The sequence below is a fragment of the Mesocricetus auratus genome, unplaced genomic scaffold (genome assembly GCF_017639785.1).
Source record: "Mesocricetus auratus isolate SY011 unplaced genomic scaffold, BCM_Maur_2.0 Super-Scaffold_100009, whole genome shotgun sequence".
Classification (NCBI taxonomy): domain Eukaryota; kingdom Metazoa; phylum Chordata; class Mammalia; order Rodentia; family Cricetidae; genus Mesocricetus; species Mesocricetus auratus.
Genome location: NW_024429193.1, coordinates 50,747,872 through 50,868,547, shown reverse-complemented (window position 1 = coordinate 50,868,547; position 120,676 = coordinate 50,747,872). Strand labels below are relative to the sequence as shown.

At 39.1% G+C, this 120,676-nt stretch overlaps 1 protein-coding gene across 2 annotated transcripts; it reads right to left on the bottom strand.

Moving 5' to 3' along the window:
- Positions 1-4,075: 4,075 nt before the first annotated feature.
- On the bottom strand, positions 4,076-84,729 carry Rap1a (RAP1A, member of RAS oncogene family). Of its 2 annotated transcripts, XM_021230955.2 has the most exons (8): positions 84,709-84,729; positions 25,151-25,234; positions 21,133-21,201; positions 18,642-18,698; positions 16,581-16,721; positions 13,797-13,940; positions 8,597-8,712; positions 4,076-5,774 (listed from the first exon to the last, which is right to left on the bottom strand). In XM_021230955.2, exons 2-7 carry the CDS (start codon positions 25,205-25,207, stop codon positions 8,626-8,628), a joined length of 555 nt encoding a protein of 184 aa, XP_021086614.1. In that variant the 5' UTR covers positions 25,208-25,234; positions 84,709-84,729; the 3' UTR covers positions 4,076-5,774; positions 8,597-8,625. The 2 variants fall into 2 exon arrangements, with proteins under 2 accessions (XP_021086614.1, XP_040608038.1); XM_040752104.1 differs by lacking the exons at positions 4,076-5,774; positions 84,709-84,729 and having other exon boundaries at positions 8,684-11,501.
- Positions 84,730-120,676: the final 35,947 nt, after the last annotated feature.

Here is a 120,676-nt window from a genome sequence, read left to right as displayed (position 1 = left end):
CACTGATCCACCTCCTTCCTATCTCCGAATCAAGCACTTAAAAAAAACAAAAAACAATGTTTCTTCCAAATGAGGTAAGTACAACTGAACCCCTGCATACCACCAGCTCCCTGGGCATCTCAGACCATGTCTTTGTTCAGTTCACACCCATCAGTGGGCCTAAAGACCTAGCTCATCATCACAGACCTAGGCCAAACTCAGTGAATTGTTCAGCCCCTCTGCTGAGGTTCCAAGCATCTGCTGATAAGGAAACTCAGATCCTAGAAAATGGTTATGTTTTCCATCAGTGGTACCAGGGGTCCTGAGAACTCCAAAGCTTCTGGCATAGGTTTTAGGATCCTTCTGGGAGTATAGGGATCAAATAGTATCTCCAAGCTTCTGATAGCGCTACACAGTTCACAAAGGACAGGCAGGCTCTGTTGCTCCATGCCCTGCTCTGCAAACTGGAAAGGCTGAATGCCTAACACCCCCTTATCCCAGGCGTTCCTTCAAACATAGGACTCAAATCGGAAATAACACAACTCTAGACAGTCAGAGGGGCTGCTGCCTCATCTATGGTGTAGACACAGAGAGAAACCTAATAAGGTACGGGAGTTAGTAGTTACCGAAGGTCCAGGGTGTCAGTCCTGTGCTAAGCGTAAGGGGAACAAATCATGTCAGTTAACACAGAAATAAGAACAAAAGCTTTTCCTCCTTAATCTTTTCTAATATCCTTGTGAGTCAAGTGTCCCCAACCGGTGGTTCATAAAGAACTGATAAATGTAATTTGTAGGTGTTTTGCCTACAAGTATGTATGTTCACCACATGTGTGCAGTGCCCATGGAACCAGAAAAGGGGCCAGTACCCTGGAACTACAGTGAAGATTGTGAGCTGCCATTTGGGTCTGGGACCTCTTCAAGAGCAATCCAGCCCTCAACAGTGTTCTTGATGACATACTATTGACTCTGTGCTGTGCCTTTTGTTATAATCCTTCCCAGACTAATACTGATTTTCCTCCTCCATACTCAACTCAGCCAATTCCATTATCTATATTATTCTTCCTCTTGTTCTCCTCCTCCAGACATGGCCTCTTCATTAGTCCTCCAACATGCCTAGCATGTATGTGCTCTATAGAGTAGGCTCTTGCCCTTACCCTTTCCCCGTGTGAAGACCCTTCTTTCTCCTAGGCAATTGGCATGGGCTCACAGTTTCAGGGTTTCCTCACATAACACAGGGACACATAAATCTTTCACCTACTCCTCCTGTTGCTCCTTGTACCATCTAATTTTTTAAAAACAGCATCCGTCATAATAAACACACAGGGGTTTTAAACATTTTTATCTCTCTACTTGTGTGGTATGTGTACTGTGTGTACACATGCAAGCTCATGTGCCCTTGGGTATGTCTGTGAAGGCCAGGTCAATGTTGAGTGTCTCCCTCTATCACTCTCCACTTTAAGACGGGGTCTCTCATTGAATCTGGAGCCCACTGTTTGGTTAGACTCGATGGCCAGTCACTTCCTGGGATCATCTTTTTTCATTTGCCAGTGTTGGATTATGGAATCACCAGGGCCTGCCTTTTACATGAGTGGGAGTGCTAGGGATCCCTTCTCAAGGCCTTATGTTTACAAAGAGTACCTACTTAAGAGTACCTACTCACTCTCCCCACCCCAGTCTTTTGCCAATTCCTAAGATTAAAAGTCTACAAGGGAAGGTATTTGGGTATGCTTGATTCATTGTTACATCCCATGCATTCAGAACAGTACTGGTTTGAGCACAAATAACAGTAACTGTTGATAGGCCAATAAAGATCATGCATTTTCTGCTTTGTAGGCCCTCCAACTTTAGTGTAAGAATTTGAACATGGATAAGATTAAAGAAAATCACTGAAAACAACAGTTTAAAGTAAGAGACACACACCTGTTTAAAATTGGGAAGGTTTATTAAAGTTTTTCCCTTGTGGGAACAGCCAATCTCTTGCATAGCAATTAGCAGTTAGGCCTAGAACTATAGTTGTCTGCTTCTTAACAAACCCAAAGCACTTGCAACTCTCAAGTTTTTTCCAAAGGCTGTTAATGCCTGGAAAACAGAACCCATGGTGTCTTCCCAAAAAAGAAGCAGGCACCCAGTTCGAAGTCTGTAGCTGTTCCTAAAACAACATTTAAACGGGACAGAATTGAGGACTGCACGGTCAATGAATCCAAGATGAAATTGCAGGAAGAAAAACCCAAGATGAACAGAACAGCTGCACTATATTTGCAAGAATATCTGTGTTTATATTCTGAGCAACTAATAGCTGGGTATTCAGACCTCTCAATGCTCACATTCATTTGCTTCCCACCAGACAGGCTCTGTTCAGACCCTAGAAGAGCTTGCAGACCAATGTGTCCTTTGATGTTTGGTGTGGATTCAGTGGGACTACTTTACTATATATTTAGCACCTTAAATAAGCATAAGACTCAAATAAAAGCCTATTTTGAAAATTATTTTTCTCCAATTATGAGATGATTTCTTCATATGCTGGTTTCAACACATGATTTGTAAGAGCATATTTTGTTTTCTAACATCCTGTGAGTACTGGTCAGGAAGAAAAACATATTACTCATTAATTTTCTTTCTGTCCCTTAGTTCCTACACCAAAACTGAGACACATAGCTGACAAATATTTGTTGATCTGTGAGGGTACACAGTGAAGCTATTTTAAAGTGGCCAGACTCAAGATATGCAGAATGTTTTATTACTATTTGTAGGAGAAAAATAACTCCAAACTACTAGTTTCAATGAAGTGGATAGAAAAATAACAGCATTTTTTTCTACATATTAATTTTTCCAAGTACATTATAACTTCAGAGAAGGGAATTGTTGTATTGAAGAGTAAAACATAGCCTCTGATGACAGCAGATGAAGGTGCCAGACCAAGATGAATTCAGGGTTGTGGGGGGGACAGCAGTTATATGCCAATGGCCACTGTTTCTCCAAACATTAAGAACAATACTTAAATGGCCATAGTTCATTAAATTAATTTTGTGTATCTTTCCTCTTTGAGGGAGAGCTTCCATGCCTCTTTGTAAGGAAAGTCATGTACAGAATACTTTTGATACAATGCTGGTAGAAAGAAGCATCATCTGATACTGAAGCTCCCCCTGGTGGAGGGTAAGATAATAAGCTAGTATTACAGTTAATTCTAACTATACTGGAGGCATCAAGCCATTAAAGTTGCTTGTGGTTTAGTTGGGGGAAAAGAAAAACTACCAATTGTAGCATCAAGCTTCCTTTAAATGAATGCTTTTTCACACAACTAAAGTTATTATACCTGAAACAGCCACAGACACTACTATGGAATTCATTCATGGATATGCACCATGGTATTCAAACTAATACCCTAGAAACTCTTGATTTCTTGGCTATAAAAATATATTGTCTTCGGGCATCCCTTCCAAGACCAAGGAGTTCACAAAAAGACAACTCTTTCTTTTAACAGGATACCTTTCCAACTTGCTCAGCAAGTACAGATTTCCCTTAGGTAATACTGTATTCCTGACACCACTGGTCCTGCCTTGAATGCCCTGGGTCCTGGGTGTCAAAAAAAAAAAAAAAAAAGGCAGTTTTCTTGAATTTTACCTTTAATCTAAATGGAGAGTGTAAGAGGTGAAAGGAAGCTGCTAAAAAAGTCAGTCCATCTACTGCTGTCAATTTAATGTAACAAATACCTACACAACCCATTTGACACATGATTTAGATATTTTATTGGTTTGTGAGAGGCCTGTCTGTCCATGATTTCAAGTCCAAAGAAATCTGTGAGAAGTATTTCAAAGGTCCTTAAAATATGGTATGCCTCTAACTGGGCACACAGTGGCATGCTCCTGTAGTTCTAGTTACTTGAGATGCAGAGGCAGGAGGATCACCTGAACCCAGAAGCTTGAAGCTGGCTGGGGTAGCACAGTAGGACCCCATTTAAAAAACAAACACAAACAAACAAACAAAAAGCCCCGATTTTCTCGCTGGGACAAACTAGCCTTCTCCTTCCACTTGCATTTTAGTTTAAGGTTTTGCCCCTCAGTCACAGACATGCATAACTGCATCAAGAGAAGGGAATGTTAAGTAGCTAAGTTTATTAGAATATCAAAAGAATACAATTTCCAATTTTTCAAACAGTATTTTTTTGACATTTCTTCAGGTTGGTCAGATCTTACATTTGAAAGCTGACTTAGAAATGAAGGGCTGGCCACATACCTGGCAAATCTCAGCAAGGCATGAACACCTCTTCACAACTAGCTGTGATGAGACCATATCTAGATCCCTGAGCAAAGATGTACTTTCTAGGATTGGTCTCCTTGACTTTCAGGGACAAGGCACAGGGTTTCCTAAGCTTGCAATCTGCTTTCTTCTCCAATGTACACCTGGCCAACAAGCCATGCGCTTCCCCTTTCTTCACGGAGAGCACACAACAGTTATCACCCTGTACATGTCCTGTACAGGCCCCACCTTTATAAAATGAAACTGAGAAGCAAAGAGAAGCACCTCTATGCAGCCAGTTAAAACTGTGATGAGCTATCTTCATGTCACTCCTGCCACACTGCTCATATTGTCCAATCATACATCCCTTTTGTGTTCTGAGTTGCAACCTCTTCTCTAAGTTCTTCAATCTATCAGAAAGCAAGTTTGAAAATTTTCACACAACACTTCATTGGTGGACTCACTCAAACCAACAAATTAACAATGGCAAGGATTCCCTGGATGAAATTACAAGCTGTGCAGGATTTGCAATAGTCAAAGTCAAACCCTGATACAGTATTAAACTTTCTTTTTACATATAAAAATATTACAGAGTGGGATATTTTATTCAATGAGATACAATCTTTAAGGTCAAGAGAGAATATACAAAACTATTCTATGTCGTCTGGTGGTATTTTACTGTATAGTAGGAATAAATATATCTAGAGCAGGAAGTGCGAGGTCTGTTCCTAGAGAGATCACTGATTAGTGTAGTTTAAAGCCAAGGTTCTGCTGATCCAGGCAGAAAGGAGCTACTGTTGCATTTTAAACAATGTAGTCATTATCAAATAAAGGACTTAAATCTATAAACAATAACAAAAAGACACAAACCAAATGAAAATGTACTAAAATTTAATCATCCATAAAAGCTGTAATTTAATCTGACAGTAAAACACAAGAAGCAATATTAGAGTTGGTTTAGTATATTATATATTTTAGCTTTGAAAGCCATAGAAATCAGTTATCCCAGTTTTTTCCCTATAAAAGACCCATTTTTCCAAAGCATTATGCACAGACAATTTTAATTAGAATATAATGACAGATGATATTTTCATAATTTTTAAATATAAAATGAAGTCAATGACTCAAAAATGTTATCTGCTGCAATGAGTTTGAGGGGAGATTTCATAATCTATATCATTACAGATATAAAGTATGATGGTTCAACTTTTTAGTGCTTGATAAGGAGGAGTCATGATAAAAAGGTCAATATGAAATCATTTGATTATAGTAGTAACATCTAACATTTGAAATGCATCCATGCTCTTCTGTATAATTGTATTAGAGTCAAGTATCTTATTTCACATCTGTTATAACTGCTATTGCAAAGGAGAAATACTATGTCTTATTTCCAGGAGATATACACAGAGCAACTTTTTCTCCAGGGAACTTGTGCAAACCAATATAAGATCTAAATTCTTCACATAATATATAAAACAGGAGAAGCCTCTTCAGATTTAGTTTTTGAAGTCTGGAATGCTGGCACTTTCCAATTAGGCAACAGTTCTTCATTTCTGTAATCTGGAACATTGAACAGACACAGACATACAGAGTTCTCTCTTTGTCAGAAGGTGGCAGTCAATAAACAGATATCTACCAACACACAAATGTTGACATTACTGACCATTACTAAGGAACTAAATACACCAAGTTACTTCAGTAGAAGAGCTCTTTTACTTTCCCATTAAACATGTTAAAAAATAAACCAGATGTGGTGGGATGAGGATCAGGAGTCCAAGTATAACCTTGGTTACAGTTTGGAGTACTTGAGACTGTCTCAAACGTTCAAAATCAAATACAGAACACTGAGTTCATAAACGGTTGCTAGTAATCAATTTTTGTTTGTCCCTGGTTTTATTAGACTTAGTAATTCACATCTTATCTATACCTAATACCATACCTATAAGGAGGCAGACAATAATTTTCACTTGTATCCCATTATCCTTTTTTTTAAAGTTCAATATTTGTCAACATAAACTCTCTGTGGGAAATTCTACATTCAGCCATTTTCTGATCCCCTATTAGGTATACTAACATAGCTGGTAAGAGACAACACAGAAAGAGCTCATCCACACTCAAAGGCTGAGGAATCAGCAGGTCCTACTACTCAGCACAAGCCAATTAGTTTAGAGGGAGAACTCCTGATGATTTACTTCTGTAAGCTCTTTAAAACTGAGATATTTAAGAGATTTACATGTTTTAATACAATTCTACTTAAAGGCTATGGTGCCTCCCAAAGTTCAGCTACTTACACTAAAACATTGTAATTGTTACCTAAATCTACCTTGTTATCTTAGAACATTTTAGCCCTAGTCTTGTTATATTGGCCAGGATGGTCTCAAACTCCTGGGCTCCAGCAATCCTTCTGCCTTAGCCTGAATAGCTGGGACTACAGACATGTGCCACAACGTAAAGTTTAGCACTTCCAAAAATACAAGTATAACATGGCATTGCAAATCACAATAATGTACTTCAAAGCATTCTGCCTCTATCATCACACCTCTACAAGATCTCAGGAGACTACATTTTACATCAAATTATGTACAAGTCTAAGGATTGATGCAATCAACATGAATGGCTTATTGCCAGACCTAGGCAAGATTTCTCTCTAATTGTATGAATGCATTTTAAAATCATAATAGGCCAAGTGCTATCTTTTCCTTTAAGCTAAAAGAACATTTTCTTAGAATGCAAAGTTAAAACTCAAGTTTGCCAAGGTAACGGTGTCAAAAAGCCAGTCAAAAGTGTAAAACAACACATTACCAATTTAAGTCCTCATGTTTCTGCCTTTGTACCCTTCCTTAAACACACACAGTAATCTTAACAATAATCACGGTCAGGAAACTAGCAATTTAAAGTCTTTTAACCAATCAGTTTCAGGAAAAGCTACTTAGTTCTTCAGAAAAAGAAAGCACTTAACCAGAAGCTGACCTTCCAAGTTTGACCACTTGAGACAACTATGCTTTTCCTCCTTTCTATTTTTCCATTAAAAAGGGTTGCAGTTACTCAATTGTTTTCTCTAGGAGAGATTCTTACTCATCCCTACCTCTAAGGAGCACAAATTAGCTTATCAGGAGCTCAGAAAGCAGTAATCTACTAAACAGGCCCCAGAGATCAACAGTAGTTAGTGTCATCAACTCTCAAGTGAGGAGAGTTTATGTTCCTCTTCTAACTTCATCAAGTTTAGTCATATTCACATAATTAGGCTCAGACTACAACATACATCTGCTCCACGAAAGCATTCTGTTTGGGTTTAATAGATGCCAAAGAAGAAACATCAGGGGATTTAAATATGTAATTAAGGGAAACCAAGTAACCAGCTCACAGGGCCTGGCTTCATACGTGACTGGCAGTGCAAATGCTGCCAGGAATTTCTCTTCAGTGGGTCCACTTAATGAAAGGCTGAAATGCTACCTAAAGTCAACTACCACTTGATGCAGACTCTGGTAAAGCATTTGTTGAAGAGCCATTCACTCTTGAGAAGAACTGACAAGTAGAACTCAATGTGCCATCGCACATCAGACAGAATGGCTCAGTTTAGTTTAAAAAGTCTGAAAACACCAATCTTGGGGAGGATATGGAACTCATGAATTGCTGATGCATATACCGTGGTACAATTACTTAAAAAAAACTCGTATATATAGCATATGAGCTGGACATTAGGTTTCTAGACACATGCTTGTGTGTAAGTCATGCACAGAACTGCAAACTATCTGTATATTTTGTCTGTTTTAGTTTTAAGCCAGGGTCTCATATAACTTGACAATTTTGACTTTGATACGTAAGGGAGGCTGGCTTTGAATTTCTAATCTTCTTGATTCATTCTTTGTCTGGGACAATAGGTGTGAGCTGCTAGGCTAGGCTCAGTATTATCCATATGAATTCCTCAAAAGTCCCTCAGTAGCAGAACACCCATTAGTCAAGTAATAAATTAAGTATTGTCATATAATAAAAATAAACTACTTATACATGTAACATGGATACTTCTAAAACCACAGCTCTGAGTGAATGATGACAGACACAACACATTATATATTTTTGCTAATGCTAAGTTCAAGGAGCAAAGAGAAATGCTGATACGAGGTAAGTGTTCCACCCAGCCTCTAGCACTATTTATTTTTCAAATACACACTCTTTAGCAGATGATGGCAACATGATGGTGAGCAAATCACACGTGGTCCTCATTCTTAGAGCTTAGACTCTCCTGGGGAGGAGGCCAATTACACCAGATACAGGTGTCTGTCACATGTATAAGCAATACAAGCTCAGAAATACTGACAGTAAATAAAACGGTTAAAAGTTGGGAGAAACGAGGAAGGCTTTGCTCTGCTTAAGCCTCTTACCTGGCTCAGAGCTGCTGCTGACTTCAAGTCTAGAGCAGCAGACATGATTTCTTTTTAGGCTTCTTCTTTTCCACTGGTGTTTTTCTATTTATCTGTCTGACCAGGTCATAAAATATCTAGGTAAAAACAACAATAAAAACTACTGATTGTTTGTTTCACAGAATCATTTTGAAAGCACCAAGTACTATTCTGCCATTAGATCTGAACTTTACTGTTTTCTTCTAAGTTTCTTAATTCCCTAAGCTAACTCTCATAGTAAAGCAGACCTTACTTATTCATGATAAAGGATATGTACCTGTTCTTAGACAGCCGGTAGTCAATTAAAAAAAAATAGATGTGAAAGGTAGTGAACACTTAAAATTAAAATTACAGCAATAGCACCAAAGAGCTTCTGTACACTCTTCCTAGAGCCAATAATTTTGAACCATATGATAGCGGCATGGATCCTTAAAGGGCTAACTAAGCATGTATCTCCCAGAACAAGAATATACTACCTCTCTCTCTTGTTTTTCAAGACAAGGTTTCACTGCATAGACTACACTGGCCTCAAACTCAGAGATCTGCCTGCTTCCACCTCCCAAGTGCTAGGATCAAAGATGTGAGGTACCTCACCCAGCAAGAACATACTCATATATAACCTGAGCATAATGCTGATCCTAGTCAAAACATTTAAACATCAATACATTTTTTTTTGTATAATCTTTAGTGTAAATTCCAATTCTCTCAATGAGGTCCTAAAATGTAACTTTCCTTTTAGGTAGAAATCTATCAGGATTCACATTGCATTTTGTTTCTTGATATTGTAGCACCTGTCTATCTGTTACTATTTTCTTATTTGTTTGAGATGGCTTCAAACTCACTCAAGGCTGGCCTTGAAAACCTGATCCTCTTGTCTCCATCTCCCAAGTGCTAGGATTATAGATGGATAGTACCTCATGAACTGCTTTTAGCTTTTTAAAATTAGGAACAGTTCTTTGGTCTTTGTCTTCCAAGGTTTTGTCATTTCAGAAAAATAATGTCTAATAAATGTATAGAATTTCCCTCAATTTGCATTTGATGATAATGATGATGATGTACATTTTATGCTAGGACAGAAAAAAGCATGTCTCTGTTCAGGTAACACAAGAGCAGGCACATGATGTCCACCCCTTATGGATTTGTTTTTTAGGGGAGGGTCTCACTATTCAGCTCTAGATGGCCTGAAACTTATTTTGTATACCAGGCTGGCCTTGAACTCAAGAAGTCCATTTACTTTTACCTCCTAAGTGCTGGGATTAAAAGTGTGTACCTCCATGGTCAAAGCAAACAAGACAACAGCAATAACAACAACAGACAGGAAAAGTTCACTAATCTTCAATTTGAAGGTACAGTAATAATCCCAGAGATTCATCTTTGGAAGAGTAAAAGTCATCAAAGACAAAAATATTAAAACTACTTATTTCATAAAAGTGGATTATTAACTCTGGCATGTGTTGAAATGTTACCAGTCCATCCCTATTGTGTTCCTTAATAACAACTCTGCAAGAGATATTCAGATGATGATGATGACGAGGCATTCATTTCATCCCAGGCCATTAGAAAATGATTGCCTGCATTATCATAGCAAATAACCAGATTCAGCTGAAATGGTCTTTAACACATTGGCATACTTAATACAATAAAACTACATATAAACAGAACAGTGTTGAAGGCAAGTTTCCTGATTTTACTTTTACTTTGCGTTTTGGGAACTGAATCCAGGCCTTGCTCATGCAGGCGAACACACTATAGCCAAGTTGTATCTTTAATAGCCGTGGTTTTTGTTAGAGAATGTCCTTAAAGGTTCTTTTAGCAATTTTCTTATTTTCCATTTATGTATCTGTGAGGGATGCCTGTGGAGTCAAGAAGTGTTAAATCACCTGCAGCTGGACTTAAAGGAGGTTGTGAGCCATTGGTGTTAGACCTGAACTTGTGACCCTACATAAAGCCTTATGAGCTCTTAATCCCGGAGCACTCTGTACAGTCTGGGAATGCCTTTGATCCAAGGAAACACATACTAAAATATATAGGAGCAAAGAAAAATGATTCCTGTAAGTATGTGGCCAAATGGTAATTATTAGTAAATCTAAATGAAGGATAAACGGGCTATTTTTTTTCTTGTTCTTAGATTAAGTAAATTTCAAAAGCAAGAGATCTTAGCCTTTCTTTCTTTCTTTTTTTTTTTTTGTAGTGGGAAACTAAACCCAGGGCCTGTACATGTTAGGCAAGTTCTCCACCACTGAGCTATATTCTAGCCTGTGTATTGTTTTAAAAAAGATGACAAACTACATTTCTTTAAGATGATAATCATCTGTTACTTTTTCAAATGACTCAGAGATTATGAGACTAAATTGTTGAAAAGAAAAAAAAGAGAACAGATTCATTACAAAGTTATAAATATATTCTTTTCTGTTTGCCCTATCCATCCAACTCCCACTTCCTAAAGCCATTCTGTTTTCTATAAGCTAACAAAAGGTTAAAACTACAGTATTTATACGCCAATACTATTTCCATAACTCTGAAGCCTTTAAGAACTTGATGCATATGAGTCAGGAAAAAGTTCTCATTGGTGCATAAGGTTTTAACATGCAAGCTATGATACAAAGTAACAAAAAGATAAACCAGAACAGTAAATTAATGAAATACATATGCAGTTCCTATTTCAGTTTCTTCATACCAGTCAGTGTCCAGTTTCTGGCACACATTATAGAGACAGGTAACTGATTGCTTGTAGTATTATTCTAAATTATTTCTTTGGAAAACATTGCCTACCTCACAGCAGCAGATGGTTCAGTGATGAGGGCAAGTTCGAACTATAATATTTGGTTAGAAATGCTGAAAGTCCCCAGCCTAGGTTCTTCCTCATCTCTCTGAACTATAGAAAAATCTAGAGGGAACACAGAATAGAGTTTCTCAACCCCTCTCCCATGCCTAATTGGGATGTCTTTACTCCAATCATTACTCCAGCCTCAGCAAAGAAAGAAATCTGGGGCTAAGGCTGACGTAATTCCAGTGCATCAATTGCTCCATGTAGAATATAGAGAATTAGAGGGCTCTGGCCAAGCATTGTGTTCTTGTCTGTTTGCAAATTCAAAGTCAAGAGCTGAATCTAGTGAAATTATTATTCTCTATCTTCATGCATTCAGAAACCACACAAGCATTTACACAGCAGCACAGACTGTCTCAACAACTGTGAACTATTCAAGAAATTCTGCAGCTAAATTATTAGGCTAGGAAAAGTAAAACCTTAAAAAAAATGAAACACTTCAAAATTATATTCTCATTTCTAGCATGCAGCCTGTGTGTTTTTTCAAAGTAGAGACAATAAAATGACTATGACATTTTATATTGTTTTCTAAACCCTATGTGAAACTTTAACAAGACTGCTGTGAAAAACTCAATTCTGTTGCATTAGAAACTGCAATGCAGGTTCCCACAATCATGTAATGATTGAAAATGAGGAATACTTACTTCCTCCACACTAAACTCTGGCTCCTACAGGGAGAGGTCTTGTGTGATGGACTCTGGTCCAACTCAGCCCCAGCACACTTGATGAACTTGGAGGGTGGACAGCAGTGAGGGTGACAGAGACAGTAAGGAACCAGATCCCAAAGGCTAACCATATCACATAAGGTGACATCATGCCACAATTCTACTATTCAGGGGCATTCACCAACTGTAATGTATTCTTCATTAAAATATTGTTTGTTCATTTTAGTTATGGTTTCGTAATATATAGTCCATGCTGGCCTAGAACTTCATTCTCTTGCCTTGGCCTCCAGAGTGCTGGCATTACAAGGCTCCTTTTCTTGCTCACTTGTTCTTTCAGAAAATATTATTCTAAACATTACATTTTTATTATTAAAGTTTTTAAAAAAAACAACCTCTAGAAAATTCTAATACTACAACAAAGAAAGATGACTGGATGGCTAGATGTCTATCAGTTTCTTCTCATTCCCTGGCAGTGAACGACAAATAACTGTTATGGAAGCACCAGTAGGACTTATTGCTCAACTAGGATGCAAACTTCTTAAGGGTAGAAATAGTTCTGTCTGGATGACTGCCACCTGGGTGCAGAATGAAGTGCCAGGCACACAATAGGTGCTCAGTGTTTGCCAGACAAATGCAATTAACAGATTTTTCTTTCTTTTTTTTGTATTTGTTAAAAGTGGTTTCACCTAAAAAACTAAGTTTTAGCATTCTTGATTCTGTGTAAGAAACAGAATCTGCAGCAAGCTGATTGCACCCCCTCCTTGGGAGGTGTTTAAAATAATTTAGCCATCTTAAAAGTCTAATAATAGTCTACAAGCATAGTCATGAAAAGTGACTTATTGAACAGAGGCCAGAGAGGAGCAGTGAGTAAAACCCCAGCTTCGACAACCTAACCCCACCTTACTCTCACCTGTGTCTAGTTACCTGAGATGCTTCCATGGGCCACAGAAGGGGACAGGAGGCTTACTGCCTCTCTGCCCCCATTTATTTTCTTTTTCAAAGGCTTTTGGTAAAGTACCAAAAGCAAAAGCAATCTCATGAGTTTATATGATTGGTGGTTGCAATTTAGGAAATGCACTACATTTTTAGGAGCTTGGTCAACTATTAGCTCTTTAAAATGAGGCACATAGCCTATTTGCAAAGGCCTCTGGCCCACAGAATATCTTAAGATAGTGGTGTGCTTAAATCAGCAGTGTGCAAAGGACTGAATGGGTTGAATTACAAATCCATCCATATATAGAGCTCACACTTTCAGGCATGCATCAAAAATGAGACAAGAATCAAAAATAAAATTCTATGATGGTATTGTATAACAAAAGTTCATTATAATAGTAACCTAAATGTTTTCGTACTTTCCTATTGGACTTTACCACCCATTTGTTATATTCAACGGGATAAGTAACTGTTACAACATAAAGGTGTGACAATTTTCACATGCTAGCTCTGGCATATTACTTAAAAGGCTTAGCAGAACTTTATAAAGAGCCTTTGACAAGTTAAAATTAGGTGGCTGCATTACAACTATCAGAGAATGATGTCATGAAAGCGAAGGTACACAGTATCTAGAAATTACTATTTTCTACAAGGTAATAAATTGAGATAATTCTTTTCTTAAAAATTCTGGCTATAAATTTAAGGCAACGGAAAATAAAAAGGAACTTGTCTGTACTGTCTAGTAGTTGCAGGTTACCTCATTAACATTGATCTTTGACTTTGCAGAGGATTCTAAAAAGGCACAGTTACACCACTGTCTTGCTAAATTCTGGCCTTGTTCTTTGCCAACTACCCGCTCATCTTCCAGGTCACATTTATTGCCAACCAAAATCATTGGAACCTGCAGGAAGGAAAAAACAAAACAAAACAAAACAAAACAAATGAATTACATACTCATTACCTACTCTCTTCTGGCAATAAGCAATTACCTGCTAAAAACCAAAACATACCAATCTATAACTGTATGCTCCACCAAATGCTTAAAAAAGAGTGTGCTGTGTATTGTGGCTGTTTGGGGTGGGAGAATAAATGGAGGGAGAGAGAGTGGGGGGAGGGGTTTATGAAGAACTACTAGATTCATATACCAAATTATTTTAAATAATATGATTCCATTTTTTCTTAATTTTAACTTGTTTGTATACAACGTTCATATGTAGTACCAATGGAGGACGAAAGAGCTACAGATGGTTGTGAGCTGCCATGTGGTTGTTGAGGATCGAACCCTGGTCCTCTGGAAGAGTGGCAAGTACTTGAATTACTGAGTTATTTCTCCATCCCTTAATGACCCTAAAATTTTTATGTCGATTACTACAAATAGCTGATTGTAAGTAGAAAATTCTGAAGGGAAAGGAATTCTCCCTGCAATACATGAAACACTATATTCACTGATCATAAGTGGTTCACTGCTTCATCTCATAGGTCTAATAAATGCCAAAAAAAATGACATTATTAGCAGCTTCTACTACTATACCTAATATTAGACTTGAAGACTATGTAGGTAAAATATTAAGGAGGATTAAGAATAAAAATAGGAGTCAGAGAGATGGTTCAGTGGTTAAGAGCACTTGCTGCTCTTTCAGAGGACCTGAGTTCAGTTCCCAATACTTATGTCAGGTAGCTCACAATCACCTGTAACTCAAGTTCTAGGGAATCCAACATCCTCTTCTAGCCTCAACACATGGGATATACACAGACACACACATACATACATACATTGAAAAAAAGTCACCAAGTGGCTGTCTTCCCTTTTACTCCATACCACAGATGCTTGACTATCTTGAAATATAACATCCTACTCTCACAGCTAACAAACTGTTAGATTCCTCAGCTAAAAGTTCAGAGAACAAAGCCAGTTGGTTTTAAGACAACACCACTAGCCGGGCGTTGGTGGCGCACGCCTTTAATCCCAGCACTCGGGAGGCAGAGGCAGGAGGATCTCTGTGAGTTCGAGGCCAGGTTGGACCGACAGCCTCCAAAACAGAGAAACCCTGTCTCGTAAAACCAAAAAAAAAAAAAAAAAAGACAACACCACTATACAAAAGAAAGGATGTGAGAGACATGATGAACCTTCTACCCCAAACAGATTACATTAAACAGTCTAGGCACCTTTAACTTCATCTTTTGTCCTTTACTGATGTAATAAAAGGGATTAACATTACAACTCATTGTAACTCTTTTTTTTTTTTTTTTTTTTTCAAGACAGGGTTTCTCTGTGGCTTTGGAGGCTGTCCTGGAACTAGCTCATGTAGACCAGGCTGGTCTTGAACTCACAGAGATCCACCTGCCTCTGCCTCCGGAGTGCTGGGATTAAAGGCATGTGCCAGCACCACTGTAACTCTTTGAAAACAGAACTCTGGATAAATTCATCATAGAACGGAGGAAAACTATTCATAAAGGGCAATCATGGGATCATATGGCACAAATTCCCCTATCTGCAATGTTATCAAGTTTAAAAGGTCCTGAGCAGATGAATATGCACCCATTAGAGAAAAGTACACAAAACCAGAAAGGTGCAACTGAAAATTTCTATCTTAATTTTTATAACTAAAAAGGATTTTTTCCACTATATCAAATTGATGTAAAGATGTATATTCCATTTTTTGTAAAAGATACGAAAAAGGTATATGATACCAACAAAGGTAGTGCAAGAATATAAATCCGAGGGCTGGGCAGTGGTGGTGCACACCTTTAATCCTGGCACTCTGGAGGCAGAGGCAGATGGATCTCTGTGAGTTTGAGGCCAGCCTGGTCTACAGAGTTCCAGGACAGCCAGGGCTACACAGAGAAACCCTGTCTTGAAAAAGCAAAAAGAAGAGGAGGAAGAGGAGGAGGAGGAGGAGGAGGGAGGAGGAGGAGGAGGAGGAGGAGGAGGAGGAGGAGGGAGGAGGAGGAGGAGGAGGAGGAGGAAGAAGGAGGAAGAGGAAGAGGAGGAAGAGGAGGAGGAGGAAGAGGAGGAGGAGGAGAGGAGGAGGGGGAGGAGGGAGGAGGAGGAGGAAGAGGAGGAAGAGGAGGAGGAGGAAGAGGAGGAGGGGGGGGAGGGAGAGGAAGAGGAGGAGGAAGAGGAGGAGGAGGAGGAGGAGGAGGAGGAGGAGGAGGAGGAGGAGGAGGAGGAAGAGGAGGAAGAGGAGGAGGAGGAGGAGGAGGAGGAGGAGGAAGAGGAGGAGGAGGAACACTATTTCTCACATTCAAAGCTCAAGTTGAGTCCCACTTCTTCCTTCTTCTGTGAGGTTGTTGGACTCCTCATCTCTCCTATATTTTTAAATCCACATGGCACAACACTCACTTTGCCATAAACATCTCATATTCTATAATCTCAGCATATAATTTATAGGTTAATTTTGAAAGTCAAAAATTTATTTTCAGGAGCTGTTTTTGACATATGCTAGATATATCTACAAAACCTTATACTGACGAGAAAGCAGACATGTTTATTTGACTATGGAGAGATGGCAATATATTTTAATGAGAGAAAAATACTTACATCTTCTGTGTCTTTAACCCGTAAAATCTGTTCTCTCAAATCCTGTAAGTCATTAAACGTAGACTGAGCTGTAATTGAATAAACTAGTGCAAACCCTTGGCCATTCTTCATATACAAATCCCTCATTGCTGTAAATTGCTCCTGTAGTGAAAAAAAATCCAGTTATAAATATATACACAGTTTTTGAATGTATGTTGGAATGGTTTCTAAACAGAATAACCTCAAATAAGGACCTACATTTTAAATTATATATCATTATAAGATTTCATATTCATGTTTGTTGACACAATTCTTTTAATATACAAACCTTAATTGATTTTGTTTGGAAGATTTATAATATGATCACCACTCAAGTAGAAAGAATACAAGATGCAAATTCAGTGCTGAGTTATAATCATCCATCAGGGCCAGTCTCAACTATCTTTCTGTTGATGTTTTACCATCTTGACAATCAGTACATTACCAACCCTGGAGTAGACTCCTGGAAAGAGCTTTTCCATATAATTTTATCTCCCTGCTCACTGCATTTCAAATTCTTAGAAAAGACCTGAGAAAAGTACAGTGACTATTTTCTTCAGAGTCACTAACCATTAACATCAGCCATACAGTTGCAGTCTCACTAAATTAAAATGATTTGTTTGCCTAAAACCAACCTTGTCTTCTTTGGAGAAATTATTATATGTTGTAACTACAGATAACAATATGGAACAGAATCCTGTCTAAAAAGTCCTTGGATTTTATATGCAGTATTAAAGAAGTCACATATAGAAAAATATTAAAAATGAATTTTTAACCTCTTTATCATTAAACATACAAATCCACAAAGCTTCATAAACGTATTGCATCTCTGGCTTACTGATTTCCCTTGTCACTCTTCTATTTTGTCTACTAAACAAAACAGTCTTAGATGCTCCAGTCTGCCTGCTAACACTCATCCACATCCTTAACCTTCGAGCCTTTCTTTCATTTTTCTGGATTTGTTATTTATAAAGGTAATTAGAAATTCTAGCCCTAGCATTCCTCCCATGTTTTCTTGAGATTATAGCCTCTGCTAGTTACTAATCAAGAGTAAATACTGTAGTACTGCAGCTTTTTATATCTCTTACTGAGAATCCCAACCTCCTTCCTATGGACAGTCTATAAGATTCATCTATTCAACAACTGTTCAGCAGGAAGTATGTTGATCAACACAAGAAGCAAAAATCTCTCAAGGAATATACATGGAGATAAATAAAAATAAAGTATGAAGTAGACCAGGCAGCAATGTTACTGAAAAAAATAAAGCTGAGAGTTTCTCTTTATTTTGGGGGATAGGCGGTTTAATGGAGTAGAAGTTTACAATTTAGAGGGTAAGGTACTGACAGCTAACAGGAGGGCAAGAAGAAGAGGAGGTTAATGGATGCTCTTATAAGGTGTCCTAGACAGAGAACAACAAATACACAGGGTCCAAGGACCATACAGTGTTTGAGAAGCTGCAGGAGCCAGTCAACTGGAGTGCTAAAGAGGGTGGGACTGGGGAGGGGAACACCTACTTTAACTAAAATTCTGAACTTAAATTCCTCCCCCCAAATCATTTATTTATCTATTTGTTTATTTGTCTGTTTGTTGTTCATTGGTGTTTTGCCTGTATTCATGTCTGTGTGAGGATTTCAGATCCTCTGGAACTGAAGTTATAGACAGTTGTGAGCTGCCATGTGAGTGCTGGGAATTGAATACAGGTCCTTTGAAAGAGCAGCCAGTGCTATTAACTGTTGAGCCATCTCTCCAGCCCTTAAATACCTTCTAAAAATATATACATATTATAGTATATATCATACTTCAATACAAAAAGACTGCTCCCTCCATTTCAGATTCTGCAGGTGAGCTCAATACACAATTCAATTATGATTTGTGGGCATCAATCACATCACAAAACAATTTTATATACCTAAGAAAATTTATGAAGCCCTACATTTAGAGAATTTTTAAAAAATCAGAATAATCACTTTACAGAGAATCATTTTGATATGAAAACCTGCTCACAGACTAAAACTTATTAAATGAAAAGGAAAGAATCCTTACTGTTCCTGCAGTATCCAGGATTTCCAGCATACATTGTTGGCAATCTACTTCGACTTGCTGTCGGGGAGCAAAGAAGAAAAGACAAAAAAAAGGCAACATTAACATGTTTTCCTTTTACCTCTTCAAAGTGCTTATTGGTAACTACCAAATGTTTTTTTACGTAGTACCACAATAGGGAACAGGGGTCTTTGAGCACACCAGCAAGATCCCAAAGGCCAGTATGGTTAAAGTTGAGTATAGCTATAATGATGCTCATTTGTCCTTATTGGAAGGCAAAAGAACAGGTTTTGTAATTTAGGAAAAAGGTACATACAGTTCTAACAGGAAAAAAATTCTAATAAAAAAAACACAAAAAATGAAGATCATATATATGACATATGGCTGTGACAGACATATATGAGATACATACATGATCTTCATGTAAAGCCAAGAATTAAAGATTCCAAGCTGGGCATGGTAGTGCTTACCTATAATTTCAGCTCTGGGAGGCTAAGGCAGGAAGAGTTCTAGTTTAAGGCCCTATGGGTGACATAGAGAGACACTATTTCCAACAAAAGATGTCAGACCTCACAGTACCACCTTTAATGTGTCAAATTGTATACAAAAAGATTTCAAGGAATAGAAACTTACTTTATCCAAGTTGTTAAAATTTTGCTAAAATATTAAAAAAATTGCAACATAAGAACACAGAAATGTTCAAATAAATAGCAATGAGCTACTTATTCCTTAAGAATAAACACAACTCTTAAGACTTAAAAGGGTTCCTTGGTGGGGGAGGGACTATAGAAGGTGAAATATGAATATACCAATTCCATTTCCCCAGTCTTCTAAAAAAGAAGATTGGTCTAAAGAAAGTTTCAATTATCAACTCTGCGGATAATTAAAGGAACTAAGAAAATTAGTCCTTCAGCATGCTAGGGACAGATATTGCCTTTTGATGAGATGTATTTGGGAGAAATTTCAGAAGAGCAATACTGTCTCCTACAAATAAACACATCACCTAAGGCTCTTGCCCTTCCTCCCTGCCAGAGTGAGGAGGAGGAGGAGTACCTCTGGTGGGGCCACAAACGCAAAACCCCACTCAGTGGGGGGCAAACAGTAAACAGGCAAAATCTGTGCCAGAGTCTTCAGAAAATAAAGAACCATGCCTGTAGTTTCATAAGTATCTAGAGCACCATTGTGTTAATATGGAAGAGAATGAAATCATTCGGCCAGTATTTCCTAAAAGGCTTAACAAAAGTTATAGCACTATCAAAGACAGATTCTAAAAACAGATATCTAACAGAGCAATGATTTCCTCTCTGTTAAAATGTAGGTTTAGTCTTTGGAGGGATAACCCTGGCTCTGTTATATGACTCCTCACCTGGATATGTGAAAAATAAAATCATGAAAGTTTTTTCATGGCTCTACCTAGTCTTATAATAGAACATATTTTTTTTTTGTCAAGACCAACGATTTTGCTTCTTTGCTTTTTTAAAAACTAGATTACCCTCTTCTTTTCTTTTTTTAAAGATAGGGTCTTTGTAGACTGGTTGGCCTTGAACTTGCAGAGATCTCCCTGCCTGTTTACCAGGTGTTGGGATTAAATGTGTATACCACCATGCTTGGCCAACATCACTTCTTTAAGAAAAATTTTGGGTTCATCACAAAATTAAGAGAAATAAAGATGCCCCACCTTATCTCTGCCTACACCACATACAGCTTCCTTCTCTCTTTTACCAATAGCTTGCAGCAGAGTGGAAATTTGCTACAACCAATAAACTACAATGACACATTGTTATCAGCAAAGGTCTACAGTTTGCATTACGGTCATTTTAAATATATGTTCCACAGATCTGAGAAATATGACAGGTATTCCCATTATATTATTATACATTTTTTAATTAATTTTGATAGTCTAAGGGTAGATATCTTTAAATTTACTATAAATCAAAACCAAAACTTAATGGATAACTTCAATCATAAAAATGGTCTTAAGTTTTGTTAATGGCTGAAAATATTAAGTAGAAAAATACAACTGTATATAAATCCCCAACACTCATACAAAAGCCTAGGTGTGGGCTTAATATTGTTTTTACTTACTTTCTACTGGGAAAATGCATACAGAAAAGAATGAACTATTAGCTGGTGTGGTGGCTTGCACCTTTAATCCCAGAAATGGGGAGGCAGAGGCAGACAGACCTCTGTGAGTTCGAGGCCAGCCTGGTCTACACAGTGAGTTCCAGGATAGCCAGGGTTATTACACAGAGAAGCCCTATCTGGAAAGGCCCCACCCCCACAAAAAAAGAATGCACTATTAAGCAGCAGCATATGGAGAGAGCACTCTATTAAGCAGTGTTCAGTGAGGAATGTTTTATCCAGGTGGAACTTCTAAAAACAGACACAGCAGATTTCTATCATTTCTCAAAACTATAGTAAAAAGCAATTCCATGGACCAGGTTTGAAAGCTGTAAGGACTATTCATAAGTGCACACACTGTTTCATATTTTACCTTTCTGTAGGAATCTTCTATCGTTGGGTCATATTTTTCAACAAAAATTCCCTGAACAAACTGAACTGTCTGAGAGGAGAAAACAAACTAGAGTTAAAGACTTGGAAGAAAATGTTCCTAAGTGTTACTTAACCTTATAAGTTGTAAAGAATAAATGAAACTATGTTGAAATTCTGAAAAAACACAAATGTAAAGCATCAGTATTATTTTCCAATTAAGAATGCATACAAAACTAGGAAGATATTTATTACAAAAAGAGATGGTCATATTAAAAACTTATCAATACAGCTACTACATTGCTAAACATTATTACACTTCATCTTAAAATACAGGGATAAACAAGCAAGATTCTAGTTCATTAAAAATGAAACCATTCAAATGTAATTTCTTGTCTAAAAGGAGAGAGACAAAGGTTCTAAATGTTTATATCCTTTAAACTGTACTGGAGAAAAGGGAATTTTACATTATTGAATATCTGCTTGCTCCAATTTCAGGCTGTAATCACATTCAAGTTCCACTTGTACCACAGAAATACTTTTCTGATTTGCCAGCTGAACTTACAACACATTATCTTTCTGATTCCTAGGTCTTACTCTTTCCAGTGGAAAACACTACCTAGTCACAAATAATGGACTACCCTAGGTACAGAAAAAGATAAGTAGGTGCTGTATAAATTTGAATATACACAAAATTTAGACTATATTTGAGTTCAGTACAATCCATGGTTTCAGGAATCAACCGAGGACCTTGGGAAATACAGATAATGGAGAATACTGTACTTTCATCTGCAGTATACTGACTGAACATATCTGAATGTATACTAGAAAGAATATTTATCATCAAATAAATGGCAAGTACAGATGATAATTCTTAGATATTTCCTAGGAAGTTTTAAAACAGGGCCTGGAATATTCCTGCCTATAAGCACAGGCAAATATGCAGGCTAAGATTATTTACACTTAAATTAAAGGAACTTCAGCATATAACCACAGTAAAAACTTTTAACTATTCTTTCTCTCTTCATCCCTCTGTGCTGGTGATACAACACAGGATCCTAGGCATGATAGGCAGATATCCTACCTCTGTACTGTGTCTCAACTCTGTGTACACGTGTGCATGAATGTGTGCAGAGACTAGAGGATGTTGGGTGTCCTACTCTATTACTCCCCGTCTTATTCCTCCTACACATAGCTACACACGCACACACATGCACTCATTCACCACTGGGATAACAGATGTGAACATGCCCACATCCAGGCTTTTGTGTGAGTGCTGGGGATTTACAAACAGGTCCTCATGCTCACACAGAAAGAGTTCTTACCCACTAATCCATCTCCTTGGGCCCACAGTTCTTTACTCCTCATTTTTATCAGGGTTTAATCACTTTTTATCATGGTATAATTTAGATTGGAAAAAGTCTGATACAGCTTTCTAACAAGTGTAGCCTGTAGGAGAAGTATATGGTCCAGCATATGAGGTCACAAGGTGCACACATGAGATCCCAGTGTTAAGATGTACCGTCCTCCTCTTGTACTTGTCCTCCACTACTACAAGTGCTTAGACACAGATGGCATGAAAGCCTAAGCACTGTCCTAAGCTTGACATTACTGGTCCCTGTAAGCATCAACAACCACCTCACAATGATCATTTCTTTTTTTACAGAATAACCTTTTGTTAGTCCTCTGAATCTCATTCATTCATCTCAATTTTCATTTTATTCCTTTGGTTTCCATACTGGATCTGCTCCTCCTCCTTCTTATGTCATTCCCTTCTTTTCCACTGGATCACTGCCTCCAAGATACACACATGCTCTGCTACCTCCAATGCCCAAACAAAACAGAAAACCCCTCTTAGCCCCATATTCCCCTCTAGCTTCTCCTCCTTTCTGTTTGTTCTCATAATCAGACTTTAAGTGTCTAGATGATAATTCCATATCCTCAGCTCTCAATTACTCTTCAACTCTATCCAGCATGGTTGTGGCAACATCACCTTACCAAATCTTCTTTTAAGATGTGCAAACATCTCCATGTACCACTCCTCTTTCTTCCTTGACGTCTGAGCAGTCAAGTAGACACATCTATGCACTCAATCACAAGATACCTTCTTCATTGTTGGATATTTTAATCCTACCTATCCTCTAACATTGACAATTATTCAGAACCCAGCCCTGGGTTTTTCTCTCCTTATTCTCTTCCTAGACAATCTTGTTCACTTCTACGGAATTTAATTTTTTTCTTATCCTATTAGCATTTTTGTTTCCAGCTACCCAATCTGTTTATATAATGGTTCATGTATTTCATGGGTTCCTTTTCTCTGCACTTCTAACTTTTTAAAAACAGTCATTTCAATCTTATTTCCATGTATCTATGCCAATGTGTGTGTTAGCCCATGGAGGCCAGAAGAGGGCACAGAATCCTGTGGGGGCTGGACTTACAAGTTGTTGTGAGCCATTCAATGTGGGGTAGTGATCAAGTCCTCTTCGAGAACAGTATTTTCTCTTAAGTATTAAGTCATCTCTCAAGCCCCAATACCTACTATAGCTTTTTGAAAAATAAAACACTTAAATGGTAGCCTAACTAGTACCTTTCTTCCCTATATATGATACATCTAAGATATCATAGGTCAGTATGTATAAAGTTGTTTTATGCCTTTGTATAGCATTCTACTCTAAATATGTATTAAGTTACTTAACTAGCTCCTACTGGTAGGCATTTCAAAGTTCTTATCATTATGAAGAATGCTGCAATGCATACTTCTGATGTGATCATTTTGCACATGTGAACTAATAATTGGGATAAAATATCCAGAGAGAAATTGCTGAACTGAAAATTACATGTAAAGCCAGGTGTTATGATACATGTTTGTAATTATAGCATTGGGGAACTGAGGCAGGAAGATTAGCAAGTTCAAGGCCCCTCAAACTACATGCATTTGAAAAATCATTTCCACAGAGCTGTTAATTTATACTCCTAACAGGCTAACAGTAATGGAATTCTCATGAAATTAAATATGATCATTATATTAATGGCAATTAAAATTGTATCACAAACCTCTTTTAAACTCATTTGTGCATCTGGTGTATTTTACCTGAGCAACTTGAGTGTCTCCTAAGTATTAAGACTTTGTGTTTTTATTCCTTCATCTTTAATCCCAACCAGCCCAGCAGTACATTTTAAGTCTACTCCTATTTAATCTTCAAGCATCTGCATGTTTCTTCTTCACTCTCATGGCCCTAATCCAAGCACACACAAGAAAGCTAGAATGCTTAACAAGCCCCCAACTTTCTTCCGTTCCTCTAAATTATACAGCTTAAATCCATTTGTTAAACAGAACGTTTAGCTAATTCACCAGCTTTCCAGCACCCTCAAGAAACCCTACATTCTATGTCTTATTGTTCTTGGACCTTAGTTACAAGTTCTTATAGAGTAATCTAAGTCTTCTGGGCTCCCACCTTCCTGCCACCTCACTTCCTCATGCCTGGCTATTCTGGTCTTTTCTTGTAGTTGTCAAAGCTAAGGTCCACTTGTCAGTTTTGCCCTTAAAATTTTGAATTTTTGTGTCAGAGCATCAAGCAGTTCTTTGTTTAATGGGTGTATTATTTCATCTCCAGTTCTGCTATATAGTGAGCTCCATGACAGACTTTTTATTTGCTGTTGTGACCGCAGAGGCTGGATGGTTCCTCATATGAAACAAAAAGAAGCTTTCACTTCATGCAAGCTTGGAGTCAGGCAAAGGAGAATCTACTCTGCTACAATCTGTAACACTTTTCCACAATGGAATGTAAACTTCCTTGACAATGAGAATTACATTTCACTTTCACAAATAATACTGGCCAATAAATAGTTGGAAGACAAAAGAGTAAGTGAGTGACTCCACAGTATAAAGCTATACATCTTTGGTTACAGATAGCACGTTTATAAAGAATAATGCTTCCCTTTTCCATGGGAACTAGAAGCATGAAAACAAGCCATATTCTTTGTGTTAACACTGATTAGGTATACCTGGGTGGCTAACTTACCAGAGCAGACTTCCCTACGCCTCCTGAACCAAGGACCACAAGCTTGTACTCACGCATGGTGTGCTCTGTTTAAATACTGACAACCTGAAAAACAAAACAAAAAAAATGAAAATAAAAATTCACAAACATACAAACAGCTTAAGAATGTAGTATCAAATACAGGATTTTGCTTTAAAAATTTTCTCTTGACATTATCTAGCCAGAGCACAGAGACTATTGAGCAAAATCAAACAGTTTCCAATAATAGCTTTATAGGACCAGTGCCAGATACTTTAGTTTACTGAAAATGATCTCTTATTAAATAGCAATCATTAAGCCCATTCATGTTACTAAGAAAACAGGGCATTAAAATCAATAAAGTCTTAAAACTAACCATGAACCTAACCATTTACCAAGCTGTACTTTGGAAATACTCATATAATATAATCTACATGTTACTTTACTTGCCTAATACATATAGTAGTTCTGCACTATTTTATTCATTGTTACATTATAGCCAGACTATGTAAAATGTCAGCTTTAGAATTCTTATCATATAAATAGTAGGCAAAAAGATATGTTAACCTATACCAGCAGGGGCTAGTAAGCACTCTCTAAGATTCAAAGAGCTTCAGAAAATAAGTGGATTATAAGCTTATCTTATGAAGTAAAAGCCAGGAAACAATTTCCAGTGGCCCATATGGAGTAACAAAGGTAAGACTTTTCATCCTATAGAAAACTGCTAGTGAGCAAAAAAAAAAAAAAAAAAATATGAGATAATTATTTTAGACACTGGAAAATAAATAATGTAGGATGGTAACACATGGATAGGAAGACATGATGTGAGACTCACAGCTCCTTAGCTTTCTGTCTGTAGACGCTTTTCAGGCTGTGCTACAGGGAGAAAGAATTCAAGAACAGCTTTGAAAATATACCTGGGAAAAGGGAGCTAGGCTCTGACAATTCCAGAGAGCTTCAGAGGGATCCACTTGAGAGTGGGACCACGCTCTCACTCAATGAATGACCCGGGAGTCGATGGGTAATTGTCAGTTATACCTAGTCTTCTGGTCAAAAAAACAGAGGTGCATGACTATACAGACACTATTTTTTTTTCTCAGCATGATTAAATTCCACCGACTACCAAGAGTCATTAACTTGACAACATATTCCTTAGAAATGAACAAAGGGCCTAACAAGCATGTAGATTAAACTACATGAGATGAAACAAAAGAGACCTACATGCTGCTGAAGTCTGAGGATTCACATGGTCCTTGGAAATGGGGTTCTTTCTTGGTGAAACACCAGGCATCCACTAGATACCTCAGAAATTTTACACTTCAGCAGTAAACATAGCACCCCCTTAGTGATAGTCTTATTTTTCAACATGGAGTTTTTATAAGCTATAGCATGGCCGGGTGGGGTGCACTCAAGTGGCATAGCTCTGTGAGTTTGATGCTAGCCAGGGCTACCTAGTGAAATCCTGCCACACAAAGAAAAAAATTATGGAATGTGAAGCTGAGCACAGACCTGTGCTTACAAAGGTACCTGTCCTAATATAATTTACATTTTATCTAGTTACCCAAAGGGAGAAAACAGTGATTTTTTAAATTTAAATTTCATTTTTTATGTGCACGGGTGCTCTGATTGCTTTCACGTCTGTGCACTCCATATGTGCCTGATAGCTATAGAGGCTAGAAAAGAGCACCAGATCCCCTGGAACTGTAGTTACTAATGGTTGTAAGCCATCATGTAGGTCCTGCAAATCAAACCTGCGTCATCTGCAAGAACAGCCAGTGCTCTTAACCTCTCAGCCATCTCTCCAGTCCCGACACAGTGATTTTTAAAATGCTATTATGGTTACATTTATATTATATAACATGCACTGAAAGTAAAGGAGATTAGTTAGGAAGCCACATCAAAAGTTCAGTGAGACCTGATTGAGACCTAAATAGTAATACTAGGGCTGAAAAGGGGGCAATGCTTTTCTGAAGGTACTGGGCCCTAACTGATCAGAGATAATTGTTAGGAGAAAAAAAAAAAGGTAAACATAACTTCTAGGTATCTAGCTTGAGCAAAAAAAAGTGGCTGATAGAATACCTGCAACTGAAACAGGTACATTTCTTAGAGAAATTCAGTGTGAGAGTCCTCTGGGAAAAGTGTGTAACAGAATTTGATAGCTATTTTTGAAACTAGAAAGAAGGCAGCAATTAAAACCACAGCAGCAGATGAAATCAACTAAGGCACTCAGAGAAGAGAGAAGAAAGCTTAAAAATAACTACATGTTGTCACAGAGACGTAAAAAAGGAAAAGGTGAGGTGTGGTAAATTTGTGCTTGACCCTAAGTATGTATTAGATAGTTTTCTCATTTATCTGAGAATAGTGCTGATGGCTAAATACAGATCACACTGCTTCCTAAACCAAGACTGCTCTATCCTTATCCAAGCCTCTTAGGGAACTGTTATCATTATGACAGTGTGTATCTTTCATGAGGCAGTCACAATACAGCAAACAGTGAACTTGTTTATATTCCCTAAATGCCTCCAGATTTTCTAGGGAAACAGGAATTAGGGAAAGAATTCAGAGATGACTAAATTACTTGGGGGGAATTCTCCAACAAAAGAATATTTAACTTCTGCTCCTTAACAAAATGGTTAAGATATCCAACTTTCAAAGTCATTTTTCACATAGAGAATATTGTCTGTAGATACACATCCATAGAAACAACAAAATAGTTGTCCAACAAGCATATCCATACAAAATTATCAGTAAGAATAATTGGAGTTAACATTTTCTTCCTGAGGGGAGTTACTTCTAACACATTCTTGCCAAGTAAGAAAACCACTATATTCTTCCAAGTAAACTCTATGTCTTTTTATGGAAATCTCTTGTGTCCTGCACTCCCAACAAGTACCAGAAAATGTCTTACTTTGGCTAAGACTACTGACAAATACAGAGGACAGGATAAACATGGCACTTTAAGTTTTAAGTCAATCTTGACTCCTTAACTTTATGGTTCAAGTTCTAAAAGATGGTTTCATTCTTCCTTCAGCAAAACTAGTCTTAGAAAATAACACAACTTGGTTGTCAAAGCAAATAAATCCTAAATTTGTTTTCTGTATTTTAAAAATACACAAATTCAAGAACTATAAGACAAAAGTTTTCCCTGCAAATTGACCCTAAAATATAAAATTCACTAAGCGAAGGCAAGTATTTGGATGAGGTGAGAAATTTTAAAACATTTGAGCTAAATTTTAACAGTAGGGATCCCAAAGGTGCTCTCCTACAAACTGCTTGCTATATTTAACCTTAATCACGTATTCATTCATAGACAGTCTCATTATGCAGCCCTGGCTAATATGGTCCAGACTATGTAGACCAGGCTGGCTTCTGACATAGAGATCTGTCTGCCTCTACCTCTGGAGTGCTGGGATTAAAAGTGTGTTGTTGTGGGAACTCATCCCACCAATAGCCTTGGGGCAGCAAGCTCTAGGGCATAGTCTTGTCTTCTAAGGAGGGAAAGTGCACTTGCTCTCCCTTGCTCTGGCTCCTGCTTGGCACGGTTGGAGACCAAGCTGCAGAGAGTCAGTGCAGGATCAGCAGTGGCATCTGCTTTGCTCTGTATCTGTAAGTTTGTCTTTTCACTACACCCCTTAATAAACTGATTATCACTTTTGTGTGTTCTCACTTCAGTGTGCACCACTTTGTATTAAGACTGGACAAAGCAACCCAGTATGAAGAATAGGGTCCCATGGCCAGTAAGAGTCCAGACAGTTCCTTACTACACACTTATCACATATATGCAGAGGTTCTAGGTCTCAACACAAGGTGAGGTACTTAGTCTTACTACAACTTGATATGCCATGTTTTGTCGATATCCATGCAAGGCCTACCCTTTTGGAATAGAAAGGGAGGAGTAGATGGGGGGTGCGACAAGGGGGAGGTGGGGGAAGGGACTTGGAAGAGAGTATGGAGGAAAAACTGTGAATGGGAAGAGAAAGAGGGAGGGAGGGAAAAAATAATTCCATATAAAAGGTGTGTGCTACCATATTCCACCCCATGGTTAAATGTTTGCAGATATCAACAATATTATTTATTTTTGAGACAGGGTTTATCTATTACATAGCCCTGGCTATCCTAGAACTCATTATGTAGACCAGCTGGCCTTAAACAAGAGATTGTTGGCCTGTCTCTGTCTGGGATTAAGGTGTGCACCGCCTCACCAGAGTCAGTATTTTAAAACTGGTAAGTGGGGGCAGAGGCTAGAGCTTATTGGTTGAACATGGCATGCAGCTCTGGGTTTGATTCACAGCACTAAAAAACAAAACAGAACAAAACACTGACAAGTGGCTACAGCATGTTTTAGGGAGGGGGAAATGAATATAGAAGCCATGACAAGATTTAACTTTCTAAAACTAACAACCATCTTAATAGTGTAACACATAACAAAAATTCCAGTTTTCTGATATGAGACTGTATAATCATTATATCTAATACTCTCCAGGCTAGTATACTTGGGGAAAGGAATGCATATACAGAAACTGATAAGGAAATGAAAGGTGTAAGTGGCGGACTGGGTCTCAGAACACTCCTCATGCTCACCATGCACCAAATCCACAGGTGCTCAAGCCCTTATATCCCACAGTATCTGCATAAGAATCACATATATCTTCCTATACACTTTTCTAGATTGCTTGTAATACCTCATAAAATAGACACGCTACATAAGTTGTTACCATCACATGTTATTTACAGTATGATACAACCAGAAAAAATGTACATACTCAGTAAAGATATCATGTTCTTTCTAAATATTTTCTATTCATGGTTGGTTGAAGCCATGAGCACAGAATCTAAGGATACAGCATGTCAACTATATTTCACCAGACTATATGACCTAAAAAAACATAAAATATTTATTATGTGCCTCTTTAAAGGAAAATACTGCTAATCCCGGCTCCAGTTTACCAGAGGAAATACTAATACATTGGAGGACTGGACAAGAAAAGGTTAGAAATGCTAGAACAGAACATAAAAGAAAAAGAAATTAACTACAATGATTACTGTCTGTCTACCATGTACATAATACTGTTAAGCACTTTATGTGTTAATGTTTTTAATTCACACAACATTCTTAATACTCCCATTTTTATCTCAATTATCCTCATTTAAAATTTATTTTTATTTTATGAAAAAGGTGTTTATTTGAAAGGTATACCACATACAGGCAGTATCCAAGGAAACCAGAAGAGGGCACTGGGTCCCCTGGAACAGGAGTTATAGACAGGTGTTCATTTTTATAGAGACTCAGAGAAGCTAACACTAAGCAAGCTCCTCAGAGATGGAGGGCTGACTTCATTTAGATGAGAAAAGACAACCACAGATCAGAAAAACTATTTGAGAGACAAAAAAATTATAACAAAATCTAAAGAAAACTGTTAAGAGACCCCGTGGGAGGCTGTAAAATAAATGTTTAAAGACCTTGTGAGGTTATAATGTTTATATAAAAGATCTATTGGAGACTTGTATAATATGATTATACAAAATGTTGATAGATGGGGAGAAGAGGAAAGCATGGTTTAAAATAAGAGCCAGTTACTGGGTTTATATACTGAGCTCAACGTGTAGAAGAAAAAGACAGAGATGGGGGATATACAGTAGGAGGGTGGTATGCTACGATTTAAGTATCTGCCAATCTTATGTGCTGGAAACGTAATCCTCAAAGCCATATCTTAATAGTATAATATTTGAGAGGTGGAACTCACTCACGAGGGTTTCAATCATTAACAAAGAATTACTCAGTTGTCTGAGGAATGGCTTTGTTATATAAAACTTTTCCTTTGCCTTGGACAAGGATGAGTATTTGTCTCTGTAACTGGAAAAAATTCAAGTCTAAACAACTATGGAAAACTTAATGCCAACAAACTAGATGAATATACTTTCAAAACCACTAGTAAAGGTGCTAAGGAATGGCTCAGTGATAAAGTGTGTGCTGTACAATCATGGAGACCTGGACTTAGATTTCCAGCACACAAATAAAAAGTCAAATGTGGTTTGGGTCTGGTGGTGTATACCTGTAACTCCATGACTAGTGAGATGGGGATGGGCAGAAGGGAAGCTGGGGCAGCTGGGAGGGGTGAGAGGCAAAACTAGGAGATGCCTGGGCAATCAGTTTTTAAAAAAAGAGTGAGTTCAAGTTCAGTGAAAAACTATGTCCCCTCTAAATAAGGTGGAAAACAATAAATGGATATCTGTTGGGGCCCAGCCTGTAGAGTGCAGCCTTCCTGCCAGCCTGGTTCCAGAGCCGCATCAGTCCCAAATAAACACATATATTAATTATGAAGCTGTTGGCCGTTTGCTTGTTTCTTACTGGCTAGCTCTAACTTAAGTATTTAACTCATAATTGTTAATCTAAGTATTTCTCTTACTGGAGAAAAGGGTCTGGACTTCTTACTCCTCTGGAGGCTACATCGTGACTCCCTGTGTTTCTCTTTCCCAGAATCCTCCTCGACTCCTAGTCCCACCTACTTGCTTCCCTATTGGTCAACAGTGCTTTATTGACATATACATAGGACTTCCCCATCACCAGGCCCCACACGGGGTCTCTGTGAGTCACTGGTCAGTCAACAAGTCCATCCTGTTTTCTAGTCCTGGCTTCCTGCCCTGGCATTGACCCTCTGACATCAACATCCAGCAGGAGGAAAACACGCTCTCTTCCACCTGGGGTTTTTCCACTGTGCTGTAAGCCTGTATATAAGACTGCTCCCTCCTACAAGGGAGAGACCTCTTAGCACTTGGAATAAAGACACACACACACACACACACACACACACACACACACACACACATCTCTCTCTCTCTCTCTCTCTCTCTCTCTCTCTCTCTCTCTCTCTCTCTCTCTCTCTCTCGGCAATAAAGGCAACACACATGCATTCTTTTAGTACAAACAGTTGGATGCCTGGTTTTTCTTTTCCTGATACCTTGGACTTGCTTGTGGCACGGGCACCACAGATATCTGACATCAACCTCTAAGTTTGCCACATATAAGACATATATAAGCATACATGCACCCTACAAGCCCACATCCACCCTACAAATTAAACATATATATAGGAAAGAAAAAAAAATCATTCAACCAGACACAGAAACTGAAAAATCAACAATATTAGATCTAAACTGGGTCCTCAAAAGGATAATGTCTTAAATAGAAGGATTCTGACCCAGTGGATTGCCATATTGGGTAAACAGAAGCTTAAAGTAAGCATTCAGGAATCTCTTTAAGGCAGGTTTCTAGTTACCAGGAAACCACCACCTCTCTTATCTACCTGCAATGGTCTACTACTTCAGACAGGGCATCTTAACAGCCTATGTCAGCTCCAAGAACCCCCCCCCACACACACACACACAATCATTTAAAATCTGCTTGCATTCCAGCAAACCAGTGTCTTCTATTCTTGGAGACAGACTGGCAGTTTGTCCCCACCATTAAACTTTCCTTTCTACCCGGAGTGGTCCAGTTTCACTGTATTCTCACTTACAGACAATAAGAGTGGTAAACAGAGATACTAGGAATAATGCAAAAGAGGTCAGTGGTCACAAAAATGAAAAGAAACCCTAACTAATTCTGCAAAGTACATATTGTGAATATTTATTTTATAGAAAGTCAGTGCTAACAAATACACTCAGAAAATAATATATTTAACTTAGATGTGGCAAACTTGTACAAAGAGCTTTTTTGTTGGTGGTAGGTTTTGGTTTTTTGTTTTGTTTTGTTTTGTTTTTTTGTCTTTTCTGGCTTTAAATATTTAAATTAAAATATAAGAACTTCTTAATGGCAAGCCACTAAAACCAGCACGAGAGGGTGTCATGAAGCCTCCTCCAAACTCTACTTCACATAATACTCCACTCCATTTCTGGGCACCTGAGCTGTTAGAAGTTCTTTCCATTGCTCTGGGTCATGTAGTAGCCACTAGCTAGTTTCAGTTCTGTCCACTGCTATAAATAAAACAAAGAGAATTCCTCCTTCATTTTATACTTCAAACATTTGAAGAGGTTATTGGTTTCTTTCTCAGTCTCTATATGTATTCCTCTGCAGTAAGCAGTTTCCTTTTTCTAATTTTTTAAAACCTGTTTCTGTTACTGATTTGGTCTCTTCTGGAAAAGCCTCAGTCGCTCTTCTTCTTTTTTTTTTTTTTTTTTTTTGTTTTTAACGAGACAGGGTTTCTCTGTATTGTTTTGGAGGCTATCGGTCCAGCCCGGCCTCGAACTCACAGAGATCTGCCTGCCTCTGCCTCCCAAGTGCTAGGATTAAAGGCGTGCGCCACCACCGCCTGGCTCTCTTCTTCTTCTTAATTACATACTTGGTACTTGGGATATAGCTTGGTGGCAAGGTCATTTGCATACCCTGGCAGTGTGCAAACAAACAAAAATTAGGAGTTATTATCTTTAACAAAAAGCATGGCCACTATTACCTTAATCTACAATTAAGTTACTTGAGTATTTTCCTCTACATTTCTAAGATTTATACTGCTGCCTCTTCATTTTTGGTTTTAGATATCATGGTAAGAATATCTGTCTACAAAGTGCTAGAGAATCCCTCATCCAAAGTACCTGGGCAGAGAGGTGTTTCAGACTCTGTGGATCTGCATTGTGGAATTTGGAGCTCTGCTACTCAGTTCTAAGGAACTGGCTCAGTACATCTACATCTTACATAAACTGTTTAGTTAAGAGGAGAGTAGAGACTGTTCTATACGGTTGGTGACTGTGTCTGGTTTTGTTGTTGCTGTTTTTAGTGTTATCACTTTTGGTGCAGGTACAGAACTCTTAGCAGTTTCCACTGATCCTTTGGTTCACAGCATTTCTCTGCATTCTCCTTATACATCTCATCCACTAGAAGCACAACTTATACTATTTTAAAGAACCTTCTATATCATCTTAAATCTTTGGAGGCTAGGAGTGTTGGCACACACCTTTAGTACTGACACTTAGAAAGCAGAGGAAAGTGGACTGGAGATCACTTTGGTCCACACAGCCTGTTCAGATCAGCTAAGGCTACACAGTTAAGATCCTGCCAAACAAACAGACATACACCACCACTTGAATGATAGTCAAATTCACTGAATAAATCCTTGGAATTTTCTAAATATTCATGTAAAAGAGTTTCAAAGGTAACAATAAAATTTACGTTATTTGATAAGTCATCTAGAATGTTTTAGCACATATTGTGACAATAAAATAATCTATCAATGAATTTATTCACTGATCAAAAATGTTATTGTCTATGATAGCTAATTTTGGTTGTCAACTTGGTGAACTAAGACATGCCACTGGGTAGGTTAAGGGTTATTTACTGGAAGGATTAAGTAATAGAGAAAACCTTCATTGAAGTGGATAGTTAGAGTCTCAGCCAAAATGTTCCAAACGATTGCTTTTTGTCTGCTTCCCTTTGCCCCTTGCTGGTGAGTACACATACTCTACTGCTGCTGCCATTTTTCACTGCCATCAGAACTCAGCCTCTTAGACTTCTACAAAGACTGAAGACCAGTGGCTCTCCAAGAATCCTCCAGGCCTTCAGTGCCAAGTTGGGTCGGCTGAGGTATCTACTCTTGTAGACTGAACACCTATAAGGCTTTCATCCTCTCCAGTATGTAGACAGACACTGTTGGACTACACACCATGTATCTTGTAAACCAATCTAACTAATCTCTTTTGTAATACACATTCATTCTATTGCTTTTGTTCTCCTAGAGAACCCTAATACAATCTCAATCTGTCTGTCATATTTTTGGTGTTTTAGTTTTTCCTTCTTTTTATATTTTGGCAACCCACTGAGTTTAACTAGGACGGCTACATGGGCACAGGAAAGGAATTAAAGAACATGAATAACTTTTCAGTGTCTACACCACTGAAGAAAATCTCTCCCCCTTCCTCAGCAACTGTGAACTGCCAATATTCATCATTGTTTTGGTTTTGAGACAAGGTCTTATTGTCTAGTGTAGGCTGGCCTAGAACTCAAAGCAATCCTCCTGCTCCAGTACCTAAATACTGTGGCTATAGGTGTATGCCACCATGTTTGGTCCCTTCTTTAATAATGCACCCTTCATCGGATATCACTTATCTCTAATGACAAATGGTTGCAGTTGTTTTAAAAGTTACATTGCTCTCCATTTACCACCAATCTTGAAAGATATTTTAACTTTTTTTTTTTTTTTGAGGTTTCTGTGTTACAGCTGGAACTCACTTTGTAGACTAGGCTGGACTCTAACTCACAGAGATCCAATTGCCTCTGCCCTCCCAAGTGCTGGGATTAAAGATTTTTGCTATCACCTGGCAATACTTTAGCTTTAATAGCTGTTACTTTCAGTTCACTGTGGTTAATAAGTCTATTGCATTGGTTTCTAATTTTCTTTTACTAACTCAGCTGTTGCAATGGCAGATCTTTTCAAAGTAATTTGTTTTTCCCCTCTGGCTATTTTGATTGTGGTTTTAACTGAGCTGTTTAGACTTAGATTTCTATTCAGCGTGCTTAGAAACTATGTCTTCAACTTGTGTCTTCTTGATGTTTTGGAAATATTCAACCTTTATTGTCTTAAATATTATCTCTATTTGACTTTTCCTCATATCTGGAATTCTGGCCAGACAACTGTTAAATTGTATTATGATGTAGATTAAGCTGCTATAATGAAAACATATATGTCTTACACAATTCAAGCCTCCCCCATTCTCACTCATATAACCTAAGGTTTCTTTGGCAGTTAAGTAATATGCAAGCCAAACTTTCATATTTTACTCTGTCATTCTTAATGCATCACCTTCTATACAACTCCACTCCCCCCAGAACAGCTCACCAACCATGCTACATTCTTGTCAGTCCATGGGACAGAAGACAAGAAAAGAGAGGCCATACTTTTCCTCCTCATTCCTTGATCTAGAAGTTGCACAATTTTCCACTTGCATTCCAAATTACTAAGAGCTTATCACAAGGACAGAGTTCACTTGCTAGAAGGCAATAGAATGTGTTAGCTGGGCAGCAAAGCACTCAACTAGCACATCCATTCATCACTAGAGGGAAAAGGTATCAGGAAAATACCACTTCCTGCCTTAATTTTCAAATAATCTTTTCTTACATATTTCTATCCTTGTCTCTTTCAGTTAACTTAGTTTTCTATCACAACTTGTCTATTTAAACTTATTTATACAAATATATTTACATTACAAACATATCTATAAATATATATATTTAGTTTCTAAGTTCTTTTCCCCTTCAAAGCTAATGACAATACTTCATCATCTCATTTTCTTTTTCTTAAGTAGCACAGTGAAACAGTTAAAATCCTGAACAAGATCCACACTGGTTCATTTACTAACCCTGGCCAAGTTACTTCCTCTACTTCCTCATTCTGTGTTTCAGTTATTCACCTATAAAGTGGTCCCTGTTTCACAGATGTGATAATTGACTGAATTAATAGGTGTCACAGATTAGAATATTGGGAGATTCACAGGAAGTGCTACAATGCTAAGTATTATAATGCTATTATTCTTATATTTTAATTTAAAATTACCTAAATACGCTCTTCTATATATAATAGCAACAAGGTATGAAGCCATTTGCTGATCCTTATTTTCAATCTATTTCTTTTCTTTTCTTTTCTTTTCTTTTCTTTTCTTTTGAGATAGGGTTTCTCTGTGTAGCCCTGGCTATAGACCAGTTAGGACTCGACCTCAGAGATCCACCTGTCTCTGCCTCTTGATTGCTGGGATTAAAAGCATATGCTACCATCACCCAGCTCTTTTTTCTTTTTAAACTGTGTGTGTGTGTGTGTGTGTGTGTGTGTGTGTGTGTGTGTGTGTGTGTGTGTGTGTGTGTGTGTTTTGTGGTTGTTGTTTTGTTTTGTCTTCTCACTCTGATATGTGTTTGCTTCTGTTAAGGGGCTGTCTTTGGCAGGAACTACTATAAACCATATTCTTATCTTGGAACTATCTACAAATTTAGAGATGCAAATCTCAGAGATTGGGTTATACCTAAAATACTCCCCGCTCCTCACCTTCACCACCACTTCTACTCAATTTTCCTTGTTGCCATAGTTGGGGGGCCACATTAGACACATGATGGGTTATTTCCTAATAGGCTGGGTTAGTCTCCTACCAGTATGTCTCCAAGACAATGTAAGCAACCCCAAAGTTCAGTAAATAGCCTCATGACAAAAATAGGCTGTGGTAATTGCTCTAGCTTTCACTTCTCAAACTGTACAGAGCATGTCCTCTAAAATACCGACTCTGGGGCTGGAACTTTAACACCATGGTGGGTGCTTCCACAGCATGTATCCAGACCCAGGATCAATCTACAGCATCACACACACAAACGAGTAGATCCATTAAAAATATTGTATTTTCTGCTTTTTTTTTTTAGTTATTTTCATCTGGGGGATAAAGGAACTTAGCTTATCATTTGAACATGAGTCCCCTAAGTTTTCCCTTCAGAACCCTTAATATTTTCAAGCATTTCTAGGTTGTAGCCTATTAAAATCATGCACGTTTGCTTCTTGCTACCAAATGTTATAGCCAGGTCATATGATACTTCTCAAAACTTAAATGCCAATGGTAAATTTCCTTGGTGAGGAATATACAGAGTAGTGGAAAAATTACAACCTGTTGCAAAGAAGAATGTTTCATAGAAGTACAACTTCAGTTCTAATAGTGTTCCTTAGGGTTACAGTTATAAGAATGTATTTTTGCTGGAGAGATGGCTCAGAGGTTAAGAGCACTGACGGCTCTTCCAGAGGACCCAGGTTCAATTCCCAGCACCCACATGGAAGTTCACAACTGTCTGCAACTCCAATTCCAGGGGATCTGACATCCTCAAACAGGCATATATGCAGGCAAAACACCAATGCACATAAAATAAAAATACATTATTAAGAATGTATCTTTGTTTACAAATTCTATGTGGTCAACATGTCTTTACAAGTGAGCAGTCAAGAATCTACACTTAATGAATAAGTTCCTTCACAATATTCTAAAGATGAGCTATGCATAGTTGCTGTTATGAAGATACCATCCTAAAATGTTAATTTTATCACAAAGCAATGCTTTGCATTTTGTGTCACTATTTTTTTTTAATGTTTTGACAATTCACACATACTGTGGAGTTTGGGGCATTTTCATCCCTAACCTTCTCTCCTGAAACCTTTCTTTCCAATATAATCTTCTTATGTTAATGCCAGTTTAATTAAGGTTGTTTGCATGAACAGTGGTTATTTACTGGCACATGAGCAACTATCCATTCCTACTGAGTAAAATGACAGCCCTTTCTTCAATATCCAATAACTATCCATAGATCCTCATTGAAAGGGTCCAAAAAGTCCCACCACCATGCATGAGGAAATGGGGATGAGTTAACTCTTGTACGGTCTTGTTCAGGTGATGACAGCTGCAGTAAAATAATGAATGCAATAGCCAGATTATGTCTAGAATTACTGGCTCTTACATTCTTCCTGCTCTCTCTTGTGCTATGTCACTACTTTTTTTTTTATTTTATTTTCCAGTTTAAATTTAGATAAGAAACAAGGTTGCTTCACAAGTCAGTTCCAGGTCCCTCTCCCATTCCCTTCCCTCTTCCCATGCCCTCCCCCCACCCCCCACCCCCGTTTTCCCCTCATTCCCCCAGGGAGGGTGAGGCCCTCCATGGGGGTGTCCATAGTCTGTCATTTCATATAGGGCAGGGCCTAGACCCTTCCCCAAGAGTTCAGGGTGAAAGTGCACCTCACATTGTTCTATGGGAGTCCAAAGTCCATGTGTATACTTGGGATGGGTACTGATCTGCTGCCCAAGGCTCAATAGATTCCCTAGGCCTCCTCATTGACACCCAGATTCAGTGGGTCTTGATCAGTCCCATGCTGGATTCCCAGGCTGATACCTGGGATTCAAGAGTTAATCTTTGTCTGGTCAGCTGTTTCTGGGGGTTAAACCAGCCCAGTCTTAATCCCTTTGATCATCAGTCCTCCCTCTCTGTTACTGGCTTTCTTGAGTTCAGCTCAGTGCTTAACCATGGGAGTCTGCCTCTTCTTCGATCAGCCACTAAATGAAGTTTCTGTTTCCCAGACTCTCTGGCCATAGGATTGTAGGCTGGCACTCCCCAGATCTATGTCTAAAATCCATATATGAGAGAGTACATGCCATGTTTCTCTTTTTGTGACTGGGTTACCTCACTCAGGATGGTTTCTTCTAGTGTCATCCATTTGCCTGCAAATCTCATGATTCCATTATTTTTTTCTGCTTAATAGTACTCCATTGTGTAGATGTACCACATTTTCTCTATCCACTCTTCGGGTGAGGGACATCTAGGTTGCTTCCAAGTTCTGCCTATTACAAATAAAGCTGCTATGAACACAGTGGAACAGACATCTTTGTTGTATGAATGGGCGTCTTTTGGATATATGCCTAAGAGTGGAGTTGCTGGGTCTTGTGGTAGGTTTATTCCCATTTTTCTGAGGAATCTCCATACTGATTTCCAAAGTGGCTGAACCAGTTGGCACTCCCACCAGCAATGGAGGAGTGTCCCCCTTTCACCACATCCTCTCCAGCATAAATTGTCATTGGTGTTTTTGATTTTAGCCATTCTGACAGGAGTGAGATGGTATCTCAGAGTTGTTTTGATTTGCATTTCCTGGATGGCTAAGGATGTTGAGCACTTTCTCAAGTGCCTCTCAGCCATTTTAGACTCCTCTATTGAAAACTCTCTATTTAGTTCTGCAGCCCACTTTTTAATAGGGTCCTTTGGTGTTTTGGAGATTTGATTCTTGAGTTCTCTGTAAATTTTGGAGATCAGCCCTCTGTCAGATGTGGGATTAGTGAATATTTTTTCCCATTCTGTGGGCTGCCTTTTTGCCTTGCTGACTGTGTCCTTTGCCTTACAGAAGCTTCTCAGTTTCAGTAGGTCCCATTTATTAATTGTTGATCTCACTGTCTGTGCTACTGGTGTTATGTTCAGGAAGCTGTCTCCTGTACCAATTCGTTCAAGGGTACCACCCACTTTCTCTTCTAAGAGGTTCAGTGTGGCTGGATTTATGTTGAGGTCTTTGATCCATTTGGACTTAAGTTTTGTGCATGGCGATATACATGGATCGATCCGCATTCTTCTACATGCCAGTCTCCAATTATGCCAGCACCATTTGTTGAAGATGCTTTCTTTATTCCATTGTATATTTTTAGCTTCTTTGTCAAAGATCAGATGTTCGTACGTGTGTGGGTTAATACCCGGGTTTTCAATTCGATTCCATTGGTCTACCTGTCTATTTTTGTGCCAATACCAAGCTGTTTTCAGGACTATAGCTCTGTAATAGAGCTTGAGGTCAGGGATGGTGATGCCTCCGGACGTTGCCTTGTTGAACAGGGTTGTTTTGGCTATCCTGGGTCTTTTGTTTTTCCATACAAAATTGATTATTGTTCTTTCAAGGTTTGTGAAGAATTGTGCTGGGATTTTAATGGGGATTGCATTGAATCTGTAGATTGCTTTTGGCAGGATTGCCATTTTTACTACATTGATCCTACCTATCCAAGAGCATGGGAGATCTTTCCATTTTCTGAGGGCTTCTTTAATTTCTTTCTTTAAAGATTCAAAGTTCTTACGATACAGGTCTTTCACTTGTTTGGTTAGCGTTACCCCAAGGTATTTTATGTTGTTTGTGGCAATTGTAAAGGGTGATGTTTCTCTGATTTCTCTTTCAGCCCTTTTATCATCTGTATATAGTAGGGCTACTGATTTTCTTGAGTTGATCTTGTAGCCTGCCACTTTGCTGAAGGTGTTAATCAGCTGTAAGAGTTCCCTGGTAGAGTTCTTTGGGTCATTGATGTAAACTATCATATCGTCTGCAAACAGTGAAAGTTTGAACTCCTCCTTCCCAAAGGTACAGTTAAGGGAAGAGGACAGCAGTATTAGAATTGCCTGGCTAAAGAAACAATTACCTTCCAGCTATAGAACCCATCTATTCCTTTTTTATTACCAAGACAATAGTCTTAAACAGCCATTATTGTTCTTCTAGGACTTCTGAAAATACCTTATAACTTGGCCATTGTTACTTAATTCCCACAATACATAGGCCCTACACTGCAACCAGAACGATCTTTTCAGATTATACATCTATCTCACCATGGTCATTGCCTTAGTGAGGATTAACTGTCAACTTGACATACTCTAGAGTCATCTGAGAGAAAGCCTCTGAGGAGAAGCATGAGCCTGTGAGCAATCCAGCAGCATTCCTATGCTGTACATCACTGGGTGTGAGTTCTGTGTTAAAGGCATTGCTGCAAGAATAGCAAGGTGTCCTGCCTCCAGGTTCCTACTTTTGAGTTCCTGCTATGACTTCCCTCAAAGATGGACTGTGGCCCAAAGCTAAAAAATAAATAAAACAAACCCTTTCCTCCCCAAGTTGCTCTGATCAGTGTTTTATTACAGCAAGAGAAGAAACTTCATTCCTTAGAGAATCAAATGGCTTCCTTTTGTTCTTGGGATAAAGATTAAACTCCAGAACCAGACTCCAAAGCTCTCAATAACTGGTCCCTTTGTGCTCTATCTTGCTCTGCATCTGTACTCATCCAATTGTCAGGCTCCCTGGTTTTCCCTTCAGTTCCTGTAACCAGGCATGTTTGACTTTACCACAGGATTGTACAAAAGCAGAGTTATTTCTTTTTCCTGAAATACTTTTTATCTTCCTTCTCCACTGAACTAATGCTGACTGCGGTCCTTAGATCTCAACATATACTACCATGAAATATAGTTTCTAGGGATGAAGGAATGGCTCAGTGTGCAAAGTGTTTGCCATGCAAGCATGAGGGCCTGCATTTGAATCCCCAGAACACATATAAAGTGGGAAACAGTAGTACTTCTTCAGTGGGATAGAGGGCAGAGAAAGGAGACAAACAATGAGACCCTGCATCCATCAAGCAAGGGAGAAGGTGGGAACCAAGACATGAGACTGCCTTCTGGCCTCCGCATGTATTCCATAGTGAGACTCTTGGGGGGGGCAGCCTTTCGGCCTCATTTTTTTTTTGGTTTTTCTAGACAGGGTTTCTCTGTTTTGTTTTGGAGGCTGCCCTGGAACTCGCTTTGTAGACCAGGTTGGCCTCCAACTCACAGAGATCTGCCTGCTTCTGCCTCCCGAGTGCTGGGATTAAAGGCATGTGCCACCAACGCCCGGCTTGGCCTCATTCTTAAACAAGGCAATCCAATGGCAATGTTTTAATAACTAATTTTAGATTTGAAGTAGATGAGCTGATAAAGATATGCTGCATGATATGATAAGGTGAATGTTGCATCACCTTATCAAATACATATTTGTATCAATATATAATCTAATTTAGGAAGAAACCCATCATTTTGGATTTTTAATCCCTGAAAGACAGGTAAGGAAACAAATTTTGTTAACAACTTTAAACAGGCTTGTTCTTCCTACTATGAATTTTCATGCTATACAGTGAGTGAGGTGGCAAGATTGGTTTTGTCATTGTTGTTCAGTTGGTTTCCTTTTCTGAAATGACTTGCAATATAACCCAGGCTGGCTTCAAACTCCAAGTCTTACCTCAGCTTCCTGAGTGATGGGTTTACAAGTGTGCACCACTAACCCTGCAGACGAGCTGGTAGCCTCAAATAACACTGAGATAGATTTGATGACATGAGAAAGAACTAAAAAAGAAGGGCTGGGGGCACAGTTGCATGCCAAAGTCTAATTTGAACTCCAGCATCAGAACAGAATGAAAGAAACAACATATTTTCTTTTATGTCTTATTCTGATGTTAAAAAGTCTCATTTATTAATGCAGTAGTTTAAATTGTAGATGATCAAGATTACATATTACATCATTAAGTCATCAGAATGAACCGTTTTCTAGAAACAAAAATGAAAATCTCAAATGTACCTTTTATATTAAACCAAAATACTACTCCAAAGTAAAACATATTTCTCATATTAAAATGATTTAATGTTCATCCAGAAAGGATGATCTTTGTCAAAGTGCCCATGATTATAACTTCTCCTTTTAAATGTCTAGTACTGGGAATGCCTCTAACAGAAGGGAGAACAGTACCGCATCCAAAAATATCCTGTACTCTGCCTCTGGGGACAACATGTGCTCTTGGATCCACAAGCTATCAAAACCTAGTGAATGTCTGTATCCTGTTTAACAACATAGGAAATCATCAAAAAGCGTAATAGCTAACTGATGGACATGGAGACGGGGCACAAACAAGAAATGTATAAACCAGGTTGAAAAAACCGTGTGTGTGTGTGTGTGTGTGTGTGTGTGTGTGTGTGTGTGTGTGTGTGTGTGTGTGTGTACATGAATACATGCATATGCACACAGCACAGGTCAATGCTGGACGTCTCCTACCACTTCCACCTTATTTTCTGACACAGGGTTCTCTCTCTGAACCAGAGTTCACAAGTTAGGTAAGAGTATCTGGCCAATGAACTCTTGGAATCCTGATTTTGAGTTTCCTGTAGGATTACAGTTATACACTGACAGCCTAGCTTTTTACATGGCTGCTGGGGATTGAAATTCAGGTAGGTCATGACTATAGGAAAGATATTGACTAAGCCACTTTCACAGTCCTCAATCTAAAAAAAAAAAAAAACGCTTGAGCCAGGCGTTGGTGGTGCACACCTTTAATCCCAGCACTCGGGAGGCAGAGGCAGGCAGATCTCTGTGAGTTTGAGGCCAGCCTGGTCTACAGAGAAACCCTGTTTCGTAAAAACAAAACAAAACAAAACAAAAAGATATACTTGACTAAGTTAACTAAATTCTGCTAAGCACAGCTAAATATGTCCAATTCTAGAATCCACTAGTAGATATTCTTCCATAAATGGGAACATTTACTCTAATTTGGTTCCTTAATGGAACTGCCAAATAAACTGTGTATTTATAATCTTAAAATGAAGAAGAAGCATGAGTTTAGAGTCATTTTGAGGGGAAAAAGATGACTATTTCAAGGTTTCTGATAGATTTGTCTTTTTTTTTTTTTTTTAAGTAGATGTAGCTTGATCCTAAACTGAGCCAGGGCCTCTTGAGTGCTAGAATTACAGGCATGAATTACCACACCCAACAATATCTTTACTTTTTTATAGACTACTTCATTTCTTCTATCTAGGTGATATGTTGTGACCATGAAAAGGAAAGAGAAACCATGTGACCAGCAGCAACTGAGCTTTATGTAGCATTCTGTGATTCACAAAGCTTTTAAGTAATCACAAAACTAAAACATATTAGTGTCCCCATTATAAAGGGCAACCACAAGAGGGTATACTTGGATTAAATGATCTGGGCGTCAGATAACTAGGAAGTCATATTCAAACCTGTTTCTGGTATTTAAATAACATTAACACACACACACACACACACACACACACACACACACACACACACACACACACACACACATATATATTCCTTTTCTGAGACAGGGTTTCTCTCTATTGCTTTGGAGCCTGTCCTGGAGCTTGCTCTATAGACCAGGCTTGCTTCGAACTCACAAGAGATCTGCCAGTCTCTGCCTCCCGAGAGATGGGATTAAAGGCATGCACCACTAATGCCCAACTTATTATATAATAATTACAACAACAAATAATTCCAGCAAACATTTCCTGAGTGCTTAGTGTAGATAACACATAATAAGGGGGCTGAAGACATAGCTTAGTGGTAATATATCTGATTAGTATAGGCAAGGTCACTGGTTCAACCCCCAGTATCACCTGGGAAGGAGAAAGTCACAATAAGCTTAGGTAAAAGTTAATTAATAACATGCTCAAGAGTCTACATCTAGGAAGAAAAGTCATGATTCAAGCTCAAGCAATTTGATTTCAGAGTTTACTGACTAACATGCCAACTTCCTCTACTAATTTACACTTGTACATAAGCTGGTATTTATGTGTTTGGAAGGAGACTGAGGAATGGGGAGACATGTAAAGAGTATGTATGACTGTGTTTTGTATGCATTACATGAAGTCCAGAAGAGGAAGTATAGGTGGACAAGTATAATAGATGTGAAATTTCAAGGGAAAAAAAGCAGATTCAAGAGACTTGGGAGTAAGCTACTGAGCTATTACTGTGACAAGTACGTAAGGGGAAGAATGACCATACAGGGCTTTTTTCTTAAAGATTTATTTTATTTATAAATACATATATGTATCTGTGAGTGTATGGCATGTGTGTGCTGGTACCCACAGAAGTCAGAAGAGACTGTCAGATCCTCTGGAGCTAAAGTTGCAGGTATCTTATAAGCCATCAGATGTGGGTGCTGGGAACTAAACTCTGGTTCTCTGCAAGAGCAGCAAGCATGATTGACCAATTATCCATCTCTCCAGTCCCATACAGGATGTTTTTAACATCAGGCTATCAAGCTATTGTGGTCTATGATTTCCTTAGAATCTGAAACATTTGTATCACAAGGACATAGTTTTACAGCAGGAATACAAGAAGAAAAAAGAGCCATACAAGCACTATGTAGGATGGAACACAGAAATGAGAAACTGGAACGAGACTGGCAGGAAGGCAAGGAAACACAATTTTTTAACGCTGCCTACTAATGATACATTTTAGTTCTTAGAAGCTTCAAGGTCAGTATTTCCCCCCTAAAAATATAAAGATGCCATCCTAGCACTCCAAACACTTGGGAATGATAGATGTTCAGTAAATCTTTACTGCACGAAATAATTCAGGCTGGATTCAAAGCTAGACTTTGTCAAACCCTAATGTCTATGACCTTTCCTATTGAGTTCCCAGTTCAGTAACACAGGAAGCCTTTAGGATCGTATGAGAATGGGGCTGGGACTTGATTTAATGGTTAATCTTTTATCAGTGCAGCAACATTTTGTGTGAACAACAAATAAGATAATATAAACATAACATTCAGCCACACTATCAATTTAAGAATCTTAAATTAGGAGGCAGCTTAAGGGAGCATATTGATTGCTCAACCTTCTTGATGGAGGTGGCCCTGGCCTGAGGAGATGCTGGAAGTACAAGGCACTTGCTGCCACAGCACAGATGGTAAAAGAAGTGGCAACAAAACTAGGGAGGTGTGGTTAGTAAGCTTCCTGAAACTGAAAGGACAGCTTGCTTGCAGGCTGATTTGGCTGGCATTCTGCTAGCCGACATGATCCCTGTCTCTGAATGTGAATGTGGATCTGTAACATCTTCTTCGGGATATGAAAGAGTTTATTTTGCGAACTGAGTTAATAAAATCCTGGGCAGATTTGGATTAACCTTCTTTTCCATTGGAAGATGTTACATGGAAGGGGTTATATTGGAGGAAAGGAATGGTCTTCAACTAGGATTGAAGGAAACCCAAAATTGGCTAGGTTAATGCCAAAATAAATATGACAAATAGGCAAGAGACGCTCTAGGGTATCCTCTAGGTTCTCTGATTATCCTTGGGTATGCATTTGATGTTATCATTGAGAAAACATATAGTACAAAAAATTACCTCAACACAGTAGCAGTTGGCAAATGGCAGACATGTTGCACTACTACAGGTAGTCTTCTATGGGTAGATTAATGTGGTGTGGTAAGACCAACACTTAACAGTCTCTGTGTACTCTCTAACAATGAGGAACACCCACAGTTACCCCAAAGACTCACAAATACAGTGTTTCAGTAGTTAGTCTGAAGTTGCTGTCTCTCTTGCACCCACAATACTCTGAACAATGCAAGATTCTAGTTTGCTGTGCTGAAGATCACAATGGTTGGGCAGGGCTGCACTCCTTGCCCTCCGTTGAGTTACAGCTACCACGTACGTGTTTTCTTCTCCTTTGGAGACGACCTCACACCTATTTTCTCTCCTATCCACTAAACTGGAAAACACTTACTCTTCCTAGAACTCAGGTCATACTTCCTGTCAACACTTTATCACCACATTTGGCTTATTTAACAATCTGAAACTGTAATGTTGCTTCATACTCCAAATAAAGGGTGAAAACAAAACCAAAGTCTAGTCCTAATGTAAAAGAAAGCTAAATGTCCTATACAGTCATTAAATAAGAATAATTAGAAATGTTTAAGTTTGTGCTACATGTTAAGAAATATACAAAAGGACACAAAGCTTTCTGGGACATATATTGAAGACCTACACTGCATAAGACATTCTATTTTCTCATAGTGGAATCAAAAGACCATATAAAATTGGAAAGTTCATTCTAGTGATTAGGAAATACAAATTGCTGATTATAGATTTTTATAAATATATTTCATTGAAGGTTTACTGCCTCAACATTCTTTTTACATGGTCATCAACCCAAGCAGACTAAGTAACCTGCTGAAAACTGACACCTAAAGCACTGGAACCAACTGTCCTCTAATTATAACATATCACATCTTTCCCCCATGATGGTTTGACTTAAAATGGCCATTGTAGGCTCCTATGTTTGAATACTGGGTCCCCCACTGATTGAACCTGTTTGGGAGGGATTAAATGTGGTCCTGTTGGAGCAACTCTTTGTTTCTTGCTCTTAGCTGCTGCTCTAGCCAACATGCCTGCTGCTTGCTGCCACACTGCTCTGCCATGGTTGACTCTAACCCTCTCAAACTATGAGCATGCTTTCTTTTATAAGTTGCTTTGGGTCATGGTGTTTTATCACAGCAAAAGCAAAGTAACTAATATACTCCCTCAAGTCTATTACCCATCAAGAAGCTGGGATGATTTTCATAAACTTGCAAATGAGTCACATTAGTAACTATCTCCTTTTTACCCATCCCTCAAGTGAGGAAAATGTGTTATTAGTGACCATCATTATTTTTAAAGACAAAGAATGAAATGCTAATATGGCCTAAGAAGAAGTCTGTATAATCTGGACTCTAAATCCTGCTCCCTTGTGTTCTCAACAGCCCAGCCTAATTGGCTTTCTTTCATTTTCAGAGTACCCCCACTCTCCTCTGCCAGAGACAAGTGGGAAGGCAAAGTGCTTTAGTGAGGAGTTGGTGGTATGCATGATCAGAACCCTGGTTTCAATCCCCAGTACTGTAAACAAACAAACATTTTAGAGAATAATGAAGCAGCAAATGGGGAAAGGAGTTCATGGAGTATGTGGTTTAAGTTTTTAAAACAGGTATTTGGCTGACTAAAGGCTAGGGAAAATTAAAGAACAGAGGTATGTAAAAAAGACAGGATGGCAAAGCCTTAAGAAGACTGGCAACGGGGGGCCCTAAAACGGGACAGCAATGGGGGTTAATTACTAGGAGATTCTAAGCAGAGCTAAATCCAGCCTACTGGCCATGGTAAGAACTTTGGCTATTAACTGGGGATGAGACACAGGACACGACTGGATGACTCTGAACAGAGGATGGAAAGCTTTTTCCAGCTATGAAAGCAGTAAAGGGCAAAGGCAGGAAGAACAATGAAGGCAAGCACAACCACCCAAGACAACATGGACCAAAGCAGCTGCAGTGGAGGTGGTAAGAAGTAGTTAGTTTCCAAATATAGCTGAAGATGAGGTCAAGCAAGAGAGGAGCTGGGAGGAGGGGGAGATTGCTAAAACAAAACAAAACACCAACAACTTAGAAAGTAAGATTAACACAAAAATAATCGGCAAATACTCAAATTACAAGCAAATGAACAAAGAAAAAATTGGTCAAATAAGCCAGAGGAAGGAGGAGTGAAGATAAGAATTACATCAGACTTCCCTTCCAACCACATAAAGAGTAGAAAGTAAAATGTTTAAATCATTCAGACAGAATCTGCCAAGGTACAATTCTCAGTCTAGATCAATTATCCTTCAAAATGAGGGAATATCTGCAAACAAAAACTGAAGTAATTTATTACCAACAACCTTACCTTGTAAGTACTATAAAATTCTTCAAAAATTACAATGATTTAAATCATAAACTTCACTTTTACTACTTCTTGGCTTAACAAATAGCATATGCTAAAAAGTAATAACCAACACACAACAAGTATAGAACAGGGAAACCAAAAACAAATCTCCCAAACGTGCTTATAACTGACTGATGACAGCATCAGTCAGTAAGTGGTAGATATAGCAGGCAAAGTCAGAAAAGACAGAGTTGACTAACATTTAAAGAATATTCCAAACAACAACAACAACAGAATATGCATTGTTTTTCAGCAGATATAAAGCAATTACTAACACAGGACATACTCTATACTATAAATGTAAGTCTCAATAAACATAAAGGAATTTAAATCATACAAAGTGTCTTTTATTTTCCATCAAACTGCTACCAAACTGTTGTGCTCTGCTGCGGCCCTTGGACTGCCTTCTGATCATCATCATCATCATTTTCATCTATTTGTATTCATTTCATGGTCTCCTGGTCTCATCAGTGTAATGGATCCCAATGAAGAATAGTTAACGTCCCCATTTCTAAGAGATGGTGCTTTATGTAAGAAAGAAAAGCTATCACAGTCTAGTCCGGGATCCTTTTATAGCCTGACTATGTCAATGCTGAAAGTTTGACTTCTAAAGTGATTTAACAGTTCATAAACTATATCAGAATGGAATGGGGAAGGAATGTATATTTAAATGTTCTAGTTTAGCTAGCATTTCTAAAATGATCAATTCTTAAACTTGTTTTCTTTTTCTATAATATAAAAATGTCACCATTGAATTGTGTCACTAAGACATGATATCACAATATAGTAGCAGTGTTTTTTCTCTCATCACATAAATGGTACTAATAGAATTATTTTATAATACAGTGAACCAGTAGTTAATGACTTACATAATGTAGCAACTCACACTTTCAAATAAGTGAATTTGCCCACACCTGTGTGCCTGGCTTCAGGGGCCCACTCCTGGCATCAAAGGACCCGCCCACACAGGAAAGACCTCAGTCCTCCCAGACTTCACCCCGACTCTCCACACACCTGTGAGCTTGGGTCCTCCCGGGGACCCAATCCCTGCCCATCACCAGCTCCCTCCGTCTTCCACATCGAGTGGACCTGCCCAGAGAGGAAGGAAGTGAGTCCTGCAAGACCCCACCCTCGGTTCTCCCCATACCCATGCACAAGGCTTCAGGGAGACCAGTGGAGACAGTGAGAACCCACCTGCACCCACTTAAAGAAGGGACAGGAAGACGACAGTATAAGAACACACTCAGCAATAGAAAGACCAATATGACTCCACCAGAATCTAGAGACTCCACACCGGCAAGACCTGAAGAGCACAACATAGATGAAGCAGAAGAGACTGACCTTAAAAGTTATTTTAAGAAGATGACAGAGACCCTCAAAGAGGAAATGAGGAAATCCCTTAAAGAAATAAAAGAAAAACCAAACCAAAAATTTGAAGAAATAAGCAAATCTCTTAAAGAATCTAAAGAGAGTCAAGAAGAAACAAACAAACAAGTGAAGGAAACAACCCAAGCAGTCCAAGTCTTGAAAACCGAAATAGAAACAATAAAGAAAACATAGAATGAGGGGATGCTGGAAATAGAAAAGCTGGGTAAACAATCAGGAACTACAGATGTAAGTATAACCAATAGAATACAAGAGATAGAAGAGAGAATTTCAGGTGTTAAAGACTCATTAGAGGATATACACTCGCCCACCAAAGTTCAAGTTCAACAAATCCCTAACACAAAATATGGGAAATATGGGACACCATGAAGAGGTCAGACCTGAGAATAATAGGTATAGAAGAAGGTGAAGAAATACAGCTCAAAGGTCAGAAAACATATTCAATAAAATCACAGAAGACAACTTCCCTAACCTAAAGAAGGATATGTCTATGAAAATACAAGAATCTTACAGAACACCAAACAGACTGGACCACAAAAAGAAGTGCCCTTGCCACATAATAATCAAAACATCAAACCTACAGAATAAAGAGAAACTATTAAGAGCAGCTAAAGAAAAAGGCGAAGTAACATATAAAGGCAGACCTATCCAAATTACACCCGACATCTCAATGGGAACTATGAAAGTCAGAAGATGCTGGACAGATGTCCTACAAACACTAAGGAACAAGGATGCCAGACTACTGTACCCAGCAAAGCTTTCAATTACCATACATGGAGAAAACAATATATTCCACGACAAAACCAGTTTTAAACAATACATATCCACAAATCCAGTCCTACAGAAAGTACTGGAAGGAAAACTTAAAACCAATGAAGATAATTACACTCACAAAGACATAGTCAATAGATAATCCCACTTTACCAAACACCAAAAGAAAAGGGGAGGGAAACCAACACACAATAACACCACCACCAATAAATCCAAAACAAACAAGAATCAACAATCAATAGTCATTAATATCCCTCAATATCAATGGTCTCAACTTGCCTATAAAAAGGCACAGACTAACAGAATGGATAAGAAAACAGAACCCATCCTTCTGCTGCATACAAGAAACACACCTCAACGTCAAAGACAGATGTTAGCTCAGAGTAATGGGTTAAGAAAAGATATTCCAATCAAATGGACCCAAGAAACAAGGTGGTGTAGCAATCCTAGATTCTAACAAATTAGACTTCAATTTAAAATCAAACAAAAGAGATGAAGATGGACACTTCATATTCATCACAGGAAAAATCCATCAAGATGAAATCTTAATTCTGAACACCTATGCCCCAAATACAAAGGCTCCCACATTCGTGAAAGAAACATTACTAAAGCTCAAATAGCGCAGAAAATTTCACACACTAGTAGTAGGAGACTTTAACACTCCGCTCTCACCACTAGACAGGACATCCAGATAGAAACAAAGAAACAAAAGAACTAACAGAAGTTATGACCCAATTGGGTTAAACATTCCATCCAAAAACAAAAGAATATACCTTCTTCTCAGCACCACATGGAACCTTCTCTAAAATCGACCACATAATCAGAAACATAGAAAACCTCCATAGATGCAAAAAAGTTGGAATAACCCCGTATCTTAATCAGATCACCATGCTTTAAAATTAGAATTCAACAACACAAATCGCAGAAACCCTACAAACTCATAGAAATTGAACAACGCACAACTGCACCATCCCTGGGTCAAGGAAGAAATAAAAAAAGAAATTAGCTAGGCGGTGGTGGCGCACGCCTTTAATCCCACCACTCGGGAGGCAGAGGCAGGCGGATCTCTGTGAGTTCGAGGGCGGGCTGGACCGACAGCCTCCAAAACAATACAGAGAAACCCTGTCTCGTAAAACCAAAATAAATAAATAAATAAATAAATAAATAAAATAAAGACTTCCTGGAATTCAATGAAAATGAAGACACAACATACCCAAACTTATGGGACACTTTGAAAGCAGTGCTGAGAGGAAAGTTCATAGCACTAAGTGCCCATATGAAGAAACTGGAGAACAGTCACACTAGAGAATTAATAGCACAGCTGAAAGCTCTAGAACAAAAAGAAGCAAACTCACCCAGGAGGAGTAGACTCCAGGAATTAATCAAATTGAGGGCTGAAATCAATAAAGTAGAAACCAGGAAAACATTGCAAAGAATCAATGAAACAAAGAGTTGGTTCTTTGAGAAAATCAACAGGATAAACAAACCTCTATGCAAAATAACCAAAAGGCAGAGAGAGAGTATGCTAACTAACAAAATCAGAAATGAAAAGGGGGACATAACAATGGACTCTGAAGAAATCCAGAGAATCATTAGGTCATACTTTGAAAACCTGTACTCCACCAAATTTGAAAATTTAAAGAAAAATGGACAATTTTCTGGATAGATATCACTCAACAGAATTAAATCAAGAACAGATAAGCAATCTAAACAGACCTATAACCCCTAATGAAATAGAAGCAGTCATCAAAAGTTTCAAAAACAAACAAACAAACAAACAAAAAAAACCCAGGCCCAGATGGCTTCAGTGCAGAATTCTACCAGAAATTCAAAGAAGAGCTAATTCGAAAACTCCTCAAAGTGTTCCACACAATAGAAGCAGAAGGTTTGCTGACAAAGTCTTTTTATGAGGCTAAATTACCTTGGTACCCAAGCCACACAAAGACACAACTAAGAAAGAGAACTACAGACCAATTTCCCTCATGAACACTGATGCAAAAATACTCAATAAAATACTAGCAAATTGAATCCAACAACACATCAAAAAAAAAAATCATCCACCATGATCAAGTAGGCTTCATCCCAGGGATGCAGGGATGATTCAATATACAAAAATCTATCAATGTAATTCACCATATAAACAAACTGCAAAGTAAAAATCAAATGATCACCTTACTAGATGCTGAAAAACCTTTGACAAAATCCAACACCCCTTCATGATAAAGGTCCTGGAGAGATCAGAGATAACAGGAACATACCTGAACATAATACAAGCAATATACAGCAAACCAATAGCTAACATCAAACTAAATGGAGAGAAACTCAATGCAATTCCTCTATTTGCATATGATATGATAGTTTACATAAGTGACCCAAAAACCCTACATGGGAACTCCTACAGCTGATAAACACCTTCAGCAAAGTGGCAGGATAAAGGTTAACTCAAAAAAAAAAAATCAGTAGCCCTACTATATACAGATGATAAATGGGCTGAGAAAGAAATCAGAGAAATATCACCATTTACAATAGCCCCAAACAACCTTAAAAATCTGGGGATAACGCTAACCAAACAAGTGAAAGACCTGTATAACAAGAACTTTGAGTCTCTAAGGAAAGAAATTACAAAACATACCAGAAAATGGAAAGATCTCCCATGCTCTTGGATACGTAGGATCAATATAGTAAGAACAGCAATCTTGCCAAAAGCAATCTACACATTCAATGCAATCCCCATCAAAATACCGGCACAATTTTTCACAGACCTTGAAAGAACAATAATCAATTTTATATGGAAAAACAAAAGACCCAGGATAGTCAAAACAACTCTGTATAATAAAGGAACTTTTGAAGGCATCATCATCCCTGACTTCAAGCTCTATTATAGAACTCTTGAAAACAGCTTGGTATTGGCACAAAAATAGACAGTGAGACCAATGGAATGGAACTGAAAACCCTGATTTTAACCCACACACCTATGAACAATTGACTTTTTAGAAAGAAGCTAAAATTATACAATGGAAAAAAGAAAGCATCTTCAACAAATGGTACTGGCATAACTGGATGCTGGCATGCAGAAGACTGCAGATAGATCCATGTCTATCGCCATGCACACAACTTAAGTCCAAATGGATCAAAGACCTCAACATAAATCCAGCCACACTGAAACTCTTAGAAGAGAAAGTGGGAGGTACCCTTGAACGAACTGGTACAGGAATCACTTCCTTAACATAACACCAGTACCACAACTGAGATCGACAATTAACAAATGGGACCTCCTGAAACTGAGAAGCTTTTGCAAGGCAAAGGACACAGTCAGCAAGATAAAAAGGGAACCCACAGAATGGGAAAAGATATTCACTAACCCCACATCTGACAAAATTTGCAAAGAATTCAAGAAGCAAGTCTCTAAAACACCAAAGGATCCAATCAAAAAATGGGGTACAGAACTAAATAGAGAATTCTCAATAGAGGAGTCTAGAATGGCTGAGAGACAATTGAGATAGTGCTCAACATCCCTAGCCATCTGGGAAATGCAAATCAAAACAACTCTGAGATACCATCTCACTCCTGTCAGGATGGCTAAAATAAAAAAACTCCAACAACAGTATATGCTGGAGAGAATGTAGAGAAAGGGGAACACTCCTCCACTGCTGGTGGGAATGCCAACTCCCACATCCACTTTGGAACTCAGTATGGAGATTCCTCAGGAAAATGGGAATCAATCTACCACAAGACCCAGCAATTCCACTCTTAGGCATATACCCAAAAGATGCACATTCATACAACAAGGACATCTGTTCCACTATGTTCATAGCAGCATTATTTGTAATAGCCAGAACCCGGAAGCACCCTAGATGTCCCTCAACTGAAGAGTGAATAGAGAAAATATGGTACATTTACACAATGGAGTACTATTCAGTGGAAAAAAAATGGAATCTTGAAATTTGCAGGCAAATGGATGGCACTAGAAGAAACTGTCTTGAGTGAGGTAACCCAGTCACAAAAAGACAAACATGGTATGTACTCACTCATATATGGATTTTAGACATGGATCAGGGGTGTGCTAGCCTATAATCCCACTGCCAGAGAGTCTGGGAAACAGGAAAGAACCTAAGAGAGGTATGCATGGTACCCCTGAGAGGGGGAATAAGGCAAGATCTCCTGAGAGGATTGGAAGGGAGGGAGGGGAAGTGGGGTGGGAGCTGGGCAAAAAGAGAGAGGGAGAAGAGGAGGAGAGAGGAGGTCATGGGGGAGCAAGAAGGTTAGGTTGGGGGAATAGGGGAAGACAGGATGAGAAATACCATAATAGAGGGAGTCATTATAGGTTTGAGGAGAGATGTGGCACCAGTGAGATCTCTAGTGATCTACAAGGATGACACCAATTGGCAAACTATGCAATAGTGGAGAGACTACTTTAAATGCCCATTCCTAATAATGAGTTTGACGACTACCTTATATGCCATCCTAGAACCTTCATCCAGTGGAAGCAGAGGCAGACACCCACAGCTAAACACTGAACTGAACCCCTGGATCCAGTGACAGAGAGGGAGGAGTGATGAGCAAAGGAGTAAAAAATGGACTGGTGTAACCAAGGGAAACAGCTGACCTGAACAAGGGCGAGCTCTTGGACCCCACACCAACAGATGGGAAGCCAGCATGGGACTAATCCAGAGCCCCTGAATGTGGGTGTCAGTGAAGAGGCCTGGACAATCTATGGGGCCTTGGGCAGTAGATCAGTATTTATCCCTGGCATACAAATGGACTTGTGTGTCCATACCACAAAGAGGGATGCTCTCTCAGCCTGAACTCTTGGGGGAGGGCCTAGGCCCTGCCCTGAATGAAATGACAGACTCTGGATATCCCCTATGAGGAAGGGAGTGGGGATAGGGTGGGAGGCTGGGGAGGATGGGGGTGCAGGAGGAGGGGAAGTAGAGGGCACTGGGATTGACATGAAGTAAGCTTGTTTCTAATTTTAAAAAATGTAATAAAGAATTATTATTAAAAAAACAAGTGAACTTCAGAAAATCAATTTACTGAGCACATAACAAGTTTGTTACTTTATATAACTTCATTTCTTTGTTATGTTAGTACTAGAGGGTATGATTTTTATTCTGTTAAGAAACTGTGTATCTAGTATGTATATAACAAAAAATACAAGCACAGAGCAAAAATAGTTTCTAACTGCTAGAATAAAATTTAGAATCACTTGCAAAGACATAAGAATATCCAAATATTTGGAAACAATATATTTCTAATAACCCAAAGTTTAGAGATATCAATGAGAGGTATCTTACTGTAGTTCTATGAGGTAGAGTCTTTCTATGTAGCTCTGGCTAGATTGGAAGTCACTATATAGCTTAGACTGGCATCGAAGGTGCAGCAATCCTTCTGCCTCAGTGCCTCCCAAGTGCTGAGACTGAAGGCATACACCACCACATCTGGCACAGAACTTCACAATCTTAACAGATTGGAAATGAATATACAAACAAAATGTACAGAATAGGGATCCCAGAAATAAATCTTCACAAATAATTGCATTTTATTGGAGACCGGCACAATCAATCAGTAAATAGTACTAGGAAACTGGGCATCCATGTGCAAAAGAATAAAGTTGGACACTGATCCTATTTTGCATATTAGAACTAACTAAACGGGACCATACTCTAGAGACTTTCACTAACGTTGCCCAGAAGAAAGCACAGAGGATAAGTCACATGACACTGGGGTTAGCAATAACTTTGGAGGCATGACACTTGAAACACACCCACTAAAAGGAAAAAAAATAGATTAACTGGATATCAGAAATCAAAACTTTAATGCATAAAAACCACACAAAAGCAGGGCCTCTGAGATGGCTCACAGGGGAAGGTTCTTGTCATCAAGTCTGACTGAGTTCAATCCTCAGACCCCCTGTCTACTTTTGTTTCCTGCTTCATATCACCTGAATCCAGGTATTTTCCATACAAGCACTCCCTCCTCAGTTCCTTTACACTTTGCTGCTTTCTGTGGTTATTCAATATTCTGTGCTCACACTTAAGGATTTGGAGCTAAGAACCACAGATGAGAGAGAACATGTAGTGTTTGTCTTTCAAGGTCTGAGTTACCTCACTCAATATAATTCTTTTCTAGGTCCGTCAACTTACCTGCAAATTTGATGATTCCATTTTTCTTTATAGCTAAATAGTACTCCATTGTGTATATGTACCACATTTTTATTATCTATTCATCTGCTGAAGGACACTTAGGTTGCTTCCATTTCCTAGCTACTGTGCATAGGGCAGCAATGAACACTGCTGAGCAATAGCTATGGAGTTTTTTTGGGCATCTGCCAAAGAGTGGTGTATACCTGGGTCATATGATACGATTTATTTTTAGCTTTTTGAAGGTTCTCCACATTGATTTCCAGAGTGGCTGTACCATTTTCCATTCTTACCACTGGTGAATGAGGGTGTCCCTTTCCCACAACCTCACCAGCACTGGATGTCAGGTGTTTTGTTGACCTTAGTAAGTCATTCTGACTGGGGTGAGATGAAATCTCAAAGCTGTTTTGATTTGCATTTCCCTAAGTGCTAAGGGTAATGAAGTATTTCTTTTTGTGGTACTTCTTAGCTGTCCTCATTTTTTCTATTAAGGAACTCTGCTTAGATGCCTAGCCACTTTTTAATTGGGTTATTTACTTCCTTAGACACTTGGTTTTTGAGTTCTTTGTATACTGTGGATAAGTCACATTGCATACTCAGAACACAGGACTTGGATTATGTGAGCTGGATCTAACATAAAAGCCTCCTTCTTATAGTCTAGCTTCCAGATCAGAAAATACTATGCAATTTACAAGGAGGGTAAGCAATTAATAATCCTACCCAGTTCCAGCACCTATGAACCACAACAGTAATGAGCACGCAAGATATCCATTAAAGCTACAAGAAAAGGCACTCACACTTTGGTGATAACCAGCTGCTAATTGGACTTAAGGTCAATTCAACTGGAGGAAAGTCATGCCATGTACCAGAAACCTAGCCAACATCCCAGAGCTGGTGAAGTCACAAATCTTAGAGAAAATCTACTAGCACCACTTTGTCACACAAGCATAATTCCAAACTACTTTCTAAATCTTATCCTATACAAAGGGAGAAATGCAGCTATCACCCCTCTGAAGGCAAGGATGAAATGACTTCACTAGATCCAAGTAAATGATAAATGGGTGTTTACTGGGGAACACTTACACAGAAAAACACAAAGAACCATGGGAGCGTTTCTCTGTCCTTCCTACTGGATCTGCTGACCCACCAAAAGGAAAGCACAAACAGAAGCTTCCCCTCGAGCTTCCCTCCTTCAGCTTCCATCAGCCTGAAGCCGCACCCAAAGGGGTGTGGCCACCGTTACAGGTTCAAAGACAAGACACCTACACCTCTCATCAAAAAAGCTTTTTACAGAAAACAGAGACCACTACAGAAAACAATTGGACACAATGCAGTGATCAATGAATAATGGAGAGCTCAGCCCCAACAAAGCTCCTGCTCTGGAAACATCACACAGAAGAAGGGGCAGAAAGACTGTAAGAGCCAGAATGCTAGGAAGTCACCATTAAACAGTCTCCTTTAGAAACGGTTGCATAAATAAGACCAGAACAATGGCAACAGCAACAGACATGCAGGTATACAAACATGTGTACACACACACATCACACTTGTACATTCATACACATAGCATCTTTTATGGTGCAAAATTTACTTAGAATCAATTAACTGTTAAACATACATAATTTGAAAAACTTCTGAATCAAATATTTCTGAATTTTAAAGCCACAAGTAATGTGAGAATTATAGCAATACAATACAACAGAACTTACTACCTGTTTTTCTTACTTGATAATACAATCAAAACAAAACAGGGACTGTGACTGATTTTGGAGCAGTGATATTACTTGATATAAAACTATAATGTGAGCCGGGCATTGGTGGCACAACACCTTTAATCCCAGCACTCAGGAGGCAGAGGCAGGTGATCTCTGAGTTCAAGACCAGCCTGGTCTACTGAGCAAGTTCCAGGACAGCCTCCAAAACAATACAGAGAAACCCTGTCTCAAAAAACAAAACAAAACTATAATGTGGATACATTGTCATTTACACATTTGTTAAAACCCATAGAAAGAGGGTGAATCTTCATGCAGAGTGTGGATTCAGTGACAATGTGCCAACATGCTCATCCATCAGACAAGTGACTGACTCTCCTGAGAAACTGTTGAGAATGGTCAAGAGGTGCAGCTACTATGTGGGATCCTGTAGCATAGGCTGTACTGTATACTCAATTTTGTTGTGAACCTAAAAACTGTTCTACAAACATTAAATCTGTTAACAACAACAACAAAAGATACTTCTGGCAAATGTGAAAGAGCCAACAATTTCCGTGCCTCTGGAAATGAGAAGCAGGTTACACAGCAGGAAGTGACGATGCACAGAAGTTCTCTGATACTTAAGAGTGAAAACCAAGAGATAGCAGAATTAGCTTGCTACTCTGGAGAAGCTGTTGAACTTCAAAGAGTTCTCAGTGATGCTATCTGTTCTGCCTCTCACAGAACACTGAAGATCAAATGAGACACACTAGTACTCATATACAGCATAGGAAGAATTGTAAACCAGACCAAACTTTTATAATTAAAGTAAGTATAAACAAGAGTCCTCTAGGTCTTCATAGTCATAACAATTACTTTTCCTAACAGCCCTAATGACATCAAAAAACAATACAGGGATTCTTTTTAAAAGCCCTTCTTGTGGAGAAATGAAAATCAGCAAGCTGGTTTCACACTGTGAATGGCATAAAGATTAATCAAATGCATTAAAGCATCCAGATCAGTGCCCAGCTAATGGGACTCTAAAATAACACTCTTTAGAATGTTTAGTTTACTCTTGGAAAAGGTAATGTTTCCAAGATTCTTTAAATATTAAATTGCTTACTAAAACTTATGAGAACCAATTAATCATTTCATATAAAAAATCAGAATGAGTGGTAAAGTTCTAAACATCGATAGCAAAATAAAGGGACTTTATATAGACCATGAAATTTTATTTGCACTACCCTAAGATGGTACTATTATCATTCCTATCAAGTTCCTAGCTCATAGAAAACTGTTCATATTTAAGGGATGTCATGTATTATCTCTTCAAATGTTTTTTTTATCTCTGTAATGACAACATTTAAATCCCCTTATTTAACTTTTCTAAAACATATGGTCATTATCTATAGTCTGGGATACCACAGCTTCCTGTTAAACTGTAACTTTGTACCATTGACCTACCATACTCTGCCCTTCTCTATGCTTCACTCCTCCAGTCTCTGGGAAATCACCACTGCACTCGCAGCCTCTAGTAAACCAACTTGATTATATTCATGTGTGGGTATGAAAATGCAGCACTTGTTTGCCCAAGAATGACTTTACTTCTCTTAATAAGAATTTCCAGTTCAAACACCGAGTCCATAGCTCAGTTAGCAAAATGCTTGATCTGAAAACACAAGGACCTCAGTTTAAGCTCCAGAACTCATGAAAACAAAAGCTGCCACAACAACAACTCATGAAAACAAAAGCTGCCACAACAACAAAAGTCAAGCACCAGTATGTAGGGTGGTGGTAGTGGGGGTGGTGTGGCTCACACATACAGGTCCAGCAGAAGGGAAGCAGAGACAATCCTGAGGCTAACCTACATGGTGAGTTCCAGGCAGCAAGCAACCCTGCCTGGAGGAAAAAAGGTGGACCACAGCCCAAGGAAACCACTAGAGGTGGTCCTCTTGTCTCCATACACATGCACACATGAAAGAAACAAATAACAAGACTGCATCCTCTTAATGGCATTCTTCATAGTTTACAGCTTAAAAAAAAGAAAAAAGCAAAGCTAGGAAGCAGAGTGAAGTGCTTATAATCCCAGAGGAGCCTCATATAACCCCAGCTATTCAAACACTGAGGCAGGAGAATTGCCACCATTTGAAGCCAGCTGAGTTACAGCTTGAGCTACAGAGAAAAACCTTGTCTCAAAAGTTGACAAGGAAGTATAGAAAGAAAGGAGGAAGAGAGGGAGAAAGAGAAGAAAGCAGGGATGGCAGGAAGGAAGGAAAAGTATCTTACCAAAGGTCACCCACAGTAATCTATGGAACTAGGATTAGAAGCTAGCAATAAAACAGGTGTTCACTGGCTTAACTTAAACTCCATGCTATCTTTCATATAGACTAGATAAATGGTGTGTTTATCAGATTATCATTTTCAACTGTAAGAGAAAAACAAAAAACATAAACAAGGCCAAGTTGCCAAATATAAGCTTCCATTTTCATTCCTTATCCAAAGTCCAGAACTAATAAAAGTGTTTAATAATCAGAACCACACAAAACAGAACACATATTTATCACTTCTGATATCTTAAAGTTGAAAATTAGGACTTCTTTCTGAAGACTTCTGTGTTCACAAGGCTGAATTCTTTAAATAGAGCCCAACCCACAGAGGTCTGTTTTCATTGTAGTTGAAATGTGCTACCAAACTTGTTAAGCAGGAATACATTAAACTTGAAATACTGTCTGTTGGTAGAAATAGCACCAGGAGTGTTTGTGATTATTCAGTTCCACTTATTTTTATCAACATAATCAACTACCCCTACCTCTGCATTATCTTCCTGATTATTTATGTTTACATCAAGTCTAGTTAGTACACAAGAGACTGTTTCCAAGCATCAATGTTGTAACAGCCTCTGAGAAAATATGATTCTGAGCACATTTTTAAAAGACTTTAACCCATGAAAATAATGGAGTAGAACATTTTGGTTAGAAATTTTTAGTACTAGAGATAGAACGTGAATCCTGGAAAGCACCTGCTTGATGCAAACATCTGCTTAATCACAACTTTAAAAAAAATTCTAGGTCTTAAAAGGTTTTTGTTGTTGTTGTTTCATTTACTTTTAGTTTACATACATTTGAATGTTAGCCTGAATCTGTAAGGCTGTGCACTCTGTGCAGTGCCCACAGAGGCCTGAAGAAGGTGTCGGATACCCTGGGACTGGAGATAAATGATTGTGAGCTATAATGTGGCTGTGGGAAATTAATCTGGGTCCTCTAGAAGAGTAGCTAATGCTCCTTGACCACTGAACCATCTCTCCGGCTCCTAATTCTAAAAGGTGCCATCTTAATGAACTGTACCTTTCTTTCATCTGGAAAAAAATATTAAATAGGAGTCTGGGAATTTAGCTTGGTTGTAGAATGCTTGCCTAGCATGTGTAAGGCCCTACATTCAATTCCCAGAATGGTGGGGAAAAGTAAATAAGGAAATAGAACACAAAACCTTGTATTTGACACCAGTGTGTTGAAAACCAGTGGCCAAGGGTCGTAGATATGCAAACAATGGGGCAATGAGATGGCTCAGCAAATGAAAACATTTGTCACCAAGGCTCACAACCTGAATTTCATCCTGAGACCCACATGGAGAGAACTGACTGTGATAAGTAGTCCTGACCTTCACAGAGCATGTACATACACATACAAAATAAATAAACATAATAAATATTTTAAAAACATACAAACAATGAGGGACACTAAAACTAGCAAATTAATAGCTCATAAAAGTAATTAAAATTATAAATGGTCATAATTATGAGAAAATAAATATCATTTTTGGCTGCATTAAAAGAAGTGCCATGTATTTTAAAAGTATAAAAAAATGTGGTATATGAGAATAAACTAAATTACCAAGATTATTTTCATATTAAATGATAAAGTTTAGGCACACAAATACAAGCTCTACTAAATGGAAACTATCACAGATGAGTAGTGACACTGTTTTAATAACATCTTAAAGAATGATTACAAAGGAATTTATATATAAACTTAGTTCTGAACACTAAATACATCTATTTTTACTGAAGAGCAAATTCTGAAAGACTGAAAATGCTATGTACAATATACACACACATTGATAGAACTTTTCCAGTATTCAAACTATCTTAATCCTCTGTCTTAATCAAAAGTATCAAAATGATAGCATATACAGATTGCAAAACTTTACAAATGTTTTATACAAACACATGATGAAATGATCAGCACTTAATGTTGTGCCTAAGCCTAACACTTGATTCTTCATAAACAAGTTGCTATAATCTTGTCATTGTAAACTACTTACTGATATAAATAAATTAGAACTAAGAGGTATCCGTCGATAAGGAATTAAGTGCTAAAATTATCAACAAGACTATGAACAGCTTGTTTAGAAGCCTAGGTTTGGTTAAGAGCATTGACTGTTCTTCCTGTGGACACAGGCTCAATTCTCAGCACTCACATAGTAAGCTCACAATTATCTGTAACTCAAGTCCCAGGAGATTCAATGCCCTTTCTGGCTTTCAAGGGCACAGTAGACATGTGGTGCATGGACATACATGCAGGGAAAACATTCATAATAAGTAATAATTAAAAATAACAAAAAATATATATCTTTACAGGAAGTTTCTGAAAGGATATACAACCAATTGATAACAATTATTTTCATCTCACTCGTAATCTTTACTTTTTTGCTTTTCTGTACTGACTCCTTTTGCAATATATTACTTTATAAAAATTAACCTTTTCAAACTGGCTTAAAATTGTTCATATTGCTTTAATACTTTGAAGTGGGAAATTATTACTAAAAGGGCAAATAGAAATGAGAATAAACATGGGCTACTATGTATTATTAATGTTTGATACTTTCCTGAAAGGCAACCCACTTTATAGTTAAGAGCATGAAACATAAAGATCTCCCAATTTCTACATGCAATGAGGGTTATACTCTGAAAGGCTTGTTAAATAATCATTGTTGTCACATGGCTGTTACTATTTAAAGTCCTATTAGTATCAACTTACCACAATATTAAAGGCAAGAATAAATGGAAGAAGAATAAGGAAATGGAAATATTTTAACTTTTCTAAAATATAAATGTCCATCATACATTCTAATTTTGTAGTTATTTAAAAAATAATTGTGCATATTTCAGCTCAAGATTGTTAAAATTTTGTATTTTGTCTGCATGCAGTATCTATTAAATTAGTTTGAAGTTTTTTGGTTTTTGGGTTTTTTTTTGTTTTGTTTTGTTTTTTGTTTTTTTGAGACAGGGTTTCTCTATATTGTTTTGGAGGCTGTCCTGGAACTGTGTAGACCAGGCTGGCCTCGAACTCACAGAGATCCGCTTGCCTCTGCCTCCTGAGTGCTGGCATTAAAGGCATGCACTACCAACACCCGGCTAGTTTGAAGTTTTAATATTCAACTAAGTAGGCAATCAGTGTGGGTTAAGACCTATAGTGAAGCTAAAGGTTTGGTGGGAGGTCTAAAGCCATAATGAATGAATTCTCAAGGATAAACTGTCATTTGTGGCTGTGATTTTAATATAAAGGAGCACCTTTGTATAAATATTTACAATTCATAAAAATTACATCTTGTACCAAATCATGAAATCTTCAACTTGGTTAAATGGTAAACCTCAGCACATAAATTCACAATTAGGATGTTAATTTTTAATAACCACTTCATAAAAAAAATCTACCACTGAGTAGAGTAGCAAGCAGCAACTTGGCAGGGCATGGCAGAAGACAAGAGTTGGAGGAAACACAGTGAGACTTGAGTCTCGAAAAGCAAAACAGGACCAGACAAAGCAAAACAAAATTACTATCAGGGAAATAGCTGTTTGTCACTTTGATAAACAGCCCTAATACACATCAAGATGAGCTAGATTTTCTTGGAATTGAGTTGTCACTAGGCTAATTTGGTTCATTACAGAAAACCTCATTTGGGGCTGCATTTTCATTTATTCATTCACTTGTTCATAAACAAAAACTATCACATTGAAGTCAGATAAGACAGACCAACAGAAGGAAAAAAGCCCTAGAGAGGGCATAAGAAGAATCAGGGCACACTCAGTACATGCAAACACTAAGTGGGAAGCAATACTACAAGCAAAGAGGACCTAGTCCAAACCCATGCAAGACCTGCTTCAGTCTCAGTTCATGGAAGCGTTTTGTTCATGTTTAGTGGACCTCCATCCTCTTGGGTCACAGTCTTTTGGCCTCCTTTACTGCCAGGTTCCCCAAGCTCTAAAGTGAGGGATTTGATGGAGACATCCCAGTTAGGGCTGAGTGTTCTCACTCTCTGCGTAATGTCTGGCTGTGGTCTCTATATTTGTTCCCATCTGTTACAGGAGATAGCTTCTCTGATGATGGTAAATAAATGCCTGTATCTCCTGAGTGCTGGGATTACAGGTGTGTGCCACTAAGCAAGCTAAAAAACACATTTGAGGGTGTCTTTTACAAAAGACATTCACAGGCTAGGGCATAGTAGCACACACCTTTAGTCCCAGCACTCAGGAGGCAGGGCCAAGTGGATCTCTGTGAGTTCAAGGCCTACCTTAGCCCAGTCTCATAAAACAGAAAACATATATGTGACTGAAGAATGAATGCCTCCTGACTACTGAAGACTCCTCTATCTTTGATACACCTCTAGTGCTGGGATTAATGGAGTGTCATCTGTTACTCTTTTAGACTGATTCAGTCTCGTGTATCATTGGGTGGCCTTGAACTCAGAGAGATCCATCTACATCTTAATCCTGAGCCCTAGGATTAAAGGTGTGTAACACCACCCTCCTAGCTTCTGCCTGCTGGGATTAGAGGTGTGTGCCTGACTTCTATAGCTTGTGGCTGACTTTGCTTTCTGAATCATCAGGCAAGCTTTAGTAAATCATAAATAATATATCCCACACACACACACACACACTTACTTACTTACTTACTGGTAATCAGAATTAACATTCAAAAATCTTAAACTTGGAACAAGTAGCTAAGTTTATACAGGAGAAATGGCTCTGAAAGAAATGAGTGTATAAAAAAAGAACATTTTTATTTTAAGAGCTAAATCATTATAATTATTTTGAAATATTTACTGATTTCCCACAGAGAAACATGCTTGAATGTGGCAAATTACTAATTAGGTTAATATTATATTAAAAAATTAAATATTGAGTCATAAGTATCACCTAAGATAACCATTACGGTATAGGTTAAATTTCTACATTTCAGGAAAGCATAGGAATACTTGAAGGCAGTACACAGCTCTATAAATAAGCAGAAACAGAATAGCATAAGATTAAAAGGTATAAGAAGATAATATGTTGTATTTTTTAAAAAATTATCCTGAAGAAGTAACTAAGGATGGATGTGGGGGGGAGGGATAAACCAGAATATTCATTGACCAACTTTATTAAGAAAAAAAAGCTACAGGGAATCATTTATATAACAATTATGCATCTGTTATTTGTCTACTAGAAACAAACTTAATAATTATTTGCCATGAAAAGGGGGGACATTAAGTATTATATATCTGATTTGGCTTCTGTTAAAGAAAGAACTACATCATATATCTTTGAAAAAGCTATACACCAAAATATTAACAGGCTAGAAGGTGAAATTACCGGGTTTTTTTTCCTCTGTTTTCTTTTAGCTCATTGAATCCACTCTCCATGGCAGAAAATTTAGCTCTTTGAGGCAAAAAATAAACCCTACCTTTCTATGTAAAGCACAGATACTCACAAAAGCAGCAAATGTTCACTATGTCTATGCTTCACTGGTACACTTTCTTTTCTTTTCCCTTTATGATATGGGTTCAAACCTAGGACTTAGTGCATGATTCACAAGTACTCTGACTGAGACACAGCTCCAGCAACACTTTATTTCTTAAAAAAAATTTGGTAAAATTTTGAGTCTGAGCTACATAACTGTGTACACTTAATTAATTTAAAAGGTAAAAATGAATATTCAATGAGAAGTTGACATAATTACATTTTATTATCGAATACAAAATGTCCTCTTTTATTTCTACAGCTTTAAAAGTAAAACACATCTTGCTTGGGAAAGTACAGTGCTATTCAGATAGGGTGGCTTGTGTCTAAAGTCACAACTACTCAGGTGGCTGAGGCAGAAAATCCTAAGTTATAGATAAGTCAAAGCAACATAACAACAACAACAACAAAAAGTCGATCTTTACCCCTGACACCCCACACACACATACACACTTAATTTTAAAACTAAAACCATGGAGAGAAAGAAACTGGAAAAGTATCACATCACAACCACTCGAGGAACACTAGGCAGAGCAAAGCATACCTGGCTTTCCTGATTACCCCAATCTTATTCAGTGTATGAGTATTTAAACACACAAATCCAACACTGTCTATGCTGTGTTACAGATTTTCCATGTTAAATATTTGAGCTCTAAATGTTAAGATATGAATTTCAAAGATATAATTTACACATTAATTATATGTATATATTTTAAAAACTGCCTAAATGTAACTGCTAACTAATGGGGAATGTCTAGGGATACTTAAGTTGGTAAAGTGCTTGCCTTGCAATCTTAAGGAACTAAGCTTGGGTCCCCAGTACCCATTCATGCAGCAGTCGGCATCTGTAATCCCAGCACAGCATTGTGGGAATAGGAGAGACGGGTAGATCTCTGAAACTCACTGGCTTGACAGGCTGGTTAAATCTGTGAACTCTAGGTTCAGTGAAGAGATACTGTTGAGAGCAAATGAGGGAGGCATCAGGTGTTGACCTCTGACCTCCATACACAATTCCAGTCTCTAGAGATCTTCTAGATATCTTCCAATGTCTGAAAGGCATGAATGCCAACTTTTTGGTAATAATAGCAGCAGTAATAAAGTTTAATTGTTTTTTGTATGGCAGGCATTCTTATTTAACTTTCAATCATGCCTAAAGTATAGATACCATTCTTTTTTCCATTTTGCAAATGAGAAAACTAAAAAATAAGGTTAAAAAACACCTACCAAGTACTACATGCAAATTTTTGTCAAATATTCTTTCTGGTGCTCACAGACACATTATCAAATGACTCAGAGTGAAACTTAGCATACCACTTATGAGAATAAAGTTAAGTTCACATTTAGCAGTTACCTATAAAGTGGTAAAAATGAATGTAACTGGGGCATCTACAATGAGAGAAGTTTCCAAGGCTTGATATCATAAGCACTGACCTTTCCAGTTCTCTCATTCCTCACATTCAGAAATTAGCAAGTTAATTTTGCTCCTGTTTAGTTTTATCACAAATTCTAATCATATAAAAATTCTCATAATTCCACTTCAAATATTATATCTATTAAATTAAGTACAGTGTTTAACTTGTTATCTGAGAATCTTCATCTTTAAAGATTTATTAATCTTATACTCTATAATAAATTCACATTAGAGCTTTTATTTTCTGAATATTCAATATATGAAAAATGTATAAAATCCCTAAAATAAAAGGTTAAAAGAATGTAATGAATCAGAGATGGTAGGATGCAGGCCTAGAATGTCAGCAATCTGGAGGCTAAGATAGAAGGACTTCCAGTTCAGGGCCACTGTGGTCCTACATCAAAATAAATGCTGTCCATAATCCCATGATTTAGAAGTAACAATTTAGGGCCTTTTATTATTTCTTTGAATGCTGTACCCTATACTAATGCATATCTTGCAAAATATGGCAGTGAAAACCCTAACAGCACTGTTTTCTTCCCTTACTATCAGAGACTTTTTATGGTTTGCTGTCTACAAAGCACAGTAGCATTATGTGACTAAAAACATAATTTAATATACTGTGAAAATTAACCATAGGATGGAAAGGAAGGGAGATGGTTTTTCATATAAAGACAACTCTTATATTTTGTTATTTTTTAAGTAACTTTTTTCCTGCTTTGACACTTTTAAAAGACCATCTTCTGCATGTCAGCATGCAGGGGATACTAAACAACAGTCATGAAAGTATTATGACTGCTCTAGGTCTAAAGAGTGAAAATTCTTTATAAGAAACAAACTCAGCCCAGCATACATGAACCTAACAGAGCCAGCTAAGAGCAACAAAGCAGTGATTCTTTGTAGCCATTATCTAAGGCCTACTATTTCTTATATACACATGTAAGCAGATGGCACTGAGGGTTGACACAAGCTAAAGCTTGTTCTATTGGTGACAGCAGTCCAAGTCTAAAGCATAATGGGAACAATAGAACAACTACATCTTCTAAAACTGTACTTACCCACTGCTCCAAATGTGGCTACAGTCGACTATTGAACTATAATGCTGCCATAGTACATGTAAAAGTTGTAACATTTGACAAAAGGCTAGTCAGAGGTTACAAAGTGTTTACTTAAAATTCAAGGTATAGTTTACTACTAAAGTTTGTCCTAAGAGTTGGAACTTAGTATTCCAGGCATGGGAATTTTAAAAAGGGGATACTCTGAGATGAGGATTTGGTACTGTAGCACAGAGCTTGCCTGGTAATAGAAAGTGCAGAGGGTTTTTTCCTCAGTACTAACCAATTCTGAGCTTTTCAAGTCCCAGACTTCTTATCATGGGAATGTAAAAGAAACACTACACATCTAACTTACAAATAAAAGCAAAACTAATTACTTGAAGATTCGTCTTCCCACATTTACTAACATTATTCCCATAAATTAATAACATTCTTATGTTAAATTTATAAAAATTATATCAATAAAAAGTCAGATATCTACATAAAAATGATACTTTTATTTACATGTGAAATACTTTTCTAGAGAAAGCTATATACCATTATTAAATCATAGGAATAAAATGAAAAAAATTACAACAGCCTAAAATTAACTATGATTATTTTTAAGAATTACAAAAAAATTGAAAGAGTTTTTTTTTTTTGAGACAGCTGTGTACTGTGTACCTGACAGTAACTACCTCCAACTCACAGAGACCATCTGCCTCTGCCTCCTAAGTGCTGGAATTAAAGATGTGCACCACTACACATGACTAAGAAGGTGTTTTTTGTTTTGTTTTGTTTTGCAAATACTAGGATCTGAAAAGCAGATTAGAAATAAACTCATAAATTACCTCATTAACATTCATTAAACATTAGTTTAGCAGAAAAAACATTTTGACAATATCAAGAATCAAACTATTGTATAAAACTGTCTTTTAAAAGTCTGTCAAATTATGTTAGTCTCAACAATCAAAAAATTTTTTAAAATATCTTCCTTCAACAAAAGCAAACTTTCTCATTCTGTCTAGGTTTACTGTACTCCCAACTCAAGCCAGCAAGACAGAGTCTACATCTCATGCAATTATGAGCAGTAGCACTGCTGCAAACAGTGGCAGACCATCATCTCTTCTCCGAAGGCCTCAAAAAGCTACAACAGCCCAACAGATATGCTTCATCCTTCAACATTAATTTACTTCCTCGTGCTGACATTTCATCACTTTATTTCTGCTTTGTGAAAATAAATTTCTTACCTACATTTAGCAAAGCAACTTTCTTACATGTCAAGTACTGTCCTACAGTAGATCTTCTATCAGCATCCCTTCCCTTTTCCAACTTTCCTCTAACAAGTTATTTTAATTTCTAGATGGGTACCCATTCCTATAAGATTGAAAATAATGATAAACTGAAATTTACCGAAGTTAATTTGAAGGATTAGAAATTCGAAAATATTTTGAGACCTAATACTATTCTGCCTGAGTATAGACATGATTTAAGAAAAAAATTCTATCATTATACACATATTTAGATAACTCTACTGCCATTATATGCCTTAGAATAATCAATTCATGATTCTGATCAACAAACTATATGGTGTACTCTCCTGAGAGAAGAAACAAGCACATGACCCACCCCACACATACACCACTGCAACAGTCAGATGTGAGCTGAAAAACTAAGGTTGGCTGCACAATAGGTTGACTGTTGTTATTCCATCACCTCATTTCAAAATAGCAAGTTTTTAAGATAATAATGTAGGCTTACAAAGAGAGGTACCTAGGAGTAGCTGAGTGGATAACAGTGAGGACCTAAGGTTAGATCTCCAGAGAGGACTAGTAAGCCTGGTATACGAGTAAATGTAAACACACACACACACACACACACACACACACACACACACACACACAGAGAGAGAGAGAGAGAGACAGAGACAGAGACACAGAGAGAGAGACACAGAGAGGAAGACAGAGAGAGAAAGATCTTATTTTATGTATGTATGCATCTGCTGCATGTGCACCACCGGTGTGCTGATGCTGGCAGAGGCCAAAAGACGGTGTCAGGACTTCCTGGAATTAGAGAAACTATAGTCCAAAGTGGAGCAAGGCTACACTTCCTGATGGCCAACAAAATTGGTAGTGTGAGTTTCCCAGGTGATACTAGTTTTGAAAGCATCAAGGGGTCATGGAGAGCAGCTAAGGCTTGGCACTATGAGAGAGACCAGAGGTACAGTGAAGGCGAAGCCTCAGTTACAGTAGAATCCTCAGAATGAAGAGAGCCCCACAGAGAGAAGTTGAGGCTTGGTACCATATAGCAGGCTTAGAGTCCTGAAGAGATCCCAGGAGAGGCTACTGATGAAGTGCAGCCCAGTTCCCAGCACTTAGAAGATCCCAAGAGCCTTGGAGGGGACCTGGCCTTAAGCCTAAGAAACAAGCTGTGTGTGCTGTAGAGGATGGAGTCAGAGAAGTGATCCAGGTCCTTTGAAGCCCAGAGGAGCATGAGTGTGTTCCAGATGACAAGTACTGAACATTTTACATTGTTAAAGTTCGTTTCTGCTCTCGGCACTTCCCCCATGAAGTAGCCAAGTATGGAACTTATTTTTGGTTTCACAAAAGCCCACAGTTAGCAAGACTTTAGAATTCTTTCTCTCTCTCTCTCTCTCTCTCTCTCTCTCTCTCTCTCTCTCTCTGTTTTTTTTTGTTTTTTTTTTTTTTTTTTTTTTTTGGTTTTTCGAGACAGAGTTTCTCTGTGTTGTTTTGGAGGCTGTCCTGAAACTTGCTCTGTAGACCAGGCTGGCCTCAAACTCACAGAGATCTGCCTGCCTCTGCCTCCTAAGTGCTGGGATTAAAGGCGTGCGCCACCAACACCTGGCTAAGACTTTAGAATTGTTGAGTCACAGAAATCTGACAGAGACTTAGGAATCTGAGAGAAAGTAGACACTTTAAAGTAGCTTTAGATATTTGAGAGATGCTCTGGATGTTTTAGAGAGGTTTACAACTTAAAAGGACTAGATATTTTAAAGACAACTTTTAATGTAATTCTTAAAGATTGTAAGACTTTCAAAAATGGAATGTTTTATATTGATAATGATATTAAGATGAGCTCAAGAAAGAAAAGTTAATGGTTTAATAGTTGTATGTGTATGTGTTGGTTTAGCAAGGGGTAGATTATCCTTGTTGAGGGGTGCTTGACACCAAAGGGCTCCACTTCCACATACAAGAACTATGGCTCTATGTGCAGTGCTGCTCATACATGTGCAAACACACACACACACACACACACACACACACACACACACACACACACACGGCACACGGCACACGGGAGGGGATGCATGTTAAAAGAAAAGAAACTATGGTTTACAAATGGGTTTTTAGCTAGTATTCTTAGTAACACAAGTAAAGTAGTGAGTAGTGCCTTCGCTTTGTATTTAAATCCAAACCAATTCTCACAGTCCTGTGTGATTTTTTTCCTGCTAATTTGCTCTGCAATTTTGGCATACAAAGGTTAGAGTTGTATTTCACATACTTCATGTCACTGGCAGTGACAACAACTACTGCTGCATGGGGCAGCAGACTCACCTGAGTCCAGGAATATGAGAACAGCTTAGGCAACATAATGAGATTCTACCTCTGAAAACTAAAGCAAAAAAAGTATTGAGTAATCCTTACAGTATATAATTAACTGGGTAGCTACTTGATTTAATATTTTTCATGCCAAATACAAGCAGGTTTCTAAGAATGTAAGATTTACAATAGCCACAAACAACATAAATACCTTGGGGTAACACTGACCAAACAAATGAAAGACCTGTATAGCAAGAACTTTGAGTCTTTAAAGAAAGAAATTAAAGAAGACACCAGAAGGTAGAAAGATCTCCCATGCTCTTGGATAGGTAGGATCAACATAGTAAAAATGGCAGTCTACCAGAAAGCAATATACAGATTTAATGCAATCACCATTAAAATCCCAGCACAATTCTTCACAAACCTTGAAAGAACAATAATCAACTTTGTATGGAAAAACAAAAGACCCAGGATAGCCAAAACAACCTTATTCAAGAAAGCAACATCTGGAGGAATCACTATCCCTGACTTCAAGCTCTATTATAGATCTACACTCCTGAAAACAGTTTGGTATTGGCACAAAAAATAGACAGGTAAACCAATGGAATCGATTTGAACACCCTGATGTTAACCCATACATGTACAAACATCTGATTTTCGACAAAGAAACTAAAAATATACAATGGAAAAAAGAAAGCATCTTCAACAAATGGTGCTGGCATAACTGGATGCTGGCATGTAGAAGAATGCAGATAGATCCATGTCTATCGCCATGCACACAACTTAAGTCCAAATGAATCAAAGACCTCAACATAAATGGAACCACACTGAACCTCTTAGAAGAGAAAGTTGAAGGCACCCTTGAATGAATTGGTACAGGAGACCGCTTCCTGAACGTGACACCAGTAGCACAGACACTAAGATCCACCATTAATAAATGGGACCTCCTAAAACTGAGAAGCTTCTGCAAGGCAAAGGACACAGTCAGCAAGATAAAAAGGGAACCCACAGAATGGGAAAAGATATTCACTAACCCCACATCTGACAAAATTTACAAAGAACTCAAGAAGCAAGTCTCTAAAACACCAAAGGATCCAATCAAAAAATGGGGTACAGAATTAAATAGAGAATTCTCAATACAGGAGTCTAAAATGGCTGAGAGACACTTGAGAAAGTGCTCAACATCCCTAGCCATCTGGGAAATGCAAATCAAAACAACTCTGAGATACCATCTCACTCCTGTCAGAATGGCTAAAATCAAAAACTCTAATAACTGTTTATGCTGGAGAGGATGTGGAGAAAGGGGAACACTCCTCCACTGCTGGTGGGAGTGCCAACTTGTACAGCCACTTTGGAAATCAGTATGGAGATTCCTCAGGAAAATGGGAATCAGTCTACCACAAGACCCAGCAATTCCACTCTTAGGTATATATCCAAAAGATGCACATTCATACAATAATGATGTCTGTTCCACTATGTTCATAGCAGCATTATTTGTAATAGCCAGAACCTAGAAGCAACCGAGATGCCCCTCAACTGAAGAGTGGATACATTTACACAATGGAGTACCATTCAGCAGAAAAAAACAATGGAATCCTGAAATTTGCAGGCAAATGGATGACACTAGGAGAAACCACATTGAGTGAGGTAACCCAGTCACAAAAAGAGAAACATGGTATGTACTCACTCATTTATGGATTTTAGACATGAATCAGGGGAGTAGCAGCATACAATCCCATTGCCAGAGAGTGTAGGAAACAGAACCTTCATCCAGAGATTGATGAAAGCAGAGGCAGATACCCACAGACAAACACTGAACTGAACTCCTGGAATCCAGTGTCAGAAAGAGAGAACTGATGGGCAAAGGAGTTAAGACTGGGCTGGTTTAACCCACAGAAACAGTTGACCTGAACAAGAGGGAGCTCTAGGACTCCAGATTGATGGCTGTGTGGAAAGCATGGGACTGACCCTGACCCCCTGAATGTGGGTGTCAGTGAGGAGGCCTAGGTAATCTATGGGGCCTTGGGTAGTATTTACCCATGGGATACAAATAGACTTTGAGTTCCCATGCCACAATATGGGAGGCTCTCTTAGCCGGGACTCTTGGAGGAGGGCCTAGGCCCTGACCTGGATGAAAATGACAGTTGCTGGAGATCCACCATGGAGGGCCTCACCTTCCCTAGGGATCGGAGTAGAGATTGGGTGGGGGACTGAGGGACCTGGTGGGGAGGGTGGGGCAGGAGGGGAGGGAGAGGGAGCTGGGATTGACATGTGAAACAAGATTGTTTCTAACATAAATAAATAAAAAAAGAATGTAAGGCCATAGAGGAGACAGTTCCAGGATAGTCTAATCCAGAAAGATCTTGCTCTTTTAACCATAGTTGGAGGGTGGGAAGGATGATCAGTCCTAAGAGAATTATCATAGCTCTGACATACTGAAACAGGCAAAAATAACCAAAACCTATTCAAAACAAACTCAACTGGAATCTTAAAAAGCAAATGAAATACCATCTATATTAGTAGATCTGAAATTTTGCAGTCTCAACATATAAGTATTCAGAAAAAACAGTGAACACAATCTTGAACACTACTGCTATACTTCTTCATGAATTTAAAGTATTTTCAAAGATACTTATAAGGGAAGAGAACTGAACAAAAATTAACAATGGACTAAGTAAGTATGCAGCTCAATGATAGAGTATCTGCCTGGCCATACAGTGTCTAAAGTTTTGATTTCTAGCACCTTAGATTTCATTTCTCCATCTAGACAATATTTGGGGTAAAAAACCTTAATAGAGAAATGAGAAATAAGTAGTTAAAAAATATAAACATCTTAAAACTACAAGAAGGTTTTTGGTTTTCAACCGAATAATAGTGAGCAGCTAACTCACAGTTACTATTAATTTACATCTTAGTCAGATAGATGAATATCAAATGTCAGAACAACCTATATACTCATTTTCAGCCAAGTGAAAAATACTAGAGGCAGGTACTAGAATGACTAAAACTGGCATCTGAAAGCTCATTAAAAAAAACAAAAGGAAATTAAAGAAAGAATGAGAATACTTAAATTAATACTTTTTTTAAAGGCCATTCACTCAACTTCCCTTTGTTGTAGTTGCTCTTTATTTGACTGTCTTCAACTTCTAAGTTGTTGTATATATCACCACTGCTCATTTAAATGATGCTGTCAAGTCTGGTAGTGTTTACAAGGAATTAAAAAAAATGGGTGGAGGAGTTGAGAGATGACTCAGCAGTTAAGGAAACTGGTTGCTCTTCCAGGAGATGTGAGTTCAATTCCCAGCACCTAAGTGGCAGCTTAGAGCTATCTCTAACTCCAGTTCCAAAGGATCTAGTGCCCTCTTCTGGCTTCAGTGGGCACTCCTGCAGGCAAAATACCCATACATTTAAAATAAGGTCATAATTTTTTTTAAAAAATGTTTTAACCTGTGGAAAAGAATGCCACCTTACACTGAACAGTTTTACAATATCTCCAGAATACAAAGTATAAGCCTGAAAATTTTCTATTAACTAAAAACTCACAACACTAAACAAATAAAATTTCTGTAGCAAACTGCACGTTTTAGAAAAAGCAAAAATGTTACTATTTGCCTGTGGCATGAAAGCAAGTTTTTTGACCTTTTGAAAGAAGGTAGTAACAACCAAGACTATGTTGGTCCTTCTCAAAGGCAATCTGACTCTGTCTAGCCTAGATCCTCAATTCAAGTTCTTTTGAATCCCTTCTTCAAACCTGACACACTGAATTTCACAAAAGTGATTCTAGCAACTCCCCCAATCCTCCCTCTTGTTTTCCACTAAACACGTAGATACTGCCTTATCTGCTATTAAATTAAACCAACTTTCCTGCTTCCCATCTTTTCCTGTCTCAATTCATTCTGAACTCCAGAAAGAGTCCCACTATGAGCCCTGGCTATCCTCAAACTAGCTATGTAGATCAAACATCTGCCTGTCTCTTCCTCCCAAGTGCTGGGCTTAAAGGCATGAGTCACTACACCCAGTGGAGATTTTTTTATATATATGAATATTTTGCCCACATGTATGTAAGTGTACCACATGCATGCATATGGTACACTTACATATGACAGAATAGAGTGTTGGATGCCTTGGAACCAGAGTTATAGACAGTGAGTTGTCATATGGGTGTTGAGGAACAAACCTGGATCCTCTACAAAAGCAGCTAGTGCTCTTAATCACTAAACATCTTTCCAGCCCCCATATATTTTCCTTTCAATAAATACTTTTGTCAAGTAATAGTCTTCATATTAAAACTTCCTATATCCAGAATCAGGTCTTCCCTTATCAACCCAGCACTCAATGACTCAAAAAAAAAAAAATCTAACCCCAAACAAGCCATATTTCTTCCACATTTACCAACTATCATACTAAAGTCTACACCTCTGTCAAATTGCTATTCTGTCCATCTTCTGAACTTTCTAATTTAATCACATGCCATTCCTAACACAAAGGATGTCTACCACTCTCTCTTCTCAAGTCGTTGTGTACTACAGTTCATTTGCATCTATATTAGTTCATGTAAAAAAAAAAGGTCGCAAAAGTAGGGTTACCCCCCCTTTGAAACTGACAAAAAAATTAACAAAAATAGCTGTCTTTTTATTAAATGTCTATTATATGTCAATAAGTCTTAAATATTATTTCTAACGTTCTCAAAAAACTTATAATGTAGGTAGTACTATTATTATCCTTTAAAAATAAGAAACCAATGTTTAGAAATATCAAAACCATCAAGTTAGTAAGTTTCCTAAAACTATGTAAGCACTAAGTAAGTGGTGAAGCAATGTTATAGACCAGGCTTGTCTAACTCCAGAGCCATCTGGAAACACTGGCTAAGTCAGAAAAATGTGATACCCCCAACCCCAAAACACACCTTAAACAAAATAAACTTTCTCATATTGGTAATTTTAGAGAAAAAATCTGAAAAAATTAACTAACTAATAAAACCCACAATGTTCAAATTACAACTTCGATGTCTCCTTTGTCATTAATCACATTCACCTAAAATATTCACCTAACTTTTTCAAAAGAACTATAATTTTCATGCATGCACAATAATGGTGTTCCACATTCTTAATAATAGGAAGTTTGTAAGATAACCATGAAGACTCTAATAGGGATCATTCCCGCTGCCTAAAGCAAAGGAAGGAAAAGACAAAAACAAATGCAATCAAAGATAAATGTACAAAAATATCTCTTCATTATTTAAAAAAATAGTATGATAAAGATCCGCCTTAAAGCTCTAAACCAAGGGACCAACATCCCATATAGACAGGAAAAGTAATACCTAAATAGTATAAGGCACAATTCAAACTTTTATAGAAAGAAATCTGTATATGAAAAGAAATACCTGGAAAAATACACACTGAAACATTACTGGTAGTTTTTTCTGTGTAATAGGATCATCAATAATGTTAGATTTCTTCTTTACATTTATGTTCTTTTCAAAATTTGCCACAATGTAATACTGATTACACACACACACACACACACACACACACACACACACACACACACGAGGAATGCCATATTCACTGAAAACAATCCTGAAGGTAAAAAGGAAAAATTAGTTGGAACAGAAACTACATTTCTCAGGACAAAGAAACATCAGCCTTGTTTTGTTGCCAGGTTCTATTATGCTCATGTTTACTTTTAGATTGTAAAAAGGATGTTATCCAAAACTCAATAGTATTTATGAAGCTGCACAAGGCCTACCATTTAATGGACAGCCAAAATCCCACCAAAAGTACCACAGTTAAGCAGATTTTCTATGCATGACTATTGAAAGTGAATGCCAAATTAATTCTAACTTACAACGTATAAAATAGAAAAACCAGAATAACTATTCTCATTTTGCAAACTAAATTGGTATTTACGAAGCTGCACAAGCCTACCATTTAATGGACAGCCAAATACTAAGAAGGTGTTAGAAAGCAAAAAATAGCTAACTAATAAGAAGAATTTTACCTAAAAACTATAATTCTATTTTAACCCACTATGAAAATACATATATTACTAGACTATAAACTCGTGGTAAAAAGAATGCTACATATTTACATGTGTCCAACAAAGAGTTCTATTTTGACTCTTCCAAACATCTCAGGTGAGATGGCTAAGCAGATAAAGGTGCTTGAAGAGTGTGATCCGTGAAAATCACACAGTGGAAGGAGAGAACCAACTCCTACAAGTTGTCCTCTGACATCCACACAAGCATCATGGCTTGTGCATAACATACACAGATCATAAATATAGGTAATAAAAATGTTTTAGGGACTGGAAAGATGGCTTAGAGGTTAAGAACACTGACTGCCTTTCCAGAGAACCGGGGTTCAGCGCTCAGCTCCCATGAGGTGGCTAATAACTATCATAACTCCAGTTTCAGGGGATCTGACACCCTCTTCTGACTTACTCTACTTGACATTTGGTACACAGACATACATGCAAGCAAAAGACTCATACATATAAATTAAGATAAATTTTTAAAAATTTAATTTAAAACATCTGTTCAATAGCTGAATGAATGCTTTTAAAGAAAGTATACAACACTTTTACATTCAATCTGGAAGGATGGTTCCAAACACATCTACTAGATTTAGGCTAATTATAAACTACATGAAATTGTAAAATTAGTAAAAATGTCAACTACAAGAATTAAAGTAGTACTTGCTGTTGAATGTTGTATAATATCACCAACCTGTCTGGAACAGAATGAATTTTGTGTATAAATGGATTTAAAAATATTACTGAAAACAGCAGTGAATGAATGTGCTCTTTAGACTACACATCCACAGTAAGGGATTCCCTACCACTCTCTTGCAGTAGCATCAGTGCCATCACGGTTTTGTCTAACAGTGGCTCAGTAGTTAAGAACACTGCTCTTCCAGAGGACCCAGGTTCAATTGCTAGCACCTACAAGACGACTCACAACCAGCTACAACTCTAGCCCTGGGGATTAGACATCCTCTTCTGGCCTCCTTGGGAATCAGGCACACACGTGGTTCACAAATATATACTGAGACAAAATATACACATCCATAAAAAAATTTTAATGACTTTTGATAAGTAGCATGTTTGATACATACTGTGAGTTCAAAGTGAGGCCCTTTGAAGTACTAATTAATTCAAAAGTATCTTTTACTAGTTATCTGTACGCTAATATTCTTAGGAAATATGTCTAAATGTTATTATGTCCTGAAACAAAACGTAGGATTTATATACTTTAAAGTTAATTTTGCCATCCCATATTTTGAGTTACTCCCTATTAATGTGAACTAAATAAGCTAAAGAGACAGGACTGGCAAAATTAGAGTGATTTATAAAGAAATTCTTTCAGATTTATTTACAATAAATTTATATGCCCTAAGTAAGCTAAGGACTCTTTTAAAAAGTCATCCATTTGTATAGTAATTAAAGTTTACCTCATAAAACAAGTTAATCTCCCAGGTGTACATCAGATACTTCTGAAAATAATACTAAAAGGACTATTTTTATTCCTTTTATAAAAGCACACCATTTCTTGTTTCAGTTTTACCTTAAATAATCACACAACTTCCCTTTTTATATCGGTGTATGTGTGAGTGCACTTTGTATCCCTCACTCTGAAAGACCTATTTTCAGTCAGAAATGAGAGCATGACACAATTCTTTGCTGAGCTGCTTTGCTGATCAGAGCATCATAATAATGAATAATGTTAACTTTATAGGTTCCTTTTCAATTATTTTTTATTATTTTTGGTTTTTCGAGACAGGGTTTCTCTGTATTGTCTTGGAGGCTGTCCTGGAACTTGCTTTGTAGACCAGGCTGGCCTTGAACTCACAGAGATCCACCTGCCTCTGCCTCCCGAGTGTTGGGATTAAAGGCGTTAATGTTAATGTTAACTTTATAGGTTCAATACTCATCAGGAATATTTGAGACAAATTAACAAACTATATGCTCGGGGAGGAGGGCCATGATCACTCACTACAAACCCATAACCATTACTTCAAAAAACTCAAAATGTAAATTATCTTAAGTGTATAAAATATTAAAAGGTACATAAAATTACTTGTGATCACCAAATTTTATGTACACACAGACATACACAAAGGATGCTTCAAATTCCTTTCATTAACACATGAAAGCTTAAACATTTCTATTTAATGCTTGTATTTTCTACAAGATAAAAAACATTAAGTAATGCAGTAATTTCATGACACTGACATGAGCATAAAATATTTGAGCTATGCTGTAACTTTTCCTAAGTGATTAGGTTAATTTGAAAAAGAATATTACGTGGAAGTAAATTTATGTTCATAATGTTAAATGTACCACAATAATAAAATATGAATGTTTTGTACAAGCTATTGCTATTGACCATCTAAGAAAAGAGCTGTTTGGAACCGGGAGCCTTGAACACTGAGCTCTGGTGAACACTCCCTGGCTCTGTAGCACATGCCACACAGTGCTAGGTGCTTTCTGGGAACTCAGCTGTTCTCCCTCCCTTTAGAGATGCCACAGCTTTGGCTCAGACCAAGTCAAGCCATCTAGATTCCAAAGCCAGAACACTCAACAAGGTCTTGGCAGTATAATTTTCTATGAAAACAGAGAGGTATCACCCTCCTCTTAAAACTAAATAAAATATCAAAGATTCAAAGCTGACTTACACAACAAAACAACAGTCTATTTTCTGAATAACAATGCACTATAACAATTTAAAAATTCAACTGCTCTTAACTACATGGGGTAATTTATTGTCAAACATATAAGATTCTAAAATACCATAAAGACATAAATTACAGAGGCCAGTAAAAAAAATTCCTTATAAGAAAAAGTAACTGCAAGAAAAAAACAACTAGATGCTTATTTTATATGAGACTATCCACCATCCACTGACAAAGTTCACAGTAACAGAAAACACAGAAGACTCAGAGTTATTTTACTATTAGATTATAAAACACAGCCTAAGGTAAAAGTTCCCTAAAAGCAAGGGCCCTCTAATTTACCTGTATTCCCAACAATTAGCACTCTGCGGTTAAAGGCTGAAGAGTGAGGTGAGCTAAATTCAACCTGTCTAAAAGATCTCATTTGGTGACCAAAACAATTGTTTGTGCTAAGAGCACCCAATGAAAATGAAATTAACATGAAACTTATACTCAACAACAATAGATGTTGAAACTAGGATAACCAACTCTTTGAAGGCAATTTAGACATATACTAGGTAAGTTCATTCATATACTGTGATTCTTTTACAAATAAATCACAAGGATATTCCACAATTGAAAAATACATAGACTACTGTGAAGTTTCAATGTTATCTTAATGGGGAGGGGAAGACATCTACATACCCAATAGAAAGAAAATGGACTATTTAAAAATAGTTGAAAAGTTAAAAATGAGGACATAAGGGCAGGATATAACTTTGTTATTCAGCACTTACCTAGCAAGTGGAAGGGCCTGGTTCAATCCCCAGCTCGTTATTCTTGACTTCCCCAACCCAAGTTGCCTTCCACACTATAGTCAGAATGATGTTTATAAACTTAGGTCAGATCAGGTCTCTCTTCTTTTCTAAGGGTTCCCCATCTCACTCAAAGTAAAATCTAAAGGTCTTACTATGGGATCCAAGGTTTTATAAGAATCCCGGGTACTTCTCTAATCTCAAGCCCACTTTCTCTCCCAGGTCTTTGCTGGCATTGTTTTCCTCTAGACCCCCACCAGTCCTCTGTCTTCACCTGACACTCTACATTTACTTGGGTATGGTCTATCCTTCATGACTGATGGGATGACAGCAGGAACTGTTTATCCACACAGCACACACACTTAATGAATTGATATTGCAGGTTTTCCTAATTAACTACATGAAAACCATGCATATGAACAAGCTTGAAAGACAGAAAAATTATTTCATTTTCAAATTCTCATATTACTAAAAAGTAGATTTACAAATAAAAGCCTGATTAGTCCTGATTATGATTTTAAGGGGCCATAAGATACTAGGGAGTATTGGTTTTAAAATGACTGCTGGTTAGGACTGGGGATATAGCTCAGTGGTTAAGTGCTTGCCAACAAACTGTTCTTGTAACTCTGGGTTAGATTCCTAGCACTACACACAAAATGACTACTAATAAATCGGTTACCTACCATTTGTGAAGCTGGGGTTAATCCCCAGCCCCACATAAACCAGGCATGAAAGCACATAGCTAACCAAGCACTCTGGAGGTAGAGGCAATAGAAGTTCAAGGTCTTCTTCAACTACATTATTGAGCTACACATGAAATGTGTTGGGGGGGCGGTAATAGTTACTGAGAATATAAAATTGTAAGAACAATCACTCTTAAACCTTGTTTACCAAATCCCCAGGATTTAAGGTGAAGACACAATCACACCCAAAGGCTGCAAAAAAAAGGTGCACTTTTGGAAAGTTCTAATAGGAAACTGAATACCATTTGGGATTTCAGTTCACTTTTAAAATAAGTGTCTATGGGGGACTTTAGAGGAGTCCTGAAACTGAATGCAAAATTGTGTGCATAAATGTCTATTTTGTTTTTCCTGGGCCCATATATTTCACCATATTCTCAAAAGTATCAGTGGCCTACAAAAGTTTAAGAATGACATTTTTAATGGAAGTGAAATGCAACATTTAAAATAAAGGTACCTCTCAAAAAGCTATGAGATGAAAATCAGGCACTGAACTGAACCATTCAATTCATTTAACAAATGTTAGGACACAAGTAATCCTTGATAAGATGAACACAATCATAACAAAATTTGAAGTGGTACAAGGAGAGCTAAGCAAGATTCACTAAAACACCCCACTAAGAAAGCATATTCAACAATATAAATTTAATTTTGAAACAGTGTTACAGAAAAGCACAGAAAGGAGTCTGGGGCCCAATCTAGCACTCATATCAAAGTGTTGCAGAATTCAATTACATCAAAAGAAATGAAAAACTACTCATAGGCATACCCACCCCCACACATTCTGACAGGAAACTCAAAGAAAGTTTCCAAATCCTGTTTCCAGCATCATCTCTTACAAAAGTGCCTGCTATTGAAGGCAAGCTACCCTGGTTAATCCTGAGGGTCGACACTTGATTCTAATAAGACAGAACGGATCTTCTGCCACCCAAGAAGCAGAAAACAGTGGCTGGTACCTGTAACGCTTGGCCCATTAACCTCCTGCCCTTTTATTCCATTTCTTACACAGTACTTCCTTCAAAGCAAAACGATTTTCCCTTCCCAACGGCAACACACTGTTCCTCAACGCTAGATCTTTTTCCAAAGGATCAAAAGTCCCCTAAACTCTGGTTTTCCATCCTGTGAGGAAATCTCGGGATTTTTTTTTTTTAGGCACAACTGTCCTGCCTTGATCTTCTCCTTACAACAGCAGATTACACAATTCAGCAGTAGACACTGTCCTTAACTTTCTGAGTGAGACAAGCCACAATCCCACCAGCCCGACATGCCTCACACGCCCTCGAAGGGAAGAAGACAAGAATCACACCGTGGCCTCTAGCCTGACAAAATTCAAGGGAAGCAGCAGGAACCCGAGAGGAGAGCAACGCTGCAAAGGCGAACACATGGCAAGCCGCAGAAGACAGAGGGCAGGGAGGGCGGGAACCCGGCTGGCGGCGGAGCGGGACGCGGAGGTGTCAGCGCTCTGAGGCCGGGGCAAAGGCCGCACGGAGGGCACTGCACTTCCCCGGCCCCGGGGACGACACCTCGGAGCGGGCGCGGACACGCGTCCCCTCTCGCGGCCCGCCCCTTGCGGCCGGTCCCGCAGGCCGGGCCGGGCGGCCTCGGTCCGCGGGCGTGGCTGGCTCCGGCCTCCAGCCGCGGCCCCTCCCGCCCGCCAGGGCCCCAGCAGCCGCCCCGGACTCGGGGGCGGCTATGAAGAGGTCACCGAGGTGCGGCCAGCCCGCGCCCCCCATTTGCGCCCCGCACTCACCCCGCGGCCCGGCGCCTCCTCCACCTCCTCCTCCTCCCTCCTCTCGGCCGCGGCTCGGGCTCGGGCACTGCGCGGCAGCGGCGGCAGCGCCTCCGGAACGCGCACGCACGTAGCACGTAGGCCCCGCCCCCAAGTCCGGGACCCGCCTTCTCGGACGCGTTTTCCCGAGTCTATTTAAAGGAGCCGCGCTTCAAAGGATGGAGATTGTAGAGGAATAGTGTGCAGAAGACAGCTGGGGCCTCGCCTTAGGGGTGGTGGTTAAAGCAAAAATTGAAATGTGGAAGGGAGGAGAGAATTTTGAGGGGATGCAATCACTTGGCAGTTACTAGTTGAGCACCAAATAGGTGCTTGATTCTGGTCTAGGCATATACAGAATCACTTTCTAGAGCTTTCATTTTCCCGAGCTAGGAGAGGGAACACAATAAGCAAGCAGCAAAAGTCGCAGGGAGAGCTTTGCACACTTTCGCTCATTCTCCGAAGAAGCAAATCTAGCAAATCCAGGGTCTGGATGAGAGGAACAGCGCTTTTTGAGGCTGAGAGAAAATCAGCAATAAACCCAGAGAGGAGAAGTGTCTGCCATATTAAATGAATGGCAAAAGGCAGATGGAAGGGTGAATGAACAAAGTCTATGGCCAAAGAGTAGTGAGACTCCTAGATACACACACACAGGCCAGACCCTGCGGAGCCTGTGGTCTATTGTAATGGCAACAGGAAGCCCTGAGGAGAGGGTGGACCCAGAAGTGACTATCTAGTTCATGTTTTTAGAGGTTAACATTATTCAGGGTGTGGTGGCTCACTCCTATAATCCCAGTATTTTGAAGACTGGAGCAGGAGGATTGCCACAAGTTTGAGGTTAGCCTGGATTACAAAGTGAGTTTCAGGCTCTTTGGAGACTAGAGTAAGTCTCGCTGTGTCCACAGGAGGAGTTTATTAAGTGGCTATTCTAGTCACTTTGGACAAGAGTGGCAGCAGGGTGTAAGGCATTACTTTATTTTAGATTTTGTTTATTTTAGTTTTATTAAATACATTTTAATTAGGTTGGCATTGAATTTGAGAAGGCATTGGAAGGAACAAAAAGATTATGGATGATTTTTAGGTTTGGGGTCTGTTGGCTGCTGTCTTTTAATGAGAGTGAACATAGGATAAGAGCAAATCAAAAGGAGAAATCAAGATTTCTATTTGAGGGGTCTGGAGAAAGCTCAGCTAACAACAGACTGTAACTCTGGTTCCAGGGGGAATCTGATGCACTCTTCTGGCCTCTGTGGGCACTGCATACTTGTGGCACACATAAATGCATGAAAGCAAAACACCCACATACATAAAATAAAAATAAATAAATCTTTTTTTTCAAAAATCTTCTACTTGGACTGTTTTCCATCCAGGTGGAGGTGTTGAATAAGGAATGGGAATATGAGTCTGGAGATATAAATTTGAGGTCCATCAGGACATAGAGCCTCAGGTCTGCGTAAGCTCACTTAGGGAGGAGGCATAGCTGGAAGACAGGACCATGAGACACTACAGAAGTGGAGATTAAAGAGAAGTGGAGCCGGCAGTCATGTTAGAGGAACACCAGGGAAGAAAGGGAGTCAGGAGGGAGTTGTTTCAGGATAGAGGGAACGGTCAGTCACATCACCTACTTCTGAAGTCTCAAAGAAGACAATTCAGTCTCAGTCTCCATTCCCAGCCCCACAGTCCTTAACCGTACCACCCTGATCTATACATGCTCTGCGAGCTCTGCCCGTGAGCCACATCCCTAGCCAAGAGTTGAGAAACTAACCATTGACTGAGTTTGGCCTGATGAAGGTTTCTGAGGGTTTGGTGAAAACACTCACAGTGTTATCATATGGGAAATGTCTGATCAGGGTGTGTTGTAGGAATGAGAGGCGAGGAAGATGGAGCTCTTGAAGACCTTGCTGAGCCTAGCAACTGAGGAATGGGTGGTAGCAGGAAGGGTAGGTGATCCAAGGAGGTCTTTAAAAGATGCTTCCTCATTATGGTAAAGAGACAAGAGGAGGCAACTAGACAAAGACAGGACCTAAGAAGCAACAGGTCCCAGCACAGCGCTGAAGGGGCTGCCTGGGTACAGGAACAAGGACAGCCCAGACTATTTTGTAGTAAAGGTACAGACACAGGTACAGATGTAGGTTAGTGAAGGCCACTGCAGAGCAGAGGGGACCAGTAACAGCTAAAGACTATAAAGTCTAGTCTTTGTTTTGCTCACCAGGCTGAGCACCCTGTAGGACTATTTCAGTTTTGGGGAAAGGTTATTTTTCTAATTGTTTTCCTTTTGGAGTGGTGCCTTTTGTCAATCCTCCACATACACACACACACACACACACACACACACACACACACACACACACCTACCTACCCACTCCTTGTGTCTTGTGTATAATTTTTCCCAGTTTGCACTAAGTGCGGTGTGTGTTGGCTGCCGACGGATGGATGGATGAGGTAAGATCTGGTCTGTGTACTCTTTTTCACTTCTCTCTCTGAAGTTGGTGGTCATTCACCTAAACTGAGATCAGTCAGCAACGTGCCTCCATGGCTTGGAGTTTTGCTGATGAAAGTCAATGAGAGAGAGATGAGAGGTAGGTCAGGGAGTGGCTGATAGACTCTGGAACTTAACTTGTGAAAGAAAAGAGGCCAAGTAAAAAAGCAGTGACCCCTTGGAAAGGAATATTTCAGAGGAAACAATCAGATAAGGGAGGGCGAGGGGACTTTCCTAGAACCAAGAAGATGCAAGTGAGGCAATCAGGAGAGCGGAAGTGCGAAGCCTCTGTGAAGAGGGTTCAGACTGGCCCAGAAAAGCTTCAGAAATAGCTCAGTGTTGGGGCTCCTGCTTTTGTCATAGTGTGTGTAAGACACTGATCTGGTAGGGCTGGGGAACGGACCTCACACTCATAACCACTGAAAGCGCCACAGTCCTGGCAGAAAGTGAGCACAGGGAGGAATAAGCCAGTCAGATACCAGTGGAGCTGCTGTATAAAGCTTTTGGAGACCCAATGGCCACTTTGCTTGCCTTACACCATGAGCCCATGTGATCGTTTAGTGCCCCAGAGCTTGATAGATGTGAAGTATCTGCTAGGTCCTCCTGTCTTCCCATTTGCATGTTATTACCTTTCTCAGGCACCACCTGCCAAGCCCTGGTGTTCTTACCTTTATGCCAGTCGCCACTGGAGCAATCTGTGCTGTCCAATAGGGTGCTCTGCAGAGATGGAAACTACACTTCTGTCTTGATGGCAATGTTATTCGTATTTAGCATTGGCTTTTTTGTTTATTTTGTAGTGGTGGTGTTTTAAGACAAGATCCTGTTTTGCATCTCTGCCTGGCTTGGCACTCCTTGTGTAGTCCAGGCTAGCTCCAAACTTACGGTAGTCCTCCTTTCTCACCCTCTGAAGTACTGGGATTACAGGTTTGGGTCCTCACTCCTGCCCTGCAACTGTTTCTTATCTGCATAATCCACTGTGGCTATTAAATACTTAAAATGTGGCCAAGTGACTGAGGGGCTGTATTTTAAATCTGACTTAAATTTAATTAGATTTATATTTAGATAGCTGCATATGGCTGGAGGCTGCTATATTGCTCAGACCAGGAATAGATACTTCCTATCCTGTAGCTCTCCCATCTGGCAGCTCTCTCTAGCTCCATCACCATCACCCTTGATTGGGTATTGATCACCTCTAGCCTAGACTCTTGCTGTGTGTACTCTCCTCTTGGTCTCCTGCTCAATTGCTTTCCTTTCAACCTACCGTGTGTTCTTGCAGAAACATCCTCCCAAGCAAGAGTCAAATCATGACCCACACCCCATTTGAAAAGCTTTCATTAAATCGACACCAGACTAAGTACAAACGACTCAGTCTAACACTCGGCCAGGCATGCATCCCCAGCTCTTTTCCTCATCTCATTGGTACATGCATTGTGAACTACTTGCCCTAATTGCTCCTAACTTTTTCACTGCACTGCCTCTCTGTCTGTCACAGGTGCCTCCCAACCCTTCTATCAGCCCTAAGTCTGTCTCACACTGCAGCTCCTAACTTGTCTTTCTTTGGAAGTCTCTCTGTTATTTTTCAGTGTGCATCTCTCCTATGGCGTATCTATTTCACATTTTCCTTTTCCCTTTTTTCCTTGCTGCTAAATATCCCTCCTTTCGGTAAAGTTAGTATTCGCTGCAGTCTGAGCCTTGCACCTTGTGGAGTGAGGTGCTCCTCAAACAGCCATTGCGTTACACGCTTCCCTGAAACATGAAGAATAATTACAACCCCATCTATCTCTAACAGTATCACCACCACTCTCAGAGAGAATGTCTTAAAACCCTAAGTCAATTTTGCAGTATGGAATTATTTGTTTTCATGTTATTACTAGCTGAGAAGTTCTTTCAAATGCTTCCCAAACTTAGCATAGTCTTACAACGCGGTTGTCGTTTGTAATCTTAGAGAGCCTGACTATGCTGAGACCAGGAAGGACCAGTGTAGGACTAATTTATGGAAAAGGCCCTGAAGAAGCATTGAGACCGTGCTACAAATCAATAATCTTTCGAAATGTATCTTTATAGCTTGAACTCTCAGAAACACATAAGCCAAGAGTAGAATTACATATGTTCAGCAATATTTCATCACTTCTCGTACTGTGTTGGATTTTAAACTATTGAAAAGTAGGTATAATACTTTACTAAGTAAATTGTTCTGAATTTGGGATTAAACTAATGGCTAGGTGCACATCAGGGAAGTACTTTACCACTGATATCTGCTCCCAGCCCCAGGTTAATTTTTATATGCAAAGTGTTGTTTACACATATAGGACCTCATACACATCCATTCTATCCTAAACTGAGGAGTGCTGCTTTCTAGTGACTTAATGCTTGTTGCTAAGAATATCAAGATATTGTCCTGTGCTCAAAAATTATGACCTAGCACTTGTAGGCTATAACGAATTTAATGCTATCAGTAACAATGCTAAATAGATAGTATTAGGTTCATTTTGCAAAGGGAAGAATTTCTTCAGAGGGATTGAATAAATTGCCATAATGTGCAGAGTTAGTTTTTAACAAGGCCTGAAGCTTAAGCCATCAAAGCCTTGACTTACATAAATGTAAGTTCCCTAAAGGGAGAAACTTGATCTATTTTGTTCATTTCTATTTTCTCAGTAAATACTCAAGGAGTGGGAAGGATGGTTGCTCAGTTTACAGAACTTATTACTCTTGCAGAGGTGCTGGGTTTAATTCCCAGCACCCAAATGGCATTACCCAACTATCTGTTACTCCAGTTCCAAGGGATCTGTAACCCTCTTCTGTTCTCATTGGTACCAGGCATGCCCAGAATGTACATACCCACACATGCAGTCATGCACATAAAATAAAATGAACTAATTTTTAAAATTCAAGATTATGTGTTCATATGTGGAGAAAATGGGGAGAGACTATAAGCCAGCTAATTCACTAGTCAGGGGTCTATTTTGATTGTGTGATAAGATGATAATTTTATCTGTTTGTGCACTTAAAATGTGCTCCACAGGTTGGTACTTATCCACAAACAGTTTATTATCAGTGAACCTTGATTAATTTTTGTGCAAAAACTGAGTAAGCATTTAGAATCTTTTTCAGCAATGGAACACTGCTGTGATATGCAAGCAAGTGATCTGTGGGCTTCTTTGGTTGAACCTGGGCACAAATCAGTTCAGGTACTGCCCAGCTCATGCGGTGAATCATAAATGGTATACACTGTATACTAGTCACAGCATCTAATTTAATCTTACCCAGGCCACTCACCACCCACCTGCTCCTCCCCCAGGAGAAGGTTTTATGTCTTTGAAGTAAAAGTCAGAAAAGTATTGGATAAAAAAAAAAACTGGCCGGGCGGTGGTGGCACACACCTTAATCCCAGCACTTGGGAGGCAGAGGCAGGCGGATCTCTGTGAGTTTGAGGCCAGGCTGGACTGACAGCCTCCAAAACAATACAGAGAAACCCTGTCTCGCAAAACCAAAAATAAAAATAAAAAATAAAAAAATAAAAATAAATAATAAAAAAACCTGCTTCCTCACCACAGAAGCTGTAGCTACTGATCTTATGCTATAGAAGCATCGCTGAGCAGTAATTAAGTATGTGGTTCCTAAAATGAGTTGACACAGGTTTAAATGCAGCACAGTCTGTCGCTGACCAGCTCTATGGTTTTGGGCAGACTGCCTCATGAAACTTCAGCATTCTTACATATAATATGCATAAGGAAAGTACAAAGTTTCACGAGGATTTAGTAAAAGCTGAGACATGCAAAACATCTTTTTGATAAAATCTAAGATAAAATACGTACTTTTATTTTTTTAGACATGTCTTTCTATTATGTAGTCCCGGCTGTCCTGGAACTTGCTGTGTAGACCAGGCTGGCCTCAAATACCTGAGTGCTAGGATTGAAGGTGTGTATCACCACATCTGGTTTAAAAACTAAAAGAAATATATAAAGTGCTGTTCATAGAAAATTACATACAATGACAATGTATCATTTTTATGTCATAATACTATTACCATTGGTATTTTATGCTGATGTCATAAAAATTCATGCTATCTGAAAAAAGATTTTTAAAATCCTTACTATAAAGGTGATTCTATAAATATCCAGGCTTATGTACAGGCAGACTTTTCTCAGTTATCCACATTACTTTTCCCATAAACTTTATTGTAAAAAACTTGCAAACAACAAAAATCACACACTGAAATGACCTAGACCCAAAGTCTGTACATTGAGATATGAAGCTTTGTATTCACATTATTCAAAGATAATATAAATGGATTACTTCCAAAGTCCCGTGTGGGTTTCTTTTTCTTTTTATAATACATTGTGTGTGATATCGAAGAGCAATGCATTTGACTTCTAGGTGGCTCTTAAGAGCAGGTTCTGAAGCTGAGTGTGGTAACACACACCTCTAATCACAGTACTGGAGATTAGACAGGAGAATAAGCAGTTCTAAATCATTCTTAGCTACATATTAGTTTGCAGCTAGACTGGATTATGCAAAAGTCTGTCTTAAAAAATATAAAATACAGTAATGGTGAGAAGCTTTGTCATGTAGATTTTTATGTGAAATTACTCTAAATAAATAATAGTAGTTTCTGTTTCTTCAGCTGCATTATCTGGGTGATGTAAGAAGACAGGCCGGCAGGTGCACAATGTGTGTTGAATGATAGGTAGGTGTACTCAGACAAGCCAGAGTCCTTCATTGGGCTGGGATGTTAACTCAGGGTTTGTACAAAACTTGTGTTCAATTCCCAGCACTGAAAAATAAAGTGTTGCTTGTTTGGTGGCATATATTTTGCCTGTTGATATACTTCCTACAACAGATTTTTATATACAAGATCCCTTTCCCCCTGTGTCTCAGTCTATTTGGTTATTTTCATTTCCTCCAGTGAACCTGGTTACCTGGCAAGAAGCAGCTATTGAGTCATCCAGTTCTGAGCTCCTAGAAGGAGTCAAGGATTCTTGCAACAGGCAAGTTAGATAGTGATGAGCCCCTGCAGGCAGGATATAGCTAGCCACTGCAGAGATAGTCCAGTGCAGGCAGGGGGGCAGAATGTGCCAAGAGTCAGCAAAGCCTCCCTTATCAGGAGACACAAGCTTGCACTATCAGGGAACAGACAGTCACCACGCCAACCCAGCCCTCTGTAAATGGAGGGAAAAGGAATCCAAAAGGAATAGCCTAGCTTCATGGAAGTAACTAGCATTACTTATTCTGTAGCAAAATTCAAGCATATGCAAAGTACAGTTTAGTCAATCCCAAAAGGATTTACATCAGGCAGCAGGCTGTGGGTAAGGTTGCTAGATTAACAAAGAAAAATATAAGATCACATTTCCATTTCAGAGAGACAAATGCACTTTTTGTTTTGTTTTGTTATTAGAGACAGGGTTTTTCTGTGACTTTTAGTACAAAAACATTTCCTGTAATATTTAATATTTCTTTTAAAATCTGGAATCCAGTTGTAACTGGGTATTTTATCTGTAAATCTGAAGGGTGGCTAACCGGATAGCATCTGGACTGTGAGTTTAAGTTCTGCCACCTATTAGCTGCATGACCTTGAACAGATTATTTAACCTTTCTGAGCTTCAGGTTCTCTACATATAAATTGTGGATAAAATTTATCTTACAGAGTTGTTAATAAGACTAAATAATAACTGTATTAAAATGGGAACACACATAATAAATATCCGAAGATATTGCTCATTTTATAGAAAATATAATCCACACACTTTTTAAAAGATCTGAGTGGAGGGCTTTTCCCCTCATGATTACATGGTGCTTTCAACTAAACTAACATGATTTGTAGATTCACTATCATTATCCAGAAGGAACATAAAGCCAATATCTAATAAACAGACTTCCTAGTCCTCCCTTTGATATTTAACAACTGAGCTCAGTTTTAAATGTGTCCTAAGTGTCAGATCTCCAGTGTAAAAGATTTGGTTAAATATTTGCAAAATATTCCTGAAATGAGCCTGGTGGTGGACATGCCTTTAACCCCAGCACTGGGGAGGCAGAGCAAGTTCCAGGACAGGCTCTAAAGCTTCAGAGAATCCTTGTCTCGGAAAACCAAACAAACAAATAAATTCCTGAAGTGTTTACTAGATGGAAATCTTAAGCCAGAGGGCTGAGGATCTAGCTCAGTAGTGACAGTGCTTGCTTGTCTAGCATGTGTGAGACCCTGGCTTTCATCCCTAGAACAGGAAAAAAGGAAGGAAGGAAGGAAGGAAGGGAGGGAGGGAGGGAGGGAGGGAGGGACGGAGGGAGGGAGGGAGGGAGGGAGGGAGGATGACAAGGTTAAAAAAGAAAGAAAGTGAGATACTAGTGACAGTTCTTGGATGGAGATTTGTTGCAGTAGGATTTATACTTTTCAAATCATTTAAGAAGTACCAATTTGAACAGAAAATTCCAGTTTTTGCACATAGAATTCTATTAGCACAAAAAAGTTTTGCAATGGAAATAGCAGTAGGTTTAGATTCTAAAAACCTGGTTTTCCCACTCAGAGTCTGTTACCTGTATGCTTCTGACTATTTGCTTCTTGCTATGTAAGAAAAAGAATGTTTGCCTCAAAGAATGAAATGAAGAGTCTATTATTTCAGACTCTATGTATTGGGTATAGAGTTAGCACTCAATAAATGCTTGTAACAATCAATCTATTGATTCATAGAAAGATAACCACATGCCAGACTTGCTTTAAAGAAAGATTCAGGGGGTCAGGAGTTGGCTCAGTCAATATGCTTACCATGCAAGCATGAGACTCTGAAGTCAATTCACAGAACCCATGTAAAAAGCCAGGGATGGTGGCCCACACTGGGATTCTAAAGACTGGAGATGTGGGGATAGGTAGTTCCCCAGCACTAGTCAGCTTAGTTCCATCAAGAAGCTCCGTGTGCCAGTAAGAAACCCTGTTTCAAGAAAACAAGGTGGAGGGATCCTAAGGAATAGCATCCAAGATGGACTTCTGGCATCCACATGCACTCCAGCACATGTGTGCCTGTGCACATTTAGGGATATGTGTGTGTGAACACACACACACACACACACACACACAAGTCTGAGGCTTACTACTTTATATGGCTAAGCTGAAACTCTGTACTCTGTACATGTCTGATTCTGGATGAGAACCAGTAACTTCTAAACAATGATACAACCTAAGGAGAATGCAAGGAAGGACTCCATCCATATTCCTCATCTTCAGTGCTGTGTGTGTGTGAAAACATGTATGTGTATTGAGGCAGCAGTGTGGGGAAGCAGCAGTGGAATAGAGTTAAGATCAGAAAAGGAGTTAAAAAGTGTCCTTTTTCCTTTTGATAACTCGTTAAATGAGACACCACACTTGCAAATAGGATCCAGAAAGTGGAAAACCCTGCCAGTAAACTCATGGTGTTAATTTTGGGCTGAAAAAGTATATCCCAAATTCAAACCAGATTCAGAATTTTTCAGAGTTTCTACTGATTATGCTTGTTATAGATTAAAGGTAGAATATACTAGAAATAAAAATTGGGAAAATACAGAAGTTACAAGACTGCTTAAAGTCAAAAAAAGAAGAGCTCTGTGCTTGTATTTGCTGCTAAATGAGGTTCACACAACAGAGTGTGTCATTTTCTAAGGAGAAGGGGGAGTGTGAGGGGTTTGCCAAGGCAGTTACCAAGAGGGTTGATCATTTTGAGCTGGGAGGTCATAAGGATTTCTGGAATTTCTGGGCATTGCAGGGATGATGGTGAACTAGGGGGGCAGAGCTGGTGGCTGTGGAATGAAGTGGAAGGCAATTTTGAAAGTTGATGAATCAGCATCTGTATATTTTGTATCAGCTGTGCATGTATTAATATGTCATGGGAACGCTATGCTACACAGAGCATAATGCCACACTCCAGGAAGAAAGCAACCTGTGTGAGTCAGGAGAAAGATGGAAGAAAAAGCTAGAATAAAGATTCTGTGTCTAGAGGCTTAAGAAATATTGAGTAATTTTTAAAAGTGTGTGCGTGTGTGTGTGTGTGTGTGTGTGTGTGTGTGTGTGTGTGTGTGTGTATGCCAGAGTTTGCAGAGGTTAAGCTCAGTTGTCGGTCCTCAATGTCTGCATTATTTGAGTCAGGGTCTCCTTGCTATTTGCAGTTGCTTCTGACAGGCTGGCTGGACATGAGCTTCCAGGGATTCTATTCTCCTAGTCCAGCTCTCAGCTTGTTGTGGGAGCATTGCAATTACAGATGTACGCTGCCACGTGTCTTTGAATGGAAGCTCAGCTTCAAATAGTTTCTGGGGAAACAACAGGGCCTCCTGCTTGTGCCCAGGGCACATTACCCACTGTGCTATCCCCCCAGCCTGGGATTAGTGCTTGAGTTAAAATAAAAAGGAATAAGGGTATTCTCAAACAGAGACTAGAATTTGAATCTGCTATCAGAGAGAAAGATGTTTCAATGATGATAACAATAATGATGATGATGATGATGATGATGATGATGTTCCAGGTATGCATGGGATGCAATTAAAGGCCTGGCTTGGACTTTGAATATGGTCAGAAGCAGAGGTGAAACATGTCTCAAGTCCTTCCCTTGCCTCCTGCACTTCGAGTGTGTGGTGTGAAGGGGGAAAAGCCAGGGTGCACAAGGCTCTCACAGACATCCGCAGCAGATCATGTCCTCCCTCAGGTTGCAGTGTCTCTCTGCTCCCCCTTTCACTTGGCCCGCCAGTCCTGTAATTGCCAAAACAGACAGATTAGCACAACTTCAGGCCCTGTAAGTATCTCACTAATGCTCACTTGCTGACTTTAAGGATTTCCAGAACCCCTTCTTGATCTCACTGTCATTTGGGTTCATCACAAAAGGAAAGTCTGTGAGCGAGGTGTGGGAGGTCAGCTCCTCAGTGAGGCATCCATAGGGAAATGAATTCGAAGGAAGTCTCTGGGTCCTTTTAAGACCTTAGTTCTCTAATGCCCTCGAGCACAAAAGTGCTAGGTGTTGGATGTCCTGATGAACCAGCTCAGGCAAATAGCGGTAATGTAAGTGATACCTCAGAGTAGCCTTCCTTTCTCAAAGTTTCACAGCTTCCTCCAATCTGCCTGAGAAGGAAAACTCACGGCTCTGAGCTGTTGCACTGCAACTATTGGCAGCCAGAAAAGTGAAAACAGGGCCTGGTCTTAACTATCACACCACACAGATTTTTAACACATCAGGATAATAACAACAACACTATGCTGACACCTGATAATCTCTCCTGTGCCCAAGAAGAGTATCAGGGTCAGAGCATGGCTGGCCTTGTAGACCCTATGTGTGCTGGGAGGCACATTCTTTGCTTGGGATCTGGCCAAGATGCAATGCAAAGCGGTTGGGAAGACGTAGTTCTCTGATAGAGAAGACGTAGTTCTCTGATAGAGAAGAACAGAAGTCATTCGCCAGGCTCTGTGAGAAGTGTTTCCACAGCTGCTTATTGCCAGAGGAGAATATGCATTCCTCAGCCAACTTCTCTTGTAAGGCTCCTCAGCCTGGGATACAAGAAGTCAGCCTTCTCATAGAGGTGGAGACAGACTTGGTTCTGGTTGTTGTCGTCATGTTGCCGTGTTTTATTTTCACTTTTGAGGCAGTTTTCACTATAGCTCAAGCTTGCAACTGCCAATAGCTCTAATATCTCAACCTCTCAAGTGCTGAGATTCCAGGCCTAAGCCAATCATGCCTGACTGGGGAAGTCCTTTATGGGTAGTTTTCCTGTCTTCAGACAGCACCACACTTAAAAGGATCTGAGTTGTAGTTCAGTTGCTAGAGCACTTGTCTAGCATTCACAAAGCCCTGGGTTTAATCCCCAGCATCACATAAACGAGGTGTGGGGGCATACACCTGTAATCCCAGAAGAATCAGAAACTCATGGCTATCCTTGCTTACATATGAATTTGAGGCCAATTGGGGCTACACAAAACTGTGTCTTTAAAAACAAAAACCAGAACCAAAAATGATCTGAGGCCATAGAAGTTAAATCTAGTCAGAAGAAGAAGAAGAGGAGGAGGAGGAGGAGGAGGAGGAGGAGGAGGAGGAGGAGGAGGAGGAGAAGAAGAAGAAGAAGAAGAAGAAGAAGAAGAAGAAGAAGAAGAAGAAGAAGAAGAAGAAGAAGAAGAAGAAGAATTAGCAAGTAGTTGATTAAAGACAAAGGTACAGGGTCTCCTTTCATGGAAACCTACTTCCCCAGCCACTCCCCTGCCTCTTCACCATAGCTACCAAGTCCTGGAGTGTAGGATCAATTGGGGCTGTTTCCAGGGCAACAGCTCAGTGGCACTAAGCACTCAGCTTGCCCATGGTGATGGCAGTGACATCTTCACAGAGGGCAACATCCATCAGATGTACCCTTCTGCTGTTCTGCTCACTTCGGAAGGCTTTCATTTGAGTTTCTAATTTTTAAGATAATGGGAGGTTAATGGGGATTATTTTGATTTCCTCTTACCAACCAAAGCTTTTGTGTCTGGATCCTACTAGCCCAGTTGGGCTGCCTAAACAAACTTATTCCAAGCAAGCAAAAGCTGGGCCAGAATACATCAACCTCACCAGCACCATAAAGCTTCCTGTCTGAGACATACATGAGGTTTGATTTGCATGTCTATGTAGCAGTCTGTGAGGTAAATCGGCCTTTGGGGATTTTTTTACTTGCACAAATGATTGACAAAATACAAAATTGTGAAACTCCTCCATCCTCAAAAGACTGTCCTCATAAAATCAGGGCTTGGGCCTCACTTTCTTGGCTGCTAGCAATTAGGACCATTCAGAGAAATCCTAAATCCTGTTAGCCTCTTCAGCTCTGTGGTCAGTAATTGCTTTCTGGCAGTTTGCTGTGTCAGTCTTCTGTGTGAGTCAGAGAGGAATTATTGGGACTAGCCTGACTGCCAGGCAGTAGATCTGCACCTCACACCTGAGCCAAGAGCAGTCCAGCATCACTGAACCAGAGAGGCAAAGTGGAGCCACAGAAATGGAGAGGAACACTATCCTGAGGGCCCCCAAGTGTCAACAGGCCAGATGCCTTTGAGATACCTTGATGTCACTTTAGATAATGAGCCTCAGAGTGTCTTTTGCCTTTGTTTGGTTTTTTGAGATGAGTCTCACAAAACCCAGATTTGTTCTTAAACTTGGTATAGACTCCTAATCTTTCTGCTTCTGCTTCTCACGTTCTGGGATTACAGATGCACACTACCACACCTGGGCTGAGCTGCCTTAACTCATGGTTATGACAGAAAAGTTGCCTCCAAATGCTTTGTGACATAGTTGTCAAGAGTTGACGTTATTTAGAAGAATAAGGAAAATGGGTACCAAGTGTTATGGAATGTTAGTTAAAGATGTATTACATTTGTTTATGCCATGGAATGTTTGTCTAATGATGCAAAGATATGTTGCATTCCTTTAGGTTGCAGTTGTTTAATTCCGTGAAGCTGTGATTCTTTGCCCGTGTAAAATAAATGATTAGTCTAATAAAGAGCTAGGCAGGAGAGGGATAGGCAGGCCTGCCAGGCAGAGGGACCAAAGAAAAGGCAAAGAAAAAGAAAAGGAGCTAGAAAGAAGGAGAGGGGGACACTAGGGACCAGCCATGGAGTAAGAAGGAAAAAAAGATATATAGAATAAGGAAAGGAAAAACATCAGATGCAAACCATAGTTAAATAGGTATAAGATAATTTAAGCTAGAAAAGCTGCCTAGAAACAAGCCAAGTTAAGGTCAGGCATTCATAAGTAAAACTAAGTCTTCGTGTATTTATTTGGGAGCTGAGTGGCAGGCCCCCCGAAGAGTAAAAAGAAACCAAAGAGGCCACCGTGGATGGGAAGTGGGTAAAGCATTGCAAACATTGCTAAAGAAAGATTCTAAAGCCCAAATGTCAAGAGTTGGGAACTCATTTGTGATGAACGATTTGGATCATGTGTAATCTGAACTCTGGGCATTCTACTAAAATTAATTTCTAGTATAAGCAGAGTATAACAACAACCTCCCAATAGGAATTTGAACAGAAAGATAGCAGCGAGTGGAGGATGGGGGCAAGGAGCAGTGACAAGGTGTGAACAAGGCAGAGGCTTTAGGCTGACAAGTAACAGTTGCCAGACTTCAAAGCTTGCAATGAGACTGACAGCACTGAGGATCTGCAAGGGACTTGGCTGTCAGCCCTCCTGATGGTCACAGATAGGGCAGCTTTCTTGCAGAATGCTTGCACATGCCCTGGGCTGCCTTCGTGGGTACACAGATGCTGATGGTGCAGGTGGAGTCATCTCCACAGCAGCCCCAGGCTCCTCCTGCTGTACCCACTTCCTCTTTTTCAGAGTGTTTCTCATCAGAGAGGCTGGGGGCCCATTCCAGTGGCTTTGGCGATGGTACGCTGTGAGTGATTCTTGTAAAGTGCTCCTTTTATGCTTTCAAGTTTATCTCAACAGAGATAAAGAATAAGGGACTAGTGTAAACGGATGCCTACATTCACTTTAAGTGATTCTGAAAGGAAACTCACACGAACATGAGCTGGAGGCAAAGACAGCTTCCAGGGATCAAGTTGAGCAGGATTCTATAGACATACAATCATGCTGTTTTGCTTCTTTTGTTTAAAACAAACAAACAAAACATAGATAATGTCTCCTTATTTAGCATTGTACCCTGTGGTTTTTAAATCACCATCCTGAACATTTCAACTCTTTGTATTCCCAAACAGATGTTCTTGTCCCAAACTTGGGGGAGAACAAGTGAAATTATTTTTATAAAGAATAATATAACCACTCTACCTAACACTTCTACCTGGAAAAAACAGAAGTTCAATTTTCAAGGTATAGATACAGTCTGTTGACACTCTACTGCATCCCAGAATGCTTTACTGGTCTCCTTAGCCCTTTCTTCTCTGAGTAAAGTAAATAGTAACTAATTTCACAACATTGTGAAGTTGATCAGTTCACTCCAACATGATGACAGCTGGGCAATAGTCACAATTTCCCTTTGTTGTCGTTTCTCTTTCCATGTGTTGGGAAGCCAAGGCCAGGAAGGGCAGGTGAGACTGGGCTTCAGGGGTTTGGACTGACTCCAGGAAGCAAACCTTCAGCCCAGCTGTCATCTGTGGGAAGTGGCTCTTGGTTGAGCAGCGGTACTTTCCAGTGTCAGCACTTGTGTTGTGTCAGCAGCTCAGACTCCACTCGGAGGGGCCCCGTGTCCTCAGTCATCTTTCATCTTGGGAAAGTTCTCTGGTGTGAAGAGCTTGGGCTCAGAGATGGGGGAGGATGAGGCCTCAGTGAAGCAGATGGTTGGGTAGTTGAACAACAGTCTAGTACAGGAAGGAGAAGGCTCTGCCAGAGAATTGACAAATGGGAGGTAATTGGGTTGAAATGCATCTTGATTCTTATAACTCTGCCAGAGACCTGACAGGGTTTGCACTATGATTTCCCTTAGTGAAAGACCATTGCCATGCCGTGGCCCAACTCACTTGTCTTGCCCCGTACATGTCGGACACACCCTTTACACTTTGGAAGAGTGTGTATTGGAGTAGATCTTCTTGAAGCCTTGTTTTCATCTTCCAGAGAGACAGAGAGAGACAGAGAGAGAGAGAGAGAGAGACAGAGAGAGAGAGAGACAGAGACAGAGAGAGAGGGACAGAGAGAGAGAAGAGAGACAGAGAGAGAAAGAGAGAGAGAGAGCACTCATTCTATGTAGACATGGTAGCCAAATTCCAATGAGTCTCGACTTGGATTTTCTGAAGTAGGAAAAGAATAAGTTATATTGGCTAGATAGAAAAGGTAAGACCAATAGGTTCCTTTTTTTCTTCCCCCTGCTCACCATGATCTCTTGTCTCAGAAAAGGAGGAAAATGAATGGGCAGTAAGTGCCCCTCACTCAGCATGTTCCAACTTGGCATCTCAGCAGGGTAATGAGGAGGAGGAAGAGACAACTGACATTTACCTAGTGATAGCCCAACTTGTTTAAGCAGTCATACTTTATCTAAACACTACGTTGAATACTTAGATACAAACCCCTACTGTGTCAGCGTTGTTATTCCCAGTTTTAAAAGAGAAATCTAGTAGACTTTTGTAGGTAGCTGGGAAGCTAGGAAGTCAAACTTTAAAACCCAAGGCTTCCTGACTCACAAATGAAAGGTTCAGGCATTATGCTGGCCTGCCCTGTTACCTGGCAGGATGCACTCAGGCAACACTCTGGCCAGCCCAGAGTTCTGTGAGAACCACGCAGGTGCAAAGGACCCTTTAAAGGACTGACACCTGCCCGTTTATGCTCTCTTTTACTACTCTCTCTTACTCTCAGCATCTCATCCTCTCTTACTCTTGTCTCTCTCTCTCTTACTCTCGTCTTTCTCTCTATCTCATCCTCTCTCATCTTCTCTCTCATGCCCGTCTCCCCTCCTTTCAGTCTCGCTATAATAAACTATGGTTAATATGCTCTCCATGGCTTGTGCTCCGTCCATATTTAACAACATTTGGTGCCGTGACTCGGACTGGGAGTGAGTGCTGTCTCCTTGTTCGCTATGCACCATGCCATCCTTGATGTCAGGGAGGAAATGAATGGTTGTCTTAAAATTCTAGTGGGCTGAAGGACGAATTTTATTGCAAAGTGTGAAGATCTAGTTCTGGCATCCAAAGATGGATAAATCTGTGAAGTGAATATGCTATGACTTATTTGTTGAAAATTTAATTATCCTTAATGACTTGTCAACAAATTTAAGAATGCCTTAAATCATACCATTCTTACTCTTGTCATAAAAAGAACAAGACAGTTGAATTTATAAAAGGGTTATTATCTGTCAGGCATATTTTTATATTTATAAGGGTCATTTAATTCTTCAATGATCCTATCTGGAAGACCTAGTTATTTTTTTCAGTTGGAAACCCAGGTGCAAAGCACAGAGAGTTTAACAAACTTGCCCAAGATTACACAGGAAGGAAGTGGCAAAAATGTAACCTGAACTCTAAACCTGGATTCCTATCAACTGTTCTTTCTGCTACTTGCCAGTAGGGAAGAACAGACAGAGGTAGGAAGGTCTGTTTCTATATTTGGCAAAATTCCTCTTTTCTCATTTTCTATTCCTAGAATAATAGCAACTTTTTGCAATACTGAGCCATACTAACATCAAGACAAGTCTACTGACGATCACTCTTGAGTCCTTCATTATGTATCCTTCTCTTTTTCTCTTTTTTCTTCTCAGCATGTCTCCAACATCCTCCTCTGCCCTCGTGAGTGATAGGTGACTGTGGAATAAGACCTGCCTCTTTCCCCAGTAGTAGAATAGTCAATGCCTGAACACCCATGGGTCCAGGCACTAGACACTGAAGACCCCACTATCCCTGTAGGCCTCACCAGGGAGAGACAAGACAAGCCATCGTTCGCACTGAACACTGTGAGGGTGATGAGTGGGTTTTGTTTTGGTTTTTGGATAGGGTTTCTCTGTGTAGACCTGGTTGTCCTGGAAGTTGGTCTGTAGGCCTTGCTGGCCTCGAACTCAGAGATCTGCCTGTCTCTGCCTCCCGAATGCTGGAATTAAAGTCCTGGTCCACCACTACCTGCCTCAAGTGAGTTCGCTGGAGAGGGCCTGAGCCCTTCTGAAGAGGCCTGACGCTGTCACCGGGCCCCATCATGGGGCTGGAGAGAGATAAGCCACGGGCCTTGATTTGCCCATAGCAGCTGAAACTTGCATCTGCTCCACTTTTGTCTGCAGACAAGGCTTACAGAATTACTCATCTGCCCAGATGTGTAAAGAAAACAGTTTCCTTTTCTTCTAAGTCACTATGATGTCCCTTATAAGCCTGCAACCAGATGAGTAGCAAGAGGGGAAAGGCTAATTTTAGCCCCACAGGGTTTCAGACTTAGTCTGATTCAGCTATTTGAACAATATCTTTTGACTTCTGTGTCTTGGAGATAAGGTGAAGTCCTTCCGATTCTCCCATTCTGCTTGCTTCTTCCTAAATGGTACCCAATGCTCTGAGGTCAAGTTCACATGGCCGCCTTCCCCACAACTCTGACCTGATAAACACAGCAGGGTGGAGCTAGTACACAGTGGTTTCCTAGCAAGGGAATTCAAGACAGTGGGGCAAGAGCTGTCTTTATCTTGGTGCTCTGTTATTTTACTTCATCCCATGGGTAGAAACCTGAAGGCTGATGGCATCAGAGGACACAGGGAGTCCCTGCCTGGCTGTGGCTGTCCTCTACCTCTTTTCCTAGCAGTAGCTGGAGAGGCATTCTGATGGCTTGTGGTCCCAGCAGAGGATATTCTTTTGATAGCAGAGAAACCAAAAGACTCAGTTTTTGAACTTGAAAAGAGTGCTGACGATCCCCCTGCCCTCCAGCAGTAGTTGACCTACTGGGTTGCTACACTTACAGGTGGGTCTTTCTGTGGGGGGGAGTGGACTAGAAGAAGGACTCAGAGAGCAATGAAAGTCCTCTATTTGCTGAATATTGTCCCCACAACGTCAAGGTAGCCTTGGGATGGTTGAATGACTTGTGTGTGTGTGTATGTGAGTAGTAGTAGTAGTAGTAGTAGTAGTAGTAGTAGTAGTAGTGGAATGTGCTTCAAAATTCTCCCCAAAGGGAAATGTAGGGCACAAAGCATTACCTGTGCCCTATCCTTGTGTTTTATACAACTTTTGTACTAAGCCAGTTTTCCTATCTTTAAAATGGTATTATTGAAGTATACACCTCACTACACAGTTACAGAATGTACGACCATTACCATATATCCAGAACTTTTGCCTGTCTTGAAGGAAGCACTCAGAAACATTAGCTATTTGGATTCTAAAAATGAATATTGTGTATTTCAAACTTCAGAAGCATGTTGTGTATGGTGCAGAAGAGCGTGAGTTTACAAAATAACTGAAGTTCCATAAGCCCAAGCAAGTTGTATGTCCACCATGAGCCTTTCTGAGAAAGATAGAACATGACATCATAGGATAGGTGTGTATAATGGTGACTCTTCCTTGTCAGCTAACTGGATTTAGAATCACCTAGGAGACACACTGCTAGGACTTCCTATGGGGGCGTTTCAAGAGAAGCTTAACTGAATATGGGCAGCACCATCTCAGGAACTGGAGTCTTAAGCCGACTAAGGGAAGGAAGGAGAAAGCAAGCTAAGCATTTGCTTGTGTCTCTCTCTGCTCCTTATCTGTGGATGCGGAGTGACCAGTTCTCATTACCAGGCCTTTGCCACCACGATGGACTGTCCCTTCAAACTGTGAGCCAAAATTCGTTCTTTCCTTGAGTTGCTTCCAACAGGTGTTTTGCCACAGCAAAAGTAACTTCTATGCTGTAGGAACCAAATTACATACTAAAGTACTTAGCAAAGTGTGTCACCACCTGAGGCTTGGTGCTCATCTTCTTTCTCCTTATGCCAACAGTGTACTGTCTCATAACTCATGGCTGTTAGGTTATCACAAGAGATCTTGAGTTTGTATGACCACCACAACATCCTATGGCAGAAGTTCAGTAAAGATTGTGTAACAGATTCAAACGAATCTCCAAAGCTAGGACTCAAAGCTATAACTTTTTCTCCATTAAATGCTACTGGTTAGCGGACAGATGTTTCATGCCCCTCCACCAACAACTTCAGCCATCTTAGGCACATAGCCTATACAACCTTGTTTCTTCATTAAAACTACTGCAGGGTCTGTTGGAGGCATTTGTGTCTGCTTCAGTCACATTGCTCAACCCACACTTGGAGAGAAAAGTGTTTGCATAAATACTAGCAGATGACTATTTTAAATATCACTTTTTCTCTCCTGGCACTCTGTGAGGGAAATGAGCAAATATAAACAGACAAGTATTGCACTAGAAACATAGCAGATGGGCTTCTGCAAGACCTGAACTTTCCTTAACTTTCCACATTTGGGAACTGTAGGATTATGACAAAATCCACTTCTAATATTCTTGCTTTTGATTTCTCGGCCACAATATTAATTGCTTAAAGACTTGATTTAATATACACTTTCAGCTCAGGTTTCCCTTTGGGGAAACCAGCAGGATGCTGGAAGCTTTCTCTCTAGGAGGGATTTCCCACTTAAGTCTAGCATAAATTCAGTTTGACTCAAGAATCATGGAAAACAACGAAAAGTGTATCTTCACTCCATGCAATGGCAAGTGAGAAAGAAGCCTCCGTTTCCTGTTTTGGATTGCTTCATGTTTATGACCTAGAGTCTATATTGCATATTAAACATGGGAACTAATTACACATACTCCCTCACTTTCCTTAATTTAGGTCACTTTGGTTTATACTGCACATCCCAGGAGATACATTTATCCTTGAAGGGACAGATCATGGACCATCCTTAACACCAACCTGTGCCTTTGGCCCAGATAATATTTTCAGTCATCAGTATAATAAATTTCCTGGAGCATCTAGGCCCTAGACTACTTAGTAATGTCCATCCCCTCTCCCAACTCATATGTTGATACCCAGTCCACATTGTTGATGGTGTTTGGAGGCAGGGCATTTGGAAGGTAATTAGACTGTGAGATAGAGTCCCAATAATTGGGTTTAATGTCTTTATAAATAGAACCCAGAGCCAGCAAGATGGCTTACAGCTACCAAATCTGATGACCTGAGTTTCATTCTGGGACCCACATGGACAAAGGAAAGAACCAACTCCAATAAGTTGTCTTTGGACCTGCATATGCACACTGTGGATGCCCACATTCACACAAAATAAGTTAGACATAATGATAATGGTATACCCAGAGAACTTTTCTGTTCTTCCTACCATAAGAGAACAATGAGAAGGCTGCTATCTGTAAACCAGCAAGCATGCTGGCAGGAGACAGAGTCTCTTGGTGCCTTAGCCTTGGACTTCCAGAATTATGAGAAGGTAATTTTGGTTGGAGACACCCAGTCTATATTATAGCAATCCAAATAGACTATGGCAATCTACTAGGGACCATACACTATCCTAAGAGTTAAAAGAGAACAATGGAGAAGACAAGCATGGTCCCTACTGTTAACAAAACTGAAGTCCAGTGAGAAAAAAGCCACTCATGTTATGATCTAATGATTCATTCAAAAAACTGCAGCAGAAGCAATAGTTTCCATTACCAACAATCACAATGTGTTCCAAGGATGGGTTTTGGAGTAAATGAGTGATAGAAGCTGCCCTGTGACTTCTTGCTATATTTATTTGTTTATTATTTAATTTTGTGGTGCTGGGAAGGAAACCAGGGCTTTATGCACCTAACCAGGCAAGCAAGTGCTCTAGCAAAATCCCAGACCCATCTTGTGGCTTCTTTGTTGTTAGAGCCTCCAGAAAACAAAGATTGTCCATAGTTCATAGTTGACTTGGTTGACCTCTGTCTTCGGGAGAAGTCTTTAATGGCCCCTCAAAAACCCTACAAATTATGCTGCTTGTTATGGCAATATCTGGATCTTGGAGACTGCATCACCTTGGGTAGACAAGCATTAATGAATTTTGTTGAAGTTACAATGATACTTATGTATAAAGTTTAACAAGGGAGGTAGCATATGTCGTAGAAAGACCATAAGCTTTGAGGTCAGCCATGAGCTGGAATCCTAACTCAAATGTTTATTAGTCATGTGCTTTCCGGTGAGGTATTTTACTTTTCTTCTCTTTAATGGCCTCAGGGGGAAAGAATGCTTATCTCTGGGTTTCAGAGATTATTATATGAAATAATCCCAAGAAGTATTTAGCATAGATCACTATGATGGCTGATATTGATTGGATCTAGAATCACCTAGGAGTCAACCTTTTGGGCATGTCTGTGGGGAAGCCTCTAGATCAGGTCTACTGAGATAGGAGGCCACATCCCGGCTGTTGGTGGCATTGTTCTATGTGCTGATATCCTAGACTGAATAAAAATGAGGATGTAAGCTTAGCACCACATAAGAGAAAGCTTAGTGTTTCTCTGCTTTCTGATTACAGATTCTAGGCAACTCACTGCTTCATGTTTCTGTCACTGTGCCTTCCCCGCTTTGATGGGTTGTACTCTCAAACTGTGAACCCAAATATACCCTTCCTTCCTTAAGCTGTTTGGTCAGGCATTTTGTTACAGCAGTGAGAACAGTAACAAGTACACACTCAGGAGCGGTGCTCTGTGTGGCAAGGGACTCGTCTTTGAAATGACTTATGGCAACCATCTAACTGGGAGTTAAGTGGTAATGAAAAGTTACATCCATAGCTGACTCTACTGGGTCTTAATGGTGCCAAATTCTATCTACTTCTATCTACTTTTACTGGAACTCAAAAACATAGCTCTCCTGTAGGTGTTTCAACAAGGAACCCAAAAGAAATGACACTCCAATAAGAAATCAGGATAAGCAACAGTCTGGCCCTCAGCCTTATTGCATCCAGCCCTTTAACCTTCTCTTTATTGTGATTTTCACAGAGTGTGTGGCTCTTTATCTCTACTTTATTGTGCTTTTCATAGAATGAAATTGGTATTTTTTTCTTTAAGGCTTTTGAAAACATTGAACTAGTGATCAGATTTGTGACTGCAAATACATGGGAAATATGAGCTAGGTGACTGGTGCTATTTTCCTAGACAACTACTATGCTGTTGGGAGAAGCTGGATCACCCCAGGAGTCTATCCTGAAGGTTCCTGTGCAACTTTAGGGTCATTGAAACAGATACTAGTAGGATTTGCCAACTAGCTGAATTACGAAGCTAATGTGCAACGTTTTTAAGTCTCCAAAGTTTGAGCACCAAAGAAATAACATAACTTTTAAATCTGGAGATAAATTTAGTGTCTAAAACACAAAAGCTGTTTAAGTTAAATACTTTTTTAGGTTGCCATTAATATCATAGTTAGTGAAGCAGCAAAATGGCTCAGCAAGTAAAGATGCTTGCCACATAAGCCTAGCAACCTGAGTCCAATTTCCTGAGCCCATATAAAGGTAGAAGAAGAGAAATTACTCTACAAAGTTGTCCTATAACCTCCATACATGTGCCATAGCATGCTTCTACACACTATGCATACACACAATAATAAAAAATAAAAGTAATAAAAAACTCATGATTGGATAATTTTCCATATAACGGAGAAAAACAGTGTATATTTTTGTGTATTCAGAAGGTATTCAACTGTGTTAAAAGACTAAGTCTGTGTCCATGACAAGGCTGGAGGGAAATACTCATAAAATGTTAGTGTGTGGCCAAGTGTGGTGGCACATATCTTTAATCCCATCAGACACAGTGGATTTTTTTTAGTTTAAGGCCAACTGGTCTACCTAGCAAGTTCCAGGACATGTGGGGGCTAAAACCTGGTCAACAAAAATGTGTTTTTTATTGAAAGCATGTATTATTTAGTTTTGAAAAGCATTTTTAAATGAAGACCTCCAATGTGAAAAATAGACTTTCCCAAAATGATTTTCATGGTAGGCAAAAGGAAGCAGTTTTTAGGAACTGAATATGAACCAGAAAGTATGTCTTGGTCAAGTCTTGGGTCTGCTGTTTCTTTGCAGGGAGTAGGGTTGTTTTTATTCTAGCTGCCAAGTCATGTCGTCTTATGTCTTCCCACTCTCTGGTGAGATCAAGGTTTCTCCTCCAAGTCATGGCATCTGGTTTTCTACTTATGCGGGCTAGGGGTGAGGGAGCTACAGGAGATAAGCAATACACTGACACCAGCCCCCACTGCAGGGCAAGTCAAGCAGAACGGCACTGGTGGCTTAAAAGCCTGAATCAACTAACTTTGTCTCTGTTTTAAAGTTAGCCCAGGAAGTTCCTGGTTTTGAGCTAAAGGAGAAGCAGACAACTAGTGATCAAAAATCAAAACCTATCTTCTCCATGATCTTTCTCAGAGGACATTTTAAATATTTGTTTTTTCAAAATTCTTCTTGTAGCCATATTACAGTAACAGTCCTGGATGCATCTCAGTCCTTGTTCCTTGCACAGGTATTTGTTTTAGCTTTTGTCTGTCTGCTTCCTTCCTTCCTTCCTTCCTTTCTTTCTTTCTTTCTTTCTTCCTTCCTTCCTTTCTTTCTTTCTTTCTTTCTTTCTTTCTTCCTTCCTTCCTTCCTTTCTTTCTTCCTTCCTTCCTTCCTTCCTTTCTTTCTTTCTTTCTTTCTTCTATCTCTTCCTCTCCCTCTCTCTCCCCTCCCTCTTTCCCTCCATTCCTCTCTGTCTCCTTCCCTCCCTCCCTCTCTCCATTCCTCTTTCCCTTCTTCCCTTCCTTCCTTGTCTCTTATTGTAACAGTTTAGTTCTTATAGAAGTACAGCAGCAGGCTAGGTCCATGAAATCAGACCATTAGACAAGTGTCATGGGCTTAACCTACTCTTGTGTTTAGAAACACAAGTAGGAATCAGTCAATTCCTAAGTCACCAGAACAGATGCCCAGTAGGTTCTCAGCAAAACTGGTCCTGATGAGGCAGTACCCAGAAATGTTTCAGTAGCTTTGTTCATTACGATGATGAAACGGTCATCTCAACTACTCCTTTGCTCCTCAAATTAAAGTTTTAGACAAATGATGCATTCTAAAAAGCTCAACTAGGGCTTTTGAGATGGCTCAACAGGTAAAATCATTTTCTGCCTGCCTTGTAGAACCTGACTTCAATCCCCAGAACCCACATGGTAGAAGGAGAGGACCAACTTCCAGAAGTTTTCCTTTGACCTTCATGTACATGCAGTAGCATACATACACACACACATACTCTTACAGACACACCACACACATATTCACACATTCACACACACACATACACACTCACACACACACAGAAAACAACCATTTTCATAAGTTAAGCAAACAAAACAGTACAAAAGAAACTTAAGTTCGGTCCTAATTCTTGATACCGAGATATTATAAATCTAGAAATGGGCTGATCTGGAGAAATACCATTTTGGATTCCTGCTTAGCAGCCTTGCAGCAACTTAGAGAATTCCAAACTCCAGGACTCAGAACTTGGACATAGAAGAGGGGTATCAGTGAAGTGTCTAGTTCAGCTGAGGTTTACTCGACAGCCCAGTATTACTTCCCAAGGGGTCTGGGCTTAGTTTGAGTCAGCCAGGGTGTGACAGGCCACAGTGCTGATCTCACCTTTTCAAATCAACCAAGTTCCCTGCCCCCCTCCACCCCCCTCAGCCTTCTGTCATCCACCTCTACCACCCCCACCCCTGCAGCTACCTCCACTCTGTTATTTACCCCTAACACAGCCAGCTGTGGAAGTTCGGTGACTCATTTGTTACTTAGGTATTTTGGGTTCATTACTCTTCAGCCGCTTTACTGAGAAGAGCCACTCCCAATGGTGCCAAAATAGAGAAGAGAGGAAGTAAGGCCAGCAGATGGGAGGGGGGTGGGGCAGAAATCCAAGGACTGCTGTGGAAAAGTTCAGGGGAGGTGCTGTTGTCAGTGCCAGAACTCCCAGGCAAGGCCACTCCAAAAGCAACAATGGAAAGGAAACAGGGCTTTGATTAAAACTTCATTGAGAGTCCTGGACATACAGCCACAAGCACTCAACAACAGAGATGATGTGTTCAGGAATCCAGAGGAAGCGTCATTGCTCCTTGGGAATATTTTTGAGTAACCACACCCAAGCCATGGTGAGTTGGCCAAGAGCGAACAGGGTGGAAGGCACAATTACAGGACAGTTAAGCATGGCTTACAACACACAATCTGATTATTCACCCTGCTTCTGAAAAATATGTGTGCCTTTACCTCAGCCATCTAGATTTGTTCTATGGATCATACCTGGTATGAAGTGGTTGCCGTTCAGAACAGTCCAGCATTTCTCATGTTATGAGCAGTAAAGACATATGTGGGGCTGGGGTTACAGCTCAATAGTAGAGTGCTTGCCTAGTATGCCTAGGTTCAATTCCCAACAACCACAAAGCAAACAAAACCTAGAAACCACGTGTCAGGTCCTCCAGAAGGATTGCAAGTGTACATTTGAAAGGCTTCAGAATATTATTACAAATGATTCTCCCTGGGAATGTGCCATTCCTGGTGCTTCTGCTGGTGCTGCAAACCTGTCTTGTCCTAGCTCCAGTCTCTTCAGAAAGAGTATTAAGTTACTATTCGTGACATTTGTCATTTGATTGTAGTTTTAAGGCTTGCAAAATGATTGCAAACCCACTGGGAGATATTCATTCCTTTCTAAGTATGCATTCTTTTATCTGAAAAATATTCTTCCAAGTACCTAATGCTAGAGCCAGTTGTCCAGGTTCAGAGCTGGGGCATGGATGAGAGGCCTGATTCTGAGAAGAGATTCCAGAATTCAACTAAACTCTTGAATTCTGAGAGAAAGGAGCTTGGGGGGGGATTCGTGATGAAATTTGAGGTCACAGACCTTGTGCTTTTGCTTCCTTCTTATGAGGCTGGAATGCTCATGCTTTATAGAATATATATATAGTTGCTAAGAGCAACCACTTTACTGGAAACTGAGAAACACAAAATGGCATGCGACTGAAGACATGCATTTAAATGACTAGAAAGATCCAGGTTTTTGACCGTTCATGTCACTGTCACAGCCCAGGCAACAAGACATTAGCATCATACAGATTAGTTCCTTTGGTTAATGAAAATAATAACACTGTACATTTGGAAATGTAAAGAACAATCACTTTCAAATAGCTTTAGGACTGTATCATGGGCTAGAGATAACGTGCAGTTATAGAGGGTTTGCTTAGCATCTTGAAACTGTAGGTTCAAAACTCAGAGAAAGAGAGAAAAAGAACTTCAACACAAAATCAAAATATTGATTTTTTTGGTTGTTTGTTTTGTTTTTGAAACAGAGCTTCACACTGTAGTGCTGACTGGCCTGAAACTCCCTCTGCAGGCAAGGCTAACCCCTGTCTAGACCAGGCTAACCGGATTCCACCAATAAAGCACAATTCTAAGTAAGTTTAGGTATAATAATAATTGACAAGTGAAAGAACAAATCATAACTAAAATTAGAAAATTCATACAGTGGTAAATAACAAAAGTGTGTTCCAAGGTTCTCCAAAGAGAAATGCTTGTTTAGAAAATGAGAACCATCAGAAATTAATAAGCTAAGTGTTGAGCTCAAGATAAAGGGATAATAGTGTGCACAGAGGGAGGCAGAGGAATGAAAATAATAAATAACAGAAATCAATACAATTAAATAAGTTATAATAGAAAGGGTCAAGAAAATAGAATTTGGCACACTGTAAAGACTAATAAAATTGAGAAGAATTGAAAGGAAAAATCTTATCTATATAATAGAAATTATAAAGTAAGACTGTCTTAAACTTAATCCAAGTAAATTTGAACACTTTCATGAAATATCTAGTTCTGTAGAAAAATGAAACTTACCAAAATGAACTCAAGAAGAAATGGAAAATCTAAATCAAGAACTACTGCTATTTTTAAACAGTTGAGCTGGTAACTTAAGTAAAATAAGAGTAAAGCATACTAGACACTGAGATGTTTGTAAGTAAATGAAGCCAATTTCCTAAGAAAAAGTTCACCATAGTTTTGTAAATATACTCTAGCACATAGAAAGATAAGGCGCTGAGCAAAAGAAGCAAGAAAAGGAGGGACGGACTGCCTCAACTTATTTTATGATGCTTGTAGAATCTTGGTACCAAAGGAAAGAGAAAAACAGAAAAATTACACACTCTGTTATAGACCCATCCCTCATTTAATACAGATGCTAAAATCCTAAACAAAACTGCTAAAATCTTAAACAAAACTATGAAATACTAAATTCAGCAGTGAATTAGAATTAACGTTTGTTCAGACTTCTCTCAGAACACAATTATGACATTAGAATATATATTAACTCACTACTTTATACTAGAAGGAGAGAAAATATCAATCATTTCAATGTATGAAGAAGAAACACTTTCTAAAATTTAATTCATAGTAAATAGTGTCAGCAGACTTGTAGAAGAAATTTCCTTTACTTGATACGTGGTACCCACCACACATTTGTGTACAACAGAGAATATGTGCATACTTTATTTCTGAGACCATTCCTGATATCTATGAACTTAGTCCTGGAAGTCCAAGCAAGAATTGTATGATAAAAAGAAATTCATTGTATAAGGACTGAAAGGAGCGAACATATTATTGTATTTACAATCAATATGGTTATCTACCTAGGGAATTCAAGACAAACTACAAATTATTATACTAAGAGTTTATCAACACCCATATATATAAGGTTAAAATGGAAATACTAGTTATGCTCCCAATTAGAAGAAAAAAAAAAACAATAGTTGGAGACTGTAGTGTGTGTGTGTGTATCTCAAAAAGCCCCCCAAACAACAAACCAAAAGGCATACTAATATTGGTGATTTAAAATTAGAAATAACTGATCAAGTGTATTAATAATTGACGATAAGCCAAATTAAAATAGTGACATACCATTTATGCCAGATAATTAAAACCAAAGGAAGAAGGTCTGAATGTGGGTGGAAATGTGGGAGCTTGTAGCTCAATACTTCATTATTTGCATCCCACTCCACTTCCCTTAGAATGTATTTGACTAAGACAAGGAACCTCCTTTTATTCACAAGCCTAATCTCCACACCACGGAATAGTACCTGGCACTGACGAGAGAGTGGGCAGGAGCTAGTAAAGTAGAAAATGCAGATATAATACTCCATTAGTAAGAATGTGAGTTCCCAAGAAAGCTGCCGGAAGCTTCTTCCACATCTGCACCAGAGACCATGCCCCAGTATGTATACTGTATCAAAATAGCAGCAAATGAAACGGGATAGATTATGGAATACTTATATAATAGAGTAGTGTATAGCAACTGAAATGAGTGATGTAGAACTAAGAGTATCAGTGTGAATAAAGGGCATTTTTCATTGTGCTTCAAATATTTTCATTTGAGAATTATATATTGTCTTTAAGAGCTGAAATAGAGGCTGGGTGTAGTGGCACACACCTTTAATCCCAGCACTCAGGAGGCAGAGGCAGGTGAACATCTGAGTTTGAGGCTATCATAGTCTACAGAGTGAGTTCTAGGACAGTCAAGGAGGGCTACATAGAGAAACTCTGTCTTAAATAAACAAACAAATAAAAGAGCTCAAATAGTTAGAAAATGAACTTCAATATAAAATTAAAACTAACAATTTACAGTAATTTATTTTTGTAGTGCTGGGACTGAACCAAAGGCATGTTTGTTCATGCTAGGTAAACTACCACTCTGGTGCTGAGTTGCATTCCCAGGCCAATTTGCCATAGTTCCTACACCAGAAAAGTTAAAAAATAAAGCTGGATATGATAAGCATGATATGCGAGTCTGGAGAGGGTGAAAATTAATCTGCCTAGAAGGAATCAGAGAAGTGTTAATTCTTGAAGCTGTGCTTAATAGTTAAACAGGTGAGAATGGAGTAAAGAGATTGTCCACAGAGTGAATGGAGTCTCAGCAGAGAAAATGGTTCATTGCAGAAAGTAGAGCAGCTCTGGGGAGTGCTTAGAAACTCACAGCTTCATGGGTATGCGACTCAGCACAGAGTAATGGTGAAAGGGATAAACCTTGGAAAAATTCAAATACATAGTTAAGGTGAGAAAATAAATGTGAGCTAGCTAAAGCCTACCATAGCGCCTGGATTCATATTTCATGTACTCTACTTCTATTCCAATTTATCTTACTGAACATTCAGATTAAAGTATTTTCCTAATAGATTAGGTTTTTTCACTTGAAAGTTGTAATGTCTCAATGACATCCTAAAACAAACTGAGTGTAGTGGCTCATATCTGAAAGCCTAGGATTTAGAAGGCTGAGGCAGGGGGATGACTATGAGTTTGAGGCCAGCACAGAATGAGAAACTCTGTCTCTAAAACAAAAAAAAACATAAATAAGTAAATTAGGAAGAAAGAAGACAAAATATTACTAATAATTATATTAATATTTAAGGGGATTCTATAACTCAAAAGCATAAGTGAACATAACTATCTAATTATAAAAAGACACTTTTTACAATCCTTTCACTATTATAACAATTTGTTTATATGCAAATTTTACCTTATCTTGAAGCTAAAACAAGTTTTTACTTTGCTTGACCTAATTTTTAGTCTAGAAGTTCAATAATTTATTTTGGCTGGGAATAGAGTGCTTTGCCCAGCATCTGTGAGGTCCTAAGTTTAATTCTCAGTGTGGGGGTAAGGAGGAGAAAACTAAGTGATATATTTTATTCTACTAAAATTAATAATGTTATAAGCAAAATAATTTACAACATGCTTTCATGAATATGTGGTCTAGAATACAGACCTATGAACTAACTAGTTATTATAAGAGAGGCCTAGATGTGTGTATAGTTGTTCTTAGAGAACAAAAATAAGACACTAGACTTGCAAAAGAAGGCTTCCTAGGACTGGTGGTGTGCAGTAATAGTTTGCATTGCAAGCACAAGGCAATGGGTTAGATCCCCAGCTTAAGGAGAATATGGAAGAATGCATCCTAGATGAAAAGATGCTAAGGAAGGAGGTGCAGCCGTAAGTGAACTGCACCAGAGAGGAGAGGCTCGGAAAGTGTCTACAGGCTTAGGGTATGATGCAGCAAGTGCATATAGTCAAGTGGGAGGAGGAGAAAGTATATGGAGTACTTGATGGAACAAGACTTTCAAACTGCAGATTGGGGAACATTATAGAGGATCTTGTGAGTATCAATTCTATCCTGCAAATTACTGGGAAATAGAATATCTTAAGTATGGAAATAGCATACTCTAGTTTCATATACATTTTACAAAGATTACTTTATAAGTCATCTGGCTACTGGCATAGTGTAGCAGGTAGGTCAGAGAAGATGAGATTAGTAGACCACTATGATCCAAATGACAGTGGACAAAGTCCTCAGTCTAAGTAGAAGCAATAAGAATGGATCCAGAGATCCCAGGTCACAAAACACAATACCTGTGTGTCTGATCAGACATGTCAGGGAAAAAGGGGTGAATCCAAGGGAACTGACGTATTTCCAACCTGACCCTTGTGTGAATGGTGATGCTGGGCACCTTGCATGAAGAGTAGCAGAGTGATGGGTAAAGATGATGTGTTTAACTTGAGACCTGTTATCATCAATGTAGGAAGAGTTTTTTATTAGACATGCCGACTTGACACTGTAGGTGATATGTGGAATTAGTTTATTTGATAAAAAGCCACCAAAAACGCCCATAAACAGCCCAAGCAGTACCAAAAGCTGAAAGCAGAGAGTCTTGTCTGACCAAAGAATGAAGGAGGGCTGGAAAGTGCCTACCTCTCAAACATGAGGACCTGATTTGACTTCTCAGAATCCATGCAAAAGGCTGGTGTTGGTGTGTGGATCCTGTAACTGGATGTGGGATTGTCTGGCAAAACTCTGAAACTCACTGTGAGTAAACATAGCCTAACAAATGAACTGCATGTTAAGTGAAATATCTTTTCTCAAAAAATAAAGAGGGAGAATGACCGAGGAAAGACACCAGAGGTTTACCTCTGGCCTCCATATGCATCTGCACCTGAACATGTGCACACAGCCACACATAACAAGCATATATGTCACATACACACACATAACTTACACATGTGTGTGTGCGGGCACGCGCGCGCGCACACACACACACACACACACACACACACACGCATGAACACTTGAAAAAGCAGAGAAATGCATGAAAATGAAGAAATGGCTAAAGGAAAGAAATGTAAGGAGGACGTTTGTAAACGTATTAGATACAAAGGAGAGGTCAATCAGGGAAGAATAGGTCAGGCAGAGGTGATTTGTTACTGTGGAGGACACTTTCTCAGCAAAATGGGCACATTTGCCAAATTGCTGCAGACTTTAAAAGTGTGTGGGAAGTGAACATGAAGACAACAATAAGAGACAGAAAAGTTGAAAGAGAAACAGCTAGAGCTAGGAGAATAGAAGTCTGCAGTTTTATTTTTACTTTTTTTTTTTGAGGCAGTGTCTCTCTACATAGTCCTGTTCTGGAACTTGCTCTATAGACCAGGCTGGGCTGGAATTCAGTGATCATCCACCTGTCTCTGACTCCCGAGTGCTGGGATTATAGGCATGCCCCATTATGCCTGGCTTGTTATTAATGAGAGTAGAAATGGGAATATCTATCTGTAAAAAGACATCAAGCAAAGGGGAAAGCTGGAGGAAAAGAATCGAGGGGTCAGTTCATAGTCTGAGACCTTCTTGAGGCTTAGGGACAGTTCAGGAGATGAAAGAGGAAAAGAGAATTTGATACATGTTGAAGTGCAAGGCAGTTGAGGGGGTCAATTGAGGCTGTGATTCTGTGATTTTCTCATGAATTAGGGATAAGTTGACTTTCTGAACCTGAAAGTGACAGTGTTGAGGGCTGGAGGCAAAGCAGAGGTGGCTAAGCTAGCACCTGGGAAGAGAGGCGGGAAGAGTAGGTAGGCAGCAGCTCGAGGGTTGCCCAAAGCTTGTGAGTCTGCATGGCTAGAGACTGTAGTGCAGATGCACGCAGCCAGTTAGCAAGCGTGGAGCACCACAGAATGGTTAAAACAGTCAGGGAAGAAGAGATCTGAGGATGGGTAAGTCAAGGCTACGGGCAGAAGCAAGTAATCTAAGGTTACTCTGACTCCTCTACATAGACCTTGGAGTTTCACAGTCTGTTAAAGACATGGAAGGAGAGTTAAGTAAAACTGTGAACCAGATGAGGGTGAAGAGGTTCTAGCTTGATCTGGTTACTTAAGATCAGATGGCAATTTCCCACTGAAAAAGAGACTCTACTATCTCACATGTACAATCCCAGCACTCAGGAGGTTGGTGGAGGAGGACCACCATGAATTCCAGGCCAAGAGTGACTACACATCGAGACCCTGGAAAGCAAGTGGCACATACATTTGATCCCAGCACTGAGGAAGCAGAAGCAAGAAGATCTCTGTGAGTTCCAAGCCAGCCCAGTCTACTTATCAAGTTCCAGACCAGTAAGAGTTACAAAGTGAGATTCTTCTTAAAATGAGTCTGGAGGACAGACAGCAGGAGAAATGGCTCAGCAATTTAGAGTGATTGTTGCTTTTTCTTAGCACCCATGTTCAGTGGTTTACAACTGCCTGTAACTTCTGGTCTTGTGAGCACTACACACACACACACACAACACACACACACACACACACACAATTTTAAAATAAAAGTAAAACCTTTAAAAAATAGCAGAGAGGTGCTTTTCAGAATTCCCAGTCAACTGCACACTTGATTTTTCATCCATCCTTTCATTCATCCCTTCAACAACCTAAAAATGTTTGCTGAAAACTTATTATTTGCCAGGATAGCATCACGGACAGTGAATAGTAGCTCTCTGTTCATCAGTTTTAAAAGACACTTGCAACTGTCCCCACATTGCTTTCTCACATGTGCAACACCTCTGAAGTCAAACTGCTTACGCAGATGTCAGTCAGACTGCAGTCATGACATTATGTCATGGTTTGCCCAGACTTAAACTTTAGTCACAGCTGTTCATGCTGTCATGACTTCACTTAAGTACACTGTTGGTAATAACATGTTGGCTAAGTTGTTGTTTCAATTACAAAAAATTGCACCATGAGTTGGCATTGAGTGGCAAAGTCACTGTGTTTGCTGAAGGCAAATAAATAATGGCACATGGATTTGATGTCAATAAAGGAAATAGTCACTGAAGACATGATTAAAATTCTACACATTGTTGTTACTATTATTTTTAAGCAAGAGCTAAATGTCTTAAGGAAACTGAAAAAGAAAGACACCCACAATTAAAATTGTGCTGTGCTTTGTTACTGGGATACATACCACAACAACCTTCTAAGATACACAAGGCAATCCGGTAGAAAGTGGGTGGGAAGAGTCGTCTCCTGTTTCAAAGTGTAGAGGTGGTGGGTGTAACAGACCCGGGTCCTGGGGTTATAGGTGAAGCATCAGGTCACAGTTTAGTTGGTGGAAATTCTTCTTTGTTAGTGGTACGTAAAATCAAAATGCCCTTTAGAATTAAAAATATCTCTAGAACAAGCGCAACACACAATTCCCCTCCTTCAACTATCTAAACAGTTTCTTTTAGAGAAACACAAATTATCAGAATTTAAAGAACCTATTATATTTTCCCATTAGAAAAAGAGGAAACTGAGTCCCAAGTGGTGAGGAGTGGCTGGCATGTTGACACCCACAGCTTGCTAAAGGCAGGAGATTTATTTACTACTTTGCCTGTGGCAAAAATAGATAAAAATTACATAATGTCTCAGTGGCCCATACTTCCATTAAAACCCCTATAATTGCTTTGCCCCCATCAGGAGGACGATAAACAGCTTCAGTAAGCATCTGTAACGACTAACTCTTAACAACATGCCTCTGATTTAAACCCATCATCCGTATCTATTTAATCTTCCTAATCACCAGCCTTGCTGGCTTTATAGTTTAAATATTTCACAGAGCATACTCCCTCAGTGTCCCTTTTTATTTCCCCCATGACATTTTAAAATCACATGGTGAAGTTTTAAAATAGCTATAGATAACATTTTTTTATTTGATGTGATTTTTTTAATACCTAAAAAATGAAATCTTCTTACTGTCAGTTCTCCCCTAGAGCTCAGATAGGTAAAGAAAGCAGGTATCCAGACTTGAAAGAGGAGGATTAAACCAAGACCAGAAATGACATCCATCCCCCACAACTTATAAGGCAAGCATGGAGCAACTAGGGACTTACTTACCTTTTCGTACCCATCCCTTCTGGTCCACACTAGCACAGAAGCAATCTCTATTTGTTCACCACCTACTGCTTCCAATATTGGGAAGATAATATAGTGAAGATGGGGGAAAGCTACTAGTTGCCTAGTTTTTTAGTTTTTCAGTGGGAAGTTGCAGAGTCTTGCGGGGGGGGAGTGGCCAGAGTCCCTGGAACTGGAGATATAGATAGTGCCATCTGGGTGTTGAGAACCGAATGGAGGTCCTCTGACCCAACAAGTGCTCCTACTGCTGAGCTGTCTGTCTTTCCAGACCCATATAAGGAGAATTTTATGATCAACAGCCAAATAGCTCAGGTCCAGGATTCGAACTTAATGAGACTCAAATTTGGTATTAACCCCTTCAGGTACAATAGATACTACCTTTCGAATTTTATGATAGGATGGCATCCTGGTGACCCACCACACCAGGTAGTGAGTCATAAATGCTTTCTATATTAATTTCCCCAGAGGCATTAAAAGAATATAAAATCACCATGGACCTTATTTTATCATTTTTAAAATATATCAATTGAACATTAACTAAATTATTATTGTTGTTATTGTCAATTTGAGACAAGGTCTTCTGTAGTCTAGGTTGGCTTTGCACTCACACAGGGAGGATGACCTTGAGCTTCTCATCCTGTCCCTACCTGCTGAGTGTTGGAATTACAGGCATGAGCCACCACACCTGTTTCAGGTGGTTCTGGGGATTGAACAAAGGGTTTTGTACATGCTAGGCAAGCACTCTATAAACTAAGGTATACCATCAGCTGATGCCTTTTTAGTAAAATACTGGGAATTTGACTCACTGATAAAATGATTGCCTAGTGTGTGTGAGGCACTAATTCGATTCAAAGTAATAAAAAAATCTTTCTAGCAATTTTTCTGTGTGCTTTTTTTTATGCTTGTAAATAAATCCAGGG

Excerpts from the sequence above, each read along its gene's own strand:
- Rap1a (XM_021230955.2), bottom strand. The coding sequence starts at position 25,207 with ATGCGTGAGTACAAGCTTGTGGTCCTTGGTTCAGGAGGCGTAGGGAAG. Across the intron at positions 18,699-21,132 it reads TAGAAGATTCCTACAGAAAG|CAAGTCGAAGTAGATTGCCA; the intron begins GTAAAATATGAA and ends GCTCCCCGACAG. Across the intron at positions 8,713-13,796 it reads CAAAGATCAATGTTAATGAG|ATATTTTATGACCTGGTCAG; the intron begins GTAACCTGCAAC and ends GTTTTTACCTAG.